Below are 114,684 nucleotides of genomic sequence, written 5' to 3' on the forward strand. Positions count from 1 at the left end.
CTAATTTACAATTGCGACCTGGCCAAGATAAAGCAAAGCAGTTCGACACATACAACGACACGGAGTTACACATGGAGTAAAACAAACATACAGTCAATAATACAGTATAAACAAGTCTATATACGATGTGAGCAAATGAGGTGAGATAAGGGAGGTAAAGGCAAAAAAAGGCCATGGTGGCAAAGTAAATACAATATAGCAAGTAAAACACTGGAATGGTAGATTTGCAGTGGAAGAATGTGCAAAGTAGAAATAAAAATAATGGGGTGCAAAGGAGCTAAATAAATACAGTAGGGAAAGAGGTAGTTGTTCGGGCTAAATTATAGGTGGGCTATGTACAGGTGCAGTAATCTGTGAGCTGCTCTGACAGCTGGTGCTTAAAGCTAGTGAGGGAGATTAGTGTTTCCAGTTTCTGAGATTTTTGTAGTTCGTTCCAGTCATTGGCATCAGAGAACTGGAAGGAGAGGCGGCCAAAGAAATAATTGGTTTTGGGGGTGACTAGAGAGATATACCTGCTGGAGTGTGTGCTACAGGTGGGAGATGCTATGGTGACCAGCGAGCTGAGATAAGGGGGGACTTTACCTAGCAGGGTTCATTGAAGGAACCATGAATAATTCTCTGTTTTAGATCATTCTAAAGGAGAATGTCATGTCATCTGTCTGTGAGCTGAAGCACAGATAGGTCATTCAGCAAGACAAAGATCCAAAACACACACGAATGGCTGAAAGGCAACAAATGTAAAGTTCTGGAATGGCCTAGTCACAGTTCAGGCCTAAACTCAGGACCTGAAAGACCACAAATGCCGCTGAGTTAAAGCCAGTTCCAAAATCACTCCACAGGGATATGACTCCTCCACAACTACAGGAAGTGATTTGTTGCAGTCATTGCAGCTAAAGGTGGCACAACCAGTTATTGAGCGTGAAAGGGCAATTATACTGAACAAAAATATAAATGCAACAATTTGAAAGATTTTACTGAATTACAGTTCATATGAGGAAATCAGTCAATTGAAATACATTTATTCGTCCCTATTCTGGATTTCACATGACTATGAAAACAGATATGCATCTGTTGGTCACAGATACCTTAAAAAGAAGGGCCTCACAATGGGCATCAGGATCTCGTCTCTATTTTTGTGCATTCAAATTGCCATCGGCTTTTGGTAGAGAAATTAACATTAAATTCTCTGGCCACAGCTCTGGTGGACATTCCTGCAATCGGCATGCCAATTGCACGCTCCCTCAACTTGAGACATCTGTGGCATTGTATGACAAAACTGCAGATTTTAGAGTGGCTTTTTGTTGTCCCCAACACAAGGTGCACCTGTGTAATGATCATGCTGTTTAATCGGCTTCTTGGATGTATTATCTTGGCAAAGGAGAAATGCTCACGAACAGGGATGTAAACAAATTTGGCACAAAATGAGATTAATAAGCTTTTTGTGAGTATTGGAACATTTCTGGCTAATTTTCTTTCAGCTCATGAAACATGGGACCAACACTTTACATGTTGCGTTTATATTTTTGTTCATTGTATTTTTTCACACAGGGGCATTTGGTGTTCCTTAACTTTGTTTATTAAATACATTGAAAAAAGTATGAATATGTTGTGTTACTTGTTCACTCTGGTTCCCTTTATCTAATACTAGGTTTTGGTTGAAGAGCTGATAACATTCAGTGTCTAAAATATACAAAAATAGAGAAAATCAGAAAAGTGGCAAATACTTCACAGCACTCTCTGGCAAATCTGACTCCTGATTAAAAGCAAAAATACTAACAAAGTAGTGTTCAATACAGAAGTGGTCCAATGAATTCTAAACTACAGGACTGATCCACTAGCACAGACTGGAATATGTTCATTGATTCATCCGATGGCATTGAGGAGTTTACCACATCAGTTACTGGCTTCATTAATAAGAGCATCGATGATGTCATCCCCACAGTGACCGTGCGTACATATCCCAACCCAAATACATGGATTACAGGCAACATCCTCACTGAGCTAAAGGCCTGCGCTGCCACTTTCAAGGAGCGGGACACTAATCCAGACGCTTATAAAATATCCCCCTATGCCCTCCGACGGACCATCCAGCAGGCAAAGCGTCAATTCAGGACAAAGATTGAATCCTACTACACCGGCTGACTGTCGTCGGATGTGGCAGGGCTTGTAAACCCAGCCGTGAGCTGCCCAGTGACACAAGCCTACCAGACGAGCTAAATGCCTTCTATACTCGCTTTGAAGCTAGCAACACTGAACCATGCATGAGAGAGCCAACTGTTCTGGACGACTGCTCTTCTTAGCCAATGTGAGTCAGACCTTTAAAACAGGCTGCAGGGCCAGACGTATTACCAGGACGCGTACTCAAAGCATGACCAGCTGGCAAGTGTCTTCACAGACATTTTCAACCTCCCTGACCCAGTCTGTAATATCTACATAGCAGATCATCATAGTCCTGGTGCCCAAGAATGCCAACGTAACCTGTCTAAATGACTATCGCCTTGTAGCACTCACATCTGTAGCCATGAAATACTTTGAAAAGCTGGTCATAGCTCACATCAACACCATCATCCCAGACACCCTGGAGCCACTCCAATTTGCATACCACCCCAACAGATCCACAGATGACGCAATCTCTATTACACTCCTCACTGCCTTTTCCATGTATAAGTTTTATATTCTTCAAGAATCAATGGATTTATAATCCAAAAATGGATGTAGCAACTACAGATCGACTTAAAGGAGCAATCAAAAGTGTGCGAGTTTGAGCATGTGTCCATTAGGGGTGGCAGGTAGCCTAGTGGTTAGAGCATTGGGCCAGTAACCGCTGACAATGTAAAAATCTGCCGTTCTGCTCCTGAACAAGGAAGTTAACCCACTGTTCCTAGGCCGTCTTTGTAAATAAGAATTTGTTCTTAACTGACTTGCCTTGGCTGTCCACTGGTTTCAAAAACAATGATCGATAGGCAGCTTAAGGCTTCCTGAGCAGACACTCTTTCACAATCTTCACATACGCTGCTACTACTCTGTGTATTATCTATCCTGATTCCCTAGTCACTTTTACCTCTACCTACATGTACATATTAACTCAAATACCTCTACCTCATATGCTTACACATTGACTCGGTACCGGTACTCCTTAGCTCATAACCAAGATGGCGTAGCAGTGAAGATGTTTTTTGTAATTTTTGTATATATATTAACATTTATTTTCAATCTCTTCTCGATTTTTGATTAGATTATACATTCCGGTAACCTGCCTCACCCAATGTGATACGGAATCGCTATTACTTTCAATTTTAGAACACATTCAAGAACCTCCAGAAGCTAACCAGCTAATTAGCTACAAGCTATTTAGTCATTGTTAGCCACTGCTAGCGGCTTTTACCTTCTGCACAGATACCAGCCCTGTTTTTAGCCTGGATAATACTCGCTAGTCTACCAGTATCGGACTGTCTCTCCACAACAACGCCGGATTTCTGCCGTAATCCCTGGACCACTACTTCTGATCTTCATAGCTAGCTCGCAGCTAGCTAGCTAGCTCACAGCTATCTTGCACTCACCGTGGCACCCAGTACCGAAGCTATCCCTGAGGCCCACCTGGCCTACTCAGCTGTTCACCCGAACCCCACTCATACACGGCTAGAGCCCAATACTCCACCGGATCCTTGCTGTAAACTCTGGACCTTGGCACCGGATCACCGCTGCTACCGATTGGCTATAGTGGCTAACGCCACTGCCACGAAGCTAGCACCAGTTAGCCGTGAGCCAGGCACATCTCCCGGCTAGCAAACTAAATTCTACAATACCTCTTTCGCCTGGCTTGGATTCTCTGTCGACACGGCACCCCGCCGCACCACCACCGACGAATACTCCATCCGCTGTGCCTTCAACCGGCCTCCGTCGGAGCAGACGCTCCTACTAGCCCCGGGCTACTAACTTTAAACACCGTATCGCCCGCGTGCTAGCGTAGTGGCGGCTTCCCTGTTCCATCTACTGCTGCCCCCTGGACACTATGATCACTTGGCTACATAGCTGATGTCTGCTGGACTGTCCATTAATCACGGTACTCCATTCTGTTGATTTATTTTTTATCTGTCGGCGAACTCAGGCTCTGTGTTTAGTTAATCCAACCCTCTCTGTCTAGTCATCGCCATTTTACCTGCTGTTGTTGTGTTAGATGATTAGCTGTTGTTGTCTCACCTGTTGTTTTAGCTAGCTCTCCCAATCAACACCTGCGATTACTTTATGCGTCGCTGTATGTCTCTCTTAAATGTCAATATGCCTTGTACACTGTTGTTCAGGTTAGTTACCATTGTTTTAGTTTACAATGGAGCCCCTAGTTCCACTCTTCATACCTCTGATACCTCCTTTGTCCCACCTCCCACACATTCGGTGACCTCACCCATTACAACCAGCATGTCCAGAGATACAATCTCTCTTATCATCACCCAGTGCCTGGGCTTACCTCCGCTGTACCCACATCCCACCATACCCGTCTGTGCATTATGCCCTGAATATATTCTACCACGCCCAGAAATCTGCTCCTTTTATTCTTTGTCCCCAATGCTCTAGGCGACCAGTTTTGATAGCCTTTAGCCGCACCCTCATCCTACTCCTCCTCTGTTCCGCGGGTGATGTGGAGATAAACCCAGGCCCTGCATGTCCCCAGGCACCCTCATTTGTTGACTTCTGTGATTGAAAAAGCCTTGGTTTCATGCATGTCAACATCAGATGCCTCCTCCCTAAATTTGTTTTACTCACTGCTTTAGCACACTCTGCCAAACCTGATGTCCTTGCCGTGTCTGAATCCTGGCTTAGAAAGGCCACCAAATATTCAGAGTTTTCCATCCCCAACTATAACATTTTCCATCAAGATAAAACTGCCAAAGGGGGAGGAGTTAGCCTGCAAAGTAATGTCATACTTTACAGGTCCATACCCAAACAGTTCGAACTACTAATTAAAAAAATTAATCTCTCCATAAATAAGTCTCTCACTGTTGCCGCCTGCTACCGACACCCCTCAGTTCCCAGCTGTGCCCTGGACACCACTTGTGAATTGATCGCCCCCCATCTAGCTTCAGAGTTTGTTCTGTTAGGTGACCTAAACTGGGATATGCTTAACACCCCGGTAGTCCTACAATCTAAGCTAGATGCCCTCAATCTCACACAAATCATCAAGGATCCCACCAGGTACAACCCTAAATCTGTAAACAAGGGCACCCTCAGACATTATCCTGACCAACTGCCCTCCAAATACACCTCCGCTGTCTTCAATCAGGATCTCAGCGATCACTGCCTCTTTGCCTGTATCCGCTACGGGTCTGCGGTCAAACGACCACGCCTCATCTCTGTCAAATGCTCCTTAAAACACTTCTGCGAGCAGGCCTTACTAATCAACCTGGCCCAGGTATCCTGGAAGGATATTGACCTCATCCCGTCAGTTGAGGATGCCTGGTCATTCTTTAAAAGTAACTTCCTCACCATCTTCGATAAGCATGCTCCGTTCAAAAAATGCAGAACTAAGAACAGATATAGCCCTTGGTTCACTCCAGAACTGACTGCCCTCGACCAGCACAAAAACATCCTGTGGCGGACTGCAATAGCATCGAATAGTCCCCGCGATATGCAACTGTTCAGGGAAGTCAGGAACCAATACACGCATTCAGTCAGGAAAGCAAAGGCCAGCTTTTTCAAGCAGAAATGTGCATCCTGTAGCTCTAACTCCAAAAAGTTCTGGGACACTGTAAAGTCCATGGAGAACAAGAGCACCTCCTCCCAACTGCCACTGCACTGAGGCTAGGTAACACAGTCACCACCGATAAAACCATGATAATCGAAAACTTCAACAAGCATTTCTCAATGGCTGGCCATGCCTTTCTCCTGGCTACTCCAACCTCGTCCAACAGCTCCAATCTAGAATCGTCTTTCTATTTCGCAACAAAGCCTCCTTCACTCACGCCGCCAAACTTACCCTAGTAAAACTGACTATCCTACCGATCCTCGACTTTGGCGATGTCATCTACAAAATAGCTTCCAATACTCTACTCAGAAAACTGGATGCAGTTTGTCACAGTGCCATCCGTTTCGTTACAAAGCACCTTATACCACCCACCACTGTGACCTGTATGCTCTAGTCGCCAGACCCACTGGCTCCAGGTCATCTACAAGTCTATGCTAGGTAAAGCTCCGCCTTATCTCAGTTCACTGGTCACGATGGCAACAACCTCCCGTAGCACGCGCTCCAGCAGGTGTATCTCACTGATCATCCCTAAAGCCAACACCTCATTTGGCCGCCTTTCCTTCCAGTTCTCTGCTGCCTGTGACTGGAACGAATTGCAAAAATCGCTGAAGTGAGACTTTTATCTCCTTCACCAACTTTAAACATCTGCTACCTGAGCAGCTAACCGATCGCTGCAGCTGTACATAGTCCATCGGTAAATAGCCCACCCAATTTACCTACCTCATCCCCATACTGTTTTTATTTATTTACTTTTCTGCTCTTTTGCACACCAGTATTTCTACCTGCAAATTACCATCTGATCATTTATCACTCCAGTGTTAATCTGCTAAATTGTAATTATTTGCCTACCTCCTCATGCCTTTTGCACACAATGTATATATACTTTTTTTTTCTACTGTGTTATTGACTTGTTTATTGTTTACTCCATGTGTAACTCTGTGTTGTTGTCTGTTCACACTGCTATGCTTTATCTTGGTCAGGTCTGTCACGAACCGGCTCAAAGCCCGTAACAAAAGGGAGACAACGTGGAGATAAGGAGTAACAAAATATATATTTATTAAATAAAGCAACTAAGGAAAATATACTATGGTGTGTGTGTAATCAGTAGTGTAAGTGAGTGTTTTGCATGCATGAATGTGATGATGCAGGGTGTTGAAAGGTGCTAGAAACGCAACAAAAACTATCAAAGTATCTGCATGGGGAAGTGGTGTATTTATCCTGGGAGACACCGGGCCCAGGTGTTTCCTATGTAGCTGACGACCCTCCCAACTCCGCCCACCAGCATCCTTATAAGGAAACAAGAACAAAGAGGGAATACGGCAGACAGAGTGGGAGGGTCGTCACAGGTCGCAGTTGTAAATGAGATCTTGTTCTCAACTGGCCTACCTGGTTAAATAAAGTTGAAATAAAAATAAAATAGTCTTTATTTTGTTACTATTTACTTTTTTTAGCAGATTTTTCTTACGTTTTTAACTCTGCATTGTTGGGAAAGGGCTCGTAACTAAGCATCCCAAGGTAAAGTCTACACCTATTGTAGTCGGCGCATGTGACAAATACAATTTTCTTAGATATTTTTAGTATGCTACGCTGTCTCCACTTGGAACCTACATTCAAGACCTTGTTCGCTTGCCTCGATCACTGCGACTCCGCTTAGGCTAGCTGGCCCAATGGTGGAGTACCCAAAGTCCTTTAGGGGCTCTGCTTGTTTTCTGTTTGGAAGGAAGTCTGTGTAGACGCATGGCAATGGGATCACCACCTCTTGTTCAAGCTGCTCCTAGAGATGACACACATACGCAAGAATGCACTGAGCTAAGGCATTTTAACAATGGTCCACACTGCTTAATTGAGTGACCAAGTAATAACCCTTTGTTAATGTTATTGTATTTTTTTTACCTCTTCATCTCCTATCTCATCATACACATGATTTTCGGACACATGGGTGTCTCTGTCTCTCCTTCCTAAAAACAATTTATCGGTTTTAATCTAACATTAGGCCCTTAATTAATTCTGCATTTTTTTATTTTGCCATTATTACAATAGTAGTATAATATAGTGATGATATTTGATCATTCCTAAAACAGATGCTTTCTTTAAGTTATGCTGTTTGTACCTCTCCTGTTTCTGACAGGATGCTGCTCCTTGTTGCAAAGTCCTGTCCAAATACAATATGACAGGAAAATGAAATAACAGAATGGATGGTCTTTTATCCATAGATGTGTGTATAGAAGTATAAAAACAATGGATAACACTTTTCAGGTATAATACATTGTACAATACCTGATTTAATAAACAGCAATTTGAGATAGATACATAGACATCACATTATAAGCCTATTTGTATGACATTATAATGGCTCATATTACATATTATAAAAGGATTTTATGTGCAGGCTTAGTAAAGTGTTACCAAACGATCTTGAGAAAGGGGCTAAAACCATACCTGCCAGATGCTTCCGTATTTCTACCTTGCCAAAAAACAGAAATATTGTTTTTAATTTCATGAAACCACCATAACAGCCATTACTAAACAGACTTTTAATTACTGTGGTAAATGACACTATTTACCCTGGTGATATCTCCTGATGCAGGCAATGATGATGAGCAGGCCGAATATGCAGATGCCCAATATTACCATGATTAGAACTTCTCTCTGGCCTATCGGCAGTGTGGCTCGGAAAATTCCATCCTTACACACAGAGGATTGGTTATCTGCCCACAAATAGAACAGATCATTTAGAACAAACTGGCATTTGGATACTGATCATCCACAATTAGTAATGACAATATGAATTATTATTATGTGTAATTTTGTTCCTTTGCTGGACAGAGGTTTGGTTTCAGTTTAGGGTTATGTTTAGGTTATGTTCCAGACCGACTATATTGCAGTTGGGTTGCACGTATCAACCAATGGCTGCGTGCACCGCCATCGACTTCGCAGTCAGGCATCAGATTGCTATATCATACAAAGTGGTTGGCTGACATGTGTAACACCTATCTAGGCATTGTAAGATCTGGCAGGCGACTGCAACGTGGTCAGCTTGGAACACTGCCAGTATGTTCCTATGATGGACATAGGCAAAGGTTAAGTTTAGGGGATATTTTTATGTTGCTCTCACCTGTGAGTTGGAAGTGGCCCTGTGACAGGCCTGCCTTGTTGGCCACCAAGCAGGTGTATTTCCCACAGTCAGCCTTGGTCAGGTTGTTCACCTGTAAGGTTTGGTTTCTCTCACCCAATAACAATCTGGAATCCATGAGGAAGGGCTGGTTATCCTTCAGCCACCAATAGGAGAGGTATGATCCCTTGACCTCACAGGTCATTGTTAGCAGCGCGTGGGATAAGTTTACGCTGATGTGCAGGGTGGAGGGAGGAGCTAAAGAGACCAAAACATTCATCAGTTGTGAATCTGAATTTGAATCCAATAGGTCATGTGTCTGACTTTTTTTTTACTCTGGCAAACTTTTGTGACTTCCATTATATGGACATGTGCTCCCCATGAATACAATCTTGGATTTATCTATTAGTGATTTCCATATATCTATGTATGGATTTCCACTGAATCTGAAGCACAGTTGGCATTACTGTGTAGAAAGACAGACAGATACAAATGGGTTAGGGTAATATGCTGTACTTACAAATGATTGACAGTGATATATTTAATGAGACCATAGTGTTATTCTTATAAATCACTCTTTCTTCATAGACACCTTCATCCTCTGCCCTCACTGAGTATAGAACAAAGGTTTTATTGTGGGAAAGGAAGTGTGCAGTGCCATTGCATGCAGGGAATATGTTGGTGATGTTCCCATCCATTTTATGGAGAAGACAGAATGTCTGGGAGTTTCCACTTTTGTGACGCCATTCCACTGTTTTGATTAGTTTCAAAGGTATACTAGATCCAGAAAACTGTATGGGTTTGTTTAATATAGCCCATATACCTTCTCCTGGGACTTCAGGCCTGCCTGTAAGAAAGGAAGAGTGAGAGACTTACATCATGGCCATGTCAGCACAGCCTAGCTATAGAGGAATACAAAATCTACTTTACATATTTCTGAGCACCTCCAAGAAGTATGATACCTACTAATGGTCTAGTTACTTGAGACAGAAACAACCTTGGGGAGGTTTGTCGGGAAGGATGGGAGTGCGTAATCCGCTATAGTCTAGCAATCCAAAATGTGCATGTTCTGGTCATGTCGGGGACAACTGTAGCATTTTTGCAAACTCTAACTCTTGTTCTAAACTTAACTCAATTCACCTAACCTTTGTCTTTAAAAAAAAAAAAGTTTTTTAGGGGTGGATCAGATTTAATATTGTGGAAAGATTGTTGCTTCCATCAATGTAATTGTCTGCATCATTTCCAATCCCCCATATATTTCGGGGGTAAATATACAGTATATCACAAAAGTGAGTACACCCCTCACATTTTTGTAAATATTTGAGTATATCTTTTCATGTAACAATACTGAAGAAATGACACTTTGCTACAATGTAAAATAGTGAGTGTACAGCTTGTATAACAGTGTAAATTTGCTGTCCCCTCAAAAATAACTCAACACACAGCCATTAATGTCTAAACCACTGGCCACAAAAGTGAGTACACCCCTAAGTGAAAATGTACAAATTGGGCCCAATTAGCCATTTTCCCTCCCCGGTGTCATGTGACTCATTAGTGTTAAGGTCTCAGGTGTGAATGTGGAGCAGGTGTGTTAAATTAATTTACAAAATGTTCCTTTTTTTACAATATTATCAAATATATATATATATTTTTTAAATTAATTAGTATATTTGAGTTTAACCACAATATTTGTTGTATTATTTGTTCTGTCTCTTCAGGTGGATTAAACTGAAATTGCAACCAACTTTCTAAAGCTTGTTTAAAAAAATAATTATATTTTGGAGATTATTTTGTTTTCAAACAACCGAAAGTGAGCAGTTGTAATCTGAATAAAGGGAAAAGGGCCATTCTTGAATCAAATTTATCAACCCATGGAGGTCTGGATTTGGAGTCACACTCAAAATTAATGTGAAAAACCACACTACAGGCTGATCCAACTTTGATGTAATGTCCTTAAAACAAGTCAAAATGAGGCTTAGTAGTGTGTGTGGCCTCCACGTGCCTGTATGACCTCCCTACAACGCCTGGGCATGCTCCTGATGACGTGGCGGATGGTCTCCTGAGGGATCTCCTCCCAGACCTGGACTAAAGCATCCGCCAACTCCTGGACAGTCTGTGGTTTAACGTGGCGTTGGTGGATGGAGCGAGACATGATGTCCCAGATGTGCTCAATTGGATTCAGGTCTGGGGAACGGACGGGCCAGTCCATAGTATCAATGCCTTCCTCTTGCAGGAACTGCTGACACACTCCAGCCACATGAGGTCTAGCATTGTCTTGCATTAGGAGGAACCCAGGGCCAACCGCACCAGAATATGGTCTCACAAGGGGTCTGAGGATCTCATCTCGGTACCTAAAGGCAGTCAGGCTACCTCTGGCGAGCACATGGAGGAATGTGCGGCCCCCCCAAAGAAATGCCACCCCACACCATGACTGACACACCGCCAAACCGGTCATGCTGGAGGATGTTGCAGGCAACAGAACGTTCTCCACGGCGTCTCCAGACTCTGTCACGTCTGTCACATGTGCTCAGTGTGAACCTGCTTTCATCTGTGAAGAGCACAGGGCACCAGTGGCGAATTTGCCAATCTTGGTGTTCTCTGGCAAATGCCAAACATCCTGCACGGTGTTGGGCTGTAAGCACAATCCCCACCTGTGGACGTCGGGCCCTCATACCACCCTCATGGAGTCTGTTTCTGACCGTTTGAGCAGACACATGCACATTTGTGGCCTGCTGGAGGTCATTTTGCAGGGCTCTGGCAGTGCTCCTCCTGCTCCTCCTTGCACAAAGGCGGAGGTAGCGGTCCTGCTGCTGGGTTGTTGCCCTCCTACGGCCTCCTCCACGTCTCCTGATGCACTGGCCTGTCTCCTGGTAGCGCCTCCATGCTCTGGACACTACGCTGACAGACACAGCAAACCTTCTTGTCACAGCACGCATTGATGTGCCATCCTGGATGAGCTGCACTACCTGAGCCACTTGTGTGGGTTGTAGACTCTGTCTCATGCTACCACTAGAGTGAAAGCACCGCCAGCATTCAAAAGTGACCAAAACATCAGCCAGGAAGCATAGGAACTGAGAAGTGGTCTGTGGTCACCACCTGCAGAACCACTCATTTATTGGGGGTGACTTGCTAATTGCCTATAATTTCCACCTGTTGTCTATTCCATTTGCACAGCAGCATGTGACATTTATTGTCAATCAGTTTTGCTTCCTAAGTGGACAGTTTGATTTCACAGAAGTGTGATTGACTTGGAGTTACATTGTGTTGTTTAAGTGTTCCCTTTATTTTTTTGAGCAGTGTATAATTAGGCCCTTTTAATTTTGTCTGGCTTGCCATTCCAAATAAAATGTGAATATTTTTTGTTCATTTGGTTTAAAAAGTAGGTCACTAGGTTTAAGCAAAACCATAAGCAAATAGGTCAACTGTGATATGACTAAAGATCAGGGTGATTTTTCCACAAATAGACAGGTATTTTCCTTTTCATGGTAGCAAGATCTATGTTTGCTAACTTTTTCAAAAAATATATTGGAGTAAGATCATTTCTTTCTTTCGGGATTTGTATACAGAGTATGTCCACATCCCCGTCAGAACATTTAATTGGCAAACGACACGGTAATGTAAAAGTGGCATTTTTTTGTGATCCAATACATAATATACTACACTTATCATAATTTGGTTTTAATCCAGAGAGGTTAGCAAAAGTATCTAGATCCTCTATGAGGCTGTGGAGGGATTCTAATTGTGGTTTAAAAAAAAAACATGAATCAGTGTAAACAGCTTTATTTTTAAGCCACGGATTTCTAATCCCTTAATATTATTGTTGGATCTAATTTTAACAGCTAACATTTCGATGGCAATAATAAATAGATATGCCAATAGTGGACAACCTTGTTTTACTCCTCTTGACAGTTTAAAACTTTCTGAGATGTAGCCATTACTTACTATTTTACACCTAGGGTTACTATACATAACCTTAACCCATTTTATAAGAGATTCACCAAAATTGAAATATTCTAGGCATTTATAAATAAACTCCAGTCGTACTTTATCAAAAGCCTTTTCAAAATCAGCTATGAAAACATGGCCTGGTGTCCCTGATATTTCATAGTATTCTATTGTTTCCAGTACTTGTCTTATATTATCTCCAATGTATCGTCCGTGTAAAAAGCCTGAATAATATCTAACAACACCTTTTTAATCATATGCTCCTGCCAAGATGTTGTAACATGGCCGAATGTTCCTGGACGCACTCCTCGACTCCTCTAACCGGGTACCTGCTCCTGCTGACTCCATTGAAGGTGTGTAATTCTGTCAGGATGGTGTATTGTAGACGAAGTCAAGTGCAGGAGAGCAGATTGAAATGAACAGGCGCACTTTTATTATAGTTCCAAGAACCGAGAGCACTACATGAAACAAACGCGCTCAAAAAACGGAACATAAAAGTAGAGCGCGTAAACTAACACCACCTAACATGAAAACAATTACACACAAAACATGATGGGAAACAGAGGGTTAAATACAAGTATCTTAATTGGGGAAATGAAAACCAGGTGTGTATGGAAACAAGACAAATGTATTTACGAAAAATGGAGCGGTGATGGCTAGAAAGCCGGTGACGTCGATCGCCGAACGCCGCCCGAACAAGGAGAGGGGCTGATTTCGGCAGAAGTCGTGACAGATCCAAGCATTTAGCTAGAATTTTTGCATCACAACACTGAAGTGTAAGAGGCCTCTAATTTTTTTAAATGGACTTGATCTTTATATGTACCACTTGGATCCGGTTTCAGTAATACTGAAATCAGACCTTCTTGTTGCGTGTCCAATAATCTACCATTTACAGTGCCTTGCGAAAGTATTCGGCCCCCTTGAACTTTGCGACCTTTTGCCACATTTCAGGCTTCAAACATAAAGATATAAAATTGTATTTTTTTGTGAAGAATCAACAACAAGTGGGACACAATCATGAAGTGGAACGACATTTATTGGATATTTCAAACTTTTTTAACAAATCAAAAACTGAAAAATTGGGCGTGCAAAATTATTCAGCCCCTTTACTTTCAGTGCAGCAAACTCTCTCCAGAAGTTCAGTGAGGATCTCTGAATGATCCAATGTTGACCTAAATGACTAATGATGATAAATACAATCCACCTGTGTGTAATCAAGTCTCCGTATAAATGCACCTGCACTGTGATAGTCTCAGAGGTCCGTTAAAAGCACAGAGAGCATCATGAAGAACAAGGAACACACCAGGCAGGTCCGAGATACTGTTGTGAAGAAGTTTAAAGACGGATTTGGATACAAAAAGATTTCCCAAGCTTTAAACATCCCAAGGAGCACTGTGCAAGCGATAATATTGAAATGGAAGGAGGATCAGACCACTGCAAATCTACCAAGACCTGGCCGTCCCTCTAAACTTTCAGCTCATACAAGGAGAAGACTGATCAGAGATGCAGCCAAGAGGCCCATGATCACTCTGGATGAACTGCAGAGATCTACAGCTGAGGTGGGAGACTCTGTCCATAGGACAACAATCAGTATATTGCACAAATCTGGCCTTTATGGAAGAGTGGCAAGAAGAAAGCCATTTCTTAAAGATATCCATAAAAAGTGTCGTTTAAAGTTTGCCACAAGCCACCTGGGAGACACACCAAACATGTGGAAGAAGGTGCTCTGGTCAGATGAAACCAAAATTGAACTTTTTGGCAACAATGCAAAACGTTATGTTTGGCGTAAAAGCAACACAGCTGAACACACCATCCCCACTGTCAAACATGGTGGTGGCAGCATCATGGTTTGGGCCGCTTTTCTTCAGCAGGGACAGGGAAGATGGTTAAAATTGATGGGAAGATGGATGGAGCCAAATACAGGACCATTCTGGAAGAAAACCTGATGGAGTCTGCAAAAGACCTGAGACTGGGACGGAGATTTGTCTTCCAACAAGACAATGATCCAAAACATAAAGCAAAATCTACAATGGAATGGTTCAAAAATAAACATATCCAGGTGTTAGAATGGCCAAGTCAAAGTCCAGACCTGAATCCAATCGAGAATCTGTGGAAAGAACTGAAAACTGCTGTTCACAAATGCTCTCCATCCAACCTCACTGAGCTCGAGCTGTTTTGCAAGGAGGAATGGGAAAAAAAGGTGGCGCTACAAAGTATTAACTTAAGGGGGCTGAATAATTTTGCACGCCCAATTTTTCCGTTTTTGATTTGTTAAAAAAGTTTGAAATATCCAATAAATGTCGTTCCACTTCATGATTGTGTCCCACTTGTTGTTGTTTCTTCACAAAGAAATACAGTTTTATATCTTTATGTTTGAAGCCTGAAATGTGGCAAAAGGTCGCAAAGTTCAAGGGGGCCGAATACTTTCGCAAGGCACTGTAAGACAGGGAATTTTTACTAGGGTTAAATGTCAGGAATTGTGAAAAACTGAAATTAAATGTATTTGGCTAAGGTGTATGTAAATTTCCGACTTCAACTGTATATATATATTTTTTAAATCCTGTTTCTTATTTTCCAAAATTAGCTATTGATATTTGTAGTAATGTTGGCAATTTATGCTAAGGATTTTTTTACCTCTGACCAGTCTCACCATTACCAAAATTACATTATGGCAAGCAATTATTATATTAGCAAACAATTATTTTGAATCATCCTATATTGTCCCTAACATCTTTTACTCCCTCGCAACAGTTGTGGGATACAAACACACACCCACACGCACTCAACCCCTTTCCCACACAACAACCATAGACTCAGATTCTCAACATTTGCACCATCCCAGAGCCCAACTCAAGAAAGGTCTTGATTTACGAACGCATATACAGTTGCAGCTGTATGAGAAGGCCTGTAAAACTGTGCAAAAAAAAAATGGGCATTTGATTTACCATTGTCATGTCCCAGATGATGGAGATCAGATATACCCCCTTCACATGAAACACCCACAACATGGTCCCCCGTACTGACCATATTCCCAAGCATCTCCGTGCAGTCAGACCTTTGATTTTGTGCCACCAGGGCCACAATAATATTCCCCCTCTCTGAATGTCCGAGTGTGACCCCCTCCCCATGGGTTACTGCAGCTAGTGTCGCCAGCACTGCCACTGCCTGGGTGCGGGGCAGCCCACCGGGATCCCCATGATAGGACAATAAATAAATATGATGTATAATACATTTTATAATGAATGTCCCTCATCTGAACAACATTGAAAGCTCCCTCACAACCCCTGCTCACAGCAATACATTGGTTCTGGGAAATGCAACCATTTCCTTTCTCACTCAACGCCACACTTTCCCAAACACCAAAAAACACACACCACACCATCCATCCACACACACTGTGCCTTCTGTTTACTGAGTTTTTATCTCCACCATGTTGAATTAGTGCTTTAGTGTTCCAATTAGTTATATTTGAAGATAGATAGAAAAGCTATATTTTTTGTTGTATTATTACAATCCATAACCGGGCTAGAATTGTGTGTTTCCTTATTTGCCTCCTTTATGAGAACTTTGTAATTTTGAAAATAGCCATGGAGTAGTCTTTGTGTCTCTGAACAACTGGTTATCAATATACAGTTTATCGGCGACGAGAGTTACGCGTTTCCCTTGAATCTATTTTCCTTGACAGTTGGAAACAAAATTTACGCCGTTCTGGAATTTCCTTCGGGAACTGGTCATGCGTGCCTATTTTCGTGCAAGCAAGTCTTTCACCCAGGCTTTTAACCATTATTTTATCTTAAGGAAAGCACATTTTGCAACGATTGGGTGTTCATACCTCTGCCCTCTCTGTATGAAGGAGTGTACACGTTCGAGTTGGATTTTGTCGATAGCTTTGGTTGGAATCTGAAGCGCTGTATGGAGGAACTCTAACTACAGAGTCAGGAACCTCTCCTTCTTTCTCTTGGATACCTGTAAGTACCAGATTCTCTCTATACCAGGCGGTGTCAGAGGAAGGCCCTAAAAATGGTCAAAGAGTCCAGCCACTCTAGTCATAGACTGTTCTCTCTTTTACCGCATGGCAAGCGGTACCGGAGTGCCAAGTCTAGGTCCAAGAGGCTTCCAAACAGCTTCTGAACACCTAATCAAATGGCTACCCAGACTATATGCAGTGCCCCCCCCCCCCCCTTACACCACTGCTACTCTGTTGTTATCTATGCATAGTCACTTTAATAACTCAACCTACATGTACATACTACCTCAAATAACCAGTGCCCCCCGCACATTGACTCTGTGTCAGTACCCCCCTGTATATAGTCTCGCTATTGTTATTTCACTGCTGCTCTTTAAGTACTTTTATCTCTTATTCTTATCTGTATTATTTTTAACTGCATTGTTGGTTAGAGGCTTGTAAGTAAGCATTTCACTGTAAGGTCTACACCTGTTGTATTCGGCGCATGTGACTGATAAAATTAGATTTTTTGTGTCTTTTACAGTAAAAACTCAGTGTCCTACAATTAATGAATGTAATGGGGTGTTATTTGTTAGACAGAAAATATGGTAGTAGCTACACCATCCTTAGAAAGCCAGTATGAGGGTTTGCGCTCAGGCTTGAATGAAATGGACTGGTGCGTGGAAAAGAAAATATCTGTAGAGTTCAAAAGGTACTCACACTCAAAACCATAGAAAATAAATAACCCAAGGAGGGCAAGATGCAAAAGTAATATCATTAATTGAATCCATGTACTTTGCACTTTCACTTGTTGTATTATTTCGAGCATGGATTAAATGAATTATTTTTGCATCTCGGCCTCCTTGGGTTATTTATTTTTCATGGCTTGGAGTATGAGTACCTTTTGAACTCTACAGTACACAACCCTTGAAATATATGAAAAAAATTGCCAATATACTTTGCCATGCTGTATGAAGCGATGCAGTGCCATTTAGTTTAAACCTCAACTCATATCCTAGACCTAGTGAATCAGAGTTCATATGCAGAACCTCTAAAAGTCTAAGCCGTTGAGGGGTGGGGCAAGTTCTACGAAGCTAATATATGGAATTGTTTTAAGATGATCATACCATTTAGCAATTTGATGTATTGATTTATACATTTTTGAACCCCTTTAGGTTTAAATTTTTTTATTTCAAATTATTTGATAAAATATTTAATTTGGCCTTTACTACTATAGAAACGTATTTAATAACACATAAATGGCAAAGGAGACAGTAAAACAATGAATCATGAAGAATAAGGTTCTGAAGTGTCTGTCCTATATCTAGGAGGTATAAGAAAGCTCAGGAAATATGTGTGTTTTTTTTGGACACATTGTTAACCCCGATTACTTCGTAGGCCAAACCATTCGGATGCCATAGACGTTTTCGTGAGAAGACTGATTTTCGGAATTTCTCATGGTCTGACAAACACTGCTGTAGCTCGGTCACCTTCCACCTTCCTCTACTTTAAACTCACGGATTTCGATGCAGATTTTTTATTTTATGTTACTTATATCGTCAATACTCTTAAGGATTACAGAAAAGCAAATACAATGTAATGAATTACATGTTCACCAATACCCAATAAACAGACAGACTGATAGGATGAGTTGCCAAATGTTTTAAGACAGAAAAAGGGGACCAAATGCTGATGATTGAGATTTACCTATTATAATAATCTACATAAAAGAATTTGATCAACAAAAATCACTGCCTTCTGTATTTTTCAAATTAGACGCAGCCCAATTTTTTGGTAAGTAACTTACCTGAATGTGTTGTGGTGCTCAAGGTCAATAGGAGAATAACCAGTTGGAGGGGACATCTTGAGAATAACAGTTTTTCTGTGGAATTTCTCTTAAAAATCAGCCAGTTTACCATCATGCCATAGCTTGCCAGACCGATCAAAAGTTAAACTGTCATACACATGAGCTAGCTCAAAAAAGATGCATGATGTGCTTCTTCCACCCACAAACCACAGAGAGATTGGAGTTGGCTTCTGAGTACAGCAAGACGCATCACACTTTTTAAAGCAGCGATACAGTGTGTACAGAATGTATTCACACCCCTCAACTTTTTCCACATTTTCTTGTTCAAGTGTGATTAAAATGTATTTAATTGTAATTTTTGGTCAACAATCTAGACAAAATACTCTAATTTCAAAGTGGAAGCAAAACTCTAACAACAAATGATTGAAAAATAAAACAAACATATTTTAGCGGGGACAGCCTACTAGAGGATCTGGAGGTGTGGCTTGTTGCAGGCGTTTGCCTTGGGTTAGCTCTGCTTGGTTGTCATACTCTGTTAAAACTGTAATGTCATTTTTTGGGAGACCTGACCAAATTAAAATAGAAAGTGTTATAGATATTTCATTCTCATTGAAAGCAAGTCTAAGAAGCCGTAGATTGTCAAGGAGATGTGGAGTCAGGGGCAGGAGAAACAAGTTCAGAATGAAAAGGGTGTTTAATAAACCAGTTTAAAAAAAATCACAGGACACCTGAGTCACCTAGTCATGAAACCCACTCAGACACAGTCCATGGAAAAACCACCTGTAAAACATGAACTAGCGAAAAACGCAACCCAAAGGAAATGTTGAGATAAATACCCTCCCTAATTAACCAAAATGAAACCAGGTGAAAACACAAAACAGGTTTATCGCACAATCCCCTCGTCGATGTGGTGGTAATTGGGTCGCTCTCTTTTTACAGAAGGCAATTGCCAAATCGACATATTGGGGGGAAATGCGCATGGTGGAGACTTGGTCTGGACTCTCCACCGCCGTTGCACAGATGGAAACTCCCACACACCTACCTGAGCACTCCTCTGACCAACCCTTAAGAGCCCTCTGTTTCCATGAAATTTTAAGATTGTAATAAACCAACCAGGGAATACCCAGCACCACTGGAAATGCAGTAGAATCACTGAGGAAGAGACTAATCCGCTCCTCATGACCCCCCTGCGTTACCATGTCCAGTGGAACCGTGGCCTCCCTGATCAGCCCTGACTCTAACGGTTGACTATCTAGGGCGTGCACGGGGAAGGGTTGGTCTATCTGAACCAAGGGAATCCCTAACGTACGCGCGGAACCGCGGTCCATAAAACTCCCTGCTGCGCCTGAATCAACTAGCGCCTTATGCTGAGAATGAGGGGGAAAATCAGGAAAGGAAATCAACACATACATATGACCAACAGGGGGCTCTGGGTGAGCCAGGTGCTGACTCACCTGAGGTGTTCGAGTCGTGCTCTGCCTGCCCTGACGACTCCCAGACGAGCTCCTCCAGCACCGGTCAGCAGTGTGTCCTCTCCGACCACAACTGGTGCAGGAGGAGGCTCCTCCTCCGGTGGCCCTAGCAGCAGCACCCCCTACCGGAGCAGGAGCGCTGGGGGGTGGAACGAACAGACCCTGATCAGAACGCCCGCGAGCAGCCAGCAAGTTGTCCAGCCTGATGGACATGTCTATTAGCTGGTCCAGAGTGAGAGTAGTGTCACGACAGGCTAGCTCCCTGCGGACGTCCTCCCGCAGGCTACACCTATGATGGTCCATCAGGGCCCTGTCATTTCAACCCGCGCCAGCGGCCAGGGTCCGGAACTCCTGCTCGAAATCCTGTGCGCTCCTCGTCTCCTGCCTTAAGTGAAACAGCCGTTCACCCGCCGCTCTGCCCTCGGATGGGTGATCGAACACCGCCCGGAAGCGGCGGGTGAACTCTGGGTAATGGTCCCTCACCAACACCTGATCCATAGCTGTCCCCAAACAGTGTAATATGTTGTTGCACACGCTCCTCCATGGACGGGGTGGGCGCGTCAGCTCCTGCTGACTCCATGATATGAGGTGCGGGATTCTGTCAAAACTCCCCAAGGAGATGTGGGTGTAGAGTCAGGCGCTGGAGAAACAAGTTCAGAATGAAAAGGGCGTTTAATAAACCAACTCAAAAATCACAGGACACCTGACTACAGCAGTAGCCATGAAACCCACCCAGACACAGTCCAGGGAAAAACCACCTGTAAAACAAGAAACGCAACCCAAACTAACAGTACACGAAAACAATCACCCCCTAATTAACCAAAATGAAACCAGGTGAAAACACAAAACAGACATAACCAAAAGAAAAGGAAAAAGGATCGGTGGCAACTAGGAGACCGGCGACGACGACTGCTGAGCACCGCCCGAACAGGGAGAGGAGCCACCTTCAGTGGAAGTCGTGACAGTAGATATGTTATATGTGCACTATTTCTATGCTTCCCGTTCTTCCGTTTTGTTGTTGCATCTATTCCTTTCAGTTTTTGCAGAAATACAATATTTTTGGTTATGGAAAATAGATTTCACAGCGGTTTAGATGGTACAATGATTCTCTACACTATATTTGCTTGTTTTAGTTTTTTTTACATAATGAGACGTTGGGGCTCCCGAGTTGTGCAGTGATCTAAATCAAATCAAACTTTATTTGTCACATGCGCCGAATACAACAAGTGTAGACCTTACCGTGAAATGCTTACTTACAAGCCCTTAACCAACAGTGCAGTTCAAGACGAGTAAAGAAAATATTTACCAAATAAACTATAAAAAAAAGAATAAAAAAGTAACACAATAACATAACAATAAGGAGGCTATATGGGGGTACCAGTACCGAGTCAGTGTGCAGGGATACAGGTTAGAGATAATTGGTACATGTAGGTAGGGGTGAAGTGACTATGCATAGATAATAAACAGTGAGTAGCAGCAGTGTACAAAACAAATGGGGGGGGTCAATGTAATAGTCCGGTGGCCATTTGATTAATTGTTCAGCAGTCTTATGGCTTGGGGGTAGAAGCTGTTAAGGAGCCTTTTGGTCTCAGACTTGGCACTCCGGTACCGCTTGCCGTGCAAACTTGGGTGACTGGAGTCTGACAATTTTATGGGCTTTATATAAGTCCTGGATTGCAGGAAGCTTGTCCCCAGTGATGTACTGGGTCGTACGCACTACCCTCTGTAGCGCCTTATGGTCAGATGACGAGCAGTTGCCATACCAGGCGGTGATGCAACCGGTCAGGATGCTCTCGAATGTGTAGCTGTGTAACTTTTTGAGGATCTAGGGACCCATGCCAAATCTTTTCAGCCTCCAGAGTGGGAAAAGGTTTTGTCGTGCCCTCTTCATAACTGCCTTGGTGTGTTAGGACCACGATAGATCGTTGGTGATGTGGACACCAAGGAACTTGAAACTCTCGACATACTTCGCTACAGCCCCGTTGATGTTAATGGGGGCCTGTTCGGCCCGCCTTTTCCTGTAGTCAGCAATCAACTCCTTTGTTTTGCTGTCATTGAGAGAGAGGTTGTTGTCCTGGCACCACACTGCCAGTTCTCTGACCTCCTCCCAAAAGGCTGTCTCATCGTTGTCGGTGATCAGGCCTACCACTGTTAAGAAAACTGAATGATGGTGTTGGAATCGTGTTTGGCCACGCAGTCGCGGGTGAACAGGGAATACAGGAGGGGACTAAGTACACATCCCTAAGGGGCCCCAGTGTTGAGGATCAGCGTGGTAGACGTGTTGTTGCCTACCCTTACCACCTGGGGGTGGCCCGTCAGGAAGTCCAGGACCAGTTGCAGAGGGAGGTGTTTAGTTCCAGTGTCCTTAGCTTAGTGATAAGCTTCGTGGGCACTATGGTGTTGAACACTGAGCTGTAGTCAATGAACAGCATTCTCACATAGGTGTTCCTTTTGTCCAGGTGAGAAAGGGCAGTGTGGAGTGCGATTGAGATTGCGTCATCTGTGGATCTGTTGGGGCAGTATGCGAATTGGAGTGGGTCTAGGGTATCCAGCAGGATGCTGTTGATGTGAGCCATGACCAGCCTTTGAAAGCACTTCATGGCTACCGACGTGAGTGCTACGGGCGGTAATCATTTAGGCAGGTTACCTTCGCTTCCTTGGGCACAGGGACTATGGTGGTCTGCTTGAAACATGTAGGTATTACAGACTCAGTCAGGGAAAGGTTGAAAATGTCAGTAAAGAAGCTTGCCAGTTGGTCCACGCAGTTTGAGTACACGTCCTGGTAATCCATCTGGCCCCGCGACTTTGTGAATGTTGACCTGTTTAAAGGTCTTGCTCACATCAGCTACCGAGAGCATTATCACACAGTCATCCAGAACAGCTGGTGCTCTCGTGCATGCTTCAGTGTTGCCTTCCTCGAAGCGAGCACAAATGGCATTTAGCTCATCTGGTAGGCTTGTGTCACTGGGCAGCTTGCGTCTGGGTTTCCCTTTGTAGTCCGTAACAGTTTTCAAGCCCTGCCACATCCGACGAACGTAGTAGGATTCAATCTTAATCCTGTATTGACGCCTTGCCTGTTTGATGGTTCGTCTGAGGGCATATCGATATTTCTTATAGGTGACCAGATTAGTGTCCCGCTCCTTGAAAGTGGCAGCTCTAGCCTTTAGCTTGATGCGGATGTTACCTGTAATCCACGGCTTCTGGTTGGGATAAATACGTACAGACACTGTGGGGACGACGTCATCGATGCACTTATTGATGAAGCCGATGACTGAGGTTGTATACTCCTCAATGCCATTGGAGGAATTGCGGAACATATTCCAGTCTGTGATAGCAAAAAAGTCCTGTAGCGTAGCATCCGCGCCATCTGACCACTTCCGTATTGAGCAAGTCACTGGTACTTCCTGCTTTAGTTTTTGCTTGTAAGCAGGAATCAGGAGAATGGAATGATGGTCAGATTTGCCAAATGGAGGGCGGGGGAGAGCTTTGTATGTATCTCTGTGTGTGGAGTAAAGGTGGTCTAGAGTTTTTTGGTTGCACATGTGACATGCTGGTAAAATTGTGGTAAAACTGATTTAAGTTTGTCTGCATTAAAGTCCCCAGCCACTAGGAGCCCCATTTCTGGGTGAGCATTTTCTTGTTTGCCTATGGCGTTATAGTGTTGGTTGAGTGCGGTCTTAGTGCCAGCATCAGTCTGTGGTGGTAAATAGATGGCTACGAATAATAGAGATGAGAACTCTCTTGTTATATAGTGTGGTCTACAGCTTATCATAAGGTACTCTATCTCAGGCGAGCAATACCTCAAGACTTCTTTAATATTAGACATCGCACACCAGCTATTATTGACAAAAATACACACACTCCCCACCCCTCGTCTTATCAGGTGTAGCTTCACTGTTCTGCCTATGCATTGAAAATCCCTCCAGCTCTATATTGTTCGTGTCATCGTTCATCCACGACTCTGTGAACCATAGGATATTACAGTTCTTAATGTCCTGTTGGGTAGGATAATCATAGGTCATCCATTTTATTTTCCAATGATTGCATGTTAGCAGGTAGAACGGATGGCAGTAGGAGTTTATTCGCTCGCCTACAGATTCTTAAAAGGCAGCCTGATCTGCGTCCTCTTTTCCTCCGTCTTTTCTTCATGCAAATGACGTGGATCTGGGCCTGTTCCCGGGAGAGCAGTATATCTTTCTTGTCCGACTCGTTAAAGGAAAAAGCTTCTTCCAGTCCGTGGTGAGTAATCCCAGTTCTGATGTCCAGAAAAAAATGTGGTCATAAGGGATGGTAGCAGCAACATTATGTACAAAATAAGTATTAAAAAACGTTACAAACCATGCTAAAAAAAATGAACAAATGGCACAATTGATTATGGGCATGTAAAACATCAGCCAACCTCTTTGACACCATAAGGCACTGCATCGCAGTGTTAGAGGCGTCACTACAGACCCTGGTTCGATTCCAGGCTGTATCACAAACGGCCTTGATTGGGAGTCCCACAGGGTGGCGCACATTTGGCCCAGCATCATCCAGGTTAGGGTTTAGCCCGGGTAGGCCATCACTGTAAATAAGAATTTGTTATTAACTGCCTTTCCTAGTTAAATAAAAAATAAATAAAAGTGCAAGTGATACCAAAGAGCCTACTAGAGTTCCATTGTTAAGACTGTCACCATTTCGTTACACTGGTGTCAGAAGTGTGATGGAGCAAGGGCGGCCATTGGAGTGGCATGTACACGTTAGGGACTTGGTGTAGAGAAGCGTGGGGACATGCTCTCCCGAAGTAAGGGGGTAATGTAGCGACCTTGTCAAGCGGACATTGTGTTATCATATCTTTGTACTCCCTGACGAATGCCAGGCAGCCGAAACGTGTCAGAGTTTAACACTTTGTTTCCATTGAACAATGCCATACAAATAAAGGCATTTTAATTAATTATATTAAGAGTACCTTGGTCCTCTTTTCTTTCTGATGACCTTGTCATGTCGTTCAGACCCCTTGGTGTAACAGTTAAGGTGTTGACTTGACAGTCACTGGATATGACTTGAGTCTTGGTCAGGACTACCCCCTGAATTCACTATAATATCTTGATTAGTTAAGTAAAAACTTTTGGCAGCAATTACAGCTGTGAGTCATTATGTTGTTGTCATGTTGCTACCATGCTGTGTTGTCATGTGTTGCTGCCATGCTATGTTGTTGTCTTAGGTCTCTCGTTATGTACTGTGTAATATTTTTATTTAATTTATTTTTATTTTTAATACCCCGTCCCGTAGGAGGCATTTTGGTAGGCCGTCATTGTAAATAAGAAATTTGTTCTTAACTGACTTGCCTAATTAAATACATGTTAAATAAAAAGAGAGGAGAGGGTGGAAGTTGGGCCGGTTTTATGACTCTTAACACCGGTCATAAATAGTTTGCCACAGTGACTGTACGTACATACCCCAACCAGAAGTCATGGATTACAGGCAACATTCGCACTGAGCTAAAGGCTAGAGCTGCCGCTTTCAAGGTGCGTGACTCTAACCTGGAAGCTTAAAAGAAATCACACTATGCCCTGCGACGAACCATCAAACAGGCAAAGCCTCAATACAGGACTAAGATTGAATCATACTACACCGGCTCCGACGCTCGTCGGATGTGGCAGGGCTTGCAAACTATTACAGACTACAAAGGGAAGCACAGCCGCGAGCACGAGCCTACCAGGCAAGCTAAATCCCTTCTATGCTCGCTTCGAGGCAAGCAACACTGAGGCATGCATGAGAGCATCAGCTGTTCTGGACGACTGTGTGATCACGCTCTCCGTAGCCGACGTGAGTCAGACCTTTAAACAGGTCAACATACACAAGGCTGCGGGGTCAGACAGATTACCAGGACGTGTGCTCCGGGCATGTGCTGACCAACTGGCAGGTGTCTTCACTTACATTTTCAACATGTCCCTGATTGAGTCTGTAATACCAACATGCTTCAAGCAGACCACCATTGTCCCTGTGCCCAAGAACACAAAGGCAACCTGCCTAAATGACTACAGACCCGTAGCACTCACGTCCGTAGCCATGAAGTGCTTTGAAAGGCTGGGAATGGCTCACATCAACACCATTATCCCAGAAACCCTAGACCCACTCCAATTTGCATACCGCCCAAACGGATCCACAGATGATGCAATCTCTATTGCACTCCACACTGCCCTTTCCCACCTGGACAAAAGGAACACCTATGTGAGAATGCTGTTCATTGACTACAGCTCAGCATTCAACACCATAGTACCCTCAAAGCTCATCACCAAGCTAAGGATCCTGGGACTAAACACCTCCCTCTGCAACTGGATCATGGACTTCCTGACAGGCCGCCCCCAGGTTGTGAGGGTATGTAGCAACACATCTGCCACGCTGATCCTCAACACTGGAGCCCCCCAGGGGTGCATGCTCAGTCCCCTCCTGTACTCCCTGTTCACCAACAACTGCATGGCCAGGCACGACTCCAACACCATCATTAAGTTTGCCGACGACACAACAGTGGTAGGCCTGATCACCGACAACGACGAGACAGCCTGTAGGGAGGAGGTCAGAGATTTGGCCGGGTGGTGCCAGAATAACAACGTATCCCTCAACGTAACCAAGACTAAGGAGATGATTGTGGACTACAGGAAAAGGAGCACCGAGCACGCCCCCATTCTCATCGACGGGGCTGTCGTGGAGCAGGTTGAGAGCTTCAAGCTCCTTGGTGTCCACATCAACAACAAACTAGAATGGTCCAAACACACCAAGACAGTCATGAAGAGGGCACGACAAAGCCTATTCCCCCTCAGGAAACTAAAAAGATTTGGCATGGGTCCTGAGATCCTCAAAAGGTTCTACAACTGCAACATCAAGAGCATCCTGACCGGTTGCATCACTGCCTGGTACGGCAATTGCTTGGTCTCCGACCACAAGGCACTTCAGAGGGTAGTGCGTACGGCCCAGTACATCACTGGGGAAAAGCTGCCTGCCATCCAGGACCTCTACACCAGGCGGTGTCAGAGGAAGGCCCTAAAAATTGTCAAAGACCCCAGCCACCCCAGTCATAGACTGTTCTCTCTACTACCGCATGGCAAGTGGTAACGGAGTGCCAAGTCTAGGACAAAAAGGCTTCTCAACAGTTTTTACCCCCAAGCCATAAGACTCCTGAACAGGTAACCAAATGCTTACCCGGACTATTTGCATTGTGTGTCCCCCCCCCAGCCCCTCTTTTACGCTGCTGCTACTCTCTGTTTATCTTATATGCATAGTCACTTTAACTATACATTCATGTACATACTACCTAAATGGCCCGACCAACCAGTGCTCCCGCACATTGGCTATGGTGCATTGTGTCCCACCACCCGCCAACCCCTCTTTTTACGCTTCTGCTACTGTTGTATTCGGCGCACGTGACAAATACATTTTGATTTGATATAATTCACAGCAGACAGTATCTGCTGTAAAAACAGTCATCTTTGTGTACAGACCAGGGTCTGGGTCTGGGGTCATCTCTCCCTGGTACCATATAGAACAGAAACATTAACTCATACTCTGGAATGTGGTCTCTAGGTTTTATCACCCAAAAGACATCGTAAATCTCCTGTCGGTGTTATCTCCCAGAGGCCCATCCTCAGTAGAACACACACACAATAGTTATGAGAATACTCTATCTGTTGCATAAAAACAACCATTTGATGCAATAAAGGTATTATAACATAACCTTTCAATTTTCCACCATAGTGTATAATCTAGCACTCTGGGACCCTGCAAACCATGTTTTCTACAGAAGTCAAATGTAATGGAGTCCACTGCCCATGTTGTGAATGATTGCTGTCCATACAATGATTTGCACATTGCTAGACATGACCGCCTTGTCAACCTGATAGCCAGCGAGGTGAGACAGGTAGTCTCACCAACAGCACAAATCCATAAACATTCTTGTGTAAGAGGACGCTGGTTAGATGTTGTTGATTAAGTTTTTTCCTATGTGCCAAATACAAAAACATGGAGCAGGCCTTTGCCGACAAGCTTCTTAAATACCAGCCCCTCATGGCATGCTTGGACAACCTCAGGTGTAGGTGCAAGCTGGTGCCGCTGATATTTGACAGTCTCGGCCACGTACACAGGCTTGCAGTGCGTGGCCTCCAGATTACGGCAAAGCAGTTGGCTAGGTACTGTACTGTTTCAGCTGTCGTGGACAGCCTAGCTGTTTGGAGAAGGAGGTGCTTTCTGTACCCTTGAGTGCCCTGCATACAGAGACCTTTGAAATGTTTGGATCCTTTTTTAATGTAAATTTGATTGGTGATTTAAATAGTTAAACATTTAAGTATTTAAATGTGTGTGTGTTCCACCTGTCTGGTGAAGTGGTCGTGTAGGTCTCGCTTCTGGTCCTGGGCATGCAGCATTTCCATGACCTTGCGGTTTTCCGGTGTACAAGTGGAACACTCTACCTCGCTCTCTGCATTGCTTTCAAAGCAGTGCTGGTGGAAAGAATGACTGCACAGGAAGTGAACAGAGGACAGCTCGAGGGGGCTGTTACACATGCTGCATTTGGTCTTCTGGCACTTCTTGCACTTGTGAGAAAAGAGGTGGTGAGAGAAACAAAAAAATACTTCGAAATCAGTATGGTTTCAATAAATGGTATTTGGGAGGTTAATTCAAGCTTTAAAAATACAGTACTAAAAACACATTCAGAATGTAGTTAAATTTGCTTCGAAGTTCAGCCATCAAACAAATTTAGAATGTGCTTGTGTATCTTAGTGCGGAGGACTAAAACTGCCCTTAGCCTTCACTCCACATAGATGTCAAAAAACTGGATGGACTATGGAGGAAACTCCAGTTGTGAACATGACCCAGCTCTAGGGGATAGGGTTTGTTTTTGGACTGGACTTTGGCTAGGATTTTCCTCTCCCTCACCTGCTTCTGAGCTCCTGGATCTCGGTGCGGAGGTGGGCCGTCTCATCACGGTACTGGCGGATCTTGCGCTCGTCATCCTCGATCTGCTGTGTCTCCCTCTGCAGCTTGTTGATGAGGTAGCCCTTGATGACCGACAGCGTGGCCGTGGAGTTGTGTGCCAGCGTCTGCACCACTGTGGACCAACATGTGCATAGACAAGCACACAAGCACATACATACACACAAAACTTAGCAACAGTGCCCAATAAAATTCTCAAACTCTGTTATAATGCTCCGATTACTTTTCCTATTAACTTATAAAGCCCTATAGATTACATAACCCAGCAACTGGCACGTTTATCATGAATGTACGCATATGACAGAAATAAATCAGTACTCGTTTTTCATATATTGATTTGAGGTTAGCCACGCGGTCAAAACAGAACAGAAACACTCTAGCTAGTGAGACATTCAATAACAGGAAGGACGTGGAGGCAGAAAACTGCAAAGAACACTTGAGTTTCTTTTAAGTTGGTGAGGTCTGAAAGAATTCAGACAGTGACTACTAGGGAAATCTCTACAGAAAGCCCCAGAGTCTTCATCTACAGAGAAGGAGAAAAATGGCCACCAGTTTACCCAATAAGGGAGGCATCAGATTGTTCTGGTCGATGTACTGCAGGACTTGGCTGATGTAGGCCTTGCAGTTCTCCTCTTTGTGGGCAAAGTAGCCCAGCGCCTGCTCCCACAGGCACACTTCCTGGTCACGTAGTGCTGGGAGCAGGGCTCCACCACTTTGCCGTACTCCTCATTCTGCATGTGGTAGTGAATGATCTGCTGGTACCTAGAGAGAGAATGACATCATTCAAATGACATCATTGATAATTATATCAGTACATACCAATGAAGTCCCCATAGTCTGCACTTGTTCACTCTCCATCACAGATTTTAATGCATTGGATCTGGGTGTTAAATGGTAGACAATCCGGCTACACCAATCCCATGGTTTTAAATCCACGAGGTGGAGTCAACGAATGCACACACAAATATTGGAATTTGAAGTGTTTCTGACTGCAAAGGTTTAGAGACAGGAAGACTCACAGCTTTCCCTTCTCATAGAGGTACAGGACCCCTTCTTTGAAGTTGTGCATCTGGCACAGGACGAGGGCCTTGTCAAATACGGTGTTGTTGCTCCTCAGCAAGGACAGTGCTGCCCCCTGCAGGACCTTCTTCCTCTGCCAGCGAAAATAGAAAGACAGTCAGACAGACCGGATCAAAATAAAACGTTTGATACTCAAGACAAAACACATAAATAGTTTAACATGAACTGGTGACACTACAAGTTGAGGAAATGTGTTTATTCTGAAATCTTAATTCAAAGTCATTTAGGCTGCAGATACATCATCTAATATTTCATTTGTAACATTTTGCACATTTTGTATATCTATACAAGTTTAGGTTGTTTGCGTGAACACATGGCGGTTTACAGTACATGTGTGTGTGTTTCCATCACCTCAGGGTCTTGTTCATGTGCCCAGTCCTGCAGCCGTAGCACTAGCAGCGTGTCGTACACCCCCTGAGAGAAGAAGGGCTCCACCTCGATGATGTGCTCCAGGAAGGCCCTTAGCTCCTGCGGGTTATTAGCAAACACAGGGATGAACTCCTCTGAATTGGCCTGGGAGATAAAGGTACAAGTTCCATGTCATTTCAGCAAGCCATGACACCCACCATCTCAGATTGTTTTGAAATAATTTATGTAGTTAGAAATTTATCAGATTAGCATTTCTGCAACATTATTTTGTTGAAATATAATTAGATCAAAAGAATTCAGCTAATTGATTGCACCCAAATTGGCCATTTTAATTTAAAAGATTCAAATCCAATTTTATTGGTCACATACACATGGTTAGCAGATGTTATTGCGAGTGTAACGAAATGCGTGTGGTTCATATCATATTCAATAAATATAGCATCTAACATCCGATTTGGACCAAACTGTTTCCTAACAATGAGTAAGGAATCTAAATAAATTGTCATAAGCCACCCACGGACCCCCCCACACCAGCAACGAGTATAGAATATCAGTTCTTTGTGGTAGACAAGCAGTATAGAGCTGCGGCTCGGAGTATTGTGTCTTCATCCTCTGTAATGTATTCTCAGTGAATTTGGTGATGGTATATTTCCCCTGTTCAGAGAAATTAATCATTGAAGTTGTTAGGTTTATGTCCCATCCTGCATCCTGGTATCACCAGGTTCTGACCACTACAATGAGTAGTGTTATTACTATTACCATGAAATATGCATTTTACCATAACCATAACCATAGTACCATCCTTATCAATATAAGCTGTATTACTTGTCTTAGACTAAATTGATAAAGCCATTTTAATTAGGGAAAGGATCTCAAAGACTAATCGGCTGCCCGGGGGATGTAGCTGTTAACAGCTAACGGCTAACTGGCTGACCTTGTTGGCTGCCACCGAGCCTCTGTCCAGGCTGTCTCTGTCCGTGGTGTCCCAGCTGGGCTGGTAGTCAGTACACAGGCCCTTGGGGTGCAGCGTGGTGCCGTCGGGGACGTGGTGGATCAGGGTCTTGCCGTAGCGCTATATACCATCAAATTACCTTAATATAACTAGGCAAGTCAGTTTTAAGAACAAATTCTTATTTCAATGATGGCCTAGTGGGTTAACTGCCTTGTTCAGGGACAGAACGACAGATTTTTACCTTGTCCTCAGGGATTCGATCTTACAACCTTTCGGTTAATAGTCCAATGCTCTAACCACTAGGCTACCTGCCGCCCCCTTTGCTGCTCATTTCAACATTGTCCAACAGCCTGAGACGGTCTCAAAGCGGTCTGAAAGCTCACCTAGCGTATTTTATCAGGGACAAGCTTAAGAGATCTGTCAGATAGGCCATGTGAGCTAGGGGGGACCTGATGTCTATATATCTAACCCAGAAGGCTGATCTTAACAGTACTACATCCTCTACTATTTTCTAATCTCTATTACCTTCAGGTCCTCCAGCTGGATCTTCAGGTACCACTCGTGGTCCTGGTGCCTCTCGGCCAGGAAGTGTTACGGTGCGTGAATGAGGACCCAAAAGCGAATTAACTTAAACAGAGCTTCTTTAATTACCAAACATAGGTAGGCTCAGACGGACCGGCAGATTCCGACAGGACAAGACAAGGTTACAGCAAACATGACGACAGTCTGGTTCAGGCATGAAACACAACAAACAAGAATCCGACAAGGACAGGAGCAGAAACAGAGAGAGATATAGGGACCTAATCAGAGGGAAAAAGGGAACAGGTGGGAAAAGGGGTGACGAGGTGGTTAGGAGGAGACAAGGCACAGCTGGGGGAAAGAGGGGGAGAAAAGGTAACCTAACAACGACCAGCAGAGGGAGACAGGGTGAAGGGAAAGGACAGAGACAAGACACAACATGACAGTACATGACAGTACCCCCCCACTCACCGAGCGCCTCCTGGCGCACTCGAGGAGGAAACCTGGCGGCAACGGAGGAAATCCTCGATCAGCGCACGGTCCAGCACGTCCCGAGAGGGAACCCAACTCCTCTCCTCAGGACCGTACCCCTCCCAATCTACGAGGTACTGGTGACCACGGCCCCGAGGACGCATGTCCAAAATTCTACGGACCCTGTAGATGGGTGCGCCCTCGACAAGGATGGGGGGGGGGGGGGGAAGACGAGCGGGGGCGCGAAGGACGGGCTTGATGCAGGAGACATGGAAGACCGGGTGGACGCGACAAAGGTATCGCGGAAGAAGAAGTCGAACTGCGACAGGATTAATGACCCGAGAAATACGGAACGGACCAATGAACCGCGGGGTCAACTTGCGAGAAGCCGTCTTAAGGGGAAGGTTCTGAGTGGAGAGCCTAACTCTCTGACCGCGACAATATCTAGGACTCTTAGTTCTACGCTTATTAGCAGCCCTCACAGTCTGCGTCCTATAACGGCAAAGTGCAGACCTGACCCTCTTCCAGGTGCGCTCGCAACGTTGGACAAAAGCCTGAGCGGAGGGGACGCTGGACTCGGCGAACTGAGATGAGAACAGCGGAGGCTGGTACCCGAGGCTACTCTGAAAAGGAGATAGCCCGGTCGCAGACGAAGGAAGCGAGTTGTGGGCGTATTCTGCCCAGGGGAGCTGTTCTGACCAAGACGCAGGGTTGCGAAAAGAAAGACTGCGTAAGATGCGACCAATAGTCTGATTGGCCCGTTCTGCTTGACCGTTAGACTGGGGGTGAAAGCCGGAAGAGAGACTGACGGAAGCCCCAATCAAACGGCAAAACTCCCTCCAAAATTGAGACGTGAATTGCGGACCTCTGTCCGAAACGACGTCTGACGGAAGGCCATGAATTCTGAAAACATTCTCGATGATGATTTGTGCCGTCTCTTTAGCAGAAGGAAGCTTAGCAAGGGGAATGAAATGAGCCGCCTTAGAGAACCTATCGACAACCGTAAGAATAACAGTCTTCCCCGCTGACGAAGGCAGTCCGGTGACAAAATCTAAGGCGATGTGAGACCACGGTCGAGAGGGAATAGGAAGCGGCCTGAGACGGCCGGCAGGAGGAGAGTTACCGGACTTAGTCTGCGCGCAGACCGAACAAGCAGCCACGAAACGACGCGTGTCATGCTCCCGGGTGGGCCACCAAAAACGCTGGCGAATGGAAGCAAGCGTACCCCGAACGCCAGGGTGGCCGGCTAACTTGGCAGAGTGAGCCCACTGAAGAACGGCCAGACGAGTAGGAACGGGAACGAAAAGAAGGTTCCTAGGACAAGCGCGCGGCGACGGAGTGTGAGTGAGCGCTTGCTTTACCTGCCTCTCAATTCCCCAGACAGTCAACCCGACAACACGCCCCTCAGGGAGAATCCCCTCGGGATCAGTGGAGGCTACTGAAGAACTGAAGAGACGAGACAAAGCATCAGGCTTGGTGTTCTTAGAGCCCGGACGATAAGAAATCACGAACTCGAAACGAGCGAAAAACAGCGCCCAACGCGCCTGACGCGCATTAAGTCGTTTGGCAGAACGGATGTACTCAAGGTTCCTATGGTCAGTCCAAACGACAAAAGGAACGGTCGCCCCCTCCAACCACTGTCGCCATTCGCCTAGGGCTAACCGGATGGCGAGCAGTTCGCGGTTACCCACATCATAGTTACGTTCCGACGGCGACAGGCGATGAGAAAAATACGCGCATGGGTGGACCTTGTCGTCAGAGAGGGAGCGCTGAGAAAGAATGGCTCCCACGCCCACCTCTGACGCGTCAACCTCGACAACGAACTGTCTAGAGACGTCAGGTGTAACAAGGATAGGAGCGGATGTAAAACGATTCTTGAGGAGATCAAAAGCTCCCTGGGCGGAAACGGACCACTTAAAGCACGTCTTGACAGAAGTAAGGGCTGTGAGAGGAGCTGCCACCTGACCGAAATTACGGATGAAACGACGATAGAAGTTCGCGAAGCCGAGAAAGCGCTGCAGCTCGACGCGTGACTTAGGGACGGGCCAATCAATGACAGCTTGGACCTTAGCGGGATCCATCTTAATGCCTTCAGCGGAAATAACAGAACCGAGAAATGTGACGGAGGAGGCATGAAAAGTGCACTTCTCAGCCTTCACAAAAAGACAATTCTCTAAAAGGCGCTGGAGGACACGTCGAACGTGCTGAACATGAATCTGGAGTGACGGTGAAAAAATCAGGATATCGTCAAGGTAAACGAAAACAAAGATGTTCAGCATGTCTCTCAGGACATCATTGACTAATGCCTGAAAGACAGCTGGAGCGTTAGCGAGGCCGAAAGGAAGAACCCGGTATTCAAAGTGCCCTAACGGAGTGTTAAACGCCGTCTTCCACTCGTCCCCCTCCCTGATGCGCACGAGATGGTAAGCGTTACGAAGGTCCAACTTAGTGAAAAACCTGGCTCCCTGCAGGATCTCGAAGGCTGAAGACATAAGAGGAAGCGGATAACGATTCTTCACTGTTATGTCATTCAGCCCTCGATAATCTATGCAGGGGCGCAGAGACCCGTCCTTCTTCTTGACAAAAAAAAACCCCGCTCCGGCGGGAGAGGAGGAGGGGACTATGGTACCGGCGTCAAGAGCTACAGACAAATAATCTTCGAGAGCCTTACGTTCGGGAGCCGACAGAGAGTATAGTCTACCCCGGGGGGGGGTGGTTCCCGGAAGGAGATCAATACTACAATCATACGACCGGTGTGGAGGAAGAGAGGTGGCCCTGGACCGACTGAACACCGTGCGCAGATCGTGATATTCCTCCGGCACCCCTGTCAAATCACCAGGCTCCTCCTGTGAAGAAGAGACAGAGGAAACAGGAGGGATAGCAGACATTAAACATTTCACATGACAAGAGACGTTCCAGGAGAGGATAGAATTACTAGACCAATTAATGGAAGGATTATGACAAACTAGCCAGGGATGGCCCAAAACAACAGGTGTAAAAGGTGAACGAAAAATTAAAAAAGAAATGGTTTCACTATGATTACCAGAAACAGTGAGGGTTAAAGGTAGCGTCTCACGCTGAATCCTGGGGAGAGGACTACCATCCAGGGCGAACAAGGCCGTGGGCTCCTTTAACTGTCTGAGAGGAATGTCATGTTCCCGAGCCCAGGTCTCGTCCATAAAACAGCCCTCCGCCCCAGAGTCTATTAAGGCACTGCAGGAAGCTGACGAACCGGTCCAGCGTAGATGGACCGACAAGGTAGTGCAGGATCTTGAAGGAGAGACAGGAGTAGTAGCGCTCACTAGTAGCCCTCCGCTTACTGATGAGCTCTGGCCTTTTACTGGACATGAAGTGACAAAATGACCAGCGGAACCGCAATAGAGACAGAGGCGGTTGGTGATTCTCCGTTCCCTCTCCTTAGTCGAGATGCGGATACCTCCCAGCTGCATGGGCTCAGCACCCGAGCCGGCAGAGGAAGATGGTAGTGATGCGGAGAGGGGGGCAACGGAGAACGCGAGCTCCTTTCCACGAGCTCGGTGACGAAGATCAACCCGTCGCTCAATGCGAATAGCGAGTTCAATCAAGGAATCCACGCTGGAAGGAACCTCCCGGGAGAGAATCTCATCCTTTACCTCTGCGCGGAGACCCTCCAGAAAACGAGCGAGCAAAGCCGGCTCGTTCCAGCCACTGGAGGCAGCAAGAGTGCGAAACTCAATAGAGTAGTCTGTTATGGATCGATTACCTTGACATAGGGAAGACAGGGCCCTGGAAGCCTCCTCCCCAAAAACAGATCGATCAAAAACCCGTATCATCTCCTCCTTAAAGTCCTGATACTGGTTAGTACACTCAGCCCTTGCCTCCCAGATTGCCGTGCCCCACTCACGAGCCCGTCCAATAAGGAGAGATATGACGTAGGCGACACGAGCAGTGCTCCTGGAGAAAGTGTAGGGCTGGAGAGAAAACACAATATCACACTGGGTGAGGAACGAGCGGCATTCAGTGGGCTCCCCAGAGTAACACGGCGGGTTATTGATTCTGGGCTCCGGAGATTCGAAAGCCCTGGAAGTGGCCGGTGGATCGAGGCGGAGATGGTGAACCTGTTCTGTGAGGTCGGATTCTTCTGTTACGGTGCGTGAATGAGGACCCAAAAGCGAATTAACTTAAACAGAGCTTCTTTAATTACCAAACATAGGTAGGCTCAGACGGACCGGCAGATTCCGACAGGACAAGACAAGGTTACAGCAAACATGACGACAGTCTGGTTCAGGCATGAAACACAACAAACAAGAATCCGACAAGGACAGGAGCAGAAACAGAGAGAGATATAGGGACCTAATCAGAGGGAAAAAGGGAACAGGTGGGAAAAGGGGTGACGAGGTGGTTAGGAGGAGACAAGGCACAGCTGGGGGAAAGAGGGGGAGAAAAGGTAACCTAACAACGACCAGCAGAGGGAGACAGGGTGAAGGGAAAGGACAGAGACAAGACACAACATGACAGTACATGACAGGAAGACTGTGTGACTGTGGTAGCTTGCCTGGCGCAGCACCTTGATGGCAATCTCTACGTCGAACTGGACCTCGCTCTTGCTGCTCTGAAGGGGGTCGAAGGGGAAATTAAATTGGGTGTGTATGCTTTTGTTCCAAGCCATCACTAACACACCTGCTTCAACTACTCAACTAATCCCAGACTTTAGTCTGGACCATGATTATCTGAAGGCCCGGAACGAAAACCTTCACACACAGTGTTTAAACCCTTTACAATGAAGATCTGTGAAATTATTTGGATTTTTAGTAAAGACAGTTTATTTTTTGCTGTGTTTATGTACAATATACATTTCCTTATTGATGTTATACAATCCCAACTCTATGGGATTACTTTTCTGTAAAATCCCAGGTTTAATATTAACTATATCAGCATCTATGACATGAGCTTGAAGCGACTTAACTCCTGCATATAAATCTTATTTATCATTATTAACTATGTATTATGAAGTTGAAGTTAGATACATCGCCCCCTGGGTGAGCATTACCGGATGTACTGTTGGATGGCGCCATCAAGGTCCCCCTTCACGTAGAGGTGGTCACCGTACTACCTGAAGATCTCACACAGCCCGTCCCTGTCTAAGTGCTGACTCTTAGCTAAGTTTATGGCCATCACAAACAGATTCTTCTTGAATAGCATCTAAAGACAGATTGAAGAGTTAAGTGCCTTACTCAATGGCACAACGGCAGTAAACGATACCTGGGATCTAAAACCTGTTGCCCTCCAGTTTCCAGTTCAATCCGATACAGAGTTTAACATAATACGTTTGAGGCGAAAAGAAAGCATGACGTCAGTCAGTGCACTTTGGCCTCACCTCTAGCTTGGTCTGAGTGTCTTTCTCCTGCAGCACAAACATATTTTTGTCCCGAGTCAGGATGTAGAAGGAGCCCCATTCGACCAGAACTTCGATGATTTTGTCAAAGGAAGCACTGTAGGCGATGATCTTGTTGTTCAGGTCGTAGATGGTCAAGGTTTGCTTCTCCGACGGAGACATAACTCTGCTCCCAAATTCAGACCTGAGTACAGAAGTTACATTCAATACATTGTCATAAGAGTTAATATAGTTATATCACCTGCAAATATGCATATATGGTTTGGTTGAAAATACAACCTTCTGCGTTTGTCCACATCCATATAAATTGATTTAGAATAAAATGAATTATTGTGTTTCATTGTTGCAATAAATAAAGACTGACCCTGGCCTTGAACTGAGTCACTGGCTTACTAGGGCTCTTTCATACCGTCCCTAGGAGGGGTGCGTCACTTGAGTGGGTTGAGTCACTGATGTGATCTTCCTGTCTGGGTTGGCGCCCCCCCTTTGGGTTGTGCCGTGCCGGAGATCTTTGTGGGCTATACTCAGCCTTGTCTCAGGATGGTAAGTTGGTGGTTGAAGATATCCTTCTAGTGGTGTGGGGGCTGTGCTTTGGCAAAGTGGGTGGGGTTATATCCTTCCTGTTTGGCCCTGTCCGGGGGTGTTATCGGATGGGGCCACAGTGTCTCCTGACCCCTCCTGTCTCAGCCTCCAGTATTTATGCTGCAGTAGTTTATGTGTCGGGGGGCTAGGGTCAGTTTGTTATATCTGGAGTACTTCTCCTGTCCTATTCGGTGTCCTGTGTGAATTTAAGTGTGCTCTCTCTAATTCTCTCTTTCTCTCTTTCTTTCTCTCTCTCAGAGGACCTGAGCCCTAGGACCATGCCTAGGCTCCTTGCTGTCCCCAGTCCACCTGGCCGTGCTGCTGCTCCAGTTTCAACTGTTCTGCCTGTGATTATTATTTGACCATGCTGGTCATTTATGAACATTTGAACATCTTGGCCATGTTCTGTTATAATCTCCACCCGGCACAGCCAGAAGAGGACTGGCCACCCCACATGGCCTGGTTCCTCTCTAGGTTTCTTCCTAGGTTTTGGCCACAGTGTTTTTCCTAGCCACCGTGCTTCTACACCTGCATTTCTTGCTGTTTGGGGTTTTAGGCTGGGTTTCTGTACAGCACTTTGAGACATCAGCTGATGTACGAAGGGCTATATAAATACTTTTGATTTGATTTGAACCTTAGGGGACCCGCTCAATAGAAATGGTTGCTGTGCCATCATCTGAGGGAGTTGTTCTTACTTGTTGGGAGACTTGATGTTCATGGTGAGCAGCAGGAGGTATCCCCGGTGCCAGTAGGCCAACAGCTTGTGCCCATCGAATGCGAAACAGGAACCCCGTTCGTCGGGCTGGTAAAGGTACACACACTCGTCCCCCGCGACGATGAACTGGGAGTCCTGGTAGGGGTCTGTGAGCGCGGAGCAATGCAGCGCACAACCGTGAGTGTCCAGCTCCAGTTTAGGGTACTCTTTCACTGTCAAAGTGTAACACGAGTCATGGGGGGAAGACAACACCAAATGAAACAGAAGTAAGTTAGTGCGTATGCTCCAAGGGAATAGTAGTATGGTGGCAGGCTTGGGGTCAATGCCATTTCCAATCTATCAATTCAAATCATTACTAAAAATATGTGGCACCTTTTATTGTAATTTACATTAATATCCTGAATTGAAATTGATCTCAAAAGCGATTGTAAGGACTTCACTTAGAGTGGCATTGGAAGACTCTAATTACCTACATGGACTTTTTCCAGAGTGTCAACAAATAGATGAGTGACCTTGCCCTGCTGACGGAAAGCGAGGCCTGTGATTGAATAGGCGCCCTCATGCAGTGTCAGGGTTTTACTGTGCCTGACCCGAGTGATGTCACCCTTTGTTAACACCATATTGCCATCTGTGAAGCCTGCAAGGACATGGGGATCATAGATTTATGACAGGGAGCAAAAACAAATGTCAAACCCAAACTATAGCCAATGTTTTTTATTTTACTAGGCAAGTCAGTTAAGAACAAATTCTTATTTTCAATGACAGCCTAGGAACAGTGGCTTAACTGCCTGTTAAGGGGCAGAACGACAGATTTGTACCTTGTCAGCTCGGGGGTTCAGAGCTAACCTTCCGGTTACCAGTCCAATGCTCTAACCACTAGGCTACCCTGCCGCCCCCGCTTACCAATGGCCATAAAGTTGAGGTTCTCGTGTACAGTGAGGCAGGACACCTCTGGTGGCTTGTTCCCAGGAATAGCTGGGAATATTCTGGTACACAGAGGATTCCCGCTGTCTCGCTTGTCTAGATTCCATACCTTCGCCTGGGAAACAGCTAGGTTTTAATAACAGTTCACAAATAACCAAGAAAACTAACACACTCTTTTTTTGATAGTCTGTATTAAATACATCCTACCAATGTTCTTACAAGGGGGTTAACTCCTTGCTCGTCCTGCCCAACCGAGACCAAAATGCTGTGCTGCTTGAGCGGGTACAGGTGGGTCACTCGCAGCTTGTAATCCTGAAAGGAGGACAACTGTAGTGAGCGTGTCAAAAACCATATCTAACCATCCATATGTAATTTATTCTGGGTCAAGGAAGCATCAATATAGATCAGGAGAGACAAATGGCCATTTGCATGGAGTTAGGGATAGAGGAGACAATTACAAAGCCAATACCCTGTTCAAATACTCTCAAAATGTATATCATTAGCCATAGGACTAAGAAGAATAATGTTCAAGCAATGTAAATACGTACTCTTCTTAGTCTTATGGCTGGCACATAATATATTGTGACATGACTGGACTGGTGTAAGCAAGCCTTCCACGGCATTACTGTACATCAAATAAAATGTTATTTGTCACATACTTTGTAAACAACAGGTGTAGACCAATAGTGAAATGCTTACTTACAGGCCCTTCCCAACAATGCAGAGGAAAAAATATATATAAATAATTGAAAAATAATAACACACGGAATAAATACACAATGAGTAACGATAAATTGGCTATATAAGCGGGGGCCCGAGTTAATGGAGGTAGCTATGTACATACAGTTAAAGTCGGATGTTTACATACACTTAGGTTGGAGTCATTAAAACTAGTTTTTCAACCACTCCACACATTTCTTGTTAACAAACTATAGTTTTGGCAAGAGGTTAGGACATCTACTTTGTGCATGACACAAGTAATTTTTCCAACAATTGTTTACAGACAGATTATTTCACTTATAATTCACTATCACAATTCCAGTGGGTCAGAAGTTTACATACATTACATTGACTGTGCCTTTAAACAGCTTGGAAAATTCCAGGAAATTATGTCATGGCTTTAGAAGCTTCTGCTTCTGATATGCTAATTGACATCATTTGAGTCAATTGGAGGTGTATGTGTGGATGTATTTCAAGGCCTAACTTCAAACTCAGTGCCTCTTTGATTGACATCATGGAAAAATCGAAAGAAATCAGCCACGACCTCAGAAAAAAATTGTAGACCTCCACAAGTCTGGTTCATCCTTGGGAGCAATTTCCAAACGCCTGAAGGTACCACGTTCATCTGTACAAACAATAGTACGCAAGTATAAACACCATGGGACAACGCAGAAGTCATACCACTCAGAAAGGAGATGGGTTCTGTCTCCTAGAGATGAACGTACTTTAGTGCGAAAAGTGCAAATCAATCCCAGAACAACAGCAAAGGACCTTCTGAAGATGCTGGAGGAAACAGGTACAAAAGTATCTATATCCACCGTAAAACGAGTCCTATACCGACATAACTTGAAAGGCCGCTCAGCAAGGAAGAAGCCAATGCTCCAACATGGGGACAAAAATCGTACTTTTTGGAGAAATGTCCTCTGTTCTGATGAAACAAAAATAGAACTGTTCGGCCATAATGACCATAGTTATGCTTGGAGGAAAAAAGGGGGAGGCTTGCAAGCCGAAGAACACCATCCCAACCGGGGGTGGCAGCATCATGTTGTGGGGGTGCTTTGCTGAAGGGACTGGTGCAATTCACATAATAGATGGCATCATGAAGTAGGAAAATGATGTGGATATATTGAAGCAACAACTCAAGACATCAGTCAGGAAGTTAAAGCTTGGTCGCAAATGGGTCGCCCAATTGGACAATGACCCCGAGCATACTTCCAAAGTTGTGGCAAAATGGCTTAATGGCTTAAGGACAACAAAGTCAAGTATTGGAGTGGCCATCACAAAGCCCTGACCTCAATCCTATAGAAATGTGTGGACAGAACTGAAAAAATGTGTGCTAGCAAGGAGGCATACAAACCTGACTCCGTTACACCAGCTCTGTCAGGAGGAATGGGACAAAATTCACCCAACTTTTTGTGGGAAGCTTGTGGAAGACTATCCGAAACATTTGACCCAAGTTAACCAATTTAAAGGCAATGCTACCAAATACTAATTGTGAGTGTATGTAAACTTCTGACCCACTGGGTATGTGAGGGAAGAAAGAAAAGCTGAAATAAATCCTTCTCTCTACTACTATTCTGACATTTCACATTTTTTAAATAAAGTGGTGATCCTAACTGACCTAAGAAAGGGAATTTTTACTAGGATTAAATGTTAGGAATTGTGAAGAATTGTGAAGACTGTGTATTTAAATGTATTTGGCTGTGGTGTATGTAAACTTCTGACTTCAACTGTATACAGTGCCTTCAGAAAGTATTATTCCACATTTTGTTGTTACAGGCTGAATTCAAAATTGACTAAATATATGTTTTTTTCTCAACGGTCTACCTACACACAATACCCCATAATGACAAAGTGAAAATATGCTTTGATAATGTTTGCAAATGTATTGATAACGAAATACAGAAATATCCCATTTACAGAAGTATTCACACAATTACAGCTGTGCGTCTTTCTGGGTAAGTCTCTAAGAGCTTTGCACATCTGGATTGTACAATATTTGTACATTATTCTTTTCAAAAGTCTTCAAGCTTTGTCAAATTGGTTGTTAGTCATTACTAGACAACCATTTTAAAGTCCTGCCATAGATTTTGTTCTATTATTGACTGTATGTTTGTTTTACTCCATGTGTAACTCTGTGTCGTTGTATGTGTCGAACTGCTTTGCCTTATCTTGGCCAGGTCGCAATTGTAAATGAGAACTTATTCTCAACTTGCCTACCTGGTTAAATAAAGGTGAAATAAATAAAATAAAATAAATAAACATTTTCAAGCAGATTTAGTAAAAACTGTTACTCGGCCCCTCAGGAACATTCACTGTCTTTTTGGAAAGCAACTCCAGTGTAGATTTGCCCTTGTGTTCTAAGTTATTGTCTTGCTGAAAGGTGAATTCATTACAGCTATTAAACTGTACATGTTTTAAAGTCACCATTGGCTTCATGGTGAAATCCCGGAGGGGTTTTCTTCCTCTCCGGCAACTGAGTTAGGAAGGAAACGTGGATCTTTGTAGTGACTGGTTGTATTGATACAGCATCCAAAGTATAGTTAATAACTTCACCATGCTCAAACTGATATTTTTTTGTTTTACCCATCTACCAATAGGTGCCCTTCTTTGCGAGGCATTGGAAAACCTCCCTGGTCTCTGTGGTTGAATCTGTGTTTGAAAGTCACTGCTCAACTGAGGGACCTTTGATAATTGTATCTATTATTGCACAAAGAGTGAGTCCATGCAACTTATTATGTGACTTGCAAAGCAAATGTTTACTCCTGAACTTATTTTGGCTTGCCATAACAAAGGGTTGAGTACTTATTGACTCAAGACATTCCAGATTGTAATTCTTTATTAATTTGTAACAATTTCTAAAAACATAATTCCACTTTGACATTATGGGATATTGTGTATAAGCCAGTAAAAAAAACATTATATATAATTTCCACTTATTTTTTTATCTGACGTTTAGTCAAATCAAATTTATTTATATAGCCCTTCATGCATCAGCTGATATCTCAGTGCTGTACAGAAACCCAGCCTAAAAACCCCAAATAGCAAGCAATGCAGGTGTAGAAGCACGGTGGCAAGGAAAAGCTCCCTAGAAAGGCCAAAAGGAACCAGGCCATGTGGGGTGGCCAGTCCTCTTCTGGCTGTGCTGGGTGGAGATTATAACAGAACATGGCCAAGATGTTCAAATGTTCATAAATGACCAGCATGGTCCAATAATAATAAGGCAGAACAGTTGAAACTGGAGCAGCAGCACGGCCAGGTGGACTGGGGACAGCAAGGAGTCATCATGTCAGGTAGTCCTGAGGCATGGTCCTAGGGCTCAGGTCCTCCGAGAGGGAGAAAGAAAGAGGGAAAGAGAGAATTAGAGAGAGCACACTTAAATTCACACAGGACACCGAATAGGACAGGAGAAGTACTCCAGATATAACAAACTGACCCTAGCCCCCCTACACATAAACTACTGCAGCATAAATACTGGAGGCTGAGACAGGAGGGGTCAGGAGACACTGTGGCCCCATCCGATAACACCCCCGGACAGGGCCAAACAGGAAGGATATAACCCCACCCACTTTGCCAAAGCACAGCCACCAACTTACCATCCTGAGACAAGGCCAAGTATAGCCCACAAAGATCTCCGCCACGGCACAACCCAAGGGGGGGGGGGGGGGGGGGGATGACCACATCAGTGACTCAACCCACTCAGGTGACGCACCCCTCCCAGGGACGGTATGAGAGAGCCCCAGTAAGCCAGTGACTCAGCCCCTGTAATAGGGTTAGAGGCAGAGAATCCCAGTGGAAAGAGGCGAACCGGCCAGGCAGAGACAGCAAGGGCGGTTCGTTGCTCCAGAGCCTTTCCGTTCACCTTCCCACTCCTGGGCCAGACTACACTCAATCATATGACCCACTGAAGAGATGAGTCTTCAGTAAAGACTTAAAGGTTGAGACCGAGTTTGCGTCTCTGACATGGGTAGGCAGACCGTTCCATAAAATTGGAGCTCTATAGGAGAAAGCCCTGCCTCCAGCTGTTTGCTTAGAAATTCTAGGGACAATTAGGAGGCCTGCGTCTTGTGACCGTAGCGTACGTGTAGGTATGTACGGCAGGACCAAATCAGAGAGATAGGTAGGAGCAAGCCCATGTAATGCTTTGTAGGTTAGCAGTAAAACCTTGAAATCAGCCTTTGCTTTGACAGGAAGCCAGTGTAGGGAGGCTAGCACTGGAGTAATATGATCAAATTTTTTGGTTCTAGTCAGGATTCTAGCAGCCGTATTTAGCACTAACTGAAGTTTATTTAGTGCTTTTTCCGGGTAGCCGGAAAGTAGAGCATTGCAGTAGTCTAACCTAGAAGTGACAAAAGCATGGATTAATTTTTCTGCATCATTTTTGGACAGAAAGTTTCTGATTTTTGCAATGTTACGTAGATAGAAAAAAGCTGTCCTTGAAATGGTCTTGATATGTTCTTCAAAAGAGAGATCAGGGTCCAGAGTAACGCCGAGGTCCTTCACAGTTTTATTTGAGACGACTGTACAACCATTAAGATTAATTGTCAGATTCAACAGAAGATCTCTTTGTTTCTTGGGACCTAGAACAAGCATCTCTGTTTTGTCCGAGTTTAAAAGTAAAAAGTTTGCAGCCATCCACTTCCTTATGTCTGAAACACATGCTTCTAGCGAGGGCAATTTTGGGGCTTCACCATGTTTCATTGAAATGTACAGCTGTGTGTCATCCGCATAGCAGTGAAAGTTAACATTATGTTTTCGAATGACATCCCCAAGAGGTAAAATATATAGTGAAAACAATAGTGGTCCTAAAACGGAACCTTGAGGAACACCGAAATTTACAGTTGATTTGTCAGAGGACAAACCATTCACAGAGACAAACTGATATCTTTCCGACAGATAAGATCTAAACCAGGCCAGAACTTGTCCGTGTAGACCAATTTGGGTTTCCAATCTCTCCAAAAGAATGTGGGGATCGATGGTATCAAAAGCAGCACTAAGGTCTAGGAGCACGAGGACAGATGCAGAGCCTCGGTCTGATGCCATTAAAAGGTAATTTACCACCTTCACAAGTGCAGTCTCAGTGCTATGATGGGGTCTAAAACCAGACTGAAGCATTTCGTATACATTGTTTGTCTTCAGGAAGGCAGTGAGTTGCTGCGCAGCAGCCTTTTCTAAAATTTTAGAGAGGAATGGAAGATTCGATATAGGCCGATAGTTTTTTATGTTTTCTGGGTCAAGGTTTGGCTTTTTCAAGAGAGGCTTTATTACTGTCACTTTTAGTGAGTTTGGTACACATCCGGTGGATAGAGAGCCGTTTATTATGTTCAACATAGGAGGGCCAAGCACAGGAAGCAGCTCTTTCAGTAGTTTAGTTGGAATAGGGTCCAGTATGCAGCTTGAAGGTTTAGAGGCCATGATTATTTTCATCATTGTGTCAAGAGATATAGTACTAAAACACTTGAGCGTCTCTCTTGATCCTAGGTCCTGGCAGAGTTGTGCAGACTCAGGACAACTGAGCTTTGAAGGAATACGCAGATTTAAAGAGGAGTCCGTAATTTGCTTTCTAATAATCATGATAATAATCATTTAGTAATCATTTAGTATCATTTAATAATCATTTAGTGCCAAAAGGAGCCCTCATTCAATATTCTCCAATGGGATAATCGGTTTTCCTGTAGTCACACCCATTAAGTGCTGTCAATCAATGGTAGATTTCTATTAAACTGGCCCGGGTTGAACTGTCCTGTCACGTAACTGGGCGAAGTTGGTGAGGGAGGAGCGCCCTGCTCAAATTGAACAGCATTCTGCGTCGCTTGGTTATGTTGTCAACAAGCCAGCATGATCCAGCATTCATAAAATGTATGTTCACATTTTCAAACTAGTTTCCATTGGGAAGGCATATTATCAAAAGCAATCACTTTTCTCATGTGAAAACACGGAATCCTACTCATAGTCTACGTGCTAACCTATGTCACTTTTTATTTGAGCCGACGAATGTAATCAACTTTAAGCCGGTGCAACACGCCTAAACGGGTGCTCGGGCAAGATTAATCGAATCCCCTCTATATCACCCAGTTACAGCCAATCCGAGTTGTTTAAAGGGGTACAGGGTATGTCTACCCGCCTATCAGCTCTTTTAAAGAAGATGAGATCACTACACTGCCTGATACACCCGTGTGCTTTGCGCTTAACTCAGCGGTGAGTTGACACCATGGAGTTATGGATTTCATAAACTTTATCCAATCATCATCTAGCCTGCAACATCGCTTGTTTCGTAGTCTGCTGAGCATCATGATCTAGCCTACTTTTACATTAGGACGTTCAATGGCTAAGCAAAGGTAATAAACCTCTTAAGAGAGCAGGCCATGTGAGGTTAGGGAGGAGATAGTTGCTTTTCTCTGCAATTGCCACGACAAGAAAGACAAAACATATCTAGCGAAAAAGCTTGCTGTGGAGTTCAGATGTTTCAGATGTTTGTTATTTAGTAACATCTTCAATCAATTGAATGGATTTTAAATAATTTGGGACTACATGGGAGGCAAGGTGCGAATTATGGGGGGAGCCAGGGGGGACTCAGATCCCCTGAATGAGACGTTAGCTCCCCTAAATCCAAAACATTCCAACTTGAGGGGGGGAGCTTTAAATAATGCTAATTTAGTAATTATCCTATTTGTCTAAAATGTAGTGGTAAATATGTTTTACCGTGATAAATATGGAAATAAAAGCATCCTAATGAAACAAACACACCCACATCTATGTCATGGTTTAAACTACAGGTGTCAAACTTATTCCACAGAGGGCCGAGTGGCTGCGTGCTTTTGCTGCACCTTTGTACTTGATTGATGAATTAAGGTCACTAATAAGTAAGGAACTCCACACAGGGCTTGATTGAAAGGAAAAATCAAAAACTTGCAGACACTAGGCCCTCCATGGAATGAGTTTGACATCCCTTGTTAAACCATTTATTTCTGTGACGGCACTGTCCACTCAGTAGTGCTGAATTTAGGCCTCAGCTAAGCTTCTTTACATATAGATGTTACTTTGTACTTCCTCATTTTCTCCATTTGTTTGCCATTGCATCCTTGATAAAAATAGCATACGCCTTTATTCTAACGCATTACACTTATCCATTGGGTATTTGATTAAGGATCCCATTAGCTGTTGCAAAAGCAGCAGCTACTCTTCATTGGGTCCACACAAAACATGAAATAATACAGAATATTAATAGGACAGACAAGGACAGACGTTTTGCTTTAGTCAGTCAGCTGTTTAGGGTGCTCATTGCTTTGCTTTTCAGTTGCACGCCAGTACTGGTGTTCTCTGTGCCCAGAAGTAGTCAACCATTTATTTTGCTTTATTATTAAATGACAATAGGCCTATAAGGTGACTATTTCAGTTAGAAGAGCTTAACATTCGGTTAGAAGCTTTCGATTTTGTAATGGCATAGGCCTACATTATTTTGGATTTGTGTGCCCAAGAGAACTGTTTTCACAGTGAAACATCATGAACTGTTACATAGGCATAGTTGCACTTACAGTGCATCTTCAGAGATCTCCACAATCCAGGATTCGTACTGGGTTTAAGTTCAATGTTCTTATTCAATTGTTAAATGGTTAACAATGATAAATAGCCTAAAACTGTCATAAATGTAATTAATGTAAGGAAAAAAAGGTAGTGTTTTATTTCACAGGATCTGTGAAGACTCCAAGCATTAACTCATGAATTATGGACAACTCATGAACTAGGGTGTAAAACATGTTTTACATTGAATGTAGGCCACATGTTCTGCGTGTGGTCATGTGGGTAAAATTGCCTCGGCTGAGAGGGTTGACTACCGGCAGTGGTGTAGGCCTAGTGGAAGGTAATGCCTTTTACCCATCTTTTTCATAAAAATGCATTGAAGGTCTTTTTTCAGAGTTACCTACCTATTTTTTACCACTACATGACTGGCTACCGCTAGGCCTATTTGAAGTTCATGGTAATACACACTGTGGCCTAGTCTAGTAAATTGACCGTGAGTGTTAAGGTGACCATCCCATTTTCCCAGGACACTTTCAGCCCCATTTCAGTGTCCCGACTTTTCAGGCTGAATGTCATTAGGCACATGGTTTGGTGTTTTGTAACAGATGTCCATTTCCATTCATCAAATGGCAAGAGTATACATGCAGTTTGGATGCAGGGCTTATTTTGGAGTGGAAGAACATGCACAGCCTACTTTTTGAAGTAATTTGTTTGACAACTAGATTAAAATATTATGTCTGGTTGTCTTCATGCCACATTAAAAGGTAATTAATTTTTACAGTTTAAATGACATATTTATTATCAGTCTCATAAAACGCAAGAGACCACGCCGAATGTCATAGTGCAATTCGCACACTGAGGGGAGGGATAAAACGATTATTGACGTGATTTAAAAACATTTTCAAAATGAGTGTTATTTTCTCCTCTGATTTGAGCCCAAACAAAACAGTCAATTTCCCTACGCTGCACAACTATATTCAGTCATCATCAGTACAGATCTCTCCCATGATGCCTGAGTTTTTAGATAAACTGAAAGTTAACATCGCAATGAGATTAAGTCCCCACAGAGGTGGTGCAGTTTGTTATAGGGACCCGTAAGAGAGAGACTTCTCCACAAAAGATAGTCAACTGAGATACGCCTTGCATAAAAGGTCTCCTATGTGTGAATAAATACTAAATTGTCAAGCTATGTATGTAAAACAGACAGGAAAGTAGAAATGCCTTAATGTGATGCAGGTCAACTGTGTTAAAAGTAAAAATGTGTTACATTATTTAAACAATTTGATGCACTGAATTAGGCTAATCTTAAGCACTTAAAATGAATTTTAACATTTCATTTTAATAAATGCTTTATGAAATTATAATTGTTTGTACATTGTTTTTTACACCGGTCCTAGGAAGAGTAATCCCATGTAGAAAATGTCTGGCCTGCCTGCCGAGTGGCACAGTGGTCTGTGCCACTAGAGATCCTGGTTCGAGACCAGCCGCGACCGGGAGACCCATGGGGCGGTGCACAATTGGCCCAGCATCGTCTGGGTTAGGGGAGGGTTTGGCCGGCAGGAATGTTCTTGGTTGCGATCCAAATACTTAAAAGACATCCCCTCAGCACTCAAATTAAGTGGACACTTCTGATGACGTATCATGAAGTCTGACGAGTATACACTTTCAGGGCAAGGGAGGACCACCCTTGGCCGGAAATTCATCACTCATTCTTTCTGTGATGATTGTGTTTTCAGCCACCAGTAGCATATGGGTGCATTATATGCGCTACAGTCAATTATGAGTGCATGTCTACTTATATTAAATATATAATTATTAATATAAGCTTACTGTATGATAACTAGCAAATGAATTAGCTAACTAACATTAGCCTGCTTAGCTGGAACTTCTGATGAAGGAAAATGTTCTCAAATCTACAATTTCCAAAAGATAAGCAAACAAAAACATATTTACTTTTTACGAGACGTGTTTGTGCAGTCGTGCATTAGGAGCACAATTTCTAATTTATTTGCTCTTGTATTTTGACTTCTCCATTGATGTTGTTTTTAAGTTTTTGCAGACTTTTTTTAGTGGATGTACAATCATCGCAAATGTAATTTTGGGGAGTTTCAGGAGCCGGAGTGAACATAATTGTACACTCACAAACTCAACTAAAAACGAGGGCTGAGGGGCTTATGTTGCAAACTTCCCTTGCTTGGCTAATAATTTGGACCACCCTCCAAGATGGTGATGGGGATTTCCACAAGGGCATAAGGCGAGGGTAAGTGAGGGTGTCTTTTATGAGGTTGAACAGCAGCCCTTGTCCCATCGTGCACTAGTGACTCCTGTGGTGGGCCGGGCGCAATGCACGCTGACATGGTCGCCTGGTGTACGGTGTTTCCTCCGACACATTGGTGTGGCTGGCTTCCGGGTTAAGTGGGCATTGTGTTTCGGAGGACGCACGGCTCTCGACCTTCGCCTCTCCCGAGTCTGTACGGGAGTTGCAGCAATGGGACAAGACTGTAACTACCAATTGGATCCCACAAAATTGGGGATAAAGGGGTAAAAAATAAATAACATATATATTTTTAATTATAACAAGGCACACACCAAAGAAAAGTTATTTATATATATATATATATATATATACAGTATATATAATATTTGAATAATGTCTGCCCCCCGTAAATAACCTTTTTCAAATCTGGCCCCTTAAGAATATAGTTGAACAGCCCTAGTAGAGTCAAAATAATTTGTGCAAAAAGGGTCAAAGCAGACAGTCCAGGTAGCTATGGTAAACTATTTAATTAACTATTTAGCAGTCTTATGGCTTGGGAGTAGAAGATTCAGGGTCCTGTTGGTTCCAGACTTGGTGCATCAGTACTTTTCAAGGGGCTATTTGAACAGGGCCATTGATTCAGTTGATTGTGCCTTTGAAAGCCAGTCTAATATTTTTGATTCACTCCCTTCAAGCTAATTTCTCAGATTGGCACCTAGGCTAACTTCTTACCTAGTTAACTAAAAAAGGCTCATGTCCTGGCTGTTTGCTAACGTCAGCTAGCATACTAGCCAACTCAAATGTTGCTATTTAACTAGCTAAATCATTATTCATAATTTCCTTACTTGGAACTAGCTAGGAAGCATTATTAGCTCACTTGCTTAGACAGACTGCTCGCAGGGAGGGGTGTCTGTGCATCAAGTTAGCGAGCAATAGCTAGCTAGGCTGTTCACATTATGGAAAACACTGAAAGAATATCTCCAATAATGATGTGGCTCCGGCCCGAGTCACAAGCGAATATGCCGATGGGGAGAACTACGTTTTTCCCATTAACTACAACGTCCTTCACTGTCTCTTTATCAAAAAATACAAATCGTCTCCACTGTAAGAACGCAGCCATTCTCTTCGCGCTGTATCCTCACAGTGAATAAATCATGTGATACCCACCCACAAGTCATGTGAGAGAGAGGAATGAGAGCGATAAATGTAAATTATACAAATAAAATGAAAATTCAATCAACACACGATATAATATGAATATCAATGTAGACGGCAGGCTGTAAGTGTGAAGGTCAGAAAATAAAGTTGTTCGGTGTTCGTCATGTTAGTTTTGACATACCACCCATGAAATCGTTTTTTTTTACTTGCATAAAATAAAGATAGGAACTCATTAAAATGAAACATATGTACCAATAAGTCATGGATAGTCAGCTCAATCAATCAATCAATCAGGAATCAATTAAATGGACTACAACAGTGTTTTGACTACAACTACTAGTAGTCGCCGATAAAGTAGGTCACCTTAAGAAAATGTCGTTATAGAATTTCACCCCCCATCAATTGAACGTGGACCAATCACACATCGACAAACATTTCTTCTCGCCAGCCATCACAGCACGTGGACCTATCACTCTGCAGTACTTGGAACGTAGAAGGCAGGCTCTATGTGTCAGCGCTCTCTTAGCGGAACAACGACTCGAGTGGATCCAATGAGATCACGCCGCGTTCTGGGCCCTATGGTGAGAACAAGCCGGTGATATAGCAAGGGAAAACCAATAAACCGTTATTAGTGTGGCTATGAAGAGATTTTCAGTCAATACATATAGCCAACAGTAAGAAACATACAACGCAAATAATACGAGATTGGAAGTTTTAGCTTGTTGCAAGTCGTGCTCTCATTTTGATATTTTTGTGTAAATCAGCCTGCTTTAAAAAAACTAAGCTGCTGCCGGCTCGAGAAGGTAAGGGTCTGCTCTGTCACTCCTCTCATAAATTTGCCTAGCTAGCTAAGTCATTGTTTTTCCATTCTTTATCTACCTGCAAATACCGTTGTTCATAGGCTAATTGAAGCAGTAACTAGCGGTTATTTCCTAACAGCCTCATTTCAAATAAACTTACTAGGCTGGTTGAGATTTTTATTTAAGGTGTATAGTATTCTAGTTAACTATATGGCTTTTTTACCTAACCTAAGTTAGCTCGTTGAACCCGTTTCCAGAACCAAAGACTGCTTAGTTTTTTTAATGCTCAAGGCATCACCTGTTCTGGGCGTCCATAGTAGTACGTCAATACTCTGATGGGACTAGAAGTTTCTACGCTCGTGTATTTGAATAACTGCATGCTATATAGGCAATCAACATTGCCACTTGAAACCTTTGCTAGGCTATATCCTTCATTCCGTGAAGTGCCCTAGTCCGCAGCTAGAAAAAGCATTACTTCAATATGTCACCATGCTTCCTGACTCCATCAGCACTTCAATTGACAGTCACAGAACTAATCTACTCTGATTTGCTAAGTAGAATACTTTCAAGGTACTGTACAATTCATGCCACGTGTCAAAGAAGTTCGTCGGTGGGATCAGGCCAATTAGATTGCCCGTTCAAGATCAAAGGGCATGCTACTGTACCTTGACTGCACCTGGACAAGCTGGCACCTAGAGTTTGGAACTGTGATGTCTAAAGAACCCTATGAGGTGCTGAAGAGTAATGGCAGATAATTGTAATGTTCTAAACTGTTCTTCCTACATCTGCACTGGTGTTGAAAGAGGCTATTATAGGGGAAAGCAATATGGTGTATGCCCACCAGGCATTTGCTTTTACCTCTCCTCCTGTTCAACAGTGCAGGTGAAGGAATGGACACTCGGACCGGAGGGATCTTGAGATGCAATCGATTGTGCATTCAGATCCCTTTTTTTTTCCCCCCACATTTTACTTTATAGCCTTATTCAAAAATGGAATATTGTTTCGCCTCTCAATCTACACACAATACCCCATAATGACATGGCAAATACAGATTTAGAAATGTTGGCAAATGTATTAAACTGATATCACATTTTACATAAGTATTCACACCCTTTACTCTGTACTTTGTCAAAGCACTTTTGGCAGCGATTACAGCCTCGAGTCTTGTTGGGGAGCATCGCTGCACAGCTATTTTCAGGTCTCTCCAGAGATGTTCTATCGGGTTCAAGTATGGGCTCTGGCTAGGCCACTCAAGGACATTGAGACTTGTCCCGAAGTCACTCCTGCCTTGTCTTGGCTGTGCGCTTAGGGTCGTTGGAAGTTGTATCTTTGCCCCTCTGAGGTCCTAAGCTCTCTGGAGCAGGTTATCAATGATCTCTGTACTTTGCGTTGTTCATCTTTCCCTTGATCCTGACTAGTCCCCCAGTCCTTGCCGCTGATAAACATCGACACAGCATGATGCTGCTACCACCACGCTTCACCGTAGGGATGGTGCCAGTTTTCCTCCAGACGTGACGCTTGGCATTCAGGCCAAAGAGTTCAATCTTGGTTTTATCCGAACCAGAGAATCTTATTTCTCATGGTCTGAGAGTCCTTTAGGTGCCTTTGACAGCCCATTCGGAGTTTGCCTAATGTGCCTTTTACTGAGTGGCTTCTGTCTGGCCACTCTACCAGAAAGCCCTGATTGGTGTTGTGCTGCAGAGATTGTTGTCCTTCTGGAAGGTTCTCCCATCACCGCAGAGGAACTCTAGAGTGCTGTCAGTGACCATTGAGTGCTTGGTCACATCCCTGACCAAGGCCCTTCTCCCCCCAATTGCTCAGTTTGGCAGCCAGCTTTAGGAAGAGTCTTGGTGGTTCCAAACTTCTTCCATTTAAGAATGATGGAGGCCACTGTTTGTGGACTTTCGATGTTAAAAGTTTTTGGTACCCTTCCAGATCTGTGCCTCGACACAATCCTGTCTCAGAGCTCTACGGACAATTCCTTCCACTTCATCATGGCTTTGTTTTTGCTGTGGCATGCACTGTCAACTGTGAGACCTTATTTAGACAGGTGTGTGGCTTTCCAAATAATGTCCAATCATTTGAATTTACCACAGGTGGACTCCAATCATCAAGTTGTTAAACATCTCAAGGATAATCAATGGAAAAAGGATGCACCTGAGCTCAATTTCAAGTCTCATAGCAAAGGGTTTGAATAGTTATGTAAATAAGGTATTATTGTTTTTTAATTATAGGGTGTTGTGTAGATTAAGGGGGGAAAATGTATTTAATATATTTTAGAATAAGGCTGTAATGTGGAAAAAGTAAAGGGCTCTGAATACTTTCACAAAGCACTGCATTTGCTTTGCTGCTTCTAGAGCATGCAGCTGTGCTCACTATTTCCTTCCTGAAACAGCACACTTGTTTCCTATTTGCTTATATGCATTCAATAAAAAAAAATCTAACTTCTTGAGCATGTGTGACTGCACAGACTGGAAGGTTGTAGTAAAAAAATATATTTGATTCCCAAAGTTGACTTTTAAAGTAAAGGGCTTTGTACATATAGAAGAGAATGTATCTTTGATAGATTCCTGAGTCGCCAAGAATTTTGCTCCTTATGAGGTCTCACAATAGTGAACCAATTATTTATTCAGCACAGTTACCATGTCACCAGGGAGGCTGCTATTCGTGTTTGAAAATCAATGTCTTTGTTCTGCTTTGTGTGTACAGGTCACCATGAGGAGGAAGATGTTATGGGCTCTCTTCTGCCTTGTCCTGGCTCTGCTGCCTTCACAAACAGGTACTAACGCTACACATGGTTATTCCATCCAAGACACCTGCCTGCATCAAGCACTGGCAGATTTGCCTAACACCAAATGCAAATTTCAACACATCTGAATGCCTCCATTTTGAGTGTGAGAAGAAAATGGACACATGCAGAGATTTTAGTTAATCTACTCTACTGTGTCACTTCACAATATGATGCGCAGTCCATATTTGTACCTATTTACACAAGTTAATTTACTGATGCACGGGTGAACAATGATTTCATTTCAACTGACGCGAAGGACTTGCTCACATTGCCACCACACCACTGTAGCCAGTGAGAAACTATTGAAGCTAATCGTCTTTAGTATTGTCTCACCTGAAATATGTAATCACTTTATTACAAAAGTACAGGTAATACAATAACCATACCCGTTATTTTGTCCATACAGCCTCTGTAGCAGTCATGTCAGTTGACCTAGGCAGTGAGTGGATGAAAGTAGCGATAGTAAAACCTGGCGTGCCAATGGAGATTGCTTTAAACAAGTGAGTATTGCCTTTATTTCTAACCATATCACCATGGATTATTGACTTTGTGCTTTTAGATGGAAATCCCTACTCCATTTCATGTTTGTTTTTTATGTATTCACAACTATTAACATCCATTATTGCTGATGTTTAATAAGATAACATACATTGTAAGGAACAATAGCTAACTTGGAAATAACTAAATGGGTCTGTGCCATCTTAACACATGCATGCCTCAGTGTGGTAAATTGGGTAACTGAACAGTTGGGAGAGGGAATGAAGTGTCAGTTAATGATACAATGCATTCTCAAAGCTTCATCATGTTTCAATGGACTCTCTTTTCCTTTGTGTGGCACAGGGAGTCCAGGAGGAAAACTCCAATAGCCGTGTGTTTGAAAGAAAATGAGCGACTTTTTGGAGACGGTGCATTAGGAGTGGTAAGGCACTTTGCCCTGGTGGAAAAAGTACCCAATTGTCATACTTTTACTCAAGAAGTATTTTACTCAAGTATTTGGTTTTAAATGTACTTAAGTATCAAAGTTAATGTAATTGCAAAAATATACTTAAGTACAAAGTAAAAGTAGAAATCGTTTCAAATTCCTTATATTAAGCAAACCAGACTGCACCATTTTTGGGGTATTTTTTTGTGTGTTTTTATTTCCGGACAGCCAGGGCTACTCTCCAACACTCAGACATAATTTACAAAGGTAGCGTGTGTGTGTAGTGAGGCCGCCTGATCAGAGGCAGTAGGGATGCATTCAAAAGTACTTATGGGTTTGGAATAAAAGTACATTTTATTTTTTAAAGAATGTAGTAAAGTAAAAGTTGGCAAAAATATAGTAGTAAAAATCTAATAAGTACATATAACCCCCCCAAAAAATTAAGTAATACTTTAAAGTATGTTTTATTAAGTACATTTCACCACTGGCCCTTTGTCATAGGAACCTACCAGGTCACACATTTTAAAATGTCTCATACAGTTAGTACTCTGTATTCCCCTCTGGGGATCAATACAGTTAATTAATCATATCTACACTGACTTTGATTTGGATTTCTCTTTCATCCGCAGTCTGTGAAGAACCCCAAATTTGTCTATAGGTATCTTCAGAGCCTCCTAGGCAAGAAGCACGACAATCCACAGGTGGCGTTCTACCAGAAACGTTTCTCCGAGCACCAACTGGTGAAAGATGCGAGTCGGGGCACAGTTGTCTTTAGAAACTCGGAGTAAGTCTTATCTGATTTCCTATCATTGGTTCCCTTTTTCTTTCGTTTTAGCAGCAGATTGAGCCAAGTGATTCATTGTTGAAGTACTTTTGAAGAGTACAAATAATACTCAAGTCTATGAGCCATTGGTGATGAGGGGCAAAATGCTTACCCGAACACTAATAACTGATAAGTGTATGACGTTCCTTTGCATACTGCCTAAATGACACATTACACAGCCTGTGACAATGTTATTGATCCAGTATGTCTTATGCTGTAGTTGTGGAATAGATTGCTTGGTTCTAATGCCCGCTCTCTGTTTTCCTACAGAGTAATGCAGTACTCTCCAGAGGAGCTCCTGGGCATGGTTTTGAACTATTCACGTGGACTGGCTCAGGACTTTGCAGGTTTGTATGTTCACTAGTAGTATGGGGAAAAGGTTTTCTCATTCAACATTTTATGTGTTGTATAATTATTTTGAAGCCCCGCCTGACAATGTATTTTACTCTCGCTTACAGAGCAGCCCATCAAAGATGCAGTGATCACTGTCCCAGCCTTTTTCAATCAGGCAGAGCGTAGGGCGGTCCTGCAGGCCGCACAGATGGCAGGTGTTAAGGTTCTTCAGCTCATCAACGACAACACGGCGGTGGCGCTCAACTACGGTGTCTTCAGGAGGAAAGACATCAACAGCACAGCTCAGGTGCACTATCTAGGCTGCTTTTACATTTGTATTTTTTTTAAATATTGAACTAGGTTGTTATATTCAGAACCAACTGGTAACTTTTTGAGCTTCATAAGTTGCTTCATGTGTAAGCAAAGTTGCTTAAGATGTCGCTTTCAACCTGTAACCTGTAATTGCATTAAAATTGCTTTGTGTAACCCTAGTCTTATAGTCATGCCTGTTGTCTCCCTCTACAGAACATGATGTTCTATGACATGGGTTCAGGCAGCACGACGGCAACCATCGTCACATACCAGACGGTCAAGACCAAAGATTCTGGCACCCAGCCACAGCTCCAGATCCGAGGAGTAGGGTGAGACGAAAGGGCCTGTATACACACACACACACAGGATGTTGGGGAAAGCACACACCTTAACCTCTACTCTGATCAATATGAAGTAATAGTTTTTGTTTTAAATTATGGTGGAGCTATGGCAAGCACATTTATCAAATGTTCCTAACCTAGCAGATGCTTTCCATCTCTGGCCAGGTTTGACCGCTCTCTGGGGGGCTTTGAGATGGATCTGCGGCTGCGGGACCACCTAGCCAAGCTGTTCAACGAGCAGAAGAAGACCAAGAAGGACGTGAGGGAGAACCACCGCGCCATGGCCAAGCTCCTCAAGGAGGCCCAGAGACTCAAGACAGTGCTGAGCGCCAACGCTGAATTCATGGCTCAGGTGAAGGGACATGCTGCTCTGTCAGTTTCATTGTCACCATAGCGCTGTACTGTAGTTGTGTAATACTGTACAAATAAACTAAATGTTCTCACTCTTGCTGTATGATGTTCAGGTGGAGGGGCTTCTAGATGAAATAGACTTCAAGGCCAAGGTGACCCGTGTGGAGTTTGAGGCCCTGTGTGCTGACCTGTTTGAGAGAGTGCCTGGACCCGTACAGGAGGCCCTTAGCTCTGCAGAGATGTCCCTGGTGAGTCACCATAGTTTGTGTTATTCATTATTAACTAAATGGGAAAAAATGGACTGAAACAGGAAGGAACTCCTGTTGTTTTTTTTTAAATTCCCATCGTGTGCCCTAATGAACATTTGATCTTATTGATCAGTCACTATATCTACCTCTTGGGGGAAACTGTCTTTTATGCATAAACAATGACGTAGACAAAAGCATCATTTGACCCACAAAAAGACACAGGAAAATTGGCAGTATCAAAAAGCTCATTGTAGTTTCCCAATCCCCTGGGTCTGTGGAATGGCTACGCTCCTTTAGGATTTTAAGAGAATACATGATCCTATCACAATTGCATACCAGGGTCCAGGGCTCCAGACTGCAACCCTTTGACTTGGCTGTGCCAGTTAAATAATTCTTGGTTACACTGGTGTGATCTGCACATGGTCACCTCAATCAAAACATCTTATTTTGGGGGGCAGATAAAACCATTAATTTGTTCAACAGTAAAGGGCATTATCCTCATGATTTCTGTAATAGAAGTGGCTGTGCTGCCGCTGTGCCTGCCTGTTTCGCTGAGGCCGGCTGCTGTAAGTTTCAAGCATCTCAAACTTTCTCTTCCCCCTCGTGTGCCCCTCCGTGAATGTAACATTTCGAAATGAAATTGCGTGGACCAAACACAACTTTGGAAGCAACTTGTCCATATTAAAGAGAGGAGGGTCTCTGCTTTCTGTAGAATAATGTATTCCTTAACAATCACTATTGAGCTCAAAGCACACGGTTTTACAATCACGATATCTCATATGGCTTTGAAATATGGAGACTGCGAAATTGCGCATCAGCTACCGCGAGTGCACTAGTCCTTTTTAGGACATTACATTTACTGTTATATGAATACGTGGCTACAAGCAGTAGGTGTTATATTTAGTTAGAGATCTAGCTGTGTTTTTAGTTTAGTTGAATGAGGCCTATATATAATATTGATGCACATAAAAAGGAAGGACAATTCATCTCTATTGAACTGAAAAATTCTGGCACCCTATTTTGAGAGTAAAATAGTCAAGTCTACCTAAAATTCATAACAATCACAGGAAAGGGGGATACCTAGTCAGTTGTACAACTGAAATGTATCTTCTGCATTTAACCCAACCCCTCTGATTCAGAGGTGTGGGGGGCTGGATTAGGTTGCATATCAATGTATTTATTTCCTGCTTGGACATGTTAGCTATAACTTATTTGTATATCTCAGTAGTCTAGTACACTTAAGGCATTGTGAATGAATTTTATATTGACTTTATAAGATGACTCAAGTGTCTATTTTATTGTGTGAAGCTGCTAAAAAAAAAATGTGTTTTGTTCCTCAATCATGGGCTGGTGCCACGAACTAAAAAAGTGCCGCCAGGGAGAAATGTTAGTCTGGAGCCCTTAGAATCAAAAACTGAAGTAGGATAGTTGATGTCTGTGCGACTAAAAAGTTGCACTTTGATATCGGTTTGATATGAAATTCCTATTTAATGTGGTAGAATGTTCAATGGAACAATATGTTCAACTCTGACATGTTTCAGCATGACAAGCCTTCAGGGATTTATAGATTGAACAAACACGTGTTATGTTAATGTTTGTTATTTGCAAATACTGTTTGTATATCTTCCAACATTGTCTTCTAACAGGACGAGATTGAGCAGGTGATCCTGGTGGGCGGCTCCACCCGAGTGCCTAAGGTGCAGGAGGTGCTGCTCAAATCCGTTGGGAAGTAAGTATGTCTAGTGCTGTTGCGGTGACCGTATTACCACCACACGGGCAGTTAAATTCCACATGACTGTTTAGTCACGGTAATTAGGCTTCTCCAAGCTCTGATGCTGCTGCTGGTTATTAGTAGCCTACCAAACTTGCAAACTACCTGGTACTCATGCACAAAGTAGATGTCCTAACCGACTTTCCAAAACTATAGTTTGTTAACAAGAAATTTGTGGAGTGGTTGAAAAACTAGTTTTAATGACTCCAACCTAAGTGTCTGTAAACTTCCTACTTCAACTGTATGTGCATATATGACATGTATTTTTTTCCCTGCTGCCCCTATTTCGATGCAGGTGCATAATGGTCCATTCTAAATCAAAACAAGTATATGGAAAGTCTGATGGGTTACAATAGTGATGGTATACAGTTGAAGTCGGAAGTTTACATACACTTAGGTTAGTCATTAAAACTAGTTTTTCAACCACTCCACAAATTTCTTGTAAACAAACTATAGTTTTGGCAAGTCGTTTAGGACATCTACTTTGTGCATGACACAAGTAATTTTTCCAACAATTATTTACAGACAGATTATTTCACTTATAATTCACTATCACAATTCCAGTGGGTCAGAAGTTTACATACAATAAGTTGACTGTGCCTTTAAACAGCTTGGAAAATTCCAGAAAATTGTGTCATGCTTTAGAAGCTTCTGATAGGCTAATTGGCATTTGACTCAATTGGAGGAGTACCTGTGGATGTATTTCAGGGCCTACCTTCAAACTCGGTGCCTTTGCTTGACATCATGGGAAAATCAAAAGAAATCAGCCAAGACCTAAGAAAATAAATTGTAGACCTCCACAAGTCTGGTTCATCCTTGGGAGCTACTTCCAAATGCCTGAAGGTACCATGTTCATAAATACAAACAATAGTACACAAGTATAAACACCATGGGACCACTCAGCCGTCATCCCGCTCAAGAAGGAGGCGCGTTCTGTCTCCTCGAGATGAACGTACTTTGGTGCGAAAAGTGCAAATAAATCCCAGAACAACTGCAAAGGACCTTGTGAAGATGCTGGAGGAAACCGGTACAAAAGTACCTATATCCACAGTAAAACGAGTCCTATATCGACATAACCTGAAAGGCCGCTCAGCAAGGAAGAAGCCACTGCTCCAAACGCCATTAAAAAAAAGCCAGAATACGGTTTGCAACTGCACATGGGGACAAAGATCGTACTTTTTGGAGAAATGTCCTCTGGTCTGATGAAACAAAAATAGAACTGTTTGGCCATAATGACCATCGTTATGTTTGGAGGAAAAAGGGGGATGCTTGCAAGCCGAAGAACACCATCCCAACCGTGAAGCACGGTGAACCATGGCATCATGTTGTGGGGGTTCTTTGCTGCAGGAGCGACTGGTGGACTTCACAAAATAGATGGCATCATGTGAAAGGGAAATTATGTGGATATATTGAAGCAACATAAGACATCACTCAGGAAGTTAAAGCTTGGTCGCAAATGGGTCTTCCAAATGGACAATAACCCCAAGCATACTTCCAAAGTTGTGGCAAAATGGCTTAAGTATAACAAAGTCAAGGTATTGTAGTGGCCATCACAAAGCCCTGACCTCAATCCTAAGAAAATTTGTGGGCAGAACTGAAAAGGCATGTACGAGTAAGGAGGCCTACTACAATCCTGACTCAGTTACACCAGCTCTGTCAGGAAGAATGGGCCAAAATTCACCCAGCTTTTTGTGGGACGCTTGTGGAAGGCTACCCAAAACGTTTGACCCAAGTTAAACAATTTAAAGGCAATGCTACCAAATACTAATTGAGTATGTAAACTTCTGACCGACTGGGAATGTGATGGAAGAAAGTAAAAGCTGAAATAAATAATTCTCTATCATTCTGACATTTCACATTCTTAAAATAAAGTGGTGATCCTAACTGACCTAAAACAGGGAATTTTTACTAGGATTAAATGTCAGGAATTGTGAAAAACTGAGTTTAAATGTATTTGGCAAGGTGTATGTAAACTTCAACTGTATGTACACTACATCTCTGTTGCTAGGCAGGAAATGAAGTGGCGCGGGAAATAAACTGTTCCCCCCTTCATCACTAATCCACGGCTCTCTCCCCTTATCAGTGCTGCCACGTGATAGTTTTCCCTGCTCTCAACACATTCCAAGTTTAATTGCATCCACCATATACCTTCCTCCTACAGATTTTTTTAATTTTACCTTTATTTAACTAGGCAAGTCAGTTAAGAACAAATTCTTATTTTCAATGACGGCCTAGGAACAGTGGGTTAACTGCCTGTTCAGGGGCAGAACGACAGATTTGTACCTTGTCAGCTCGGGGGTTCCGAGCTAACCTTCCGGTTACCAGTCCAATGCTCTAACCACTAGGCTACCCTGCCGCCCCAGGTAGCGCAGAAATGCCGCTTACCAATGGCCATAAAGTTGAGGTTCTTGTGTACAGTGAGGCAGGACACCTCTGGTGGCTTGTTCCCAGGAATAGCTGGGAATATTCTGGTACGCAGAGGATTCCCGCTGTCTCGCTTGTCTAGATTCCATACCTTCGCCTGGGAAACAGCTAGGTTTTAATAACAGTTCACAAATAACCAAAACTAACACAGTCTGTATTAAATACATCCTACCAATGTTCTTACAAGGGGGTTAACTCCTTGCTCGTCCTGCCCAACCGAGACCAAAATGCTGTGCTGCTTGAGCGGGTACAGGTGGGTCACTCGCAGCTTGTAATCCTGAAAGGAGGACAACTGTAGTGAGCGTGTCAAAAACCATATCTGACCATCCATATGTAATTTATTCTGGGTCAAGGAAGCATCAATATAGATCAGGAGAGACAAATGGCCATTTGCATGGAGTTAGGGATAGAGGAGACAATTACAAAGCCAATACCCTGTTCAAATACTCTCAAAATGTATATCATTAGCCATAGGACTAAGAAGAATAATGTTCAAGCAATGTAAATACGTACTCTTCTTAGTCTTATGGCTGGCACATAATATATTGTGACATGACTGGACTGGTGTAAGCAAGCCTTCCACGGCATTACTGTACATCAAATAAAATGTTATTTGTCACATACTTTGTAAACAACAGGTGTAGACCAATAGTGAAATGCTTACTTACAGGCCCTTCCCAACAATGCAGAGGAAAAAATAACCATCAACTTCTAGTGTTGACCCTCTAAACAAAAGCACTCAATATTTCAATAGGATAATTAACCCTATCCCAAGTTCACTAGTTAGAATCCAGAGTCCATCAATAGTCACACACCTCGCGGAGCCTAGCCCATAGGCCTGTATGTTTTAATACGGTTTGTATCACAACTAAAGTGGCCAAATAACTTCTTAAAATTAAGCACAATCTGCTTTGCAAGGGGTGTAGAGCCTAACTGGCATATATAAGCATCGCATAAGTTTCAAGTTTGGGGAAGATCATTTTCACCATAAAAATGCACCTTTACAATAAAAGTATTACTTGCATAATTGCATTTGCGGTCACTTTTGATAATGGTGTGTTCCAGTAATGGAACATTCCTGCTTATAGCCTACTACCATGTGTGCATTGCTGCGCTTATTATGTGAAGAAATGGCCTAATAGTTCATCAACATTTTAAGCTCAATGTTCTGATCCGTTGTGTCAGCCACATTGCATAAAAAAGGTTTTTAGATGCTAGTGGTTGTATTACTCTATCATATCCAACAACTGTCCAAGACTATGTTTGGAATATTTATTTATCACGCAGAATAGAATAGGTTGACTTTTGTACTATGGAGGATAGTATAGTCATGGCCAAAAGTTTTGAATGACACACATCCATTTTCAAAGTCTGCTGCCTCAGTTTGTATGATGGCAATTTGCATATACTCCAGAATGTTATGAAGAGTGATCAGATGAATTGCAATTAATTGCAAAGTCCCTCTTTGCCATGCAAATGAACTGAATCCCCAAAAAACATTTCCACTGCATTTCAGCCCTGCCACCAAAGGACCAGCTGACATGTCAGTGATTCTCTCGTTAACACAGGTGTGAGTTAACGAGGACAAGGCTGGAGATCACTGTTATGCTGCTTGAAGCTTCCAGTCTGTTATTTGAACTCAAAAGGAGGGTGGAGCTTGGAGTCATTGTTCTTCCTCTGTCAACCATGGTTACCTGCAAGGAAACATGTGCCGTCATCATTGCTTTGCACAAAAAGGGCTTCACAGGCAAGGATATTGCTGCCAGTAAGATTGCACCTAAATCAACCATTTATCAGATCATCAAGCACTTCAAGGAGAACGTTTCAATTGTTGTGAAGAAGGCTTCAGGGCGCCCAAGAAAGTCCAGCAAGCGCCAGGACCGTCTCCTAAAGTTGATTCAGCTGCGGGATCGGGGCACCACCAGTACAGAGCTTGCTCAGGAATGGCAGCAGGCAGGTGTTCGTGCATCTGCACGCACAGTGAGGCAAAGACCTTTGAGGGTGGCCTATTGTCAATAAGGGCAGCAAAGAAGCCACTTCTCTCCAGGAAAAACATCAGGGACAGACTGATATTCTGCAAAAGGTACAGGGATTGGACTGCTGAGGACTGGGGTAAAGTCCTTTTCTCCGATGAATCCCCTGTCCGATTGTTTGGGGCTTCTGGAAAAAAGCTTGTCCAGAGAAGACAAGGTGAGCGCTACCATCAGTCCTGTGTCATGCCAACAGTAAAGCATCCTGAGACCATTCATGTGTGGGGTTGCTTCTCAGCCAAGGGAGTGGGCTCACTCACAATTTTGCCTAAGAACACAGCCATGAATAAAGAATGGTACCAACACATCCTCCGAGAGCAACTTCTCCCAACCATACAGGAACAGTTTGGTGATGAACAATGCCTTTTCAGCATGATGGAGCACCTTGCCATAAGGCAAAAGTGATAACTAAGTGGCTTGGGGAACAAAACATCGATATTTTGGGTCCATGGCCAGGAAACTCCCCAGACCTTAATCCCATTGAGAACTTGTGGTCAAACCTCAAGAGGTGGGTGTAAAAACAAAAACCCACAAATTCTGACACACTTCAAGCATTGATTATGCAAGAATGGGCTGACATCAGTCAGGATGTGGCCCAGAAGTTAATTGACAGCATGCCATGGCGGATTGCAGAGGTCCTGAAAAAGAAGGGTCAACACCGCAAATATTGACTTCTTTGCATCAACTTCATGTAATTGTCAAAAGCCTTTGACCCTTATGAAATGCTTGTAATTATACTTCAGTATTCCATAGTAACAACATCTGACAAAAATATCTAAAGACGCTGAAACGGCAAACTTTGGAAGTTAATATTTGTGTCACTCAACTTTTGGCCACGACTGTAGATTGACATACATAGGCTAGTGCTTTTGCTGTTCGTTAGGCCTACTCTTGTTAGCTGACAAAATCAATGTGGACAATTTCTTCCAATATCTTCAATATGCACCTCGGAATTGGATAAGGACACGCGCAGTTGCGTGCCCGAGGTGTCTGTTTTAATTTGTAGCCTGTGAGATAAAACCTGATCACGTGACAGAGCCATGTGAGTGAGAGGGCTTCCGATCGGACGTAATCATCATTAGAATCTCATCATGCAGCCTCACAATGTATTAAAAATCTAAACATACAGCCCAACGTTTGTAAAACAACTGAAGTTACTCTAAATTAAGCATGTAGGAGTACCTATTTCTTTGTTAACCGCTCAACACAGAACAGCCACATGTGCCCACTCCCTCAAATAAAATTTTATTCAGCAATTGTATTCTTCATACTATAAAATAATGCCACGGCATTATAAGCAAATCTTGTCTGCTAAATGAACTAATGTAGCCCACAGCCATTTGGCATGGCCACATAAGGACAACTCGGAGTATTCTATTTTCTTCTGAAATAGACTACTTTTTCTTCATATGTTTCTTTAGACCTGTCTAAAATAATTAATGGAATTATTGTGGTGTAGGCTATATTACATAGATTTATTAGACTGAAGATGAGTTCACGTACGCTTGATATGCCTTACATCCACAGAATTTGACTGCTTTTGAGGTATGACAATGTCTCTGGCCAAACTTTTTTTTGGAGTGAACTATCACTTTGAATAAACAAGATATCTGCATGACATTGACCTGTCTGTGTGTGTGTGTGTGTGTGTGTGTAGAGAGGAGCTGGGAAAGAACATCAATGCAGACGAGGCTGCAGCTATGGGTGCTGTGTACCAGGCCGCTGCCCTCAGCAAGGCCTTTAAAGTTAAACCCTTCCTGGTCAGGGAGGCAGCTATTTTCCCCATCCAGGTAACACAGCTCATTCTTTAACATTGAACCCCACCCCTTTTTAAAAATAATTCCATTACCATCCATCCATTCCTTTTAGAGGAGACAACCCCAAAAGTTGTCTATTGTCAAGCCTCCCAAGTGGCACAGCGGTCTAAGCCACTGCATCACTGTGCTAGCTGTGTCACTACAGATCCTGGTTTAATACCAGGCTGCGTTGTATGCGACCGGGAGACCCATGAGGCAACACAATTTGGTCCAGCCCCGTCCGGGATAGGGGAGGGTTTGGCCGGTTGGGATGTCCTTGTCCCATCGCGCTCTAGCGACTCCTCCTTGTGGCGGCCGGGCGCATTCAATCAGACTTTGGTCGCCAGCTGTACGCCGTTTCCTCCAACCCATTGGTGTGGCTGGCTTTCAGGTTAAGCATGCATTGTGTCAAGAAGCAGTGCGGCTTGGCGAGGTCGTGTTTCGGAAGACGCACGGTTCTCGACCTTCGCCTCTCCCGAATGCATACGGGAGTTGCAGCGATGGGACAAGACAGTAACTACCAAAGGGTAGTTAAAGGGTTAAAAAAATATATAAAAAAATGGTTAAGATGGGTCCACATCCCACGCCATCAGTTATGTAAGTTCAGCTATACACCTCAACCCAAAATGAATGGAAAAGCTTAGCACCACAACTCTATCATACGGTGCTCATCTTTTCATTCATCGCTCTCATTCTCCAGGTGGAGTTCACCAGGGAGACGGAGGATGAGGATGGCTCCAGGAGCCTGAAACACAACAAGCGTATCCTGTTCCAGAGGATGGCCCCCTACCCCCAGCGCAAGGTCATCACCTTCAACCGCTACACTGATGACTTTGCCTTTGACATCAACTATGGAGACCTCAGCTTCTTGGGCCAGAATGACCTCAGGTGAGCACCTCTCCAATAAAGATGGATTTAATTGGTAGGAATTTAGGGCTGTTTTCCTGGACACAGATTAAGCCTAGCCCTGGACTTAAATAGGTTCTCCATTGAGCATGGTTTTATTTTCCCAGGACTTGGTTTAATCTGTGTCCAGGAAACCGGCACAGACTTAGCCCAGTCTGTGTGAAACAACACGGCAAAACAGTAGAGATGTAACGATTCACCGACGCGTATCAGAATCGGGTTTAAATGTTAAGATATGAGTGCATTGGTCCACAGGAGCACAAACCGATCCAAATGTAGCATGAATCGGTCCGATCCAAATCTATTGTTTTAGCCTCCCTCAGTGCCTTCTGTGGTGGAGGGTCAGACAGAGAAAGCGCAGGTGCCGTTGATTTTCTCTGGTTGCGCATGATTGGATCAGGGTGATGTCAGTCACAACACTGCAGCACCTCTCCCAAGGAAAATTCTGGAAAATTAAGGATATACTGTAACAGTATTAGTTTGCCATTGGCTATAGGCCAATTCTATTAGGGCTAAGGGGACAAATACAGTTTTGAATTGTAACAGAAATCAAATAAACAGCCATAACACAACCTTATGTTGCATCTGATTTTAAATGTCCACCTCACTTTCTTTTCTCTTCCTTTCCTCCGCCAGTGTGTTTGGCTCTCTCAACCTGACCACAGTGCAGCTGTCTGGGGTGAGCAGCAGCTTCCAGAAGCACATGGATGCTGAGTCCAAGGGCATCAAGGCCCACTTCAACATGGATGAGAGTGGCATGCTCCTCCTGGACCGGGTCAGTACCATAGAATTACTTATAGAATGTGAATGATGTGATCTCTATGGTCAGTGCACCCCTCTGATGCTTATGGAGCTCCTCTCTGGAAGTACAATAAAATCTCAGATACAGAATTTATCAGACATTTAACTTTTTTAAAGATCGTTGCAAAATACATGTAAATAATTTTATTTTGGTGACCTATTGCTTTAATAGTTATTTTTTATTTTTTAGGTGGAGTCTGTCTTTGAGACCATTGTAGAGGAGAAGGATGAGGAATCAACTCTGACAAGTGGGTTTTTATGTAATCAATTGACATCTGATTTCCCCCCATTAGTCAGTCATAGTCTCTTCCATGTCTGAATTCTGGCTCTTTTGATTTGTCAGAACTAGGAAATACCATTTCCAGCCTGTTTGGAGGGGGATCCTCAGAGCCCAATGCAAATGTGACGGAACCAGTTCAGGTAATCCTCTCCTCAGTCCCCATCCTAATGTAACATGCTCCAGAGTTCCTCTCCTTCACACTAGTTCATTGCTGTCTAACACTCCCTGCCTCTCCCCTATTGTTTCTGTGCCCAGGATGAGGAGGAGGTTCCTTCAGAGTCTGGGAAGGAGCAGAGCAAGAAGGAGGAGGCTGCTCCCCAGGAAGAGAAGCAGGAGCCTGGGGAGAAACAGGAGGAGGAGGTCCCAACCCAAGAGAAGACTAAGGGAGAGGCATTGGACAGTAAGGCTTACCCTCAGGTAAGTACTCTGCTCAGTTGGAGTCCACATGAACACCCGGGACGCTCAGCCCTGTGGTGTATTCAGTGCTTTCGTGTTTAATGAACATTTCGAAACTTAACGTTTTGTATGAAGCATTTGGTTACAGGATGTTGTCAGTAAAGCATACACCTCACATGAATGAGTTTTACCTCGTTCTCCGTTTGAATTGGACATTAAATAACTAAGTGTCATTACCATTATGTAAATGAATCATCTTTCTCTGAAAAGGAGAGAGGAAAAAATGGAGTGGAGGAGGCGGGGGAGGAGAAGGAGGCGGGGGAGGAGAAGGAGGCGGGGGAGGAGAAGGAGGCGGGGGAGGAGGAGAAGGAGGCGGGGGAGGAGAAGGAGACGGGGGAGAAGGAGGCGGGGGAGGAGAAGGAGGTGGCGGAGGAGGAGGTGGCGGGGAAGGAGGAGAAGGACGCAGCGGTGGCGAAGAAAGCCAAGCCTCAGAAGAGAACCAAGTTCTCTGAAGATGTCTCAGTGGAGCTCCAAGTGAACGACATCCTGAACCCTAGCTTGGAAGCTATCGCCTCCTCAAACAAGAAGTATGTTGCGCTATCTTTCCTTCTGACATTTTTGGAGGCTTCAAATGTGCAGGGTGGGGAAGTTAAACGTAGATTTTTTTCAATCTAGAATGATATTCATGTAGCATCCTGACTTGGTTCAAAACCTAGCAACTTCGCCAGAGGTTTTGAATCTCTTGGTGTAATGGTTAAGTTGTTTGACAGACTCATAGACCCAGGTTCGAGCCCCAGCAACCTCCAAATTTGCTGCAATAAGGTTTTTGATTTCCTCTTGACCTGACAGGCTCCAAGACCTGACTGATAGAGACCTGGAGAAGCAGGAGAGGGAGAAGACCCTGAACAGCCTTGAGGCATTCATTTTTGAGACCCAGGTTAGAACAGCACAACACCAGTATGCCCCCCCCCCCCCCCCCCCCATAGGTGCAGCTGTCTAATTCCCCCCCCCCCCCCCCCCCCCCTTTTCCTCTCCTTCCCCCTAAGGACAAGATGTACCAGGAGGAGTACCAGGCGGTGGTGTCAGAGGAGGAGAAGGAGACCATCACGACGAAGCTGAGCGAGGCGTCGGCCTGGATGGATGAGGATGGCTACTCTGCAGTCACCAAGGAGCTGCGGGAAAAGCTGCAGGAGCTCAGGAAACTGTGCAAGGCCATGTTCTTCCGTGTGGAGGAGCGCAGGAAGTGGCCCGACCACCTGGCCGCCCTGGAGAGCATGCTCAACCACTCCAGCTTCTTCCTCAGGTGGGTCCCGACAGCTCTAGGATCAGCTTCCCCAATCCTAACCTTAACCATTAGTAGGGAAAATGCTAAACGGATTTTACCAGTTAAGTTGACTGGGAACACATTCTCTTTTACAGAAAAAACCTGGGGGGGGAAGAGTTACAAGGGGAGGGGATGAATGAGCCAATTGGAAGTTGTAGATTATGTGGCCATGATGGTATGAGGACCAGATTGGGAATTTACCCAGTACACTGGGGTTAACACCCCTACTCTTACGATAAGTGCCATTGGATCTTTAGTGACCCCAAAGAATCGGGACACCGTTTTAACATCCCATCCTAAAGATGGCACCCGTCCCTTTCACGGCCCTGGGGCATTGGGATCTCCTTAGAACCCCCCCACTGGCCCTCTAACGCCATTTCCAGCAGCATCGAGTTTCCCATCCAGGGAGCGACCAGAACCAACCCTGCTTAGCTTCAGAGGTGACATTTACAATGCATCCATTTGACATGTTTTTTTTCCTCAAGGAGCGTCAAACTAACACCAGAGGATGACCAAATCTTCACCGAAGTGGAGCTGAAGACGTTAGACAGAGTCATCAACGAGACCATTGTATGTGTGATTCATAAACTTTGATTTGTTTTACTCATTGATACCTTTGCCAAGATTCTGTTTTGATGGACCATTACCTCAAGAATTCAAAATTACTCAAATATGAGATGACGTGTTTCACATGGTTATTGTCCCTCGTTTGTCATCAATGTGGAACAAAGAAACAACCTTTTTATTATTATTTGTTCATTTTTACCCCCCAACACTTCCCCCTCTTCTACAGACGTGGAAGAACGACACGGTGGCCGAGCAGGAGAAGCGTTCTCCCACAGAGCGGCCCGTGCTGCTGTCCAAAGACATAGAGTCCAAGCTGTCTCTGCTGGACCGCGAGGTCCACTACCTGCTGAACAAGGCCAAGTTTGCCAAGCCCAGGGCCAAGGCCAAGGCCAACAGCACCGCCTCAGAGAGCAGCAGCAAGGCCAACAGCACTGTCTCGGAGAGCAGCAGCAAGGCCAACAGCAGCAAAACAGAAGAGAAAGTCATACCTCCCAAGGAGGAGACTAAAGACAAAGGTCAGAGAGAGTGGGGAAAACCCAACACATTTCTGTTATGGCTTTATATATATATATAGGGAGGGTCATGTTCAACAGGCCACACCTTAGCAAAATGCTTTGAAACAGGAAATCATGTAATCACGTGTGCAATAACTTGTCAAAGATCCCTTTTCGACAAAAATGTAATCACCGATCAGACCCATCTTTTCATTGGTGGGATTTGTTTTCATTTGACAGAAGCCACTAAGGTGGTGCAGCCAGGAGAGGAACCGCCCACCAAAGAGCCCACTGGACAGAACACCGATTCGTCCAGCCAATCGCAGCCTAAAGATGAAACTGCAAGTACAGGTACGTCTGCCAAAGCAACTATCCTTTTGCATGTGCAAATTGGCACCCAGGTGTCTTACAATTTCTCGTTACACAAGTGGGAATCTAATGGAAAGGAATAGAATTTGGCATTTCATTCAAGGTGGCGCAACTATGATGGTATAAAACCTTTTCAAAGTAATATGCTGTACTGTTATATACTAGAGTATAATATTGTATTCCTCTCCATTTTCAGAATCAACAGAGAAAGACAAGTCAGAAAAGCATGTAGGGGATGAGTTATAACAGCTGGAACTGAGAAGATTGAATTGTATTTATTGACGATGTTTAATTGTTCCAGTTTCCTCCATTTTTCTTTTTTCGTTTTTCCACCCATATGTTGAAAACCAGAAAGACACTGAATCAGCTCAGACACCTTAATTCCCCCCATTCCTTTCTCAATTTCTGTTGATCTTTATGCCCCTTGTTGATCTTTATACATCTCTCCTGTCTCTAACATGGTGAGCAAGGAGCACTTACGAAGTCTGGAATAACCAGTGAATGAATTGAACCCAAGACCTCAAGTTTCTATTCTACCCTTAAGGTTTAGGCATACTTTCCTGCATGCAAACAACCTTATTTTGACCACTGTATAATTTCGCTGCATAGAACAGAACAAATACCTGATACAAAATGTTTTGTTTTGGAAGGACCAATAATAACAGGACTCAATGTTTCCTCTCCTGCAAAATTCAGCTTTTGTCGTATTCTGTAATCAAAAAAGGTTGTGACTTTTCCTCTCAAGCACGGTTATCCTCAGATCTGTGTTTTCTTCGGGAAAATCTTGCTTTCATTCACTTTTAATGTGTTTTCTGTCTGTTTGAGAAAGATCTCATTGGGATTGAACTAGCTAATGTATACACCTCTTGGCAAATGGAATGGCGTTTCAGTTGTCTTTTTGAATATTGAATTCCTCGCTTAATGCCTTGTCTTGTCGCTGAGAAAATGCAAAACAATTGTGGTGTGTATTCCATACACCATGAGGGAAATTATCAAAATATGATTGACATTGACAACCATCCACTGTGTTCATGTGTAAAATCCATTTTTGTTTTTCAGAACCCTCTCCATGTTCTAATTAGCATTGTTCTTTCTGAAAATTCATAACTGACTTAGGATGAGGGGGAAAAAACATGTTACATTGAATGACAGTTATCTTTTGATATGCAATACTTATGTGCAGTCTATAAATTGTACTCGATACAGATAGTTCAGTAAACTTCAATCACCAAGGGGCTGTCATGGGCAAGTGTGGGAAAACATTGTTGCAATGGAGTGAAATGGCACATGATCGTATTCTGTTGCATAACGTTTTGTTACGATGTGCCCTACTGAACACTACCCTGGTGTTTGTGTATGGATGCCAGTATGAATTTGAGGACTGCTCGACTGTGTTGCACTGCCTGAAAAATAAGCAGATATTGTCCATGTTTCAAGCTGCTTGAACCTCTAGCAGAGGAGTTTCACTGGGTAAATCAACGTTTCCACTTAATTTCAATGAAATTATGTTGAACCAATGTGGAATAGACGTTTGTACCCAGTGGGATGATTTCTGCTCTTTTGTGTCACTTCGGATGGTTTGTGGGGGGGGGAAATAAACGGGAAGGGAGATGCCAACGTTTTTGTTTCTAAACTTTTAATTAATGTTTTTAAGACTGTTTTTTTTTTTTTACTGAAATGATGGATGGATGAACAGTGGCATGTGTATTTATTCCCTCATCCATGTCTTTAAAAAAATAAAGTGTCTACAAATACACATTCAACGGTACCATTGTAACTTTGGGCTAGGGTCCATTCTGTAATCAGGTAATGGTTTCGCTCTAATTCATAGTTTAAATTCCAGAACGGCCTGTTTGAATGTGTAATTGTCTGGTAGTCTGAGGCTAGAGAACTTCAAGGGCAGCAGGACAGATTATGAAACATGGGAAAAACAGGCCATTTTACTTTTAAAAACTTTATCGAGTGGTTTTATACACCAGTATTTGTAAAGACTGGGAAATTGAAAGAGACAGGTTATAGAAAATTTGCATTTAAATATGATTTGATGGACAGCATCGAAGAAGCCCTTGAAACTAATACACCAAAATAGGTAGTCATGTTTGATTTGACATTTTGGATTATGATAATAGATATGGAATAGCATCCATTTATACTTGACCTTACCCCCAGACAAAGAAGATAGCCTTAATACCAGACTTTACATGCCTTTAAAATGGAAATAAACAATTTAAACATGCAATGCTATATGTGCAGGTTACAGATATATTAATTAAGTTATTGCACTGTCACTGACCCACCTACTTAATTCAGTGATCATAAGAACTAGGACATAGGAAACCACCTTAAGAGTAACAGGGCAAAGCCTTCCCCTAAACTGTCACTCTTTTGTAGTGAAGAGCATTCTCGTCTCTGTGGCCCCAATGGTCCTTGGCACAATGATCCAGTACGCAATGAAGGCTACCATGGAGATACAGAGTGCGCCAACAATCCCTGCTGCTATGGCAACACCTTGCAAGGATCTGTGTTTTCCACCCAACTGCTCGGAAACTGCAAAGAGTTCAGAGAAAATTCAGAGAAAGGGTTCAGAGAAAATACTTCACAAAGATTGTTTCTAGACAACTTTTGTATTATATCTTTTGAAATTCAAATATAGGGTACTCTGACAGTGTCACCATCACACCACCTCCATGCTTCACGGTGGGAACCACCAATGGGGAGATCGTCTGTTTCCCCTACTCTGCGTCTCACAAAGACAGAGGTTGGAACCAAAAATCTCAAATTTGGACTCATCAGACCAAAGGACAAATTTCTGCCGATCTAATGTCCATTGCTCATGTTTCTTGGCCTAAGCAAGTCTCTTATTATTATTGGTGTCATTTAGTAGTGGTTTCTTTGCAGCAATTTGACCATGAAGGCATGATTCACGCAGTCTTCTGAACAGCTGATGTTGAGATGTGTATCTTTCTTGAACTCTGAAGCATTTTTGGGCTGCAATTTCTTCCTTTCCTGTGGCGGTCCTCATGAGAGGCAGTTTCATCAAAGCGCCTGATGGTTTTTGCGACTGCACTTGAAGAAACTTAATGTTCCGCATGGACTGTCGCTTCTCTTGCCATAATATGGACTTAGCCCTGTCTTCTGTATACCACCCCTACCTTGTCACAACACAACTGATTGTCTCAAACGCATTAAGAAGGAAAGAAATTCCACAAATTAACAAGGCACACCTCTTAATTGAAATGCATTCCAGGTGACTATTTCATGAAGCTGGTTGAGAGAATGCCAAGAGTGCAAAGTTGTCATCAAGGCAAAGGGTGGCTACTTTGAAGAATCTCAATGTAGAAAATAGTACAAATAAAGAAAAACCCTTGAATGAGTGGGTGTTTTTTGGTTGCTACATTATTCCATATGTGTTATTGCATAATTTTGATGTCTTCACTATTACTCTAAAATGTAGGAAATAGTCCAAATAAAGAAAAACCCTGGAATAGGTAGGTGCGTCCAAACTTTTGACTGGTACTGTAGCTATATCAATAGTTGTGATGAAAAGTAGATGCATACCTTCAGATACAATTCCGACAGTATCACCTGCATAAGAAATAAAAGGAAATTATGCGTTCATAACATGAAAACCCCCTCAACCAAAATGGCATTACTGGTATATGAATGTGCAGTAAGTACATGTGATCAGTAAAGTGTTACTGTGCCTTCAATATATTTTAGTCATTCTTGCTGATGGATCATTGAATGCTGAAGCACAGATGAATGCTGATGTGAATGATGGTCATGAGGGTCAGTGGTTGTTGCTTACCGTTGTCCACTTGGGTGCGGATGGGGCCGGAGCTGACTGTGGCTGTGTCGGACACAGACGTGTCCTGGACCTCCCGCTTCCTCCTTGAGCTGATGTCCGTGCAGTTCTGAGGAGAAAAGGGGTGGTTGGAATAGCTTTCTTACACAAGGTCATAGGTCATTGCTAGCATCTACTGTATGTTGCTCCATTGCTTGTCTTGTGGTGGCCCCATTCATTGGTATGAAGTTATGCACATCTAAGTCCCGTTTATACCTGCCCCTAACATGCATCCGTCATCCTGATCTTGACCTAATCTTGTCTATTTACACTTATAAGATCTGATCATAATCAGATCACAATGCAACTTTTAATTGTAGTTTTTGTCATTGTTGTTCTGAACCCACTGCCAGCAAGTTGTCTTTAAATTTGCGTTAAATACACTGGGGCAAAAAAGTATTTAGTCAGCCACCAATTGTGCAAGTTCTCCCACTTAAAAAGATGAGAGAGGCCTGTAATTTCCATCATAGGAACACTTCAACTATGACAGACAAAATGAGAAAAAATCCAGAAAATCACATTGTAGGATTTTTAATGAATTTATTTGCAAATTATGGTGGAAAATAAGTATTTGGTCACCTACAAACAAGCAAGATTTCTGTCTCTCACAGACCTGTAACTTCTGCTTTAAGAGGCTCCACTGTCCTCTACTTGTTACCTGTATTAATGGCACCTGTTTGAACTTGATATCAGTATAAAAGACACCTGTCCACAACCTCAAACAGTCACACTCCAAACTCCACTATGGCCAAGACCAAAGAGCTGTCAAAGGACACCAGAAACAAAATTGTAGACATGCACCAGGCTGGGAAGACTGAATCTGCAATAGGTAAGCAGCTTGGTTTGAAGAAATCAACTGTGGGAGCAATTATTAGGAAATGGAAGACATACAAGACCACTGATAATCTCCCTCGATCTGGGGCTCCACGCAAGATCTCACCCCGTGGGGTCAAAATGATCACAAGAACGGTGAGCAAAAATCCCAGAACCACACGGGGGAACCTAGTGAATGACCTGCAGAGAGCTGGGACCAAAGTAACAAAGCCTACCATCAGCAAGGGCATTGAAGATGAAATGTGGCTGCGTCTTTCAGCATGACAATGATCCCAAACACACCGCACGGGCAACGAAGGAGTGGCTTCGTAAGAAGCATTTCAAGGTCCTGGAGTGGCCTAGCCAGTCTCCAGATCTCAACCCCATAGAAAATCTTTGGAGGGAGTTGAAAGTCCGTGTTGCCCAGCAACAGCCCCAAAACATCACTGCTCTAGAGGAGATCTGCATGGAGGAATGGGCCAAAATACCAGCAAGAGTGTGTGAAAACCTTGTGAAGACTTACAGAAAACAGTTGACCTCTGTCATTGCCAACAAAGGGTATATAACAAAGTATTGAGAGAAACTTTTGTTATTGACCAAATACTTATTTTCCACCATAATTTGCAAATAAATTCATTAAAAATCCTACAATGTGATTTTCTGGAAAAAAAATTATTCTCATTTTGTCTGTCATAGTTGAAGTGTACCTATGATGAAAATTACAGGCCTCATCTTTTTAAGTGGGAGAACTTGCACAATTGGTGGCTGACTAAATACTTTTTTGCCCCACTGTATGTGTCATTTAATTAGCCATGAAGATGTGGCCATTTATTTTTATGTAACTAAATAATCAAATTCATAATTGCTCAATGAGTCTGTGACCTTGGTTGCGAAAAAAATGTAATGTTTGGTGTGCTCTTGTTTTGTTTAAGCACCTGTACCCCAAAAGGTCTGTGCACGGCCCTGTACATAGTGCCCCAAATCTCACATTGCCAGGATAGGTGTTTAAAGTGGCAGGAACCACATTTGATCATGCAATCTAATGCCCAACTGCAATGACATGGCATTCAATTGTTGGTTAATTGGTGCATCACAACTACTTTGCAGATAGGCTGGAATGTGGTTACAACATCCGCACAGGAGAAGTGACTGACCTGTTGCAGGGAGGTGCAGACGGACCTCTCACAGAGTCTGGTAGAGCAGTGCAGGTAGAAAGTGGACAACGTCCTGTTCTTGTGCTGGACGAAGCGGAAGGCCTCAAACGAGAAACGAGCTTCCTGCTGTTGCCCATTCACCCCCATCACCGTCTGGCCATCCCGGTTACACCTGAGCTAGGCAAGGCACTAAGTTATGTCAAGGAAAAAACTAGGTGATCTTGATAACATGATAATTAATCAATAGCTAGAATGTAGCTGCAACTGAGTTTCTAGTCTTTTCCCCATCTACTGTATGTACATGTTTTGTCCTATTGGATGTCTGAACATCTTAGTAATCTAATTATTCCCTAAAAGTAAAGCTTTGTGTGACTGACAACGTGTCCCAAAGGAGTAAGCTCGCACAGTTTCGTCTGGGTTGTCTCACTTACCCAACAAAGAGGTCATAATAAGTGCTGTTGACGGGGTAAGGACTGGTTGTGGCATAGCATCGGTCCAACAACACGTTGAACCTAGAAATGATGGAGAAGAAAATAATTGTTGGCGAAAATGCATTTTCTTTCATGTGAAATATTTGGCAATATTCTAAATGGGACCATTGACATAGTTTCTTTAAAACGTTGATAATGAGGTTTGATAGGAAATTACATAATCCATCACAATATAGTCTACTACAGTCAGTAAATAACTACCAGTATTTTTTTTCACTTTCATGAAACAGATAGTTCCGGCCACGGATTGAACGAGATGCCTTAGCCGCTCCGCATTGGCCCGAACAACACCCTTTTAACTGTGACTATATTCACCATATAGCATGGCCTCTTGTGCCTTATTGCTTAAAACTCCATGTTTTCTTCAATCCAGATTTACTATACCCGTACCTTCCAGTGAGATTGGTGGCCTTGACCTCCACAAAGATGCGTGTCTTCAACGTCAAGCCTCCCTCAGGGACCTTGAGCTGGGTTGTGTAGAACCTGTCCTTGGAGCCAATCGGAACAAGTCGGTGAAGACTGTCATTTGGGATCATTCAAGCATTCACAAGCACATTGGTCCTCTCAATATAGTTTAATTAAATTATGAACATTCATACCAGAAATATTGCAGGAAATCAGAATGTAAAAAAGAATACAAACGTTTTGTGTGTTATTGCACCCAGATCAATTTGGAAACTGCTAACACAGTTTTTTCCATGTGTACACAAAATATTTTTTACAATTAGTGATTACACCTCACTTTCTTCTCCTCTGTCATAGAAAATGGATCATAGAAACACATTTTTACCGAGTAGAGCATCATACTCAGGGTACTGATGAAACTCCCATTGCTGTCTTTGACTGCTAGGCTCACCCCAGACCTGTTTGTTAAAAAGAAAATATATATCTGCCTGTTAGCTACTATCAATTGCTTGAGAAAAACTGCAGCATTTCACCATCCAGGTCACCATATGATACACCGTATGATTTAACCTATAATACAAAACTCAAAAGCATTAGTTCACCCGCCATAACCAGCTACTTGCAAACACCACGTCACTGGTATGGTCAGGTTTGAGGTTGTTTTTACTTAAACTCGGTTCAGTCCCAGTTCGCATAAAACAATACTCCAATATCAATGTTATTGCAATCTTGTTATTTCTATTTGTTTTGGCATGAATCTGCCTCCATTTGATAACTTCCCATTGAGGGTTTTACTATTGAGGAAGTCCTTCCCTGAATTGACTTAGTTCAGATGAAGTGAACCTAAGAGAAAAGGTGGCCTGGGTTACTCACACGGTCATCTCAGTGTTGTTGACCAAGTACTGGAGTGGATAGCGGCAGGAGAATTTGTAAATCATTTCCTGGCGGTAGGTGATCGTTCCCGCACTGGGGTCCAGAGAGTTGATCATGCCCGAGATGTTGACAAACTGAACGCTGGAGAAATCCGCAAAGAGCCCAGAACCCACCTCCTGAGTGATCTGTGTCAGAGAGAGAGAGACTCACATGTTACTAGGTTCAGGGTCAAATCCATCTACCCAGAGTTGAAGCAACATCTTCTAGTGTCAACCACCAAATGTCTCCTCCACGGTCAGTGTGATACCATAGAAATATAACTACTCAAACAAACTAGAATTACCTTTATTTTGTTGTTGCAGGCAGACACCGCCTCCTCTGTGATGGAGAAGTTGTATTTCAGAATAGGCGGGTCAACCGTCCAATCGGGTGTCCCCCGGCACTCTCCCTTGAAGTACTGAGCGTTGAGGGACATCAGTGTTTCATTGTATCCACCAAAGTAGACAGGACATAGCAAGATATGGAGCTCCATGCGATTTGTGCCACAGTAGACGTTAATGTCAGTGTTGGCTGAGGGGACAACAGATCACACATTACCACAGTAGACGTTAATGTCAGTGTTGGCTGTGGGGACAACAGGCCACATATTACCACAGCAGACATTAATGTCAGTGTTGACTGAGGGGACACCAGGTCACACATTACCACAGTAGACTGTCCACTACTGTTCTGTCCACTTAACTCCTACAGTAGCTATAGGCACTCTGTTTACTACAAGAAAGGCAAGCATTTCCAAAGGGGCATTTGAGTGCAATATTTAACATTTCTACAGTACATTTGTCTGCCCAGTACCTCATGAGTGTGCATGACCACATTTTCATTGCCTTTAAACCACGCAAACATGTTTACCTGACACCTGCGACCATGACACACATCTAACCCGTTCATACACTGCAAAGATGCATGACATCACATCTGGCCTTTATCTATTTCCCATTGCCCACATATGGACCTCACTCAAAAAAACAAAGACTCCACAAACTGTTGGGTGGCCCCAACTGACAAACGTGGTAAAGAAGGTAAGGTGAGAAAGTGGAAGGGGGACAGGAAAGGAAAGGTGTGAGACAGGTAGGGAGGAAGTGGAATTTGGGCTGCAGCTCCACTGACCTGGCTCCCTGAATGTACGGTGTGTTCTGCAGTAGTCATTTTGAGCCTGGACAAGAGGAATCAGAGCAAGCTGATACATGAGGGCCCGCCACATTGTCTTCAAACCAAAGGAGGGGGAAACCCAGATATCAGGATCTCTCTCAGAACTGCTTTTGCAAGGCCAATCTGACAGGTGAAATGCAAAATACTTTAATGTTCATATATATATGTTTTTCTCTTTGTGAAAAGAATTTGACAAATGTAATTAATCCCGGTAGGAAATATAAATGTAAAAGATGTCTTCACAAAATGAAGAAGAGCAAAGGTACATTTATAGTGAATGGAGTAGTGTGATAACTACATACATGTAAGCACCCTGTTTTCTGTTATTATTCATCCTTAAATTAACCAGGTGAGTCCAATTAATCTATTAATGTATTTTTCAATGGCGACCTAATTTTCCTTCCCATTCCTCCCTGTTGCATTGTTAACAATCATAATTGAGAAGATGTGAAATTACCTTGTGTGATATATCTTCCTTCTCCTCTCTTTCAGTCTCTCTTTCTTATTCTCTGTCTCCCTTCATGAATCACAGCTATTTATACTGGCCTCCTTTGCAGTGAATGGGTGTGAAAGAGGGCAACCGACAAAAAACAGGTGGCTGGGAGAAGAAAAGGGAATGCCAAGAGAGCAATGCGAGAAGCTTAAACACCACTGGTGACTGTTTTGTCTTCAGGATCATCTGACACATCTCTGGAACACAATAACCTTTTATAGTTAGTGGAAGTCTCTATGTTCTCCAGCTCTACACCACCGGTCTAAGGGTTTTTCTTTATTTGTATTGTTTTCTACATTGCTTCAAATAGCCAAACTTTGTCTTGATGACAGCTTTGCACACACTTGGCATTCTCTCAACCAGCTTCATGTGGTAGTCACCTGGAATGCATTTCAATTAACAGGTGTGCCTTCTTAAAACTTAATTTTCTTAATCTTCTTAATGCATTCGAGCCAATCAGTTGTGTTGTGACAAGGTAGGGGTGGTATACAGAAGATACCCCTATTTGGTAAAAGACCAAGTCCATATTATGGCAAAAACAGCTCAAATTAGCAATGAGAACCAACAGTCCATCATTAAGAAGTTAAGACATGGTCAGTTATTATGGAACATTTCAAGAACTTTTAAAGTTTCTTCAAGTGCAGTCGCAAAAACCATCAAGCGCTATGATGAAACTGGCTCTCATGAGGACCGCCATAGGAATGGAAGACCCAGAGTTACCTCTGCTGGAGAGAATAAGTTCATTAGAGTTACCAGCCTCAGAAATTGCAGCCCAAATAAATTCTTCACAGAGTTCAAGTAATAGACACATCTCAACATCAACTTGTCACGCCCTGACCTGAGTATTCTTTGTTTTCTTTATTGTTTTGGTTAGGTCAGGGTGTGACATGGGTGATGTATGTGTTTTTGTACTGTTTATGGGTTTTGTAGGTTTATGGGGTTGTTTATCATCTAGGTGTCTATATATGTCTATCATTGCCAAGATTGGTTCTCAATTAGAGGCAGGTGTTTATCGTTGTCTCTGATTGGGAACCATATTTAGGCAGCCATCTTCTTTGGGTATTTCGTGGGTTATTGTTTATGTCTTGTTGCATGTGTCTGCACTAGTATTATATAGCTTCACGGTTGGTTTGTTGTTTTATATAGTTTGTTAAGTGTTCTTCGTCATTCATGAAAAAGTATTTCTTCTAATCACGCTGCGCTTTGGTCTCCTCACTACGACGATCGTGACAGAATAACCCACCATAAAAGGACCAAGCAGCGTGGTAAAAGGCAGCAGCAGCGATCGCAGGACTCATGGACTTGGGAGGAAATTCTGGACGGCGGAGGACCCTGGACACAACCAGGGGAATATCGCTGCCCCAAGGCAGAGCTGGAGGCAGCCAAAGCAGAGAGGCGCCGGTATGAGGAGGCAGCACGGCAGCGCGGCTGGAAGCCCGACAGGCAGCCCCAAAAATGTATTGGGGAGGGGGGGCACTTGGAGCAGTCGGCGAAGTTGAGGGGTGAGTCTAAGATTGTTGAGGAGTTATGGACAGATTGGAGGAGAGTGAACGGAGGGGAGATTATGAGACATTCGAGGAGTTGTTGACGAAATTGGAGGAGAGTGAAGAGAGAGCTGTTGGTTTGGCGTAGTATGCACGGCATTCGCCCTGAGGAGCGTGTTAGCTGTCCGATGCCACCTGTGTCAGTTCCTCGTACTCAGCCTGAAACTTGTGTTAAAGTTCCGGAAGATTTGATGCCGGCTATACACACCAGGCCTCCAGTACACCTTCACAACCCGGTGTGTCTTGTTCCTGCTTCTCGCACTCATCCTGAGGTGCGTGTTCTCAGCCCGGTACCACCAGTGCTGGCACCACGCACCAGGCCTATAGTGCGCCTCGACAGTCCAATACGCCCTGTTCCACTTCCCCGCACCTGCGTGTCCTCGGCCCAGTACTACCAGTGCCAGCACCACGTACCAGGTCTATAGTGCGCCTCGGCAGTCCAGTACGCCCTGTTCCTCCTCCCCGCACTTGCCCTGAGGTGCGTGTCCCCAGCCCGGTACCACCAGTGCCAACACCACGCACCAGGCTTCCTGTGCGTCTCCAGAGTCCTGTACGCCCTGTTCCTCCTCCCCGCACTCGCCCCAAGGTGCGTGTCTCCAGCCCAGTACCACCAGTGCCGGCACCACGCACCAGGCCACCAGTGCGCCTCCGGGGTCCAGTACTCCCTGTTCCTGCTCCTCGCACTCGCCCTGAGGTGCGTGTCCTCGGCCCAGTACCACCAGTGCCGACACCACGCACCAGGCCTACAGTGCGCCTCGCCAGTCCAGAGCGTCCGGCAACAGTACCCAGTCCAGAGCGTCCGGCAACAGTACCCAGTCCAGAGCGTCCGGCAACAGTACCCAGCCCAGAGCGTCCGGCTACAATACCCAGCCCAGAGCGTCCGGCTACAGTACCCAGTCGAGAGCGTCCGGCTACAGTACCCAGTCGAGAGCGTCCGGCAACAGTACCCAGTCGAGAGCGTCCGGCAACAGTAACCAGTCGAGAGCGTCCGGCAACAGTACCCAGTCGAGAGCGTCCGGCAACAGTACCCAGCCCAGAGCGTCCGGCTACAATACCCAGCCCAGAGCGTCCGGCTACAGTACCCAGTCGAGAGCGTCCGGCTACAGTACCCAGTCGAGAGCGTCCGGCAACAGTACCCAGTCGAGAGCGTCCGGCAACAGTAACCAGTCGAGAGCGTCCGGCAACAGTACCCAGTCGAGAGCGTCCGGCAACAGTACCCAGTCGAGAGCGTCCGGCAACAGTACCCAGTCCAGAGCGTCCGGCAACAGTACCCAGTCCAGAGCGTCCGGCAACAGTCTACAGACCGGAACGTCCTACGACGGGCCGCAGACCGGAACGTCCTACGACGGGCCGCAGACCGGAACCTCCTACGTCGGGTCACAGTCCGGAACCTACCACGATGGGTCACAGTCCGGATCCGCCAGAGTCTCCCTCCAGTCCGGATCCGCCAGAGTCTCCCTCCAGTCCGGATCCGCCAGAGTCTCCCTCTAGTCCGGATCCGGATTTTGGTTCCAACTGCCATGTCTTTGTGAGACACTGTGTGGGTGAACAGATGATCTCTGCATGTGTATTTCCCACTGTAAAGCATAGAGGAGGAGGTGTTATGGTGTGTGTGTGGGGGGGGGGGGGGGGGGGGGGGTTCTAAAACTTTTGACCCGTAGTGTACATTTAGACGTGATTTATTGTGATGATGATGACATCGGCTGGTTAAAAAGGTTTGTCATCACCCAAATTCAAATGTGAAATACTGTACAGTATTATGCATGAGTCTAAACACTTAGCCTATAGAATAATTTATAACGCAATATGAGCTATGCATAATGCATTATTCACAACATCAGCGCTATAACGCAATATGCCTTGCCTTTCTAAGGTCTTCGAAAGCCAAGTTAACAAACAGATCACCGACAATTTCGAATCCAACCGTACCTTCTCCACTATTCAATCTGGTTTCCGAGCTGGTCATGGGTGCACCTCAGCCACGCTCAAGGTCCTAAACAATATCATAACCGCCATCGATAAGAGACAATACTGTGCAGCTGTATTCATTGACCTGGCCAAGGCTTGCGACTCTGTCAATCACCACATTCTTATAGGCAGACTCAACAGCCTTGGTTTCTCAAATGACTGCCTCGCCTGGTTCACCAACTACTTCGCTGGCAGAGTTCAGTGTGTCAAATCGGAGAGCCTGTTGTCCGGTCCTCTGGCAGTCTCTATGGGGGTACCACAGGGTTCAATTCTCGGGCTGACTCTTTTCTCTGTATATATCAACAATGTTGCTCTTGCTGCGGGTGATTCCCTGATCCACCTCTACACAGACGACACTATTCTGTATACATCTGGCTCTTCTTTGGACACTGTTAACTAACCTCCAAACGAGCTTCAACGCCATACAACACTCCTTCCGTGGCCTCCAACTGCTCTTAAACGCTAGTATAACCAAATGCATGCTTTTCAACCGTTCGCTGTCCTCACCCGCCCGCCCGACTAGCATCACTACTCTGGATGGTTCTGACCTAGAATACGAGGACAACTACAAATACCTAGGTGTCTGGCTAGACTGTAAACTCTCCTTGCAGACTCATATCAAACATCTCCAATCCAAAATCAAATCTAGAATCGACTTTGTATTTCGCAACAAAGCCTCGTTCACTCACGCCGCCACACGTACCCTAGTAAAACTGAGTATCCTACCGATTCTCGACTTCGGCGATGTCATCTACAAAATAGCTTCCAATACTCTACTCAGCTGGATGCAGTCTATCACAGTGCCATCCGTTTTGTCACCAAAGCCCCTTATACCACCCACCACTGTGACCTGTATGCTCTAGTCGGCTGGTCCTCGCTACATATTCGTCGCCAGACCCACTGGCTCCAGGTCATCTATAAGTGTATGCTAGGTAAAGCTCCGCCTTATCTCAGCTCACTGGTCACGATAACAACACCCACCCGTAGCACGCTCTCCAGCAGGTTTATCTCACAGGTCATCTCCAAAGCCAACACCTCATTTGGCCGCCTTTCCTTCCAGTTCTCTGCTGCCAGTGACTGGAACGAATTGCAAAAATCACTGAAGCTCGAGACTTACATTTCCCTCACTAACTTTAAACATAAGCTATCTGAGCAGCTAACCAATCACTGCAGCTGTACATAGTCCAACTGTAAATAGCCCATCCAATCTACCTACCTCATCCCCATATTGTTTTTTACTTTTCTGCTCTTTTGCACACCAGTTTCACTACTTGCACATCATCATCTGCTCATCATCATCTGCTCATCCATCACTCCAGTGTTAATCTGCTAAATTGTAATTACTTTGCTACTATGGCCTATTTATTGCCTTACCTCCTCACGCCATTTGCACACACTGTATATAGACTTTCTTTTTTTCTATTGTGTTATTGACTGTACACTTGTTTATTCCATGTGTAACTCTGTGCTGTTGTTTGTGTCGCACTGCTTTGCTTTATCTTGGCCAAGTCGCAGTTGTAAATGAGAAGTTGTTCTCAACTAGCTTACCTGGTTAAATAAAGGTGAAATTAAAATAAATAAAAAAATAATAATAATAAAATTAAAGGTGAAATAAAAAATAAATAAAAACTAAACTTCTCATAAACATTTGACTACAAATATAGTGCATTATGAACAAGGCTGTGGCTACATTGAGCGTTATAAAGTCCTATATTAAGCACTTTTCCTGCTCATAATGTTTTATGAATGTAGTTACACCTATGTAATGCATTATAGTAGATTATGTAAAGCCCATAAGGCATTATAAATTTGCTTATAATGCATCATAAAGAAGGTATTCATAGTATCATCTTTGCCTTGTGAAATTTGTCATGAATTCACAAGTTGTTCAGTCTTTGAGTTGCATGCTTCTGGTCTGGTCTGCTTCTGGTCTGCTTCTGGTCTGTGTGTAACGGACGTCACGCTGCTTCTTACTGATTTGGCCAAGGCTCGAGCCCAGCACAAAGTTAACAATTCTGCAGTGAACGTGGCAACACTTCATCTAAAGAGGCCTGTGTTTTGCTAAATGTCCCTATTGTGAGCCAACTTGTGATGAAATCATTAAGACAGCGGCCATAAGACAACAAATTCCTCCCTCTGGAGATCCACAGTGGTAGAAATGTCCAGGAGTCCTACTCTACATGAGTTGCCTAACCTTATTGACAGTTCCACTATATGTTGATGAAAACCTGCCACCTGGTTGGAGGCGGTGAATGGGGGCGGAGTGGTGCCAGGAAAATAACCTCTTCCTTAACGTCAACAAAACGAAGGACCTGATCGTGTACTTCAGGAGACAGAGGGAACACACCCCCATCCACATCGACAGGGCCGCAGTGGAGAATTTGAAAAGCTTAAAGTTCCTTGGTTTACACATCACTGACAATCTGAAATGGCTCAACCTCAGGAGGCTGAAGACATTCTGCTTGACCTCTAAGACCCTCACAAACCTTTACAGGTGCACCACTGAGAGCATCTGGTCGGGCTGTATCACTGCCTGGTACAGCAACTGCATCGCCCGCAACCGCAGGGCTCTCCAGAGGGTGGTGCGGTCTGCCCAATGCATCACCAGGGACCAACTGCCTGTCCTCCAGGAACTCTACAGCAACCAATGTCACAGGAAGGCCAAGAAGATCATCAAGGACCTCAGCCACCCGACCTCTGGTTGTTCACACCGCTATCATCCAGAAGGCGAGTTCAGTACAGGTGCATCAAAGCTGGGACCGAGGCGATTAAAATGGCCATCACCAGCCAGCCTCGACCCAGCACCCTGCTCTGAACTTAGTCAGTCACTAGCCGGCTACCACCCGGTTACTCAACCCTGCACCTTAGAGGCTGCTGCCCTATGTACACAGACATGGAACACTCGTCACTTAAAAAATTGAATTCTGGTCACTTTAATAATGTTTACATGCTATGTATTCTAGTCAAGGCTCATCCTATGCTGTACATATATAATGCCTTCGGAAAGTATTCAGACCCCTTAATTTTCCCACATTACTTTACAGCCTTATTCTAAAATTGATTAAATAATACCCCATAATGACAAACGCATAAACAAGTTTAAAGAAATTATTGCAAATGTATAAAAATAACTTTTTTTTAATGAAATATCACATTTACATAACTATTCAGATCCTTTACTTAGTACTTTGTTGCAGCACCTTTGGCAGCGATTACAGCCTCAAGTCTTCTTGGGTATGACGCAACAAGCTTTGGCACACACGTATTTGGGGAGTTTCTCCCATTATTCTCTGCAGATCCTCTCAAGCTCTGTCTGGTTGGATGGGGAGCGTCGCTGCACAGCCATTTTCAGGTCTCTCTAGAGATGTTAGATCGGGTATGTCCGGACTCTAACTGGGCCACTCAAAGACATTCAGAGACTTTTCCCGAAGCCACTCCTGCGTTGTCTTGACTGTGTGCTTAGGGTCGTAGTACTGTTGGAAGGTGAACCTTCACCCCAGTCTGAGGTCTTGAGCAGGTTTTCATCAAGGATCTCGCTGTACTTTGCTCTGTTCATCTTTCCCTCAATCCTGGCTAGTCTTCCAGTCCCTGTCGCTGAAAAATATCCCCACAGCATGATGCAGACACCACCATGCTTCACCTTAGGGATGGTGCCAGGTTTCCTCCAGACATGACGCTTGGCATTCAGGCCAACAAGTACAATTTTGGTTTCATCAGACCAGAGAATCCGACCATCACCACTGGTGAGACAAAACCGCGACTCGTCAGTGAAGAGCACTTTTTGCCAGTCCTGTCTGGTCCAGCGACGGTGGGTTTGTGCTGCCGGTGATGTCTGGTGAGGACCTGCCTCACAACAGGCCTAGAAGCCTTCAGTCCAGCCTCTCTCTGCCTATTGCGGAAAATCTGAGCACTGATGGAGGGATTGTGTGTTCCTGTAACTTAGGCAGTTGTTGTTGCCATCCTGTACCTGTCCCGCAGGTGTGATATTCGGATCTACCAATCCTGTGCAAATGCTGTTACATGGTCTGCCACTGCGAGGACAATCAGCTGTCCATCCTGTTTCTCTGTAGCTCTGTCTTAGGCGTCCCACAGTACGAACATTGTAATTTATTGCCCCGGCCACATCTGCAGTCCTCATGCCTCCTTGCAGCATGTCTAGGGCATATTCACGCAGATGAGCAGGGACCCTGTGCACCTTTCATTTGGTGTTTTTCAGAGTCAGTAGAAAGGCCTCTTTAGTGTCCTAAGTTTTCATAACTGTGAACTTAATTACCTACCGTCTGTCTGTAAGCTGTTAGTGTCTTAACGACCGTTCCACAGGTGCATATTCATTAATTGTTTATGGTTCATTGAACAAGCATGGGAAACGTTAAAACCATTTACAATGAAGATCTGTGAAGTTATTTGGATTTTTACGAATTATCTTTGAAAGACAGGGTGCTGAAGTTAACATTTGCAAAAATGTCTAAAAACCTGTTTTCATTTTGTCATTATGTGGTAGTATGTGTAGATTGATGAGGAAATAAAATAATTTTATCCATTTTAGAATAAGGCTGTTATGTAACAAAATGTGGAAAAAGGAATCCTACGTATTCTTCAGATAGACAGTATGTATATAGAATATATATTCTATGCATCCCATCACATATATAGATATATTTATGCTCTGGACTCTGACATTGCTCATACTAATATTTCTAAATGACATTTTTACTTTTAGATGTGTGTATTGTTAAATATTACTCCACTGTTGGAGCTAGGAAGACAAGCATTTCACTACTCAATACCATCTGCTAAATATGTGTTTGCAACCAATACAATTTGATTTGGTTCACAGTATGGATGGCACCTTTTATGGGAGCCTGCAGTGCCTTCAGAAAGTATTCACACTGACTTTTTCTCAGTTTTGTTGTGTTACAGTCTGAATTTAAAATTGATTAAATTGACATTTTGTGTCACTGGCCTACACAATATACCCCATATTGTCAAAGTGGAATTATGTTTTTAGACATTTTTACAAATTAAAAAAGAATGTAAAGCTGAAATGTCTTGTCTTAAGTCAATAAGTATTCAACCCCTTTATGAAAAGCCTAAATAAGTTCAGGAGTAAAAATACGCTTAATAAGGGACATAATAAGTTGCATGGACTCACTGAGTGCAATAATAATGTTTGACATGATTTTAGAATGACCACCTCATCTCTGTACCCCACACATACAATTACCTTTAAGGTCCCTCAGTTGACCAGTGAATTTCAAACACAGATTTAACCACAAAGACCAGGTTGATTTTCAAATGCTTCGCAAAGAAAAGCACCTAATGGTACACTCTTCAAAAAAAACGTGCAATCTAGAACCAAAAAGGGTTCTTCGGCTGTCCACATAGGAAAACCCTTTGAAGAACTCCTTTTGGTTCCAGGTAGAACCTTTTTTGGTTCAATGTAGAACTCTTTCCACAGAGGGTTCTACATGTATTCCAAAATAGTTCTACCTGGAACCAAAAAGGAGTTCCTGGAAATTGACTTTATGTCCTGAATACAAAGCATTATGTTTGGGGCAAATCCAATACATCCCTGAGTACCACTCTTCATATTTTCAAGCATGGTGGTGACTGCATCATGTTATGGGTATGCCTTTCATCGGCAAGAACTAGGGAGGTTTTTTTTGTTGATAAAAAGAAACGGAAGAGAGCTAAGCACAGGCAAAATATAGGAGGAAAACCTGGTTCAGTATGCTTTTCAACAGACAATGGGAGACAAATTCACTTTTCAGCAGACAATAACAGAACACAAGGCCAAATCTACACTAAAGTTGCTTACCAAGACGACATTGAATGTTCCTGAGTGGCCTAGTTACAGTTTTGACTTAAATTGTCTTGAAAATCTATGGCAAGACATGAAAATAGCTGTCTAGTAATGATCAACAATCCCCTTGACAGACCGTGAAGAATTTTTAAAAGAAGAATGTGCAAATATTGTACATTCCAGGTGTGCAAAGCTCTTAGAGACTTACCCCAAAAAATATAACCGCTGCCAAAGGTGATTCTAATATGTATTGATTCAGGGGGTCGAATAATTATGTAATTTTTCACAAATGTATTTCGTGTAGATCGTTGATAAAAATAACAAAAACTTTTTTTTTATCCTATCCCATCCCACCTTGTAGCACAATAAAATGTGGAAAAAGTTAGAGGGTGTGTATACTTTCTGAAGGCAATGTATGTGAAAACCTATGTCTGTTGTTTGATATATAGACCAAATCACCTCTTTTTCCTTCTTCTCTCTTTTAGCTTTAGGCTATAACTGTTTGCTTGAAATGAGGTCTCTGACACAATCACTGCCTTTTAGAATGAGAGACACACCCAACGAGACAAAACAAAAGTGGTAATGTCAGCGTCGCCTGAACAATTGAGCTGGACCGGTTCCTTGTTAAATACAGAAGACTGAATGGAGCTAACAATGTCCTGCAGATGATCTTACAGAGAGTTTTTCTAAACATGTGTCTCTGAGAGCTACATAAGAGCTGTATAAGCCTGGAATTGAGGCTATCGCATTATTATTGGATCCCTCTATTAAGTGCCAATGCTGGTGTCAATTAACGTGAAAAAGTCCACAGACAAGGTTCTCCATTCATATAAAATGGTTTCTATGTAGTCCATTTTTAGCTACTTTGCTATTTACAACTAAGAAACTATATTCAATGGATACTCAGAAAAGTGTAACTACTATGCAGTTATTAGGTAATTACCTTTTTTTGTGCCATTTACAGCTAATTTCTAAGGAACTACCTGGTAAACAACGGGCTGTAAAAATCAAACGTTACCGTCATTCTTAACAGAACTTGGCCATACAATGTAACAACGGATGCCTCATTACTCCCATCATTTTGGTCAATAAGGATGATGTTAGAAGTTGGTGGCAGTGGCTAAATTAACAAACTATGGATTACTACTCTCAAAGTAAGGAAGCATTTCAGTCATTTTTTAAATTGTGGTGGACTATCACACTAGAAAAGCCTGGTCTCGCGCCATCCCGTTTGTCATTTTGACTTCAACATTCTAACAGTCTAAGCTGCCATGGTGGACATTCCTGCAATCAGCATGCCAATTGCACACTCTCTCAAAACTTGAGACATCTATGGCATTGTGTTGTGTGACAAAACTGCACATTTTAGAGTGGCCTTTTATTGTTCCCATCACAAGGTGCACCTGTGTAATGTTCATGCTGCTTAATCAGCATATGGATATGCCACACCTATCAGGTGGATGGATTATCTTGGCAGGGATGTAAACACATTTGTGCACAAAATTTGAGAGAAATAAGCTTTTGGTGCGTCCGGAACATTTCTGGGATCTTCTATTTAAGCAAATGAAACATGGGACCAACACTTCACATGTTGAGTTGATATTTTTCTTAATTGTAAATCTAGACGTATGCATGAACCTCTATAGGATGATTTGAAAAAGTATGTCTATTACACACGCTGCGCTGTTCATCATATTTCTTCATTCACTATTGACAATATGGTCACCCATCAGACTACTGTCAATTTAATCTTGTCTTTAGGCTACATCTATGTGTGCAATTAATTCTGATATACTATGTGGCCAGTTTATTATTATTATTATTATCTAGTACTCGACCGGACTCACCTTTGCCCCCAGAACACCTTGAATTATTCGGGGCATGGAAACGTTGCTCAAATTGTTAGGAGACCTAGCGTTTGCCAGGAAAACATTCCTCACACCATTACACCATCACAACCAGCCTGTACAGTTGACACCTGGCAGGATGGGGCCAGGATGGGGCTTACACCAAACCCTGACTCTGCCATCAGCATGACGCAATAGGAAACGGGGTTCGTTAGACCAGGCAATGTTTTTCCACTCCTCAATTGTCCAGTGTTGGTGATCGCTTGCCCAGTGGAGCTGCTTCTTCGTTTTTTTTTTAGATAAGAGTGGAACCTGATATACTCGTCTGCTTCAATAGCCCATCCGTGACAAGGACAGGCGAGCTGTGCATTCCGAGATGCCGTTCTGCACACCACTGTTGTACTGTGCCGTTATCTGATTGTTTCAGGGATGGAAACTGGTAAGGGCCCAAAAAGGTGACACTGAAACATGCCAAAAAAGCCCTGCTAAACTCACAGCTAAAAAAAATTAAGAAAGCAATACAATGTTATTTGTTGCCTAGACTTTACTGCAAATGACACTCATCTTGAGAAAATCAACACACTAATATTGCAGTTAGCCATGACAGCCTTTATAATAGAACACTTGTGACCACACACACACACACACACACATCTAAATATTGCACATGAGGAAAAAAACATCTTAAGTAGAAATAGAATGAAACAAACAGGCATTCTATTTTTGTTCTATTATAGTGGCCACTGATCAAGTGCACAAGGCTACATGTGTGCAAAAATAACGTTCACGGAGTAAAAACTTTAAAAAATCCCCCTCACTCACATACACGTGTTACTGTCAAATTCAACACAACAAAAGCAATATATTTGGGCTACACTGCACATTACTACATTGTACACTTTCTGCCTGTGGACATCTCTTCTACAATGTGCCAGCAGAGCAAGGTACCCTTTGTTGGCATAATCTCTCTCTTTCAGGCAGAGAGTACACCTGGCATACCCCTTTTTATCAGAGGGAAAGTGTGTGGTGTTCCTTTCACCTCTATATTGGCATCCAGTGTAAGCCAGGCCCAGCTCCACTTGATCCCTGAATCCACTTGTTTAACAAGCAATGCCTTATTTTCACCTAATTCTCTCATTCTGAAAATAAACCACATACTATAGAGGGAAAACAGTTCACAGATAGTAGTTAGTTGGTTAGCTAGTTAACATTTCACACAGATTGCCAGAGTCCAGTAAGCAACTAACAGTAACGCGTTATATCTTGAGGAATGGCAAGGAGTTGTATAACGTTACCAGTTAATACTATAGCGAATTGGTTAGGTTACTAACGTTAGCTAGCTAACATTACAACATCAGATGAGCTAACATTAGCAGTCTGAATTTATTAGCCAGCTAATTTTCACACCATAAACTCAATTATTTGATCAGTTAAGTTGGCTAATGTTGCTCAGCATTTCTCTGGAAAATCCGGTCCAGCTAACAAGACACTTAACAATGCTAACAACACTTGTTCCACCACACTTTCTCCCTCACCTCAAACTTTATATAATTGATATTATAGAGCTTTATATTTTATTTATGTTTAGCTTTTTTAACTAAGGAAGTCAGTTAAGAACAAATTCTTATTTACAATGACGGCCTAGGAACAGTGAGTTAACTGCCTCGTTCAGGGGCAGAAAGACAGATTTTTACCTTGTCAACTCTGGGATTCGATCTAGCAACCTTTCAGTTACTGGCTCAATGCTCTTACCACTAGGCTACCTGCCTATAGCACCAAGGTTCATCAGAGTAACCATACAGTATCACCTTCCAGGTTATTAGACTTGAAATATATATGTAGCCTACTTGCCAAGATATGCTATTCTACTTAAAAAGGTGTATGACACTCCAAAATATAAACCTGTGTTTGTCCCTAATGAACCTCAGTATGTCGGACATCAGTGCTCCTTTTTCTTTTCCTAGGATAGTGTCCTGGGGTAAGATGTTTTTTGTATTCTACAGTTCGAACCAAGAGTTTTGTTAACTTATTTAGCAAAAACAGAATACACTTTGGGGTCAAATATACTGTAAAAACAGTCCACATAATAACATTGTATAGTATTCCATGTCCACAACCTCTTTGAATTTACCTTTGGTTTCATTTTCACCAGCTGCGGGCAACACCCTCAATAAGCACATAATAAATGATTAAATCTGGTCTTGCATTGTTTACTGTAGTATCCTGTATCGTTTTAGATTTCATGGGTATTTGAGCTCATAAAATCTCGTACATTCAGATGATCTGCTTGTATTCGTATGGACATGAGTAACTGCCTTCTTTGGGTGGCGTATAATATGGTTGTATCCTAATATTCCTTTCCTCTACTCTTTTTCCTCATTATTACCACTGATAAATGAAAGAGCAGAATAGATTTTCACCAAACTGCTTTCAGTTTCAGTGTTCTACTTCCTCCAGATTAGTGTTCATGAACTGAAGGAAAAGAGATGAGAGGAAGATTTTTGGGACTATTAGCCTGCATCCCAATTCTCCACACTTCTCCCAAAGTTTGCATGTGCATTGTGCACACTCCCTCTTATGGATTTAAAAGCATTGGATAGGTGAAATCATTGTCTGGAAGGAGTTTTCACCATTGTTAATGGGAGTGTGCAAGTGCACTCTTTGGGAGATGGGTGGAGAATTGGGGCCCAGTCATGGACCACAGTCAAAAAAGCATTCGACGAAGAGACACCACATATAGGAGACAGTGTTGCAACAAGATTCAAATAGTGTCATCTTTACTTTGAACAGATCACCTGTACATAAAATAGACATTTGAGTCTTGGCATCTATTGCCATATGTTGGTATCAGTGGAGGCTGTTCAGGGGAGGACAGATAATAATAATGGCTGGAATGGAGCAAATGGAATGGCATCAAACCATGTGTAGGATTTATTTGATACCATTCCACTGTTCTATATCGTGGAGCTCCACCCCATAGGGGAGAGCTGCTCCTAGTGGTTTACCCTGCTGCCTAGGCAGCGAATAGCCTGAGAGAAAATTATGCACACACCTGCAGCCAATAGGAGTACAGGTGTCCCTATACAAGGGGACGTTTTCCCTCAATCAGCCTCCCATTATCTTCAGCGACAGGACTGGAATGAAGAAGCCGAGAAGAAATCTCAGGACGAACCCGCCGTCGATATCCTGTTCTCGACGTCGTCCTTCAGGAGCACGCCTTTCCCACCCCCAAAGGCTCTTTTAAAAGCTCAGTGTCGCTGCTCCTCTATGGCAGCTTCAGACCCACACAACTTATGTTTTGTGAGCTTGGGTCATCAGGAATGCCCTAGCTGCACCCACCTTTCTTTAAAGGAGAGGAAGCATCGGTGGGCATTTTCAGCGAAGATACCCATCTAGAGGACGTCATTGTCTATGTTAGCCTCAGGTTCTGAGGCGTCAGACGACGACTGCACCTCTGGAGATGACGAGGATTTTGGGAAGTGTCTGGGTTTTTCTCTGGAAAAAACAAGGCTGAAATGACCCCCTTCCCTAGTGAGAGTGAGGGGAATTTCACATCCTTGTGCAAGGAAGAGACAGGCTCTGAATTCTCAGCAGCCCCCTCCTATGCAACGGCCTCTCTGCACTCTGACTTTACAGGGCCCTGTAGATTACGCTGTCCCCCATTCCCTCTGAACCAGAAGTGGATATGATGGTGGGCGGCCCCTAATCCAGAGCAAGATGGGTGGCTTTGCCTTTGGCACCGACTATGCCCTCGCTCGCTAAATATGTGGAGGGTGCATCAGAACGCAGGCGAAGGCGTACACCCCATTCACCAGAGTGGACGGACACACTAGCTGAGTACCTCACCCCAGGTTTGAGCTCCTGGCCATTGTCCAAGAAACCTACACTACCTATGACCAAGGACTGGCTCACAGCACAGCTGGTGGAGAAGTCCTTCCCTCTAGGTGTACAAGCTGTAGCGGCAGCTAACAATATTGCCCTACTGGCAGCCTCTCTATCCCGTCTCACCAAGGGTAGAACTGAGCTGTCGGGAGAGGAGATAGAGGAAGGGTCAAAGATTTCCGGCGCCATCCTCCATCTCATACAGGTGTCGGCTATATGTGCTGGGAGGTCCACAGCCACTTCGGTGGTCGTGGAGCGACACCTCTGGCTGTCTGACAGCTATGAAGGAAACCGACAAAGCCGCCCTATTGAACGCAGTCTCTTCGGAACCGCCGTCAAAACGCGACGGTGAGTTTCGGGAAGCTTGAGGAGAAGAAGCAGCTGTCTAGAGTCTAGAGCAGCTTCAAAAGGAACCCTCTCGCTCCACTGTGTCCAGTGGACCCAGGTCTACAGCCAGACGGAGAGCCCGTCGAGCAGCAGCACCTGGTGTACCAAGAGCGGGCCCCGCCCCTCCTGCAACACCAGAGAAGCGGCTCAACCGACGAGAGAGGTTTTCATTTCATTGCCCTGGCTGCCGAGAGGCAGTCAGAAGAGATGACGACCATGACGGGACGAGGGGGAGAGAACGGAAGAGAGCGCAGCACTTCTTGTGACAGCACCCACTGTTCATCCCCCGCCTTTGCAAAGGGATGGAGGAGCAAATGTGTCCTTTGTTAATAAAGAATGTGTTCCATCTGACTGTCACAAGAGAACCTATTTTCCATAACAAAACTGAGACCGATCAGGTTCCTTTTCTATCTCTCTCTTCCTCTCACCACTCTGCATGTAGCACAGCCCACTATGAGTGCCTAGCTGTGTAGCTCAGACCCGTGCTAAATTCACGGAGGGCTGAAACCACAAGGTTACACATATAACTGAAGTGTCGTCACCCCTGCTTCTCACAGAAAGCATCAATATTCCCTCCCCCTTTCAAATTGGGCCCACCCTGGGCTGTCCCACCACTTCAGTGTCGGGGGACAGCGGCGGCTTGGGCCATAGAGGAATAGAGGTCCTTCCTACTGTCTGTACCACAGCTTTGTGTTCTCCCGCTCTCAGAGCATTATTTAGAGAGGCAGCCAAGCTGCACCCTCTCCTCCTGGCTAAGCCGGGCACTAGAGAAGGGTTATGCCATCCAATTCCACCGAATCCCTCCCCCGTTTTCGGGTGTGGTGGAGATGGTGATGAAGATGCCAGAGAAAGTCGCCGCTCGTGAAAGAGATTACGGAACTTTTAGCGAAGGAAGCGGTCATAGTAGTTCCCCAGAAGTAAAGGAACAGCGTGCTATATTCACCCTACTTCCTAGTGCCAAAAAAGACTGGGGGGGACGGACGGACGAGGCCAATATTGGATTTATGCACTCTCATCGAGAGAGTAGCCAAACGGCCCTTCCGAAATGCTCACAACAAAACGTCTGCTGGAATGTCTCCACAACAAGGACTTTTGTATAAGCATAGACCTAAAGGACGCATACTTTCATGATCCGATACATCCAGGAAGTTTCTGCATTTCGCCTTTCAAGCAGTGGCTTACGAGTATGCCATTCGGGTACGCCCTGGCATCTCTCACCTTTTCCAAATGCGTGGAGGCGGCATTGGAACCGTTGCGTCAAGGGATAAGGCTACAAACCTACCTATTGGTTCTGGCCCCATTGTCTGTGTCGTGTGGCGATGGCACACACGACACAGACAATGATTAATCTCACACGTCTGGGGTTCGCTGTGAATTGGGAAAACAGTGATCCATGTTGCATTGAGAGGAGAGTCTTCTAAGTTGGTTCAGCCTGTACTCAGCTTTGCTGATGTGAAGGCTAGAATTAAGGCGGAAAACACAGGTCCAAATGGACAGGGTTTCCATCAGGGTCACTTTCTCCTATTAGAATAACTACATGACATGACACCTGGCTGGGGGTGTGGCACAATAGAGTCATGTGTTGTATCCTGCTCATAGGTCTATGACTGTGTTTGGGTGGAAGGATTAGGGATATAGTTTCTGTAACTGGTGTTAATGTACTATTAGACTAATCTTTAGTATTGACAGTTTTGAGCTCATCTATCCACTGGTACAGATTAGTATGACTCATTATGTTTATCTGCCCACTAGTCATTGGCTATGCCTTTAGACTGAGTAGGGTGGATTAGACCGAGGACGCAGTACATTGTGACACAGTCTGTTTTCACAGTGTGTTACAGTACTGCGGGTTTTGGTCGTAGCCATTGCTGGGCCCGACCTGTTCATTAAGTGTGAAGTGTTAGGCTTGGCAGGGAGCACATTTTGGAGCGTTGTGCTCTGCCTTAAACCACTAGGAGCAGAGCTCCACGATATAGAACGATAGTTACCGGAGTTGTAACTCCAGTTCTATGAGTGGAGTGGAGCCCCATTAGGACTTAAGGACCTGCCGACCCCCAGTCTCGCTGAAGATAATTTCTAGGGAGGCTGATTGAGGGGAAGCATCCCCTTATATAGGGATACCTGCACTCCTATTGGCTGCAGGTGTGTGCATAATTTTCTCTCAGGCTTTCTTCTGCCTAGGCAGCGGGGTAAACCATGTCGTGTCTTTGGCATCATTAAATCAAATACTTATTTTATCAAATCAATTCTCTAATTATTATTACGTGATTAAACTAACCATGTAAATGTAATTAACTAGGAAGTCAGGGCACCAAGAAAAATCTTCAGATTACCAAGTTATAATTTTCCTATTATAACTTTTCAGATATTTTAATCTGATCAATTAGTCTTCTAATTAATGAATTATTCTTTACCTCACGTTAGTCTCATTCCAAACGTCGTAAATTGTTAGTTATCTGCACGAACCCAGTCTTTGCTACGAATCATCCATACATCAATTGTCTTAATCATTTATTTACTAACTAAATAATCACAGAAATGCATAAACAAACAGTAGGTATGGTTACAAGGAAATGATAGGGGATGTGACCTAGTGGGCTAAACCGGTATGGCGGCTTGATAGACAAAGGGACTGAGAAGGGCGCGAAAGACACTACACAGTTGATAATTATAATAATTGAAATGCTAATCCTCTGCACATGAACGCTCACTCATTCGGGAATAATTGCAATCAATATATTTACGCTCAGTGTGTCGTCATGATCTCTGTTGGAATCGTCCATCTTTCTGTTGGAAAGTTAACCTTAACTGCTCTCTCTCCCATGAAGTCCTTCGTTGTCAGAATGGATACTTCAGACTAATAATTAGTATCGAAGATTTGCTCTTATTCTGTTGGTATCGATAAATCTGAGTTTAACAACCATTACAACCTTAGCTTATACTGAAGATACGCATGGTCTCAACTCAAACCTTAGCCCTCTTGGTAATTGAGGTATGCATGGTCTACAGTGGGCTTCTCCAGGTGGGGGTTTTATTCAGAAAAGCTATCCCATGACGCCCGATCGATGTCTGTGCTTATGGGGGCGGGCCAATGACTTAGTGAAACTTTAAACACAAATACAATTCTCACATTAACGGTTTAAAATCACATTACACAAATAGTTTCATCTTTACTCATTCATTTGATATAATAATTAGATGCGAGCCTCAGAACTGAGACTCCTGTATAAAACAGAGTTATGGTAATGTGGCTGTATTGTCTTTCCTGAGGTCACAATCATAAAACACAATGGACTGGTCGTAGCTGGATTCTCCACCGACCGTGTCCACATTCTCCAAAAAATGGGTATTGTTCAGTTCTCAAGTTCTGTAATGTAGAAGTTCCTTTGTTCTACTGTGAAACTCTCTCTGACTCTACTGCCTGGCCTTGAGGAGAGAGTCTCCTCTAAGAATTTACGGCCTGAGATAAAATAACCTGGGTGTAAGAGGGAGAGGGGGAAGGCACTCACTATTCCCAAAGAGGGCCACATCATGACAACCACTAAGAGCAGAGCTCCCCTATTGGGCTCCGCTCCACTCATAGAACTGGAGTTACTGTAGCTATCGATTCCACTCCAGCAATTACCATGAGCCAATCCTCACCAATTGTGGTTGGTGTCAGTTTTTCCATGGCTCTGTTAAAACACATTTATTCCACAGCCAACAGATCAGAAACAGCAGATTTTACCTTTGGATTGTCTTATAACTCTATAAGGCCCCTTTAAAATTATTATTCCAAACCTGGAGCTTAAATTAAATTAACAATCACTGAAAGGTGAAGAGCCATCTGCACATTTAAGGACATTAAAATCGTATCACAGATGTTAAAATGTGGATTTTAAATCAATGAAATACATATTAGGACAAAGTTGAAGTTAACAGGCGCTTGCCTGCTGTAGCATAGGCTACAAAAAAAGAATGCGTAGAGGTTGATCTATACATGCATATAGCGAGCCGTGCGCAATTTGCGCAAATGTGGTTTCCATGTACCCAAATGCCCTTTATTACAGTAGGTTGTTTGAATAAAGGGTTTCCTCTGTGGTGTAGTGCTGTGACCATGTAACTCCGCCTCAGTCGCCACACAGCCTCTGGTTAACGGTAGTCTCTTACTCCAGCTCACGGGAAGCGTCGCCTGCGGTGGGCTCGAACATGTAATTCATAAACTAATTCGTGATGCCCATTTCTTTAGAGGAGATGCCAGTGTCAGGATGGATAAGTTTCAGCAATTTATACAAATAAATAGCATAGTTGTCTTTCCTGGTCTTGCGTCGCTTCTTGATTAATTTCTTATGTGTTTTGGTCCTTTTTTTTTTTTTTTTTAAAGCCCTTCTTCGGGGCAGAGGCCGATTCAGGCATTTTCTTGTATATGCTTGCTGTATAAGTGGCGGTTGAGAAACTAGAGCAGAACACATGCTTCCGTCATACATATACACACACACACATACACTAGTTTTGCAATGCAAATCTGTGGAGCGAGGCGCTTTTGGACATTTGAATGCTGTAGTTTATCACCATTGGTTAAAGCGTTTCCATTCTATCCGTCCAATAAGAGGGACACTCGAGGTATAAATACAATTCTCAACCACATTACGTAAAGGCAGAAAGCAAAGTCCATGTATTGCATTGTCAATTATTATAGTCATTCGTATCAATCCAAATACGATGTCTGGTAGAGGCAAAACTGGAGGAAAGGCAGAGGGAAGGAAAAGTCCCGTTCGTCCCGCGCCGGCCTTCAGTTCCCTGTAGGACGTGTCCACAGGTTACTGCGCAAAGGCAACTATGCAGAGTGTGTCGGTGCTGGAGCTCCTGTGTATTTGGCTACTGTGCTTGAATACCTAACCACTGAGATCCTCGAGTTGGCTGGCAATGCTGCAAGGGATAATAAGAAGACCAGAATCACCCCCCGCCACCTTCAACTGGCTAGTCGCAACGACGAGGAACTCGAAAAGCTTTTAGGTGGCGTCACCATCGCTCAAGGAGGAGTATTGCCAAATATTGCTGTCCTACCCAAGAAGACTGAAAAACCAGCAAAGAGAAAATAACCAGCTTGGACAGTAAAGATCACAAAAGCGGAGCTCCTTTAAGAGCCACAATCTCTGTATAGAAACTCATGTTTAATGCTAGCACTACCTGAAACAGGAATGATTGAGGAAAAAAATAAGCGTTGTCTGTCTGCAATGCGTAGCCTACCCGACGTCGTTTATTTGGCCCATTCATACAAATATGTGTTGCAATTGAAACTACAGTTTTCGTATATAATAACATTCGCCACTGTGGCCTCTTGGATCTGGACTATGCAGGCGCATTTGATGGTGGGGTGAATAATGCCACAGATATTTTATTGTAGGCATATATGGACCAATATGGAGTTTGTTTTTTAGTAGTACTTTATCAACACATTTTGTGCTAAACAATGTAACATCTTGAGGTCAGTCAAATGTACAGTGCCTTGCGAAAGTATTCGGCCCCCTTGAACTTTGCGACCTTTTGCCACATTTCAGGCTTCAAACATAAAGATAAAACTGTATTTTTTTGTGAAGAATCAACAACAAGTGGGACACAATCATGAAGGGGAACGACATTTATTGGATATTTCAAACTTTTTTAACAAATCAAAAACTGAAAAATTGGGTGTGCAAAATTATTCAGCCCCCTTAAATTACTACTTTGTAGCGCCACCTTTTGCTGCGATTACAGCTGTAAGTCGCTTGGGGTATGTCTCTATCAGTTTTGCACATCGAGAGACTGACATTTTTTCCCATTCCTCCTTGCAAAACAGTTCGAGCTCAGTGAGGTTGGATGGAGAGCATTTGTGAACAGCAGTTTTCAGTCCTTTCCACATATTCTCGATTGGATTCAGGTCTGGACTTTGACTTGGCCATTCTAACTCCTGGATATGTTTATTTTTGAACCATTCCATTGTAGATTTTGCTTTATGTTTTGGATCATTGTCTTGTTGGAAGACAAATCTCCGTCCCAGTCTCAGGTCTTTTGCAGACTCCATCAGGTTTTCTTCCAGAATGGTCCTGTATTTGGCTCCATCCATCTTCCCATCAATTTTAACCATCTTCCCTGTCCCCGCTGAAGAAAAGCAGGCCCAAACCATGATGCTGCCACCACCATGTTTGACAGTGGGGATGGTGTGTTCAGCTGTGTTGCTTTTACGCCAAACATAACATTTTGCATTGTTGCCAAAAAGTTCCATTTTGGTTTCATCTGACCAGAGCACCTTCTTCCACATGTTTGGTGTGTCTCCCAGGTGGCTTGTGGCAAACTTTAAACAACACTTTTTATGGATATCTTTAAGAAATGGCTTTCTTCTTGCCACTCTTCCATAAAGGCCAGATTTGTGCAATATACGACTGATTGTTGTCCTATGGACAGAGTCTCCCACCTCAGCTGTAGATCTCTGCAGTTCATCCAGAGTGATCATGGGCCTCATGGCTGCATCTCTGATCAGTCTTCTCCTTGTATGAGCTGAAAGTTTAGAGGGACGGCCAGGTCTTGGTAGATTTGCAGTGGTCTGATACTCCTTCCATTTCAATATTATCGCTTGCACAGTGCTCCTTGGGATGTTTAAAGCTTGGGAAATCTTTTTGTATCCAAATCTGGCTTTAAACTTCTTCACAACAGTATCTCGGACCTGCCTGGTGTGTTCCTTGTTCTTCATGATGCTCTCTGCGCTTTTAACGGACCTCTGAGACTATCACAGTGCAGGTGCATTTATACGGAGACTTGATTACACACAGGTGGATTGTATTTATCATCATTAGTCATTTAGGTCAACATTGGATCATTCAGAGATCCTCACTGAACTTCTGGAGAGTTTGCTGCACTGAAAGTAAAGGGGCTGAATAATTTTGCACGCCCAATTTTTCAGTTTTTGATTTGTTAAAAAAGTTAGCAATATCCAATAAATGTCGTTCCACTTCATGATTGTGTCCCACTTGTTGTTGATTCTTCACAAAAAAATACAGTTTTATATCTTTATGTTTGAAGCCTGAAATGTGGCAAAAGGTCGCAAAGTTCAAGGGGGCCGAATACTTTTGCAAGGCACTGTATATTTGATTATTTCAGTAAATGTTCTGTAGTGGTATTGGGCACGTGCACAAACGTCAGTCTAGTCTGTTTTCACAATCCGTGAATTTTCATTCAGGGCGCACATGAACAAAGGACACCGCATTGAAACGAATCTCAAATGTGTTATTTTAAGATCTGTGGGCATTTATGCAGTGTTATTATAATTGAAGATTGTGGTACTGAATTCTACAGATTTATATAATGCATACTATACATTGAACATAGGAAAGAAGCCTCCCCCCAAAAATATCTACATCAGCCATGGGTCTGTATTCTTAGTTCATTTATTCCCATGGAAAAGAACATAAGAAATGCCACTGAATCAGACCCACATATGTGAATACACATACAAGTGATTTAAATGTGGATAATTCATAAACTGGATGTTCGTGCATTTCTTATTTATAAGTGCACATACTTTTCTAATCAAATGATTAACACCATATTGATTGTTTCCTTTTAAATAAGGTATATTTCAAACATTTCAACCATATATCATAACTGTAAGACATCTGGAGCATATGTCCTTGTGAGTCAGCAACTTCAGTGAGGGCAAATATCTGAAATTACATTTATGGGATGCGTTGTTTTTGTAAGATAAACCTTCCTGCTGCTGCAGATGTCCTTACTCCTGATAGCCCTCTGTCTTCATGTCATTGAGACCAAGGTCTTCATTCTGCTCAAATGTCCTGGTGTACTTCTCAGTTGTCATCTCTGGGTCTGGGTCAGGGGCATAGACGTTCTGCAGACAAACGCGACAAATCAATTCATTACAAATTAAACTGAGAGGAGACGATGCGTTTGAACCTCAGACATCTGTGAAAGAAGAGTGTCTTTTACCTGGAGATAGCTGTTCCCTGCAGGGTCGTCGAGAACAACGTGCACATCCATTTCTCCCGCCATGATCTACAGTATTTTTTTGGAAGAGGTGTTTTAAGTGCCATTCAGCATCCATTACACTTTGAGATACAACAGTTTCAGCATGGGTGCCAGACTGTTCTGCATTCAAAAACTATACTTTGTTGCCCAGCCAAACATGTGAAAGTGTTCTTCTCAGATACAGCATATGTGAAATTGTTGCATGAGCTTTTGTTTAGTCTAAATCTCATGTCATACTAACAGTTGTTTGAGGATTCACAATAAGTGAATAAATGCACCGAGTTAAAATATACAACCTAGTTAAAATATACAACTAAGGTCCCAATATACATTAAATGTACAAAAGCATATTTACATGGTAGTTATAGTGCATTTACAGTGCAGATACACATTGTTAGTATTTATGACTTATACCAGATGGTAACATTCACAATTTAAAATAATTGCAATAAACTCACAATGGAGACATTGGATCTTTAAAAAATATTCTAGAGTGAGACTATTAGCCAAAGAGTTATTCGGAGTTAGTTCACAAATTGAATGCAAATAAATACGTAAAAACGTTCCATGGGTAAATACTTTGGGACGTGTAATTACACTAAGGTATTATATGTAAAGTGAGACCAAAACTAGCTCCAAACAAAACAGTGATATTCAATGATTTGACGCCTCTAACCTTGTCAATCTTCTCGCCAAAAAGTTTCAGTTTCTCTGTTCGATCTGAAGTGGAGCTGTCTCCACAAGTGAATGGATTTTTGGAAACAATCTGGAGGAAAACAGTGGCGGTGGATGAAAACATTAATATAATATAGCTCGAGTCCACAGTGAAAGAGACCATAGAACAGGGGTGCACAACTTAAATCCTTGAGGATGGCAGTCCTGCTGGTTTTGGTTTCTCCCTCTGTACATCCTTCCTGCTGCATCTCCCCTTCATCTCCCCCTACTTCTCAACAGTCTGCTCACCAGATCTTTGATGTCTTTGAGGAGTCCCTCCAAGGTGGTGAATTTGCCACCGACAGCAGCCATCCCCAACTCAAACTCCAGCTCAGGTATGAGGATGCTACATGTCTCCGACTGCACAAACACAAACCGGCACAACATGGTAGAGTCAACTCCATCCTGATTCAGGAATAGCATTGCTCTCCCGTGAAAAAGTTCTGTTCCATTACTGACAGGAATCGATTATGAAAAGACCCAAACTCTTAAGACAGGACAACAAATACCTGAGCCATCTCAATCATGACAGTATTCATATTCATATTTGGCATGGGTGCTATGAACTTTCTGCCATGCAATGGTAGCCTAAGTACCAGTCTGTTTGTGCTATCATGCCAACTCCTTGTCATGCCAAACATTGTTTGTAATGGAGTTGGCAAAAGCACAAACAGACCTGGGACCAGGTTAATAAAAATGCTACAGTAAAAAAAAACTAGTGAATGCAAGATAAAGTACAAAGAGGGGGCTACCTTGAGAAGATCTCTGGACATGTCAGACACGTCAGTGAGGTGAAGAGTTATCTTGGTGCCCAGCTCTTCTGTGGCTCCACCAGATTTCACCTAAACCACAGATTAGATGGGCAAATTAGAATGCATTCATATTAAGATATTTGCAATATCTGTGAATATGCCTTGAAAATAAATACATGTGCCAAGAAAATAAAAAGAGGACACTTACTTCGTTGGTTCGATGTCCACAGTCATCACAGTTTGTTGCCATGATAATGACTTCTTTGAAATGGGGTATTTCTGAGGAATTGTAAAGGAGGATACCTAAACCTTGCAAAATTAAACATTGTACACTGGGCCTCCCGAGTGGCACAGTGGTCTAACGGCACTTGATTGCAGTGCTTGAGGCATCACTACAGACCCCGGTTCCAGGCTGTGTCACAACCAGCAGCGACCAGGGCAGCGTACAATTGGCCCAATAATCCACAATTGGGTTAGAGGAGGGTAAGGCCAGGGGGGGTGTACTTGGCTCGTGGCGGGCCGGCGCCTGCAGGCTAACTTGGGTCGTCAGTTGAACAGTGTTTCGTCCCGCACGTTGGTGTGGCTGGCTTCCGGGTTAAGTGGGCAGGTGTTAAGAGCGGTTTGGAGGACGCACGACTCGACCATCACCTCTCCCGAGTCCGTTGGGGAGCTGTAGTGATCGTAATTGGATATCATGAAAAAAGGGGTAAAAAAAAAAGTGAATGAACATTCTACGCCATCCTTATCATAGGACACTACTTGGGAGCAGTGATGTAGTGGTAAAAACATATATATATTAAATGGTGGGTAAATGCTGATTGCCATTCGTGGTGAAGTAAAGTACCACTATTCTTTCAATGCATTGTCCTGCAAAAGGAGAGGAATGGTTGCGCAAAATAAAAAAAGGTAAATGGCATTTACGTGCCTTAACCTTACACTACTGGGGACAACCAAACAGACTGGAAAGGATACGGACAAGCTTCATGTTTGTCGAGGCTGGGGCATTGCACTCTGGACAGTTTGTATTAAACGTCAACACCTGAGGGAGAAATAAGGTATATTACTCAAGGGTCAATTGAGGAAAAACTCCAAATTGGGATGCAAAATGTCTGGAAATCCCACCTCATTTCTCATATAGTCAATGTCATTACTGGGCTTTTCCTCCTCGTCTTCAGCCTAAGAAATAACAAAAAAAGCTACATTTTAAGTCACTTTTGCTATATAGAAGTTTATACTGGTGAACATGGGTCAAATTATAAATGTATGCCGTCTTGTTTTTTTCTACCTTATGAGGATTCTACACACACAAAACATGATGACAGCATCGGAGGCATTGCCTTTTCTAAAACAGATATGTCCCCTTACAGGAGAGTTGTGATGTGTCAAATCAAACCACGCACCTTTATTCCTAACTGGGCGTCCTGTTGGGGTGTTCTCTTGTAGTGGCTGACCGAGAGAGCCTCATCTTTCTGCGGAGCAAAGGGGTTCTCCACAAAACTGTTCCCAGATGGATCATCAATGACCTAAAATTTTATTGCCAGAAAGATTCAATTCCATTTAACTTTAATCTTGTACATGGTTGAGGCTGGGCAATCAAATTGGACTTACCAGTGTGAATACACCTTCTTTCAACTTCTTCAATTTATCAATGAACTCATCAATCTTTACAGCAACTTCTGGTGCAGTTGCCTTCAAGAGTTAACATGATTTTAGTCAACAAGCAGTGAAGTACATATGGCATTTGGCATGATCAAAGTAAACAAAGCTTATACATTTCTTAGTTGTTGGTCTTGCTCCAACCCTGCAACTGCACGGTCTATGAGGCCTTCGATGGTAGAGAGTGCTGGGGAGCAAGAGGAACAGTTAATGGCTTGAATGGGATTGAGGCATATGTGGATACTGTACATCTACATGCAAAAGTGTTCTTCTAAGTAAACAAAGCTTCACTTAATACAGCAGTTGGATTAATTTAGTCAAGTTTAGCCTACAACACTCTTGCCGCCTTTGGCAAATATGTCTATAAATCAAATTTAAATGATCCCAGTAAAAAAAAAAAAAAATTAAAAGCTAAGGAATCTCAGCCGTAAGAGCCAGTATATTGGATGATATTGGATCTGGGACCAGGCTAGCAATTATCAGGCCGACAAAATATCAGTGGCATGTATGCATGAAGAATGAATATTGTTTTCAAAATCAATAAAAACTGAGTGAGTACTTACAGCCCTTCTGAGTGTATGGGGGGATTTCAAAATCCAGTTCTGGGATTCTGGTGGTTGCACTGTCTGCTTTGACAACTTCTCGATTCATATCCTACAAAATGAGATTACAAAAAACAGACTAAGTATCTAATACAAGATATACAGTGCCTTGCGAAAGTATTCGGCCCCCTTGAACTTTGCGACCTTTTGCCACATTTCAGGCTTCAAACATAAAGATATAAAACTGTATTTTTTTGTGAAGAATCAACAACAAGTGGGACACAATCATGAAGTGGAATGACATTTATTGGATATTTCAAACTTTCTTAACAAATCAAAAACTGAAAAATTGGGCGTGCAAAATTATTCAGCTCCTTTACTTTCTGTGCAGCAAACTCTCTCCAGAAGTTCAGTGAGGATCTCTGAATGATCCAATGTTGACCTAAATGACTAATGATGATAAATACAATCCACCTGTGTGTAATCAAGTCTCCGTATAAATGCACCTGCACTGTGATAGTCTCAGAGGTCCGTTAAAAGCGCAGAGAGCATCATGAAGAACAAGGAACACACCAGGCAGGTCGAGATACTGTTGTGAAGAAGTTTAAAGCCGGATTTGGATACAAAAATATTTCCCAAGCTTTAAACATCCCAAGGAGCACTGTGCAAGCGATAATATTGAAATGGAAGGAGTATCAGACCACTGCAAATCTACCAAGACCTGGCCGTCCCTCTAAACTTTCAGCTCATACAAGGAGAAGACTGATCAGAGATGCAGCCAAGAGGCCCATGATCACTCTGGATGAACTGCAGAGATCTACAGCTGAGGTGGGAGACTCTGTCCATAGGACAACAATCAGTCGTATATTGCACAAATCTGGCCTTTATGGAAGAGTGGCAAGAAGAAAGCCATTTCTTAAAGATATCCATAAAAAGTGTCGTTTAAAGTTTGCCACAAGCCACCTGGGAGACACACCAAACATGTGGAAGAAGGTGCTCTGGTCAGATGAAACCAAAATTGAACTTTTTGGCAACAATGCAAAACGTTATGTTTAGCGTAAAAGCAACACAGCTGAACACACCATCCCCACTGTCAAACATGGTGGTGGCAGCATCATGGTTTGGGCCTGCTTTTCTTCAGCAGGGACAGGGAAGATGGTTAAAATTGATGGGAAGATGGATGGAGCCAAATACAGGACCATTCTGGAAGAAAACCTGATGGAGTCTGCAAAAGACCTGAGACTGGGACGGAGATTTGTCTTCCAACAAGACAATGATCCAAAACATAAAGCAAAATCTACAATGGAATGGTTCAAAAATAAACATATCCAGGTGTTAGAATGGCCAAGTCAAAGTCCAGACCTGAATCCAATCGAGAATCTGTGGAAAGAACTGAAAACTGCTGTTCACAAATGCTCTCCATCCAACCTCACTGAGCTCAAGCTGTTTTGCAAGGAGGAATGGGAAAAAATTTCAGTCTCTCGATGTGCAAAACTGATAGAGACATACCCCAAGCGACTTACAGCTGTAATCGCAGCAAAAGGTGGCGCTACAAAGTATTAACTTAAGGGGGCTGAATAATTTTGCACGCCCAATTTTTCAGTTTTTGATTTGTTAAAAAAGTTTGAAATATCCAATAAATGTCGTTCCACTTCATGATTGTGTCCCACTTGTTGTTGATTCTTCACAAAAAAATACAGTTTTATATCTTTATGTTTGAAGCCTGAAATGTGGCGAAAGGTCGCAAAGTTCAAGGGGGCCGAATACTTTCGCAAGGCACTGTAAATCAAATAATACAAGTTAGATATTGTTTTCTTTCTAAGCTAGCTATATTGGGGCGGCAGGGTAGCCTAGTGGTTAGAGCCTTGGACTAGTAACCAGAAGGTTGCAAGTTCAAACCCCCGAGCTGACAAGGTACAAATCTGTCGTTCTGCCCCTGAACAGGCAGTTAACCCAGGCCGTCATTGAAAATAAGAATTTGTTCTTAACTGACTTGCCTGGTTAAAATAAAGGTAAAATAAAAATGTAAAAAATAATTAAAAAGGTGTCTGGTCCTCAAGAGAAGCATTGACGTCAGCACAGCCAATGTGCTGTCCTGACGGTGTGTTCTGTCTAAACGTTAACTATGCTGTTTAGACAGAGGGTCAGGAGGGACTGTTGTGCACATTAGCCGTGCCGTCCGCCTTGTATAGGAAACCTTTGGAACTTTACTTTCATATCGGGAAAGAATTTTAAAAAAACAAAAAAGGTAAAATCACATACATGGCAGGTAGCCAGCCTAATGGTTAGCACACGTGTCAAACTCATTCCAGGTTCACTCCTCCCTTGTACTTGATTGATTAATTAAAGGTCACCAATTAGTAAAAAATTCCCCTCACTTGGTTGTCTAGGTCATAACTGAAAGGAAAAACCCACTGACACTACACCCTCCATGGAATGAGACACCCCTGGATTAGAGCGTTGGGCCAGTAACAGAAAGCTTGACGGTTTGAATCCCCAAGCCGAAAAGGTGAAAAACAGAATCCCACGTGGCAATATTTCCAATGGATGTGTTGCACAGTTTTCCATTACAGCACCAGTGTGTTGCCAGTGATTATGTTAATGTTCGCTCTAGTGTTATATTTTGGGAACTGTTTCCATCACGGAGTGTGACACTAAAGATGTGTGAAGAGCACAGTCATCCCATGAGTCAACAGTTGCTTTGTGAGAAGGTGTTAACCCATGTTCACAGTTAACCATTGTTATGTAAATGAAAGCTGAAAAGAACCAGTGACTATGCCTTGGCCCCAAATCAGAGTAGGTCCACTGAGGCCATGGCCCTGTTGACAAAGCTGGGCCATGGAGGTGGAAACAAAAGCTTTGTAAATCAGTGGAAATTCACCACACCTTTTCTCCAAACAAATAACTTTTTTGCCCGGTTTGAGGACAATACAGTGCCACTGACACGGCCCGCAACTAAAACATGCGGACTCTCCTTCACTGCAGCCGACGTGAGGAAAACATTTAAACGTGTCAACCCTCGCAAGGCTGCAGGCCCAGACGGCATCCCCAGCCGCACCCTCAGAGCATGCGCAGACCAGCTGGCTGGTGTGTTTACGGACATATTCAATCAATCCCTATCCCAGTCTGTTGTTCCCACATGCTTCAAGAGGGCCACCATTGTTCCTGTTCCCAAGAAAGCTAAGGTAACTGAGCTAAACGACTACCGCCCCGTAGCACTCACTTCCGTCATCATGAAGTGCTTTGAGAGACTAGTCAAGGACCATATCACCTCCACCCTACCTGACACCCTAGACCCACTCCAATTTGCTTACCACCCAAATAGGTCCACAGACGATGCAATCTCAACCACACTGCCCTAACCCATCTGGACAAGAGGAATACCTATGTGAGAATGCTGTTCATCGACTACAGCTCGGCATTTAACACCATAGTGCCCTCCAAGCTCGTCATCAAGCTCGAGACCCTGGGTCTCGACCCCGCCCTGTGCAACTGGGTACTGGACTTCCTGACGGGCCACCCCCAGGTGGTGAGGGTAGGCAACAACATCTCCACCCCGCTGATCCTCAACACTGGGGCCCCACAAGGGTGTGTTCTGAGCACTCTCCTGTACTCCCTGTTCACCCACGACTGCGTGGCCACGCACGCCTCCAACTCAATCATCAAGTTTGCGGACGACAACAGTGGTAGGCTTGATTACCAACAACGACGAGACGGCCTACAGGGAGGAGGTGAAGGCCCTCGGAGTGTGGTGTCAGGAAAATAACCTCACACTCAACGTCAACAAAACTGAGGAGATGATTGTGGACTTCAGGAAACAGCAGAGGGAACACCCCCCTATCCACATCGATGGAACAGTAGTGGAGAGGGTAGTAAGTTAAGTTCCTCGGCGTACACGTCACAGACAAACTGAATTGGTCCACCCACACAGACAGCATCGTGAAGAAGGCGCAGCAGCACCTCTTCAACGTCAGGAGGCTGAAGAAATTCGGCTTGTCACCAAAAGCACTCACAAACTTCTACAGATGCACAATCGAGAGCATCCTGTCGGGCTGTATCACCGCCTGGTACGGCAACTGCTCCGCCCACAACCGTAAGGCTCTCCAGAGGGTAGTGAGGTCTGCACAACGCATCACCGGAGGCAAACTACCTGCCCTCCAGGACACCTACACCACCCGATGTCACAGGAAGGCCATAAAGATCATCAAGGACAACAACCACCCGAGCCACTGCCTGTTCACCCCGCTATCATCCAGAAGGCGAGGTCAGTACAGGTGCATCAAAGCTGGGACCGAGAGACTGAAAAACAGCTTCTATCTCAAGGCCATCAGACTGTTAAACAGCCACCACTAACATTGAGTGGCTGCTGCCAACACACTGACTCAACTCCAGCCACTTTAATAATGGGAATTGATGGGAAATGATGTAAAATTTATCACTAGCCACTTTAAACAATGCTACCTAATATAATGTTTACATACCCTACATTATTCATCTCATATGTATACGTATATACTGTACTCTATATCATCTACTGCATCTTTATGTAATACATGTATTACTAGCCACTTTAACTATGCCACTTTGTTTACATACTCATCTCATATGTATATACTGCACTCAATACCATCTACTGTATCTTGCCTATGCCGCTCTGTACCATCACTCATTCATATATCTTTATGTACATATTCTTTATCCCCTTACACTTGTGTCTATAAGGTAGTAGTTTTGGAATTGTTAGCTAGATTACTTGTTGGTTATTACTGCATTGTCAGAACTAGAAGCACAAGCATTTCGCTACACTCGCATTAACATCTGCTAACCATGTGTATGTGACAAATAAAATTTGATTTGATTTGATTTAAAGGAAGGACGCTAGAAGTGTTAATACAATCAGCTGCATCTGTTTCAACAGTAAGTGTATATTTCGCATTTGTAAAATTATTTTGATGTGACAATAAAGTATTCATAGAATTGTTTTGTGCATCAAAGCTAGGACCGAGACTGAAAAACAGCTTCTACCTCAATGCCAGAAGACTGTTAAATAGCCATCACTAGCCGGCTACCACCCAGTAACTCAACCCTGCACCTTAGAGGCTGGTGCCCTATATACATAGAATCACTGGCCACTTTAATAATGTTACACTAGTCACTTCAATAATGTTTACATTCTGCTTTGCTCATCTCATATGTATACTATATAGTCAATGCCACTGACATTGCTCATCCTAATATTTATATATTTCTTAATTCCATTATTTTACTTTTAGATGTGTGTATTGTTAGATACCACTGCACTGTTGGAGCTAGGAACACAAGCATTTCACTACACCCACAACATCCGCTAAATATGTGTGTGACCAATAAAATTTGATTCTCAATTGTGATGACAATTTCAGTTTAGATGGAGTATGAGGCCATTTTGGTTGCCAGAGCTAGTTTAACCTCTGAACATAATGTCTTGGATGGTAACGGAGTAGGCTAGCCCACAATCCTTAAACTCATCTGGTCTAGCCTAGTCCTGGATCTGTTTCTGCTCTTGCCAATGTTTCAAGTTTCATTAGTCCTATGTACGGGATACACATGGTTTACATCGTCCAACAAAACACTTACTTGCAGGTTCCTTCTTGACAATGCCAACTCCATTGCTGTTTTGCCATGACAATGAGTGGCATGATACAAACAGACTGGCACTCAGGCTAGCTACAGCTCATAGCCTACACAGTTACTTATCAGTGGTTCAGCATATGCCTGGGAAAGGAACTGCATCCTACTTAGACTACCTGTTTTGACTTGACTTTGAGTGTGTAGGCGATGCCTTGATCCTGTATGCGACCAGCTGATTGGATTTCAGTGTTCGACCAGCTGCAGTTGGGACAGGTGAAAGAACTGATGATAACTTCTTTAAAGAAAGGAATCTTAGTAAGAAGAATACGTGTCATTCCCTACAAAAATGGAGAGAACACATGTTAGATGAGTCAATCCTACAGCGATACAGACAAGTCCATACGTTCAATTAACTGGTCAGTGTGTTAGCTAGCCATTTACTTACATTTTGGTAACAATTCATGCACAGACTCTCAATTTCGGTGGGTTGATTGTCTTCGTCATTATCAGCACTGATCTCCTTGAAAACACTACCGCCAATGCCACGGACATTTTCCTCTGCTATGACTGACATTATTTCACTTCAAGAGGTTTTTGATAAGCAAACTGTTCGTTTGCATATGCCGCTAGCTGTTTCTGGAACTTTCTACTATCTACATCTGAAAGTGCAGTCCAAAATACACGTTTTCATGTCTGCGTTGTATCCTTATCCCGGAAATAGACGTCAAATTAGTCTTCTTCTGTGGTGGAAATGTCATATGTTTTGTGCGCATGCGTAATACCATATGAAAGCGTCACATCATTCATATATGTATATACACTGCTCAAAAAATAAAGGGAACACTTAAACAACACAATGTAACTCCAAGTCAATCACACTTCTGTGAAATCAAACTGTCCACTTAGGAAGCAACACTGATTGACAATACATTTCACATGCTGTTGTGCAAATGGAATAGACAACAGGTGGAAATTATAGGCATTTAGCA

At 43.5% G+C, this 114,684-nt stretch overlaps 5 protein-coding genes and 1 pseudogene across 10 annotated transcripts; 2 read left to right on the forward strand and 4 right to left on the reverse strand.

The window, feature by feature from the left end:
- Positions 1–6,775: 6,775 nt before the first annotated feature.
- LOC110533504 (cell adhesion molecule CEACAM21) lies at positions 6,776–18,964 on the reverse strand. Of its 3 annotated transcripts, none has more exons than XM_021617779.3 (8): positions 18,551–18,964; positions 9,373–9,699; positions 8,856–9,110; positions 8,305–8,448; positions 8,180–8,200; positions 7,851–7,892; positions 7,634–7,698; positions 6,776–7,514 (listed from the first exon to the last, which is right to left on the reverse strand). In XM_021617779.3, exons 1-8 carry the CDS (start codon positions 18,663–18,665, stop codon positions 7,323–7,325), a joined length of 1,161 nt encoding a protein of 386 aa, XP_021473454.2. In that variant the 5' UTR covers positions 18,666–18,964; the 3' UTR covers positions 6,776–7,322. The 3 variants fall into 3 exon arrangements, with proteins under 3 accessions (XP_021473454.2, XP_021473456.2, XP_090042268.1); XM_021617781.3 differs by having other exon boundaries at positions 7,207–7,514; positions 8,180–8,204; positions 18,551–18,786; XM_090186142.1 differs by lacking the exon at positions 6,776–7,514 and having other exon boundaries at positions 7,698–7,892; positions 8,180–8,204; positions 18,551–18,786.
- A 9,964-nt stretch (positions 18,965–28,928) lies between these two features.
- Positions 28,929–47,750, reverse strand: LOC110534868 (vacuolar protein sorting-associated protein 11 homolog). Its single transcript, XM_090188511.1, has 12 exons — positions 47,736–47,750; positions 40,195–40,287; positions 39,955–40,090; positions 39,521–39,688; positions 39,032–39,263; positions 37,737–37,938; positions 36,915–36,971; positions 31,373–31,510; positions 30,421–30,582; positions 30,009–30,142; positions 29,657–29,751; positions 28,929–29,104 (listed from the first exon to the last, which is right to left on the reverse strand). The coding sequence occupies exons 1-12, from the start codon at positions 47,748–47,750 to the stop codon at positions 28,929–28,931; spliced, it is 1,608 nt and encodes a 535-aa protein (XP_090044637.1).
- A 4,323-nt stretch (positions 47,751–52,073) lies between these two features.
- hyou1 (hypoxia up-regulated 1) lies at positions 52,074–73,473 on the forward strand. 2 transcript variants are annotated; one of them, XM_036989906.2, is made up of 24 exons: positions 52,074–52,212; positions 55,141–55,210; positions 55,629–55,722; positions 56,063–56,141; positions 56,774–56,928; positions 57,238–57,314; positions 57,426–57,607; positions 57,826–57,941; positions 58,119–58,305; positions 58,418–58,552; positions 60,199–60,281; positions 66,435–66,567; positions 67,274–67,461; positions 68,116–68,254; positions 68,471–68,528; positions 68,624–68,700; positions 68,816–68,977; positions 69,227–69,543; positions 69,806–69,893; positions 70,003–70,259; positions 70,766–70,850; positions 71,074–71,362; positions 71,582–71,692; positions 71,907–73,473. In XM_036989906.2, the coding sequence occupies exons 1-24, from the start codon at positions 52,138–52,140 to the stop codon at positions 71,954–71,956; spliced, it is 3,207 nt and encodes a 1,068-aa protein (XP_036845801.2). In that variant the 5' UTR covers positions 52,074–52,137; the 3' UTR covers positions 71,957–73,473. The 2 variants fall into 2 exon arrangements, with proteins under 2 accessions (XP_036845801.2, XP_036845802.2); XM_036989907.2 differs by having other exon boundaries at positions 52,094–52,434.
- si:ch73-261i21.5 (zona pellucida-like domain-containing protein 1) lies at positions 71,904–81,097 on the reverse strand. Its single transcript, XM_021617784.3, has 11 exons — positions 80,957–81,097; positions 80,458–80,622; positions 79,634–79,860; positions 79,291–79,475; positions 78,803–78,875; positions 78,403–78,500; positions 77,953–78,033; positions 77,522–77,693; positions 75,519–75,624; positions 75,269–75,295; positions 71,904–74,257 (listed from the first exon to the last, which is right to left on the reverse strand). The coding sequence occupies exons 2-11, from the start codon at positions 80,549–80,551 to the stop codon at positions 74,088–74,090; spliced, it is 1,233 nt and encodes a 410-aa protein (XP_021473459.2). The 5' UTR covers positions 80,552–80,622; positions 80,957–81,097; the 3' UTR covers positions 71,904–74,087.
- Positions 81,098–101,124: 20,027 nt separating this feature from the next.
- Positions 101,125–103,395, forward strand: LOC149979962 (histone H2A-like; annotated as a pseudogene). Its single transcript, XR_016483615.1, has one exon. The product of XR_016483615.1 is annotated as a histone H2A-like (transcript).
- Positions 103,396–103,808: 413 nt separating this feature from the next.
- LOC110533509 (zinc finger protein ZPR1) lies at positions 103,809–114,451 on the reverse strand. Of its 2 annotated transcripts, XM_090186143.1 has the most exons (14): positions 114,141–114,451; positions 113,872–114,033; positions 108,107–108,197; positions 107,660–107,730; positions 107,496–107,576; positions 107,288–107,410; positions 107,010–107,063; positions 106,860–106,926; positions 106,096–106,166; positions 105,888–105,977; positions 105,385–105,495; positions 105,098–105,187; positions 104,383–104,448; positions 103,809–104,284 (listed from the first exon to the last, which is right to left on the reverse strand). In XM_090186143.1, exons 1-14 carry the CDS (start codon positions 114,267–114,269, stop codon positions 104,168–104,170), a joined length of 1,323 nt encoding a protein of 440 aa, XP_090042269.1. In that variant the 5' UTR covers positions 114,270–114,451; the 3' UTR covers positions 103,809–104,167. The 2 variants fall into 2 exon arrangements, with proteins under 2 accessions (XP_090042269.1, XP_090042271.1); XM_090186145.1 differs by lacking the exon at positions 105,098–105,187 and having other exon boundaries at positions 114,141–114,448.
- Between the last annotated feature and the right edge of the window lie 233 nt (positions 114,452–114,684).

This window comes from Oncorhynchus mykiss, chromosome 10, assembly GCF_057628025.1.
Source record: "Oncorhynchus mykiss isolate SJ-2025 chromosome 10, ASM5762802v1, whole genome shotgun sequence".
Classification (NCBI taxonomy): domain Eukaryota; kingdom Metazoa; phylum Chordata; class Actinopteri; order Salmoniformes; family Salmonidae; genus Oncorhynchus; species Oncorhynchus mykiss.

What these genes read in the sequence shown, in the direction of transcription:
- LOC110533504 (XM_021617779.3), bottom strand. Translation starts at nt 18,665, where the DNA reads ATGATGGTAAACTGGCTGATTTTTAAGAGAAATTCCACAGAAAAACTG. An exon ending in TATATCACTGTCAATCATTT is followed by an intron (nt 9,111 to 9,372) that starts GTAAGTACAGCA and finishes TGGTCTCTTTAG; the next exon opens with CTCCTCCCTCCACCCTGCAC. An exon ending in TCCTGTCAGAAACAGGAGAG is followed by an intron (nt 7,699 to 7,850) that starts GTACAAACAGCA and finishes AATTGTTTTTAG; the next exon opens with GAAGGAGAGACAGAGACACC.
- LOC110534868 (XM_090188511.1), bottom strand. An exon ending in TCTGGAAAAAGTCCATGTAG is followed by an intron (nt 39,264 to 39,520) that starts GTAATTAGAGTC and finishes ACACTTTGACAG; the next exon opens with TGAAAGAGTACCCTAAACTG. An exon ending in AACATCAAGTCTCCCAACAA is followed by an intron (nt 37,939 to 39,031) that starts GTAAGAACAACT and finishes TTCTGTACTCAG; the next exon opens with GTCTGAATTTGGGAGCAGAG.
- hyou1 (XM_036989906.2), top strand. Translation starts at nt 52,138, where the DNA reads ATGTGTCAGCGCTCTCTTAGCGGAACAACGACTCGAGTGGATCCAATG. An exon ending in CTCCAGATCCGAGGAGTAGG is followed by an intron (nt 57,942 to 58,118) that starts GTGAGACGAAAG and finishes ATCTCTGGCCAG; the next exon opens with GTTTGACCGCTCTCTGGGGG. An exon ending in CAGCTATTTTCCCCATCCAG is followed by an intron (nt 66,568 to 67,273) that starts GTAACACAGCTC and finishes CTCATTCTCCAG; the next exon opens with GTGGAGTTCACCAGGGAGAC.
- si:ch73-261i21.5 (XM_021617784.3), bottom strand. Translation starts at nt 80,551, where the DNA reads ATGTGGCGGGCCCTCATGTATCAGCTTGCTCTGATTCCTCTTGTCCAG. An exon ending in CCGTACATTCAGGGAGCCAG is followed by an intron (nt 79,861 to 80,457) that starts GTCAGTGGAGCT and finishes TTGTCCCCTCAG; the next exon opens with CCAACACTGACATTAACGTC. An exon ending in TGAGTATGATGCTCTACTCG is followed by an intron (nt 78,501 to 78,802) that starts GTAAAAATGTGT and finishes ATTGGCTCCAAG; the next exon opens with GACAGGTTCTACACAACCCA.
- LOC110533509 (XM_090186143.1), bottom strand. Translation starts at nt 114,269, where the DNA reads ATGTCAGTCATAGCAGAGGAAAATGTCCGTGGCATTGGCGGTAGTGTT. An exon ending in TCAAAGTCAAGTCAAAACAG is followed by an intron (nt 108,198 to 113,871) that starts GTAGTCTAAGTA and finishes CTCATTTTGTAG; the next exon opens with GATATGAATCGAGAAGTTGT. An exon ending in GACAAACATGAAGCTTGTCC is followed by an intron (nt 106,167 to 106,859) that starts GTATCCTTTCCA and finishes ACAATTCCTCAG; the next exon opens with AAATACCCCATTTCAAAGAA.